Source organism: Colias philodice, chromosome 26 (assembly GCF_061535455.1).
Source record: "Colias philodice isolate Cphi_HAF_F1 chromosome 26, ilColPhil1 Martin Lab GWU primary, whole genome shotgun sequence".
In the NCBI taxonomy this organism is placed as follows: domain Eukaryota; kingdom Metazoa; phylum Arthropoda; class Insecta; order Lepidoptera; family Pieridae; genus Colias; species Colias philodice.
In genome coordinates this window covers 9,352,525-9,496,703 of record NC_143111.1, presented here as the reverse complement: position 1 = coordinate 9,496,703, position 144,179 = coordinate 9,352,525, and the positions used below count along the sequence as shown (strand labels likewise).

The 144,179-nt window shown below is 33.6% G+C and overlaps 4 protein-coding genes and 1 long non-coding RNA gene across 5 annotated transcripts; 3 read left to right on the top strand and 2 right to left on the bottom strand.

Moving 5' to 3' along the window:
* Positions 1-34,809: 34,809 nt before the first annotated feature.
* On the bottom strand, positions 34,810-36,101 carry LOC149477100 (uncharacterized). The gene is made up of 3 exons (XM_089711304.1): positions 35,780-36,101; positions 35,522-35,698; positions 34,810-34,993 (listed from the first exon to the last, which is right to left on the bottom strand). Exons 1-3 carry the CDS (start codon positions 35,802-35,804, stop codon positions 34,869-34,871), a joined length of 327 nt encoding a protein of 108 aa, XP_089567430.1. The 5' UTR covers positions 35,805-36,101; the 3' UTR covers positions 34,810-34,868.
* Positions 36,102-36,967: 866 nt separating this feature from the next.
* On the top strand, positions 36,968-48,622 carry LOC149477099 (NEDD8 ultimate buster 1-like). Its single transcript, XM_089711552.1, has 13 exons — positions 36,968-37,213; positions 37,345-37,601; positions 39,373-39,473; positions 39,963-40,084; positions 40,806-40,963; positions 41,865-42,061; positions 42,399-42,523; positions 43,074-43,237; positions 43,819-43,987; positions 44,582-44,656; positions 45,292-45,415; positions 45,762-45,834; positions 48,475-48,622. Exons 1-13 carry the CDS (start codon positions 37,088-37,090, stop codon positions 48,599-48,601), a joined length of 1,818 nt encoding a protein of 605 aa, XP_089567678.1. The 5' UTR covers positions 36,968-37,087; the 3' UTR covers positions 48,602-48,622.
* Positions 48,623-55,338: 6,716 nt separating this feature from the next.
* Traf-like (TNF-receptor-associated factor-like) lies at positions 55,339-63,592 on the bottom strand. The gene is made up of 10 exons (XM_089711325.1): positions 63,284-63,592; positions 61,725-61,838; positions 60,467-60,600; positions 59,935-60,148; positions 58,920-59,061; positions 58,424-58,593; positions 57,917-58,112; positions 56,965-57,080; positions 56,452-56,607; positions 55,339-56,171 (listed from the first exon to the last, which is right to left on the bottom strand). The coding sequence occupies exons 1-10, from the start codon at positions 63,383-63,385 to the stop codon at positions 55,959-55,961; spliced, it is 1,557 nt and encodes a 518-aa protein (XP_089567451.1). The 5' UTR covers positions 63,386-63,592; the 3' UTR covers positions 55,339-55,958.
* Positions 63,593-66,111: 2,519 nt separating this feature from the next.
* Positions 66,112-143,573, top strand: ldd (lipid droplet defective). The gene is made up of 70 exons (XM_089711275.1): positions 66,112-66,248; positions 93,208-93,293; positions 97,493-97,583; positions 98,175-98,304; positions 98,584-98,726; positions 99,665-99,792; positions 99,990-100,169; positions 100,245-100,411; positions 100,566-100,814; positions 100,913-101,165; positions 101,469-101,651; positions 101,990-102,222; positions 102,453-102,666; positions 103,135-103,311; positions 103,654-103,886; positions 104,187-104,332; positions 104,571-104,701; positions 104,984-105,172; positions 105,402-105,613; positions 105,977-106,212; positions 106,516-106,646; positions 106,887-107,075; positions 107,305-108,038; positions 114,264-114,513; positions 114,810-114,983; positions 115,235-115,494; positions 116,012-116,177; positions 116,514-116,680; positions 116,991-117,243; positions 117,414-117,551; positions 117,718-117,929; positions 118,300-118,433; positions 118,528-118,658; positions 118,846-119,064; positions 119,291-119,495; positions 119,857-119,997; positions 120,163-120,302; positions 120,672-120,899; positions 121,330-121,465; positions 121,879-121,990; positions 122,251-122,421; positions 122,768-122,888; positions 123,193-123,383; positions 123,700-123,838; positions 124,257-124,458; positions 124,881-125,073; positions 127,829-128,008; positions 128,737-128,898; positions 129,155-129,266; positions 129,556-129,794; positions 130,078-130,211; positions 130,604-130,739; positions 131,093-131,236; positions 131,479-131,581; positions 131,679-131,824; positions 132,180-132,380; positions 132,828-133,008; positions 133,312-133,424; positions 133,654-133,801; positions 134,328-134,435; positions 134,679-134,830; positions 135,088-135,224; positions 135,658-135,833; positions 139,806-139,947; positions 140,572-140,669; positions 140,962-141,110; positions 141,535-141,714; positions 142,518-142,681; positions 142,959-143,071; positions 143,417-143,573. The coding sequence occupies exons 2-70, from the start codon at positions 93,231-93,233 to the stop codon at positions 143,522-143,524; spliced, it is 12,021 nt and encodes a 4,006-aa protein (XP_089567401.1). The 5' UTR covers positions 66,112-66,248; positions 93,208-93,230; the 3' UTR covers positions 143,525-143,573.
* On the top strand, positions 84,280-85,479 carry LOC149477097 (uncharacterized). The gene is made up of 3 exons (XR_016317778.1): positions 84,280-84,715; positions 84,842-84,903; positions 84,978-85,479. It is a non-coding gene; the product is annotated as an uncharacterized LOC149477097 (long non-coding RNA).
* Positions 143,574-144,179: the final 606 nt, after the last annotated feature.

Here is a 144,179-nt window from a genome sequence, read left to right as displayed (position 1 = left end):
TATTAAATTCAAAGCTCAGAACAAAATAATTCCACCACACGCTCCACTTAAAATTAACGGTGTTGTATTAGAACAGAAAACCCACGAGAAATACCTAGGTTTGCGAATCGACAGCTCTCTAAAATGGAATTATCACATCGACCACCTAAAAAATAAATTATCAGCACTTCTTAGATCTCTGCGTAATATCACTTCTTGCATTCCTCATAAATTACGCCACACCATCTACAACACGTTAGTCAAACCGCACCTAATGTATTTAATAGAAGTATGGGGTAGCGCTTACAAAAATAAATTAGCGCCACTACAAATTTTACAAAATAAAATTATTAAAACCATTTTTAACTATCCTTTTTTAACTTCTACGAATAAAATCTACGACGATACTAAAATAATGAATTTAAAACAATTATACTTTTATAATACGTGTATGTTCATCCACAAAGCGCTACACAAAAACATAAATACAAATATTTTATTCTCAACATCAAATCGCCACTATCCTAATAGACGAGCTAGCTATCTTGCCCTCCCGAAGATCCGAACGAATTATGGAAGGCGAACGGCAACATACGAGGGAGCACGTTTCTATAACGGATTGCCAAGCAAATTGAAAAGTGTAAACTCATTCATTGTATTCAAAAAACAATTATCGAAACACATCCTGGAAGACCACACGCTCAAACTTTGAATGCAATGAATGAGTAGGTACCTAACCTAACTTAACTAATGTAAATAACCTACTCTAAATATTTAACTAACGAATGTTATTTTTTATACATACCTATGTTTAAAATTAAGTTTCTCATGTAAGTGACTTATTGTCTTAATGGGAATAAATGTCTTTAAACCTTAAACTTGCTTGAACGCAATAATCACAGGAACCGCGGGCCCGATTTGAAAAATTCTTTCGGTGTTAGATAGCCCATTTATCGAGGAAGGCTATAGGTTAAAATACATATATTATATTATCATCAGGCTTAGACCAATAGGAGCGGAGCAATGCGAGTAAAACCGCGGGATACAGCTAGTTATTACATACTAGCTGTTCCCCGCGGTTTCACCCGCATTGCTCCGCTCCTGTTGGTCTTAGTGTGATGATATATAGCCTATAGTGAGATAGTAGCCATTCCTCGATAAATGAGCTATCTAACACCGAAAGAATTTTTCAAATCGGACCAGTAGTTCCTGAGATTAGCGCGTTAAACATTCAAACAAACTCTTCAGCTTTATAATATTAGTATATACATAGATAAATCAAGAATTCTACAATTATTGCTAAAAATATTTTAATATATTATGTAATTAAAACTTTGTACAAGTACTTTTTGATAACGTTAACGGTACTTCCAAATTTAATTTTAAACTTTGTATAATAAATCTTTCTGTTTCATTTATTATGTTTTGTTTTAATAAAATATATCTATTCGAATGCTCCTATCGAACTGGATTGGTAAAAAGTCATTAATTATATTTAAATGGAATAAACTTCCCCATAGCTTGACTGCTTTATGTTATCTTCATTTATTATTATGAAATAAACTTTAGGTAGGTATGTCGCCTCTATTATGTGCTTTGTATAATACTGCTTTTTCTAAGATTCATTAGATATTGAATAATACATAGTATAAAACAAAGTCGCTTTCTCTGTCCCAATGACCCTATGTATACTTAAATATTTAAAACTACGCATTTTGATGCGGGTTTTTAAATAGATAGAGCAATTATCGACGAAGTTTTTAGTATATAATTTATTATGTTTTAGACAAAGCAGGCGAAGCCGCGGAAGTTACTTGCTGGATTTCAATTAAGTCATCGAGATTAGACAAAAATGCTCTAATATGTAATAAAAACTACTGGGCCTATCTGAATCAAATTTTTATGGGACCCATTCGAAACTATTCCGCATCAATCAAAAGAAGAATCGTGTAAATCGGTTCAGGAACATCGTCGTAATCGGTATACATACCTCCTCCTTTTTTTTGAAGTCGAAAATACTTGTATAAGTGAAATTCGAATTCTTCGAATCTTTGGCAAGTATAGTTTTATAATATTATCTGTGCCTTGGCCTTTTCAATTCGTTACCCAGCAATGCATACCAAATACCAATGAGTGAATTTATGTTTGAAGCATCATAATCGTAAATTGCATCAGAACCATAATAATTGGTTTGTTATCGAAATGCATTAGCGTAAAATTTACATTGTCCAAGATGCACTGCGCCGGTTTCATTCTATTCTTGATGCAACTCGAGGTAATTTTGTGTTGTGTATTGTTATTTATTAATAGATGCTTGCCAAAATAAGGTTTAAGGAATAATTTAGAGCTCGTGTTTACAATGGTTATAAAACTCATAGTTAATAGTTATCTTTGTCTTTGTTAATATTAAAAAATGATCATAAGTATTATAAATTGGGAAAAAGTAATTAATATATTTTCAAGACAGGTAATAGAATTTTGCGCACTTGTGATATAAATAACTTAAGAAGAGATATAAATTGAGAAGGAGATTTCTAAATATATCACGACGTTTTTTTTAACTGGTTTAAGATACCTAAAGGAATGTATAAGAGTTCATGTAAATTATTTTTATTTAACTTTTAAAAGCTTTCATACCTAAGTATACACAACAACAATACTAAATTTATTACGCCATACGCTTAGTTAAATTTTTCCTTTGAATTTTTACTTTTTAGCTTATTCGTAGCGGAACTAAAGAAAACGTATTGCTACCGTAAATCGTGCATGAAACTTAACAACGAATGGCTCTGTTTAAACCAGCCATAACATAATATATTATTACGTATTAGACGTCTTTTTTCTAGATTTACGAAAGTTCTTAGTATTCGGAAACCGCCTTGAGCTCAATATTCGACCCTTACTAATGTGTTGGAAAGATTAATCTACCGCTTTCCTGAAAAAATCCGCGACATTCGAACACTTATGTGCGTGTGAAATCATATTCGTGATTCAATTTGTTTGCATTGTATTAAAAGCAGGAGCGCGGTTTTGGAAACGAAATTATAAGATGCGAGATAAAACGTTTATTATGTCTATAAAAAGGGAGAAAAGGTATTGAAAATAAACATTAAATTCCTTAGTTCGATGCGTAGCACATAGTGAAATTATTATGTCACTTTTATTAGTATGATTTTCAATGTCCAATAGGTTTGACTAAGTTACATAAAGCTATTTTTTTTTCATAGTCATGTAACGTAAGCTTACTAATGTAATGTCAATGCGCAGATAATTTGGTAAATTATTAATCAATGAAAAGTTATTGTGTCATCCTGCTCATAAGCATTAACATGCGAGTGCAACCACTCCAGAACAAGCGCGGATCCAGGGGGGGGGTCACGGGGTCATGACCCCCCCCTGGGCTAGGTCCACGACCTAAGTGGACCACTAATTTAATACTAACTTTTTTAAATTAACAAATAAATACTGTTCAATATGATGTTTTTATTGAATTTTGAGACATAAAAGTAATATAGAACAATGAAATCAATTACAAACGGTAACGGAAGAGAATATAACAAAAATTATAGAAAAAGTTTATTAGGGTCGACCTGTGGGCGTAATTTAAGGACAAATAACAGGTTTTCCGATTCAAAAAAACTATAACTGCGGAATAAAGTGTAATGGTAAAGTTGTATGTAATTAATTTTTTTTCTACAACTTTTGCTGTTACACTTTTCACACAAAACCTCAAATATCGAAATATCCCAGTTCGTGGATAAGACATAAAATAGCAATTTTTTTTTCAATTGAACACTATAAAATACAGTCAAATTACAACAAAAAATCGGCCAAGTGCGCGTCGGACTCGCGCACCGAGGACTCCGAGCAAACATATTTTTTCATTATGTTGTATCTTACAATTTTGTTTAAAGGATTTTTTTTTCTTTATCTGTGCTTGTAAGTGCTTAAGTCGTTGCTTTTAACCAAATTTCAAGACTGTGTTCACGGGAAGTACCTTGTAGGTTTTGATTGATGATTCCCTTGCAAGTAGTTGCGAATTACAGAATATGCGGGTCTAATTGCGTTTTCTTTAGATTGCGTTGACATAGAATTTGAATTAAATAACAGATTTAAGTTATTATAGACCTGAATTCTGATGTGAATATCAATTAAATACATGTAGACGTTCATGAGTAAAGGGATTGTAAGTTTAAAATTATTTAAAAATATATTTTTATTTAATTTAATTAAATAAATAGGGTTTTCGCAGTTATTACTACATCTGTGCTATAACACGATACTTTTTACTCAATTTCAAGACTGTGTTTACGAGACAGGGTGCTCCCTGCAGGTATTGATTCCCTTGCTAATGTCGAAATCCTACGGTCTACGGTCCCTTGATGCTGTGAAAAATTCAGCTAAAGATGCAGCTGTAATTGCTGAAAATTTTCGACACTCCCTAAGAAATCAAAACCTACAGGGTAGTTCCCGAGTACACAGAGTCATAAAATTTAGTACAATCAAACGTCTTATAACGCAGACTAACTTACCGCCCGCGGCTTCGCCCGCTTTCTCTAAAACCTTATAAATTATATACTATTCCTCTTGAATCACTCTATCTTTAAAAAAACTGCATCGAAATTCGTTGCGTTGTTTTAAAGAATTAATCATACATAGGGACATAGGCACAGAGACAACGACTTTGTTTACTAATTGCGAAAAGCATGAATTTTTCCTTAGATTATAATATAAAAAAATATTTTAAAATTTTTTAACTAACAACCCTGTTACTCATGAACGCTGACATGTATTAACTTGATATAAATACCAAAAACTCAAGTCTAAAATACCTTTACGCTATAATAAAATCAAACTTCTATGTCAACGAATCAGAAGATACAGCCGTAAATGCCAAAAATTTCGCAAATTTCGACATTCGCAAGGGAATCAAAACTCAAAACCTACAGGGTACTTTCCGTAAACTCAGAATCTTGAAATTCGGTACAAAGCAACATCTTATAGTACAGATACAGGAATAATTGCAAAAAATATATAAGTTTTTTTTCAAGTTTATCTGCCTGTGTCCCTTTTTCTCAGGAACGCGTGGAGGTATCAACCTGAAATTCATACCGAATACTCAAATCTACGATTCCTTATAGCTGTGAAAAAATCAAACTTATAAGCCAACGCAATCAAAAGATAAAGCCATTTATGCCGTAAATTATCGCAAATTTCGACATTATCGCAAGGGAATCAAAATCTATAGGTATTGTACTACTTCCTGTGAACACAGAGTTCTGAAATTTGGTTGAAAGCAATGTCAGCATAGATGGAGGAAAAATTGCTAAAACATACATTTCATGCTTATCAACATTCGCAAGTGTTGCCAGGAATCAAAACCTACAGGGTACTTCCCGTGAACATAGAATCTTGTTTTTTAATCTTTATTTAATAAAAACTTACGTCTTATAGCACAGATAAAGGAAAAATCGCAAAAAGCATAAATTTAATATTAAAACATATAAAAATGTTTGTACTCTTGGTTCGCCAATCCGACTCGCACTTGACCATTTTTTTTTAAATCTACGTATCAATTAAATTACCAAAATATAGCTTTTGAAAATTGACCACGTCTATGTGACCCCCCCCCTGGCACTAAAGCTGGATCCGCCCTTGCTCCAGAAAATATAATATTAGTTTTAACTGGTCAAAGAGTTTACGAAATCGTCTTATTGGGTGAATAAATAACTGTTTGGTCACCCTCTTGCTCCAGTTAAAGAAGTTGTTTACATAATTAATGTGATTCTAAATCAAACAACGATATCCAAATACGGACAAACTTCAACAAGACTTCACAATGAGCCAAAGAATAAACATTGGCTATATTAAAGTTGTTTTAGAATATCGTATTAGCTTATAAATTGTTATTTTCTTATGAAATAAAGTAAAAATCCTTCAACTTTATACTTACCTATTATTAACTATTGAATATCACCATGTGAATGTCAGATACATATAAGTGACACATAAAAACAATTAATTATTATCATCAGCTCAAAGACGAAACTAGGACTAATTGAATCAAAAACATATAAGATAGACATTTTCTTTGAATAGTCATTTATTTATTTAATAGAAAAAAAATTCAAAGTAGTATTATATACTTAGGCTTACTGCTGGCTTTGAAATGATCGATAATTATTTTCTGTAATTTATAATATATAGTTATTTTATATTTTGCAGTCTACTGTATTAGGTAACATATCTTCCTTCATTCACAATTAACCGAATCAAATCCTAAATGCAACGATTTATCAATTCACAATCGTACTCAATAGTCATTGCTTTGTACCCACAACGACCCAGATATGGGTCATGTATCCTTTATTTAGTGGTAGCTTGGTATGTCGATATTTAAGGTGTCAAAGCTAGTTGAAGCGGGTACAAGTGGACAAAACGTGTCAGACAATGAGAATTGTGTGTCAAACGCAGGTTAAACTGATAATTTGGGACAGGGTTAGCCACCTTGAGGGTTCCTTTAGTTACAATTCAAATTTCAATGTTACTGAAAGATTTGAGTCTGAGTGGTTTGGTCATTTCGTTAGCAGCGTAAGTAAATGTAAACGAATGGATTTTGAGTAGTGTAATTTTTAAATGATGAAAGAAGGAGGAAAAAATTCAAAAGATTTCGAAGTATTTTTATGGGTAAAAGTAGCGTAACGTAGAGTAAGAATAATTGATTTAGACACTAATAAATATCATGATGCTTTTATGTACCTTTTTAAAGATACATTTTCAGAAGTAAAAGATATGTAAAATGGTTGGTCACCGCTGCCGTCTAATTCAAGGATCTAGGATGAAGCGAACACAATTTGAAACTAGCCTTTGTCTAATTTAACTACGCTGGGAAATCTAACTTCTGTTAACTATTCAGAATGTAAATAACTCACAATATACGCTTTTCTATTATTTTAATCATAATATAAACTTCTAAATATAAAGAAAAACTATGATCTTTATATTTTATACTAGCTGCTCCGCGCGGGTTCACCCCCGTGGCTCCACTCCTGTTGGTGGTAGCGTGATGATATATCTAATACCGAAAGAATTTTTCAAATCGGACTAGTATTAGTTCCCGATATTAGCGCCTTCAAACAAACAAACAAACATACAAACTCTTCAGCTTTATAATATTAGTATGGATTTAATTTTATAATAGAAAATTGGATTGAGAAACCTTGGCAAAAAACTGCTCGATATATTTAAATTAAAATGTAACCGTAAATAGAGCTCTACATATTTACGAAGTTTCGTATAGGCTTTATTATTTTGATAGCGGTTCAATGGGCGATGCAGGAACGAGCAACTTATTAATTATAATTATAAAACTAATCACGCTTTCTTCTTTATAATAATAATATGTAGTACCTTATTTTTTTGCAAAGTCGTATAATATGTAACTCTATTTTCAAGGCCTTAAAAATCAGAATATTAACCCCTAAATGTAATTATTCGAATGGTAATAAGAGAAATGACGTCGAATGTAATTAGGGGCTTAGTGAGATGCGGTGCGCGTGGAGCTGGCTTTGATCGATGGACTAGTGATTACGTTCATGATAACCATCTGTATTATATTGTAAAAATATTGTAATTTTAGTATTGAAGATGTGGTTAACGTAATATCAATGGTTAACAATTTCTCGCTTAGGCTACCAAGAAAAGTGTTTTTACAGTTTTCACTTTTCAGGTCATAGATTTACGGACATCCGATTTAGCCTTTTTCAATTTTATAGACAATTTACAGAAAGATAATTGTATTGCATTGTTTTTTACTAATATTTAGCAAGTTTTTCTATGAAGATTAGCAATATTCAAGTTGTAGGAACCATGTAGTACTTAAATCAAAAAAAAAACAAACATCAATTCCAAAAATTGATTTTTTTCTCGTACATAAAATCAGTACCGTAGATAATTTATGAAAGAAAGAAACCAATCAACATCATTACAACCGTAACGTATAAAAATGACAATCTGCGTTTGACTTTAGTAATTAACAGCATTCTTTCCACTATCGTAAATCAGTTATTAATACTTTGAAAATAGGATACATTTTCCTTCACAACAAGCTGGTCCTTCGAGACGCGATGTAACAATAAGTCGATGGTAGTTGATTGACTACATTTTAATGAGTCTCGGTCTCTCGAGACTTACAAGTAACGATATATAATTAAAACTAACTTTAACTCTAATCTCTTTTCTATGGTTTGATTTAGTGGCTAGACAGGACTATCGTCAGCATTTTAGCCAATATTGTGTGGAATATTTCCAAAGTTATATGTTTAGTTTTTGTAGTATTTTGGACAGTTATGATTTTGGTATTTATTTTTAACGATAATTTTTTCAGATCGCTTTATGCGCATGTGACGCAAGAGTAAGTATTTTTCTAGTGTTAAGTAATTAAAAAAGAGCGTGTGAGCCGAACACACATGTCAGAAGTGAAACATGTTTGGAAAGATTCAAAGATACCAAAATAACGTGATCCTTACTCTATGCCGTGGCGGTATTGCCATGACGCGACCTTGAAATTTTACTTTCAACGGACCTAAAGAAGTTCAACTAAAAACTTGGTCTTCAGTTTAAGATTTATTGGGAAAGTTTTCAACGTATAATTAGCTAAAAATATAACCAGTACGAAATTATTTGCAACCCAATCTTTTCATTAATTAAAAAAATAATGTAACTCAAAAATCAATACCTCGGTATCTGTTTTGAACTTGTTTTGAATATAGCTTTTCAAATTGAGACTTATAATTTAAATAACGCATAATTAATGCGAAAATATGTATACACACACACATTACATCAGGTAAAATTTTTCAAGGGCATTTTCGTGAATCAGTCACTGAAATTTTAAGTGTTTTTTAAGGTTTAGTTAGTACATAATACCTATTTAGTAAAAAGTAGTTTAGTTTTATTAAGTATTCCTCTAAAACACTGTCGAAAAACTTTGTATAATATTTTATCCAACTTGATCCTATAAAATAGATTTTGTGTAGAGTAATTAAAAATAATGATATATATCTAATAGTTATCCATATAAATTATTTACCAAATTGAATGAATGTAAACCTAAATTCTAAACATATTATGAACTTTAAAAAAGAACATTCTGTATCTTCTCAATATATTAGTTTCATCCTTTTTCAAAGTAAACTCACTTTATGGAAACTGGCGAAGGATTTTCCTTCATCAATCTGTCAATTTGTGGTATTCACTTCTTACGATTGTTTAAATTGAACTGAGGGAAGTACGTTGATATATTTTATTATGTGTGATGTGTCGTGTGACTATGTGATAGTAAATATAATGTTGACAAAATAGACTAGGTATTGCTCGAAGATATAATCTACTAATTCAGGAGCCTATGGATTAATATAGGTACAAGCTGTGCTGGCAATATAAATAGCCAATAAAGAATTTTCTTAATAATTATTACGTTAATTATATTATACATCCATTAGACTACGTAATACCATGCAGGTTCTGTCATAAACCGCGAACTATAGAATATTTTCTTTAACTCTATTAAATAGTTAAATATGGATAAAATGCGTTTAAATGATTTTCATGTCATTTTCAGTGCACAGGCCACAATTGTACTTCAGGGGTGAGTGAACTTAATATCTTATATTATACCTATAAAAAGATAAGTATAAAAAAACAAATATTTAACTTTTCAGTTAGAAATTTTGCAACTTACTTGTAGTAAAACCACCAAAATGTACATGTTAAATATTTACTTAATTTCTTTTAGAAATATTTTAAATTTAAGTGAAATATTAAAGGAATTTTACATTTGATAGAGATAAAAGTAGAGCACCACAAACAGTAAGCTAGCTAAAAAAATATCCTAGATTCCAAGGTCGTCTCAGCGTATGAAAAAAACAGATTTAGGCATCGTCCATTGAACTGTGAAATAGTGAGCTTCTTACAGGATCAGTGGATTCTATTACCAACTATCTAGGTGTCCATGTAAATAGCTCCAACACTGTGATAAAGGACGCTCAATATATTGAGCCTGTGACGAAACTTCGTGTTGAAAATACGTATTACGAATCTATACTAAAATATATAAAGCTGAAGAGTTTGTTTGTTTGTTTGTGTGAATGCGTTAATCTCAGGATCTACTGGTTCGATTTGAAAAATTATTTCGGTTAGATAGCCCATTTATCGGGAAAGGTTATAGGCTTTATATCATCAATCACGCTAAGACCAACAAGAGTGGAACACTGGGGGTAAAACCGCAGGGCACAGCTAGTCAAAAATATATGTCATAGTTTTTCAAGTTTTCTTAAAGCGTATTAGTAAAAGTAGAATTTATTTAAGTTAGGAGAAATTGTCACACTAATTTTTATATGCCATTCTTTTATTTGATTTATTTAATGTCAATTATTACGTGATTTAACTGCCGCAACAGTTCAACAAACAAATTACTCCTTAATACAAAATAAACTACTAAATAGTATATTTGTAATTAATAGAGGCAACCCGGATGTAGCAATTGGCCATGGCTATAAAAATGATTGTGCAAGCAATCTTATTCATTTGTGTTCTTATTATTTCCCTGTACACACATGAACCCCATATTGGCAATCCCGACGTGATGTTGGTGTAGGAAAGATTGCATGTTGTGTTTTTATTTAGTTAGATATTACTATAATAAGTATAGACTTACACATGATAGCATGTGTATCGTATTTTTATAACAAATTAATAATAATAGAAATAAAAATCTATAAACTGTTACCGCTTTTTTTCGTTATATTTTTGATGTCTATAATTAGTGTTAACAATTGTTGGCTATCCTTTTTAAGTAATAAATAAATAAATAAATGATCAACAAATTGCTATTAAACATATTACGTTACATAGGTACGTCTGTTTATTACTCCTTAAAGTTGAAATAATATTTGGAAGGCCATTCGTCAAAAAAAAGTTTGATTTAGAATTTATAAAATAATACATACTTTGACTCAGTACCACAAAGCTACCCCTATTAAAATTCCTTACATTTCGCTCATAATAAGTTTTACAAAAAGGCAATAAATAATCCTGCATTGCTTTAAATCATATCTAGCTCTTTTATTTACGCCTGAATGTCCAGTATTTTATTAAACATTCATAAATCTTCGTATGTACCCAAATAAATAATCCGACATTGTTCTAACATATTTTATATTTTTATATGTAACTGTCTCCTTTAAATTCAATTTGGACCCAGTATAAGCAGACGAATTTTATTCAAACTTTGTACTCTTGTCAAGGATCAGTGATCATGTTTTTTTAACTATATTTCTGTTATTTATTAAATATACCCATTCTTAATACTTAACGCGTGTAGCATTGTCAAATCGTAAGGGCTCTTGGGCTTTTATTAGCGTTGCTAGGCAACTTGCAGATTCAATGATATGAGATTAACCGCAACACGGAATATTCATATGAGACGTTATAGCATATGAGCATATAATTGTAATTTTGATAGATTAATTATTGGTTAAACTCTAGCGTATTAATTATTTTATAGACGTAAAATTAGTAGGGTATTGCAATTTAATATGTTGTTGATATACTAAATATATCAAATATACCAAATGCTTACCAAAAATCTACACTTATATTATAAAGCGGAAGCGTTTGTTTGTTTGTTTGTTTGTTTGAACGCGCTAATCTCAAGAACTATAACTGGTCCGAATTGAAAAATTCTTTCGGTATTTGATAGCCCATTTATCGAGGAAGGCTATATTATATCATCACGCTAAGACCAACAGAAGCGGGGCGACGCGGGTGAAACCGCGGAACGCAGCTAGTATTTGATAAATCCGCTGTTTGCAGCCTAGATTTTTGATTACTGACATAAATAGGCAAAAAGACTATTAAAATATAATTTTAATTCTTGCAGATGTCCGATAAACAAGAATGTTATGCATATGTAAGTAAAAATCACACCTTCTGTATGCTTTAGCGTAGTTATTAAGTAAATCCACAATATGACCTAGTGAGATATGCAAGATTGATAGCTAGCTGTGGCTTGCCCTTGGTGAAAAATCGATCAAAGAAATTGGCGTGAAATGGTAGTAATATTACTCTATATCGTACTTAAATATAACTTCCTTGATTCTTTAGTTACATAACTTAGAGGTAAAATGTCATTTCCACTTTTCTGATTGATTTTCTTAAAATAATGCAGCAAAATATAAATAATCCATACTAATATTATAAATGCGAAAGTAACTCTGTCTGTCTGTCTGTTACTCAATCACGCCTAAACTACTGAACCAATTATCATGAAATTTGGTATGGAGATATTTTGATACCCGAGAAAGGACATAGGCTACTTTTTATCCCGGGAAAATGACGCAATCCCGAAAATCCCACGGGAACGGGACCTATGCGGGTTTTTCTTTGACTGCGCGGGCGAAGCCGCGGGCGGAAGCCTAGTACTTCATATTTTAATATTTTGGTCGGAACCCGGAGAACCGGGTTTCATACTGTTCAGACCCGGTTCTCAAGATCATCAAAAAACCGGATTTAGGATGGAAACTAAATCCTCTCAACTGTACAAACTTAGTTTATAAAGTTGATGAGTTTTTGTTTGTTTGATTGATTACACATCAGGAACTAATGTTTCGAATTGACTTGAAAAATCATAAGTGTTGGATAGTACATACTACATTCATTGAGGAAGGCATAACATTACATTCAGTACGAGAACTGCTGCACTACATAAATGAAAGATTTTGCAAAAGCGCGGAAAATATTCCTTTAAAGAATAGACGATATTTCGTGGATCAGCTAGTATTTAAATTTAAGGAATAAATTTAGCAAAGTCAGATTAACCGTTGTAGACTGACAAAGGGGACTTATTGTTGAGAAAATAAATCTTAAAGGGATTGAAATTGAGGTCGGAAATTTATATGGGGAACGCTGCCTGACCAGAAGGGTAGTTTTAGTAATCCTTACCGGGCCTGCAATATCTATTACCAATACTCATAAATTATATAGGTTTATAATAATTCAATACCGCCTCCTCAGTACGGTGGTTGACGCGTGAGCGTAGAACCGAGGGGTCCTGGGTTCGATTCCCGGTGGAGACGAAAAAGAAAAAAATGTCTCGGTCTGGCAGGACACAGAAGGCTGATCACCTACTTGTCCCTAAAGAAAAATCGATCAGTGAAACAGATGTATGAATAATGCATCTGCCCCCTACCCCACTACGGGGACACGGGACTTCACACTTTTTATAATAATTCAATATGAGCTTCATATATAAAATAATCCACTACATCCTGACATATTTATTTACTATTATGTAATTGTTTTTATAATAAATTGTGTATTTATTTGTGTTATTTTTTAAGATTGTTTTATTGTGTTGCTCATGAGCGTAGGCTTGATTGAATAGACGTTTGCATTACTATGCTTAGAGAGCTAGCGCGAATACCTGTATGTATTTGACCAGACCTATTTTTGTGTGTTGATTCCCCTATACCTACTATACATGAGATGAGGAGTCACTAAGCCCAGAGTGGTGGACGGGGCGGGCGCTCAGGTAAGACAGGTGAAAATTTTTGGCTAATTTTACTACGTGCATTTGACCACGTCTGTCATTTTCAAATTTGAAAATAGATTGTTATTATTATCCATACTAGCGGTCCGCCCTGGCTTCGCCCGTGGTACATATTTACGTTTTCTCTACATAAGAACCATCCTCGTACTTCAAGGAATATAAAAAAAAAGAATTATCGAAATCGGTTCAGCCGTTCTCGAGTTATGCGCTTACCAACATATTTTGCGATTCATTTTTATATATAAGATTATTTGCATACAAGCCATTTAAGTTAAATCATACAGTAATTTAATTTTATAGTCTAATTGAACGCATTGTTTTATATTGCAGTGTTTTGATGATTCGTGCTCTGTTTTAGTAAGTATTATTAAAACCACAATTAATACATCTTTGTTGTGAATTATTCATAGAACATATTGTTAAGTTATAGAATTAATTATTCATAGAATAAATACCTATAGGTATTATTAAAACTCTCCATTAATATTTAATAACGACTTCAATTTCTAAAACATTATTGACGGAGGTTAATAACTGTGTAATAAATGTTTGTGACAAACAGCCAGCGTGTGGATGGGGCATTACTAATATGCTAAACATACAGACGTTGCAATTTCAAAGCGGAAGAGCCAATTTTGATAAGTCTTATATAGAAATAGTTTCATCAACCCAGTATCTAAATAACATAATTATTAATTATTTATCTACTGCTAAGTTTGAAAATGCAAAATGTAAACCAAAAAATATTGTAACCATTATGATTATTTCAGTGTATAGGAGAAAATTGTAAGGCTACGGTAAGTATTCGACATACAATATTTTTATCTATTCAAACTCAAAACTCAAACATTTATTTATTCAATTAGAATTCTTCTAGAAGCACTTTTGCATTTACCACCGATTCGGAAAGCAGTATCTACGGAGAACAACCGGCAAGAAACTCCATAGTTGCTCTTTTTAATCATGTCAGTTTTACAATTTAATGTACCTACGTGACATGTGCGTAACATCATATATTATCATAATATGCCAAAGAACTGTCCTGTGGTTTTAACGCGACGACCCTCCATGGGTTTTTATCGTCCATATCTTAGATTATGGATTGGTCTCCGCGCGCGCGCTACGACTAGATGCCGCTTGCGTACTTGAAAAATGCGGCAACTTTTAGTACGCCGAATTCGGCGTACCCGAGCCAGTCGTGTCACAAGCATTGTGTGGAGAGGGCATACCGATAGTTTTTGAAGATTTTGGACAAAACCCGAAGTAAAATGCCCTGTTTGTGCCATAAAACTGTGTAAAAAAAATATAACAAAAAATAAGTGAGACACTGGGATCACGTACGATCGGGAATAATCGTATTATTCGAAATTTCACCTGTACTTTAAAAATGTTGTTTACGAAAATACGACGCCATTCAGTGTTGCCGTACTGCATATCCCAAAAAATACACATGGTTAAGGAAATCTTTTAGCAATAATTTGAACTTATTCATAATGTTTTTTTCAATACTATTACTAACGCATATATAAAAAAGGATAATTATAACAATAATTTATTTCTGTTTAACCATGTTTAACTGACTCATATGTTATTTTTTTTATTACCGCTTTTTACTTTTAAGTTTTAAACAACCTTTGTGGCATCGCAAGTGGATTTGAGTCGCATGTTCATGGGTTCGATTCCCGGCAAGGCCAAGATGAAAAAAAAATATTTTTCAAACTTCAGCCCATTACCCATTTATGAGGTAAAATTTATGTAGCTGGCAGTACAATTCTTCACACACACTAGCGTCCTTACAAATTGCCTTACACACACTACAGAACTGAGTTGCCGCACTCACGGAGCTATTGTTTTTAGGTGAGGCGGTATCTAGTCGTAGCGCGCGCGCGGAGACCAATCCTTAATCTATGGTCCATATATTTAATACTGTAATAGGCTCTCTGAACTAGTACATTTTTTATATAAGATTTAAATTTAGAACTACTAAACTCTTTAATATTGAATGAATTTATTTATCTATGGTAATAGCACAGATAACTAAATAGTTTCAAGTAATAGCTTTGACTTATTTCGCGGCCAAGATAGGTAATTATAGTTAAAATAAAGAAGAATTGTGAAATTATGTAACATGTTGATATTATGTTGATGACTTCGCTTTTAAGCAATTAACTGTTTGTACTTCATTTTACTTACACGTAATAAGTATTTTACAGAGAATTTTCACCTGTGTAATGTTTGAAAAATGAGAACACATGTTATATTTTAACGTCGACATTTGGATCGTTATTAAATAAATATATGGGATAAATAAGGATATCGAATATTTTATTTACATTATAGGTATAAGGAACGGATTTAAATATATTTCGCATTAACTAACTTTAGAAGCAAACCTCTTTGGCAAGGAATATAAATACATATTATCTTATAATGATTTTGATATCAAAAACGTTTCCGGTTTATTAGAAAGTCGATTTTGTATACATAAAGATGATTAACAAAATAAACATGAAAAGCCATGCCTTGTAAGGAACCTTATTTAATAATAAAAGAAACTGTATCCTTAAAATGTTTATTTAATATCTAACATATCTTTTTAACGAATCTTATAAATATTTACCAATTAATTAATAAGCTGAATGTTGACAATACCTTAGTAGTAAAATTATACTAATTAAATTACCTAAGTATCAGATGTTTTTAATGTTTTAAAAATTTAAATGATAATAGTGTTTATCGTATTAAATTAATATTGTTTCAGTGTAAAGGATTAATGTGCGCTGCAATGGTAAGATTGTACACATAAAATATTAAAATTGTGAAAAAATTGTTATGAGGCATATTTATTTACAATTTCTTTATTAGGTTTATTAAAAAAAAACTCTTGTTTTGCAATGATATTTTTTTAAGTGCTATTTTTTATTGATAGATAAGTACTAATATTGTAAAATTCTTCTTATTCCAGTGTGACGGTATACGGTGTTTATCCAATGTAAGTCGTTGTTTATCATATGAAAAATTATTTATAAAATAATGTTATTGAAATAATAATAAACTTTCGGGATGATTATTGTCGTTTTTCAGTGTACTGGCTTAGGATGCAGTTCTGAAGTGAGTGTAAATTTATTTTAACTAGCGGGCGGCTTCGTCCGTGGTACATTTTTCTCTGCATAAGAACCATCCTCGTACGTCTAGGAATATTATAAAAAAATAATTGACGAAATCGCTTCAGCCGTTCTCGAGTTATGCGCTTACCGACACATTTTGCGATTTATTTTTATATTATAGATAGTTATTCTAAGATTAAGATTAAGAATTGTATATCTAGTTCTTTAGTATAGACGCTAAGTATTTAATTTCTAAATGACCGAAAAATAAATAAAAATCGCATAGTAGAGATGTAGTAGAGTCGTATAATTGTCTCTACTCCCAAATTTATTTTCCACAATGTATTTTTTCTTTTAGTAGTTAAAACTTATACATTATAGGAAATTCATGTCATTGTGGCTTCCAATTAAATGTAAGGAACCATTTCTTGTAGGGATAAAGCGATTGACATGGGATTCGAATGGGATAGATAAGTTTTAAGAGGGTCCCATACCCTGTACTGAACTTGGACTGTATTAGTTTGTTTTTGGAGTGGGATTCAAATTAGCTTTGCTGAAGTTTTTATGGGATTGAGATGGGATTGTAGAATGGAAGGTAAAAAAGCCGGGGAATGACGATTTAATGTATTTTTTAATGGCAAAGGACGGTTCTGCATTTAATGGTTAATTTCTTTTTTACAGTGCGTTGGAAACGGATGTCATAAAGTAAGTCTTCTGTGGTAGTATACAGCAGACATTAAATTAAAGAGATTTAAATTTTTATTTGAGTTTTATTTATTCCTTTTTAGGTCCAAAGTCTAATTAATTAAAAAAGACGGGTTGCACTCCGGGAGTGTCGGCAGAAGTGAAAACTTGATTATTAACGTTCAGCATGTTTGATATTTTGGAATGGTATCCGTCTTACGCATGGAATATAAGGGCTTAAAAAAAAACATCCGTCTTACGCTTTTTCGATCAGGCCACGTGTCCTGACGCGAGTTTATGATTTTATACCCAACGCCGCTAAAGAAGTTTTCACTTCAAAAATGTGTAGTGTTTCATTAGCTATAGGTATATGTTACTTATAAAAATACTTTTATTAAAAACCTCATTTAACGCCCGAAACCCCAATAAGTCACAGAAGCCGTTATATTAAAAAATAACGAGATATTTACTGTTTTTCAATATCACGGAATATGATATTATAACCAGGCAGATAAATAAAAAGGTTCGGAGTGTGGTTCGGAGTTAGTCTCTATAACATATTGGGTCTCTCACACCATTAACTGACCCTAATAAAGTTTTATTTTATCTGAACCAAGCTAAGAGCCAAATATCGAAATCTGTATTTAGGATACTTGTTATATTTTTTATATTTATCTTGTAGGTCTAAACGCAACAGCTATACATTATAGATGATAATATGACTTTGTACAGAATTTTTTAACAAAAAAACAGATATAACACTGATATTATAGTTTGATAATAAACAAAGGCAAAAAGCTGAATATACCTACATGAATAATAATGTTGAGATTGAAGTTCATATATTAGATAATTCTTACGAAAAATCATAAGCAAATATGATCGAAAAATATAGATACTACATAGACAAGTAAGTTTGATGATTCCAATGTATATTTGCATAGAGTGATAAAAGCGCTATGAATTTTGAAAAATTCAAATTGATAGAAAAGTATTCTATAGTAAAACAAGTTATGACGCACTTGATATAACGCCTACAAATATGAGCCTGAAATATTCGTATTATTTTGAAAATAGCTTTCGTGAATATGCCACGTCCACACTGACCGAGCTGCTTCGCGCAGCAATTGACTCTCTAAGTTCTTGCTCTGTGTAGACCCGCCTTTTTTTTTTTTTTTTTTTTTATTCAAAAACTGTTCAGGCATTTGACCGCGATCTCGCCTGATGTTAAGCGCAGATGCGGTCCATTTGGTTAGCATGCCTGATCAGAGAGGTATAGCCTATTCACTCTTTTCTTAAATAAATCCAAATTGTACTCATTGGGAAACACAGCAGGAGGAAGGGAATTCCACTCCTTCGCAGTTTTGATCAGAAAAGTGTTTTGATAACGCTTGGTGCGCACTCGAGGGATGTCAACCACGAAGGGGTGGAAACCGGCCGTTCGTCGCGAAGTTCTTAAGTGGAAAGGAGAAGGCGGTACAAGGCTGTGCAACTCGGATCCGCATTCGCCGAAGTGAAGCCTATAGAAGACCGATAGGCAAGCTATTTTTCTTCGGTGCTCAAGAGTAAGGAGCTTCTTCTTTAGCAGACTTGGATCTCCTATAAGTTTTTTCGCGCGCTTTTCCATCGAATCTAGGGCCCCTAGATGAGTTTTGGCAGCACCTGCCCATATATGACTGCAGTACTCGACACACGACCGCACTTGGGCTTGGTATAATCTGAGAAGTTGGTCAGGTGTGAAATATCGTCTTACTTTAGCCAAAATGCCGAGCTTTTTTGCAGCCAATTGGGCTTTTGACTCGATGAACTGCTTGAAGTTGAGGTCCGATGATACTGTGACACCAAGCAACTGCAGACTGTCGGACACTTCAATTGGCACACCGCGAAAAGTTGGAGTAAGATGGAGTGAACTCTTTTTCGCTGTGAATAAGCAAGCTTGTGTTTTGGACGCATTGAATTTTACTAGGTTGGCATCACCCCACTCTGATATAGCCTGTAATGTGTTGTTTAAGCGCTGAATCATCGCACCTCTTTCAGACGTTATCGAATCCTTCGTCGCTGCTGCACTAGATAGGTATCTTTCAACAACGGTACTGTCGTCAGCGTACCCAAAGATGTTAGGCCCAAGCATATCATTAATATGCAATAAGAAAAGCGTTGCAGAAAGAACAGACCCCTGAGGAACACCCGCGTTTATATCCAGGGGATCAGACTTGCATCCGTCGATAACCACTTGGATGTATCGCTCACTCAGGAAGTCGGCTATCCAAGTGCAGAGGGCGGGGGGTATTCCGTATGAAGGAAGCTTACTTAAGAGGCCAGCGTGCCAGACTTTATCGAAAGCCTTCGATATATCAAGGGAGACAGCAAGTGCCTCCCCGTGATTTTCGATGGCTTCTCCCCAAATATGTGTAGCGTGAACCAAGAGATCGCCAGTCGACCTGTTCCTTCGAAAGCCGTATTGCCGGTCATTAAGAGCGTCATTGATCTCAAGGTACGCGAGGAGCCGATAATTCAATACACGCTCCATAATCTTGCAGAGTATGGAGGTTATTGAGATCGGTCGATAGTTTGTGGGGTCTGCACGGCTGCCTTTTTTAGGCACAGGTTGCACGTTTGCAAGCTTCCAGGACTTAGGAACTTTTCCTGATTCAAGAGACAGCCGAAATAAGCGCGTTAAAACAGGAGATAGTTCGGGTGCGCACGCCCTTAGGACCACTGCTGGAATACCATCCGGTCCACTTGCTTTGTTCACGTCAAGGCCACGCATAACATTCAAAACATCCCTTTGCCTAATTCGTATAGCAGGCATATCTGAGCCACAGTGAGGAATTGAGGGAGGTGTTATATTCGAGGAATCAAGACGTGAATTATCAGCAAAGAGCGTAGCAAATGTGTCAGCTTTCTCTTTAGCAGTATGAGCAAGTGATCCATCTGGTCTCAACAGTGGTGGGAGTGAGGAACGGGAAAAGTTTGACTCAACTACTTTCGCAAGCGACCAAAAAGCCTTACTACCAGCAGGATAAGATGAGAGTTTGTTTCCAATACTGCGAATGTGTTGGAACCTTGCCTTTCTGAGAGATTTTTTGCATGACTTGGCGGCTTTGTTAAATGCTTTCTTTTTTTCACCTAAATCTGAGGCTTTATGAATTCGAGCATCGACCCAGGCACGATATGCAGTTTGCTTACTCTTTTCAGCTGCGGCACATTCCGCGTTGAACCAGGGTCGAGCTTTTGCATCGATGTTAACGTCATAAAAGGGGATAAAAAACTCCATACCTTGACGAATAACATCAGTGACACTATTCGCACAGTTTGAGGGATCTTTGGATGCAAAACAAACCTGCCGCCAAGGATAGGAAGAGAAAAAGTTACGCATCTCATCCCAGTCCGCTAATTTGTATCTCCAAACTCGTCTCTTTCCCTTAGTTGTGAAGTCTGGAGGAGAGTAAGTTGAGACAGTTTTTACTAAACAGTGGTCGGAGGTACCGAGCGGAGCTGAAACCTCAACCGTATAGCGGTCTGGGTCAGTAGTAAGCAGCAGATCCAAGCAGTTAGCTGTATGGCCTATAATATCCGGTATACGAGTTGCCTCTTTGACCAACTGGGAGAGGTTATAAGAAGTTGCGAAGTTAAAGGCCTCTCTCCCAGCATGATCTGTCTTCAGGAAGGGGAATAACCATTCGCTGTGGCAGGCGTTAAAGTCCCCTAAAACGACGATTTGAGCGCTGGGAAACCGGAATTGGGCCTCGTCTATTGACTCACTCAGATAGTTGAAGAGCCTAGTAGTCTCCACATCACCGCTGTGCGACCGGTAAACACTGGCGTAAATAATTTTTTCCAATTTAGTTTCCACTATGAGCCAAAGAACGGAGAAGTTTGGATCTTCAAGATAAGGAAGACGTTGAGCACAGATATCGTCGCGAACATACACGCAGGTACCGGCTTTAGGTAGGAACTTATGTTCAAGAAGGTATCCAGGATACCCGAGGTATGACGCGTCTGCAGGACATCTAATCTGCGTCTCCGTAAGGAAAAATAAGTGGGGCTTTTCTGTCTCAAGGTGATGGTGGACTGGTAGGATATTAGAGTGCAGACCCCGGATATTAGAAAGGTGCACATTAAGCGAGAGGAAGTGCTGCCGCTGTATATACTTGTTTCTTTTATGACTTTTTTTCATGGTTGCTATTTGAAGTGTGATTTGTGAATAGGCAGAAACAATTAGCAGATAGACGAGGCTAAGTGTCAAAAGCAACCTAAAAAACATCAGGTGCTACACTAGTGGATGCCTAGTTTGGAGACCGCGGGGACGCCCGAAACCCCCTGGATATCGCCAACGGGTCCTCTCGTCCGGTCGCCAACCGGCACGTTGGAGCCAATCCAGGATTATGCGCAGGCGGCGGGGCAGCCTTTCACGAGTGGCTAACCCGCTACTTGGGCCCCCTACAACCTGCGGTCGGCCAGCGGAGAACCGTTTCTTCGGATCCCGCTACCCTCCAAGACTAGGTGTCCGGTGCAGAAACACTAATGCATAGGGATCTGCTCATTGACACAGGGCAACTGTCTAGACCTAATTGCTTCAATACGGGCTTCACCTGGCATCATGCCGGAACACGACGAATCGCTTGGCGACATGGCTTTGCCAGGTGGGTGGTAACTAGCCAGGACAACTGTCTCCCACCAGAAAAGTTACGGTTACTCATTTAGCACTACCCAGGGGACACGTGTAGGGACTCATGAGTTTCTTCCTACGGACGCGAGTAACATTGTCCCCCAAATCCTAATCGTAACAATTTGGTTGTTAACTCAGGCAAAACATGTGAAAATATTTGTTTATTTTAAGAACTGTGTAGTTACCATGTTTTTTTATAAAAAATATCATTATTGACTTTTACACAATAGGTACCTATTGTAATGTGTAGTTACCATGTTTTTTTGCAAAAAATATGAGTATTGACTTTGACACAACTATATATTATATAGCGGTCCGCCCCGGCTTCGCCCGTGGTACATATTTGCGTTTTCTCTACATAAGAACCATCCTCGTACTTCAAGGAATATAATCAAAAAAGAATTATCGGAATCGCTCCACCGGTTCTCGCGTGATGCCGTGACCAAGGAAAACGGGTTTCATTTTTATATGTATAGATTATAAGAATAAGATTTACTTCAACTACAGTCACATTATTAATTGTTTATAGAGAAGAATAAATACCACCTTTTGCAATCGAACCTCTTCTTACTTCTAGTTAATTCAGTACAATTAAATAAACAGATAAAAATATTAAAGGCTTCAATATAAATTAATGACTATCAAGGCAAGAAGCATTAACGTGGACCTCATTATGTGATCTCGAATCAGGCTATAAAACGAGGGAATGGCTTTCTAGACTTAAGCTCTAGAAAGTGCGCCATAAAAGAAATCTACCTGAGCGTAAAATAAATTCTAATTATATGCAAGATAAAGCATCAACAGGAGCAAAACTATTAAACTATTAAATATATTTATAGCATTTGAATGCTATAAAAACTTAACGTAAAATTCAACAATTAAATTATACATATATAGGTATTATGACTTTCGGATTTCAATTGACTTCTTTGTCTTTCCGTGTATTTCACGGATAAACCAAACTAATAGAAAAAAAAACAAAGCCTTATTTTTTAAACAACATCTCAAGGGTAATATAATACGGGCTGAAAGTAGCTCAATCCATAGGGCACAGCTAGTTAAAAATGTGTAAAAGAGGCTAGTTAAAAATAACAAAAAGCATAAGAAATCTGAATTTCCATTCATAGGTACACACTTTAATTAGGCTGTAAATTATAAAACTGGAAATAATATTTCAATACTCATTTAATTGGTTTAAACGAGCGTAATGTGTGTAAAAGAATTACACATTATTGAAAAGCATTGCTGATTGAAATTTATTATAAATAGAACTTTCAAAGCGTTGAAACTGGGCTTTCATTATTGGTGGAAATTTAATGAATGACGTGGTAATTGTTAAAACGTTGTACTATAGTTGTTTATAGATATTTATGTATGTGTGTTCACGAGGCTCGGAAGTTGTGTCGGCTTACTGCAGGAGTGTTTATTTGCTTTTGGTAATGAAAAACCTTCATTTACTGTATTAAACGTAAACAAAAGAATGTAAAGTATTTTTTTATTCTCAAAAAAAATTAGATAATGCTATGCAATGTTATCTAATCTGTATAAGTAGGTACTAGTATAGTAATATCTGTGGTTAGTAGTATGTAGTACCTAAAAAATGTAGATTTTTTTTTTTAATTTTGGGGACTTGTAACTCAAAAACAACTGGATCAGTGTCAGTATTAACATATTGTGTAATAAGTATATTATTCAAATAAATTGTTGGGTTTACTCGTTCAAATATTAAAATCGAAAAGTCTGTATGAAAGTGATGGTTTTTGCTCTTTATTATAATGTCTGAAGCGATTTGGCTGAAATTTAGCCTGGAATAAAATACACATTACACACACACAATCAAAGTGAACTGAAGATAACGTATTTTTTGCATCAATCTTACTTATCTTTAGTATTTATATTATTTTATCATTTATACATAAGTACATGGTTGTTACATAATAATATAAATTGTTTGTTATCTTCAATATTATTAGAACGAAGCATTGTTATGTCTGTTAGTACAAGTAGGTATATAAGTACTTAAAATAAGTACTTAAGTTCGAGACAAAAGCTAATCCAATTATATAGTCTACAAAATGATATATACCTATTATGATCCAGTCAAGGGCGGATCCAGCTTTAGTGCCAGGGGGGGGTCACATAGACGTGGTCAATTTTCAAAAGCTATATTTTGGTAATTTAATTGATACGTAGATTTAAAAAAAATGGTCAAGTGCGAGTCGGATTGGCGAACCAAGAGTTCCGTAAGTACAAACATTTTTATATGTTTTAATATTAAATTTATGCTTTTTGCGATTTTTCCTTTATCTGTGCTATAAGACGTAAGTTTCTATTAAATAAAGATTAAATATCAAGATTCTGTGTTCACGGGAAGTACCCTGTAGGTTTTGATTCCTGGCAACACTTGCGAATGTTGATAAGCATGAAATGTATGTTTTAGCAATTTTTCCTCCATCTGTGCTGACATTGCTTTTAACCAAATTTCAGAACTCTGTGTTCACAGGAAGTAGTACAATACCTATAGATTTTGATTCCCTTGCGATAATGTCGAAATTTGCGATAATTTACGGCATAAACGGCTGTATCTTTTGATTGCGTTGGCTTATAAGTTTTATTTTTTCACAGCTATAAGGAACCGTAGATTTGAGTATTCGGTATGAATTTCAGATTGATACCTCCACGCGTTCCTGAGAAAAAGGGTCTTGACAGGCAGACAAACTTGAAAAATATATATTTTTTGCAATTATTCCTGTATCTGTACTATAAGATGTTGCTTTGTACCGAATTTCAAGATTCTGAGTTTACGGAAAGTACCCTGTAGGTTTTGAGTTTTGATTCCCTTGCGAATGTCGAAATTTGCAAAATTTTTCGGCATTTACGGCTGTATCTCCTGATTCGTTGACATAGAAGTTTGATTTTATTATAGCGTAAAGGTATTATAGACTTGAGTTTTTGGTATGAATATCAAGTTAATACATGTCAGCGTTCATGAGTAACAGGGTTGTAAGTTAACATTTTTTAAAAATATTTTTTTATATTATAATCTAAGGAAAAATTCATGCTTTTCGCAATTAGTACCTAAACAAAGTCGTTGTCTCTGTGCCTATGTATGATTTAATCTTTTGATTTCTTAGGGAGTGTCGAAAAATTTCAGCAATTACAGCTGCATCATTTGATTGCTTTGGCTAAAACGTTTGAATTTTTCACAGCATCAAGGGACCGTAGACCGTAGGATTTCGACATTAGCAAGGGAATCAATACCTGCAGAGAGCACCCTGTCCCGTAAACACAGTCTTGAAATTGAGTAAAAAGTATCGTGTTATAGCACAGATGTAGTAATAACTGCGAAAACCCTAATTATTTAATTAAATTAAATAAAAATATTTTTTTTTAATAATTTTAAACTTACAATCCCTTTACTCATGAACGTCTACATGCATTTAATTGATATTCACATCAGAACTCAGGTCTATAATAACTTAAATCTGTTATTTAATTCAAATTCTATGTCAACGCAATCTGAAGAAAAAGCAATTAGAGCCGCATATTCTGACTCTGTAATATATTCTGTAACTACTTGCAAGGGAATCATCAATCAAAACCTACAAGGTACTTCCCGTGAACACAGTCTTGAAATAATTTGGAAAATCCAAAAGTGCACGCCTCATAATTTTTTTTTAATAAATATTTATTAATTATTATTTTTGTTTATTTAATAACAATTAAACCACATCGAATCAGACCCTGAAAAATGAAAGGGTTCTATTCCTGAGCATACTCAAGCGTAAGAGAAAAAAAAAGACTCGATTAGTAAAGTATTTCGGTCGCTATCGTGTTAACAAGAAAAAGGATCCGCACATACAGACACACGGACGTCCAAGACAGAACTTTTTTAAACTGTTTTTTAACTAGTTTAAATAACAAAAATGACATCAAAAATATCATGAACGTTAAAAATAGTGTTTTTTCTTAATATGTGTGTGTATGTATTATCTTACAAGTGCAATGTATGATACATAAAGACATTTTAAGTTTGAAAAATCAGATGTTTTGCGCGAAGTGACAGTAGTACCCACCTCAACGCTTCGCTTATGAGGCGTGCAATTTGGTTAAAAGCAACGACTTAAGCACTTACAAGCACAGATAAAGAAAAAAATCCTTTAAACAAAATTGTAAGATACAACATAATGAAAAAATATGTTTGCTCGTCGTCCTCGGTGCGTAGTCCGACGCGCACTTGGCCGATTTTTTGATGTAATTTGACTGTATTTTATAGTGTTCATTTAAAAAAATTTTTGCTATTTTGTGTCTTATCCACGAACTGGGATATTTCGATATTTGAGGTTTTGTGTGAAAAGTGTAACAGCAAAAGTTGTAGAAAAAAAATTAATTACATATCTACAACTTTACCATTACACTTTATTCCGCAGTTATAGCTTTTTTTTTAAATCGAAAAACCTGTTATTTTTCCTTAAATTACGACCACAGGTCGACCCTAATAAACTTTTTCTATAATTTTTGTTATATTCTCTTCCGTTACCGTTTGTAATTGATTACATTGTTCTATATTACTTTTATGTCTCAAAATTCAATAAAAACATCATATTGAACAGTATTAATTTTTTAATTTAAAAATGTTAATATTAAATTAGTGGTCCACTTAGGTCGTGGACCTAGCCCAGGGGGGGGTCATGACCCCGTGACCCCCCCCCTGGATCCGCGCTTGGATCCAGTTTCATTAGACCGTTTCAAAGAAGCCACAGGATTTCCCCTTCAATGCTATATATACCTGATTACTCTGAATTAATTAACAAACCATTGTTTCTATCAGAGTCCTTAAAATAATTGAATATTAATTGAGATATTTCAATCACACACGAATTACGATTCTTGTTGATGTAAGAGATATTATATTGATACTGTTAATGGCATAATTTGATGATTCCAATGTAATTTGATTGAAACCTAATACAATTATGAATTACTAGCTTTCCGCCCGCGGCTTCGCCTGCGTTTTCAAAGAAAAACCCGCACAGTTCCCGTTCCAGTGGGATTTCCAGGATAAAACCTATCCTATGTGTTAATACAACCCTCTATATGTGTGCGAAATATCATTGAAATCGGTACCGTAGTATTTTCGTGAAAGAGTAACAAACATACCCACATACACATACATACGTCCATCCTCAAACTTTCGCATTTATAATATTAGTAGGATCTGTAGTTGAGTATAAATTTTGAGACGATCGAAAACTATGTATAGTGTTGCCGCTCGATAGTCCACTATCGATAGTCTATCGATTAACTATCGATAGTTGGGGAAAAGCAATAGTATCGATAGCACTATCGATACTATCGATAGTGTCGATACTATCGATAGTATCGATAGTCCTATAAGCGTAAATACTATCGACACATAGCAATACCATCGATAGTATCGATACTATCGAAGCTCAATATCGAACGAACTATCGATACTATCGATAGTGTCGATACTATCGAAGCTCAATATCGAACGAACTATCGATACTATCGATAGTGTCGATACTATCGATAATATCGTCCCATCGATAGTGACCTTTTTCTCGATAGCTTTATCAATAATATTATAGTGGATGACAGAGAACTAGATGTTTGGTTATAATACTTTTCAAGTTATCTATTGGCGCTTTGTACAATCCATTTTTTTTAGTTCGTTAATTCGTAATCCAATAAGCCCATTGACTGACCCATTATACCAAGAAATCGTGAACAATACTATTGCACAATTTACTACTATCGATAGCTCAAAACTATCGATAGTATCAGTACTATCGATAGTATCGATTGTAGTTGCAATATTCAGTAGCAATAGTATCGATACTATCGACAGTATCGATAGTATAGCAACTATTGGCAATCAATACTATCGATTTTATCGATACTATTGCAGTTCATAAATAGTATTCCATGATTAACGCTATCGATAGTATCGATAGTATCGATAATATCGATACTATCGATAGTGCTATCGATATTCTGACTTATTTTCAAGGTCAACTATCGATAGTCAAACTATCGATAGTTCGGCAACACTAACTATGTAGGTACTGACTACTGTTCATTTAATTTAAACTCTATGTAATGCCTTAGAAATACCAAAATACATAAGATTTCAATTCAAAAAGCATCAGCATTTGAAGCGTGTATAATTCCAAAACTGTGAGTCAACTAAAAGCTCGCTTCCATAAACACCTTATACATTATTTATTTGCGAAGTGCTTTCCAATACCGCCATCGGAAACGACTTTTATACCCTTTATACGAATTTTGACGAAAAATTTACATGCGCTTTATGTGGCTGCATGATTAAATGACTGCGATTTCACGGGTATCGGAATTTGCTTTAATTGGCGTTGGTATTATATAATAATCCGTTTTTATACAGCCTTCATTAAAATATTGATATTTAATAGTATTATGAGATGAATGAATGCGGTATCGTAATGTTTTTTGTTATCGGATATTGTCATTTTCAACCGACTTCAAAAGGGAGGAGGTTCTCAATTCGACCCGGAGGTTTTTTTTATTACCTTCATTAATTTTAATTACTTGCATATACCATATATTACATAGATATTATATTTTTGTAAAAAAGCTCTACAAATTGCACGTGTAGCGTAGAAAATAACATACTAACTATATAACCTACAAACATTTCTCTCCAAGAAAGAGAATTGTATGAATGGTAATCAAACCTCAAATTTTCGTCTTGGGAAACATTCTTCAATGCTGTAGCACGTAACAAATAACACGTGAGCCATAGCAGCTCTGTAAGAAATATTGCACATTACTATTGAGTTACTTAGGTGCTTACTATCTATAAAACACCTCTAACCTCACCTTATATGCGATTTTTTCAACCCCTACTTGAATACATTTTTGATGCAATTTGTATCACAATGGTATTGTATATCTATACTAATATTATAAAGCTGAAGAGTTTGTTTGTTTGTTTGAACGCACTAATCTCGGGAACTACTGATCCGATTTGAAAAATTCGGTGTTAGATAGCCCATTTATCGAGGAAGGTTATAGGCTATATTTCATCACGCTACGGGCAACAGGAGTGGAGCCACGGGGGTGAAACCGCGCGGAGCAGCTAGTGTATGATAATAACGAATTTAAGGATTGATCAGCTTTAGGGTGCTTTTTCATCAATAATGTACGAGTATGTGTAGCGAAAATGTGTTTGTAAGGAACCAATAATATCGCTTCATTTAGTTTGAAGATTGTAGCGTTTAGCGTTTGAAGCGATACTATTGATTATTTTCAAACACATTCCTCGCTACACATCCTCGCACATTATAGGTGGAAAAGCATCCTTACGCTAGCAAATACTTAATTACTTAATTAGAAACATCACTGACTTTCAGCTTAGACCGGATGACCGCTTGAATTTGTAGTTAACATCAATATCGATTCTTGAAAGTGTAAATATAACATCAATTTTCTATTTAACTAAGTTTCAGTTCCCTTAAATTGTATGCGCCATCAAGCCGTCAATTCTAAACACTTTTAAAGTACTTATCTACATCTTGCAGCACAAAAGCTGACAATGGTAATTCGATTAACACAAAGAACAAAACTCATTCCTATCGGTAAAGGCATTAAGTTCCTCTGAGTTTGTTAATAAATGTAGGTAATTTTGTTTGAGATTCTCGCTTTCAATTCTACTTTATTACCAAACCTTATCTAACTTTGGACATAGTACTGCTTGTCTTAACTAGATCTCACGCATGGTTATGACATAGATCTTGTTAGGTCTTTGCCAAATTGACGAGATTAGGTTTTATATAACCTTTTTATTTCGAGGTAAATCTGAGGCTTATTTATAGGAGTTATCTACGACGTTATCTCGACTCTCGGAAACTTTTCCTTAGCATATATGCATTTCCCCGGATCTAATCAAATCGAATGTCTTATTATTTAGCGCCAAAAACTCAAACTCAAACTCAAACATTCATTTATTCAATTAGACTACTATTTAGTAGCACTTTCGAATCGTCATTACATAAGTATTTTTAACATTTACCGCCGATTCGGAAAGCAGTATCTATGGAGAAGAATCGGCAAGAAACTCCATAGTTGCTCTTTTAAATCATGTCAATATTACATAATATGTAACTTATATCTAACTACATAATAATATATCATAATATGCCAAAGAAACAGTTAGTTCTGTAGGGTCTGCACATAAAATGGAAGAATCGGTTCAGTACAGTTGTTGCTCGAAAGAATAGTCAGCGTTTTTACATAACTCTCTCGTGCGTTCTTTCAATTGTTTCCACTGAGAAAAGTTATAAATTACAATTTTAAAATATTTGGTTTGGATTACAATTTGGTTTAAAATTCATTAAATGTCTTATTACCTCTAGTTGATCCATTCTACACATTCTTATCTTCAAGATAATCTTTGAAAGGGTAATAACTAATAAGCTGAATAATCTGCACATAAATAATACATTTCATTGCAATAATTCATTCACTTAACTATAACGAATAGGATTATGAGATAATATTCCATAATTTCGTTACAAGTGATTTACGGCTTAAAATAAATCTTTGGCGTAAATTTCACGTAATTAAATTTGGAGGTTTCGACTCTCGAATAGCGTAGAAATTATATCTGGAATTTGTTTCTTAGATGATATATTTTCAACCACTATGTGTGTGGGATTAATGGTAAAGGTTAGAATTAAAAAATGTTAAAGTGATCATAAAATTATTTGACCTTAGATTCAAAGTTTTCAAGTCCTACCAAGCACTAACTTACCAACTTAAAAATAAAAAAGGAATGTTATCAAACTTGCTCTACATTTACGTAGGTACTTTAACTTATGAGAACCTAGTGGAAATTTCATCGCAATTGGAACAAAAATATTACTTTTAATAAACACTTTACATACATATATAAATAATGGATTATTTTTGTGTTAATATATACTTAATCTTTTAATCATGTTTATTACAAATAATTGTATAGGATTAGTTCAATACAATCAAACAAATTTTCAGCTGTATATTATTAATTTATTAGTATACTAGCTTACCGCCCGCGGCATCGCCCGCTTTGTCTAAAACCTAATAAATTATATATACTAAAACCTTCCTCTTGAATAACTCTATCTATTAAAAAAACCGCATCAAAATCCGTAGCGTCGTTTTAAAGATTTAAGCATACAAAGGGACATAGGGACAGAGAAAGCGACTTTGTTTTATACTATGTAGTGATAGTGAAGTATTTTATTTTCTCTAAACGAGACATATTTTATCTTTATATTTTAAAATATATGATGTGAGGTTGCTTTTCGCTCGCTTGCACTCGTTACCGCGTGACAGCCTTTTCCAATACAAATTTCCGCCCTATATTTCACCCTTTTTGAATTTTGCCTTTGCGATCAAAAATATTTATCGCAATAGTATATTCTATATCGGAACAGTAATATCCGGTATATATTTTATCATTTATATTATCTATGTAACTAGTATATATGTATATCTAGTATTTAACTAGGTATAGGCACGTATAGTTTAAGCATGTTAGTATGTACATTGTACCTACTATAATACCTGATAATATAAAAAAAAGCGTTTATCACTCAGGAATAATATAGGTAAATGGAAACATTGGTAAAGGAATTTCAAAAGTAGGTAATCCAGGAGTAAGTATAGAGTCCATTTGTTATAAACAAACATGTAAATTAATTAAGGATATTACATTATACCTAAGTAGGTCATAGTTCGTGTTGTTTCATAATCATACCGCCATACCGCTATAAAATACATTCTCCAGTCTCTTTTCTTCAATTCCCCATCCCCAATAATGTTTTTAATTTTAAAAGTACCTATGTCAGTACTAAAGCAAACTCGGAGTTGGCGTCATATACCTACCATAAAATATACGTAAAAATGTAAACCGACTCAAATATAAAATTGTATTTTATATACTATCACAAGACATCACGCTTCCAGTTCAAAACACTCAAATGAAAACAAATAGACGTGTAGACTTTGTTTTCTTACAAAGCAGTAACGAGGCTATAATCGAATCAATCATAATATGAAATGCAGTAAAAACTATGTTTATAGACGTTTCCATTTTATTACAAACTAGCGGTCCGCCCCGGCTTCGCCCGTGGTACATAATATTTATTTTTTCTCTACATAAAAACCATCCTCGTACTTCAAGGAATATAATAAAAAAAGAATTATCTAAATCGGTTCAGCCGTTCTCGAGTTATGCGCTTACCAACACATTTTGCGATTCATTTTTATATCTTACTAGCGGTCCGCCCCGGCTTCGCCCGTGGTACATGTTTACGTTTTCTCTACATAAAAACCATCCTCGTACTTCAAGGAATATAATAAAAAAAGAATTATCGAAATCGGTTCAGCCGTTCTCGAGTTATGCGCTTACCAACACATTTTGCGATTCATTTTTATATATAAGATATATAAAATTCTCGTGTCACAATGTTAGTCTGCATACTCCTCCGAAACGGGTGGACCGATTCTCATGAAATTTTCTGTGCATATCGGGTAAGTCTGAGAATCGGCCAACATCTATTTTTCATATGTACCACGGGCGAAGCCGGGGCGGACCGCTAGTATAAGATAAAATTCCTGCAGATGAGAGAAATGCTCTATAAATCGGATTTCTAATAAAATTTAAACTCCAATTTCACGTGACTGTTTACACATTCTTTGTACAATTTTATTATTTCAAATAAACCTAATTTTTACAAACATAGCAAATATGATTATTTTTATCCATACTAATACCTATTATAAATGCGAAAGTAACTCTGTCTGTCTGTCTGTTACTCAATCACGCCTTAACTACTGAACCAATTTGCATGAAATTTGGTATAGAGATATTTTGATACCCGAGAAAGGACATAGGATAGGTTTTATCCCGGAAATCCTACGGGAACGGGTTTTTCTTTGAAAACGCGGGCGAAGCCGCGGGCGGAAAGCTAGTTTGTTATAAGTACCTATGTGTTAAAGCTCAACATTCTAAAGAGTATATTTCGTTGTTTTATCAAAATAACCGAAAATAACCACAAATAAATTTTGAAAATTTTTGAAAAAGGTGGATTTCTTATGCTAAAACACAACTTGTAATATAGTTGTTAAGAGTTACTTACATATTAATTGTTTTGTTTTATAAAATTCACGCTTTTAGCTTCAAGTGGCATAAGTTCATCAATTATTGTTCTTGCATTATTGTTTAGACAAAGATATCGTGCGACAAAAATTGGGCTTAAATTGCATTATTTCACTGATATAATTAATATCACTGTGTTATTATAGGTATCTATATTCTAAATAATAATCTCCAGAGACCAGATATCACATTATAAAACTTCACAATCCTGGAATAACTTCTACATACTGCCGTCTAATCCGAACTAAAACTAACTTTCAGAACAAAAACTCAACAATGGATAAACTTACTTTTTTAATAGTTTTGTTTGTGTTTTGTCAACATGTATTATATTACAGACAAAATATAGAATTACAATCTACTACTCACAGAAGGATAGGCTATTGTGTATGCTATTTTTAGAGCCAAAATGAAAGAATAAACAAATCATAAATTATTATCATGCCGGAAAATATTGAAAGTCGAGTAGAGGAGAAAGAGTAGAGTAAGCCAGAAAAATCTAGGATGCCTTTTACCTAATATTATGACCCTTTTCTACATCATTCTACTGTGTAGGACGTGTGATGAAGTCTATAGCATAAAATAGATAAAGTTTATATGACATGTATTCTTTCTTATTCATTAAGGTCCATAGATTCAATAGCATTTAATTCACTTGTATAATTCAATATTGTATAAACGGTGATTCCAGGAATTCACCACGAATCTCATAATACCAACTAGATTTGATCAAACATAATGTTATTATACTATAATACCTTGTTAATCCGATAGTTATTAAACATAATTGTGTAGCGTATAATAGGTACCTACCTAATAATGTGAAAAGCTTCTAATCTATACATATATTTTATTTATTTATTATTATTATTTATTATAATAAATCTGTAGAAGGGTCAATTCTGTACATTGAAAATATTGAAAAAATAAATACCAGGGGGTGTTACTGGATCGATACCAAACCCAAATATGTGATTAAAAAATTTTTTGTCTGTCTGTCTGTCTGTCTGTCTGTCTGTATGTGAAGGCATCACGTGAAAACTAACGGTTCGATTTCGATAAAACTTGGTATAATTATACCTTATTATCCTGGGCGTAAAATAGGATACTTTTTATCCTGGAAAAATACGTAGAAAAAAATTACTTAATCTTAATTTTTCAGTTTTATTAATTATAGACGTTGTTCTGTAGAACCGCGAACACACGTTGCGTATTATTATAGGCCTAGCCGTATTTGGGTCCAATAGATATTTATAAGATGTCATTGTCAGAGTTACTCAAAATGGAGAAATAAACCATCCACGCGAAGACCGACATCCGCGCGGACGGAGTCGCGGGCTGAAGCTAGTAAATAATATATTTTAATAAAAAATATTCGCCTTTCTTTCATTCTGTAGTATACATTAAGATGACCTAACAAGAACTAAACTTGTCCTGGCCTATTTCAATTGTTCCCACATAGAGAGGTTATGGAAATGTCTGTCCAAAATATGTTTAGCTTTTGCAGCTTTTACAGTTACAGGATTGCAAGTAAAACTAATGATTTAAATTGTCTGTAATTTAATCAATTATGAATTTTATGACAAAAATAGTGCTTCAAAATTGCTATTACATTTTATCCAACATCCGCTTGAAAGTTTTTAAATAGACGCTGGCATTTTTCGCCCATGCGACCAATTCGTCGTCGACGTTAGATCGACGACCGTCGTACTCGCTGTTTCTGTGTCTGACGCCTAAAATGAAGAAGTAAATAAATCAGTTGTTCTTTTTTTTATATTGATATTAATTGTAAACTACACTATGTATAAGTATTATTTAATGAAATAGGCACCTACTTATAGTTCTGCTTTACACAATTATATGTACATAAATCTATACTAATATTATAAAGTTGAAGAGTTTGTTTGTTTGTTTGAATGCGCTAATCTCAGGAACTACTGATCCGATTTGAAAAATTATTTGGGTGTTGGATAGCCCATTAATAGAGGAAGGCTATAGGCTATATCATCACGCTAAGACCAACAGAAGCGGAGCCACGCGGGTGAAACCGCAGAGCGCAGATAGTAACAAAATAAATTAGGTTTTTATTCGATAAATATAAGGATTTTTACAAACGATAAACTTAAAAACTACTCATTACTCAACCGATTTTGCAAATTCATTCCCAGCCCAAGTTACTTTATTCTTCGCCATAATATTATAGAAGTGTAAGCTATTATGTCTATTTCTTTAAGTTTTACTTATAAACTAATAGGTATTACGCTGTCGCGATGGTCTCCTCAACTCCTGCTGGAACTGCTGCGAGGCCCGTCTCCAGATGCGATGCAGGTCTTCAGCCACGGGTGACCTGGACAGCTGCTGCGCGAGCTCCTGGATGTCATCCATGTTTGCAGTTAACAAAATGTATGATTGGCTCATTTGAAGAAATATAAAAAATGCTGTAATGTGAAATAGAAAATTGATATGGGTACAGTAAGAAAATTGTTTAAAAAGTTTTGTTTAAAATAGGAGATACTTACTTGCAATTATCGCAGCGCTAATCATGTTTTTTAAACAATTCCACCATATGTATAAACAAATTTAAGCTGTTTTATTACAGTTTTTTAATTAGCTAATAAAAATAAGGTGCGTGAAATTAATGGCATTGCACAGTAAATAAAGAGGTAATAACGTAGTTAGTAATAATTTTAATCATAATAATATGTTTATTTTCCTAAGAGAGCTTTAGCTACAGTAAGAACTAGGTAGCACTACTTACTACTTAGCTGGTACTTTCAGTACCTACCTATGTCAGATAATATTATTTATCTATGATAAGCACTTAGCACACTCTGACAACATTACGAATACCTAGCTTGTGAGTAGAAGTGAGAATATAGGAAATCATAGTTGATATTATGAGTACCTACACAAGATACATAAAACGTTACACAAATAAAACATTTCGATGTCGTGTAAGAGCTGTAAAAATTTTAAGCAATAATTTATTGGAGTTGTAAACTAAGTTTACAAAATATTTTGGCACGCGAGTGTACATTCCTACGGGAACAGTATAATTAAGTAGGTATCTAACGATTAAAATTGGGTAGATATTATGAATTCATGTACATAAGTATTACATATTATAATATTACGTGTGACCGTACCAGCTATTCTTGCCATTGAACTTAGCCTTAGAATATCTCATTTACATTAACTAGTATCACTAGACTTTAATAATTTCTCACGCAATGCTACTCGTTTTGCAGAACATATTTTTTATGTTAGTACCTATACAATTTACCATATTTTGCGGTGAGTAAGATTTTATCTTAAAACTTTTTTCCGTTCGCTACAATTTAAAAAAATGTATATAAAGGCAGCGACCAAAGTAATCTTCAGCTTATTAGAATATAAAATGCTTAATGTAATTGCAGGTTTTATGATAATCAGCCTGAAGAAGGATTATGCTACATTCATAATAAAAAAAATAGAAATAAAAAGGTACATTTCTTAGTTAAAGAGTAATTGTTGAATTGAATCGAATGATTAAATCTTATAGTATAGTACCAGCAAATTTTATTTTAAAGTATAAAGGAAAGTGAGATGTTTAACAGTGTGCACCCGTTTTATTTTTAAGTTGACACTGGCAAAAAGACATTGCCCATTGCCACATATAAAAGAAAAAAAAAATCTGACGTCCTGAGTCCTGACACTTGACAGTGACATTGGCAGTATTAAGCCGAAATTTTATTGATTTGTACTTTGTTGTGAATGAAAAATAATATTTTGATATTTTGCAACTCATCTCCCGTATTATATCTTTCCAAGACGTAAACAAGACTACAATGGAAGCAAATCTGGAGCACGAGGATTTGTTGATAAAGCTGCGGGCCAAACTTAACGATGGCAAAATCAAGCTTTGGGAGCCGCCGTACATTTCGGTTGATGGAGAAATTTCACAAAGCTTTCAGGTCTGTAGCATTCTTTCTATTGTTTCCAATTTACATATGACTATTGTATCAATTGAAAAATAGATCATTGTTATTCAATGCTGCAAATATTTTCAGTGCTTAAAATTTTTATTCTTATATGAAAATTTTAGGAGCTATCAAGCAAACTGGCTTCTGAACTATCATTGGACGAGAGTATCGTCCGTGAAGGGCTCCTAGAGTTACAACAGCACTCGGTAGAGAGGTCCAAAGCTAATGAGGAGTATAAGGAGACTGGTTGTGCTACCCTTAGGGTAAAAGCAACTGGAAAGGGTGACAAGGGAATGATTAAAGTGATGAAGAAGCTCGATGTGATGGGATCGGAGCTGGTTGACACTGTTGCTGCTGTTCTGGGCATCGAACCTACAAAGTACAGTTTTTTCCTTACTAGTAGCTCGCCTAAGCTCTGCATTTTTTGCCTTGGATATAATAAAAAATAGCCTCTTTCCGATTTGAGTTGTTCCTTTTCAACCATACAAAGCAAGATCTTTACTTATTTAATATAACAATTTTCTGTGATAAAAGTTTTTACCAAATTTTATAAGTTTAATTATCATTTTGATACAATTTTAAATGAATTAAAATTATCATATTGATGAGTATGCTATTACATCATTGCTTAACCCTTCAATTCCCAGTGTCACCTGTAGGTGACAGTAGTTTAATATTTTTTTTCTACCACATGAAAATTTATTTTTTAATTCTACCACGTTTGTAGCAAAGCTTAGTAGTTGAACTATTCATGTTTTTTTTCTGGCAAATCTAACCTTATGATATTTATCAAATTTGTTTAGTTGTTTCGCGCGTACTTGAAGTATTCAGAGTTTGTGTGATTCCTTGAAGTATAAAGTGATATAAAAATGTCCCGACAGTAAGTATTGTTTTTTTTCTTATTATATATAGTAAATGAATGTATTAGCTACAATATAAATATATTTTATGCTAAAAATAACTAATAGCATCTTCACTACAGCACTGAAAATATGCCGTGTCACCTGGAGGTGACACTGGGCATTATAATAACTTTATTATTCCGAATTCATTGTAAGTAATAAAAAGACTGTTGTTTATATTTTGTCTTATTGCTATGTGGTGATATTGTTTTAGAGCTTGTTTACGTATTACAGGTTGACGTTAGATGAGATTGCCGAGGAGTTGCACGCCGGAGAAGACCCAGACGATATTATTTTATTTCCTCCTGATGATGGTGTGGTGACTGAAGAAGATAGTGGAGACGAAAATGACGCTAGTATTTTTCATTTTTTAGTCGCATGCTTTGGTCACAAGTATACTGTCAAAATAGAACTTCCGTCTCTGGAGAACATTGTGTACATGACGAGGAAGAACAAGTCGAAATACCGAAGAAAAAAGATATTAGAATGCTTCTGATGAAATTATTACCGCCAAGTGACATGACAACAGCATCGTTACCATCGTATCCAACTAACACGGACTGGATCCTATCATAAAAGTAGATCACATTGGATTTGTGGATAAAAAATGGGTTTTGGCAAAGAAGCAGCTTGCCAAAATGCATGGCTGATGGAAACTAACTGGACCTACTACGATTTCCAACGGAATGTGGCATCCATAATTCTGCCTGGGGCGTTTCAGCACAAATGAGAGTGCCCACAGAAGTGAGGAGTGCTGGAACTGTGGACGACCACTCGGCAGTCGATTGCTCACAGCGAAGATGCAGGTACTATTACCAACGCACTAGAAAAATGTGCACCAAGTGCAATATCGTTTTACTTCTAAAGTGTTGGTACATGTTCCACAAAAAATAAGTTATGTATTATTTTTCTACTTGTTCATAAATAAATATTATTATAATAAAAATCGATATTTTATTCCTACCAAAAAAAGAAAAACCTCGTTAGTCCTTTAGAGTCCTAAGTTAAAACAATGCCCAGTGTCACCTGTAGGTGACACCCTCATAAAAAAAATGGGGGGTAGAATTAATTTTTTTTTTCTTTGTTTTTGTCTTCGCCAGATGTATCTAAACTATTTCAGTAAAAGAGAAATGCAAAATTGCTATTATCTTAGACATGGGAATTGAAGAGTTAAGTTGAACTCTACGGTTTGATATAAATCACTCTTTGTTTGCAAGACAGCTATGCATCCAATTGCTTTTATTACAGATTGAAATTAATATTCAACGGCAAGCTAATCAAACCTGACTTACGTTTAGAAGAGCAGGGCGTCAAGAATGGGATACAACTGATGGCGTTGATAATGACAGGTAAGAAATAATGTATATTTTAATACGTTCAACTTGTATATTTGTTGAATTTTTATTGTAATTCTACAAGTGTACATCTATACTAATATTATAAAGTTGAAGAGTTTGTTTGTGTTCTTTGAACGCGCTAATCTCGGGAACTACTGGTCTGATTTGAAAAATTCTTTCGGTGTTAGACCAACCGGAGCGAGCCACGCGGGTGAAACCGCACGCAACAGCTAGTGTGTTTATATGTCTTTTAGTAACAAAGTTTAAAGTGAATAAAACTCTTCATAAAGTTATTCATATAAATTGCTTGTTTTAGCAAATTTGTAAATTTTAATTTAAAAAAATTTATTGCTTATCTATGTAACTATTTATTAAAACATTTAAAAGTATGTACAATAGAGAATTACACAGCCTATTCTCCAGATCAGCTAGTAAATCACACAGGAGCGCTTTTCCTTCCCTTCTTTTATTCCTTAAAATAAAACTTGTTGCGTATTACAGAAACTCCCGAGGAAGCAAGAAAAGAAGACGATATGTACATGCAGGTGAAGGGCACTTTGGAAGACGCCACACTTCTGTCGGAGTGTATGGATGAGCTCATCGAGGAGGATGAATATATGAATGTAAGTTATAATTTTTAACGCTCATCTAAAATAAAGTGAGTTGTTATTTTATGGTGATTGCTACCCTTTGGCTCAAGATTTGATTATGATTGTGTATTTGCATTGATATTATTTATAAATTTATTTATAGGGTTTGCTATCGTCCACCATCTCTTGTAAAATGGTAACAACCAGTTTAAAAATGAACTGCTTATGTTGATGATTCAAATAAGGATTGTCTTTTATAGTGGGAAAAGCTGAAAAAAAAATTTTTTTTAGAAATCAAATACACAGATTATTTGTAAAAATCTTACAAAAGAATATAAATATTGGCTCAATAATGTACCAATGGCTATATTAAACTACAAATTTCTAAGCTATTAATGTATTACGTAAGTTATGAATAGTTTAATGACCATTTATAGTGTTTTTATTTCCTGGCAACTGATCATCATACACAAAATATTTCAAGGTATTATGTACATATTAAGATTCTTTTTATTTTCTTGTAATAAGGAAACTATTAAAACTATCTTTTATAGTAATTGTTTGTGTTAATTTAAACAAAAAATTTCAAAACAGTATTATTATACATATTTTAAATAGTGTGAAATTCTTAAAACTTTATCATGGAAATAAATAGCCTAGTGGAAACAAAATAAAACTAATAATTAATCGATAATTATCAGTTAACCCTTAAAAAGAACAAATTACTAATCCTTAAATTTATTTCGTTTAACAGCTAGAAGACCAAACGGGAAAGTCGATAGATCTACCAAAATCAGAACGTAGGTCTCTCTTTGTGGGCCTGGCGCTGCACGAGAGAGGACGCACTTGTATCAAGAAACGAGACTATTCATTAGCATTGGTGTTACTGCTGGAAGCTGATCGGCAGTTGTGGTATTATAATTTTATTCTACATTGAATGGATTTTTTGCATTTTGTTTATTTGTGTAAAGCAATGGTATTTACTATTTTATAAAATATCAAAATTCAAGTATAAAGAAATAAGGGTTGATTTTTCAATGCTTGGATAAAACTTATGGGCGTATTCAGAAAGAAAGCTTGAAACTTATAAGCGCTTATAAGCGCTTATCGGCGCTTATAAGCGCTGGTAACCCGCGCAGGAAAATATATGAACATGCGCTTATAAGCGCTGATCGGCGCCGACAAGTTCCAACAAGTTTCAACAAACTTGTCGGCGCCGATCAGCGCTTATAAGCGCATGTTCATATATTTTCCTGCGCGGGTTACCAGCGCTTATAAGCGCCGATAAGCGCTTATAAGCGCTTATAAGTTTCAAGCTTTCTTTCTGAATACGCCCTATCCGTCCAATAAAATATTACACGATAATATTAAAATGTCACGTATACTGTCAAATACGGGCAATTAGAATACGTTTTTAAAATGGTAGTTTTATACATTATTCGACGAATAAGTTTTAACCAAGGATTGAAAAATCAGCCCTAAGAGGAAAAGTGTTAACTGCAGGTATGTCCTTTATCATACAACTGTTATACTCAGACATTGTGCTGTCCGAAATTTTGTAGTTCGAACATTTTAATACTTTATGAGTGAAATTTTGTAATGTGTGTGTTTCCAGCTTTGTTCGGCGAATGTTATTCCTTTTAATAACTCAGGCCCCGGAATCACAGACACAATAGAAATCTATTATGTCGTGGACCGATCGGGCCGTTCGGGGCTCAATGGGTTAAATAGATTATTAAATAATTATTTTCTAAAAAAATTTTCTTTAAATAAAGTTTCCTATATATTTTTACCCATACATATTTCTTTCTAGCGAGTGCCGTGCCCAAATCCTGAACACTGTAGACAATTACGCAGTACTCCAACTTGACATAGCGTGGTGCTACCTCTGTCTGCAGAGCCTGCAAGCGGCCAATGATGCAGCAGAACGGCTTGCAAAAGCTGAAGTGTCTTTCAAAGCCACATATGGAGAGGACCATCGGAGGCTTATCGAGTTGAAGGGGACTGATGGTGAGATACGAAATAATTGTATCATCTCATTTAGATGCAGGGAATTTTTAAATTTTTAACTTAAATATTGAGTGGAATATTGAGTAATTCAAAGATAAACATAACTATAAGCTGATAATATATTCACAAAAAATTGCCAGTGTTAATTTTTTATAATCTAAGCTTTGAAGCTATCTGGTCAATTTAGACAAAAATAGAAACAACTTTATATGCATGTATTTAAGTCAAATTTTCAAAAACTGAAAGCACTTTTTGTCCCTGATTAGATTAATGATTAAAAACATTCAGTTCACTTTTCAGGGAAGGAAATATCCATTTGATAATGTATTATTTTTAGCGAATGAGCGTGTCCTGTTCATGCGGCTGTATCTTCTGCAAGGCATTGTGGCCTATCACCAGAACAAGAGAGATCGCGCTGCTGAACTACTCCTCAAAGCGGAGAAGGAACTCACAGACTTGCGAGTGAGTATTTTTGAAGTAAAACTTCTTTAGGCGTGTTGAGAGTAAAATTTCAAGGTCGCGTCATAGCAATACCGTCACATCATGGAGTAAGGCGGCGATTTTGGTATCTTGTCAAAGAAGTTTCACTTCTGATACGTGTGCTCGGCACACACGCTCTTTGAACTCAAACTCAAAAATATTTATTCAATTATATTTCTTCTACTTTTGAATCGTCATTACATAATATTTTTAACATTTACGAGAAGAACCGGCAAGAAACTCCGTAGTTGCTCTTTTAAATCATTTCAGTGTTACAATAATTTAATTTTACAAAATATGTAACTGCGTATATCACATAATCCAAAAAACTGTCCTGTGGTTCTTACGCGACAATCCTCCATTTTCATCTTCCGTATATTTATATTTTTATGTTCCGTATTTATTATTTTCACTCAAAGTCATTACTTAGTGAAAATAATTATGCAATCATGCAAATTATTTGCATATATTGATGACCTATTGAGTATACTGGTCCTTCGAGCCGGATCTATATATCTTTGTTGAATTGCAGGTTGACGACGCATCAGTCCAAACACTAATGGAGCTAGGCTGGTCCCGTGGGCAAGCGTGCAGTGCGCTGCGAGCCTGCGCGGGGGACCTGCCGCGTGCGCAGGCGCATCTCGATGACGCACGTGCGCAAAGGGATAGAGCCAGGATACAGCATAGGGAGGAGAGGTGTGTATACACACACATTTGTTTAGATACACGTTACACAAACGTTCGTTTTCGCGTTCAGGCACACACAAACATACGTGGCAGAAAACAAAGTTCACACTATAAATATGTATACATACACACACACACACGAAACAATGCAACAGGCTTTTGTTATACACGTACATATTATGTGCACACACATAAAACACTCCAATTGAATAGCAGAATTATAGCCAGAATACAATATTCAACTCGCGAAGGTAAAATAAAATAAAAAAATAAAAAAAGAGTTTATTTTCTTACATCAGTTACATAAATAAGTGTACACATTTTCAGTACATATAAATAAGTGTGAGACTGGTATTGTGTAATTTATATTATTTTTTTTTCAAGTTTTTTTGGAACGAAGTTCCTAATCGCGCGTCGCGAAAGGGGGCTAAACGGAAAAAATGAAGACGTAAAGTTGTAACGACACTTTTTCCTATAGTAGGCCGCGCGTCTGCGTCTGTCTGTTTCTCTCTCCTAACTAATTAATCGAAAATAACTTCGTTCCATCCGGATGTCCCATGACACCAGTCAATTTTTTTATTTTATTATAGGGAGCAGCGCCTGCTCGGCGTGTGCGCAGACGGCAGTCCGGTAAACAAGCGGCTAGTAGAGAGCCTGCAGGCGATGGGCTTCCCGCGCGAGCTGGCCGTGCTGGCGCTGCGCAACGCCAATAACAGCGTCGCTGATGCTGTGCGCGTCATACAGGAGCAGCCTGAGCTGGTGAGTCCATGCGAACGAGAATAGGAACCAAAGTCAACATCACAAAGTATAACATACAAAGTGTAACATACAAAGTGTAACAATACAAAGTATAGCTATACAAAGTATAACACACAAAGTATAGTAATACAAAGTATAACTTACAAAGTATAACATACAAAGTGTCAAGTATAACATACAAAGCCGGGGCGGACATACAAAGCACAACATACAAAGTAAAACAATACATAGTATAAATTATAAAAAGGAGCGTGTGTGCTGAGACCACGTGTCAGAAGTGATACGTGTGAAACTTCTTTATGACCTTAAAAATGTCACGAGTATGGCGTACCGCAAAAATGTCACGCGTACGGCGTAACGCAAAAATGTTACACTAAATTTTTGTCCAACCCCGATAAAGAAGTTTCATTTCAATAATAAATATGGTTTCGAATATCATAAATGCGAAAGTGTTTGTACGATTGCTTAGCTTTCTATAAAAAGATGATAAAGTTGTAATGTACTGAATAATATAAATTATTATATCATATAATTAATTCATACCTGATATTATTCCATTCAGAGTTTAATTATTAATAACGAATTACTTTTCAGTTGGATGACAGTGACATGGATGATGCGACGCCATCTTATGCGTCGTTGAATATTGATCAAGCACTGGTTGATGAGGTAAGACACATTTAATTACGTCATTCGGCTATATTATTTACCGTGTGTAACATTTCACTTCTAATCTTGCATACCGCGTGTAACATTCGACTTATAATCTTACATACCGCGTGTAACAATCCACTTATAATCTTATGTTCCATTTGTAACAATACACTTATAATCTTACATACCGTGTGTAATATTCCACCTACAATCTTATATACCGTGTGTAACATACCATCTACAGTAATGTATACCGTGTGTAACATTTTAGTTATAATTTTAACGCCTAGCACACGATCTTTTGGTGATAATTTGAAATGCTCTTGCATTATGTCATTATTTTTTATAATATATACTTGCTATTGTTTCGCCTTTTATTTGTTTCATGCTACATTGCAAACCATTTTCTCTTCCTATATGACATCGATACTTATTAGTAACATTATAACCCTTCTTACTATAATCTTATATATGTATAAAATTCTCGTGTCACAATATTAGTCTGCATACTCCTCCGAAACGGGTGGACCGATTCTCATGAAATTTTCTGTGCATATCGGGTAAGTCTGAGAATCGGCCAACATCTATTTTTCATATGTACCACGGGCGAAGCCGGGGCGGACCGCTAGTGATATAATATAATATTCCAGTTACAATCAATGGGCTTCACACTAGAGCAAGCGTTGGGTGCTCTCCATTCGACGGGCAACGATGTGCGAGCTGCACTCGACATACTTATGCCTATGAACCCCGCCGCCGCTTGTAATGTGGAAGGTAGATATAAATTAAGTTGTTCTAATGTCTACAAGAATTTCAAAATTGTTAAACTGTTAAAATTATAGGAAATATACTGACTTCCAAGACACAGTTTTAACTTTTTATGTTTGTAATCTTTAATAATAACTGAGTATTAAATTTAGAATATATATATTTGTCTTCTTGTATTATAACGAGAAACGAAAGAAGTTTATTTCATCATTTGTTGGGATTTATTACAAAAACTACTTGACGTGTAGTATTCATTAATAAAAATTGGTACCAATGCAACTTTAATCACCCAGATCGTAACATATTATGTTAATAAGTAACAGATGCATTTAAGCAATAATTGTGTTTCCAGTTGAACCCCCGAACCCTTCCACCAGCTCTGGCGTCAACCGCAAGCGGCAGAAGAAAGAGGAGAGGTTAAGGAAGTAAGTTTTACTACATAATATGCAAATATGGATATTTTTGTAAAAAAAAGTTGAAAAAAAAATGTTTAACAATCTTCTCAACACGTGTGTCATATTATAAATCAATTTAGACTTTATTTGAATTTAAACTATTTTAATAGTAACATACAGCTTTCCTAACGTGTATCTGCTCCTAGTTTTTATATCGACATTGAATTCACATTTTAAAGATATATCCATGTCTTTAAAAGCTCTCTTTTCTATCTATACCATATTGGGTTTTGAATTAGAACTCAGACAATTAACCCTTCCCCGATATCCATACAACGTCCACTTATAATCTTGTACACCGTGTGTAACAGTCCACTGATAACCTTATACACCGTGTGTTACAGTCCACTTATAACCTTATACACCGTGTGTAACAGGCCACTTATAACCTTATACACCGTGTGTAACAGTCCACTGATAACCTTATACACCGTGTGTAACAGTCCACTTATAACCTTATACACCGTGTGTAACAGGCCACTTATAACCTTATACACCGTGTGTAACAGGCCACTTATAACCTTATACACCGTTTGTAACAGTCCACTTATAACCTTATACACCGTGTGTAACAGGCCACTTATAACCTTATACACCGTTTGTAACAATCCACTTATAACCTTATACACCGTGTGTAACAGTCCACTTATAACCTTATACACCGTGTGTAACAGGCCACTTATAACCTTATACACCGTGTGTAACAGTCCACATAACCTTATACACCGTTTGTAACAATCCACTTATAACCTTATACACCGTGTGTAACAGTCCACTTATAACCTTATACACCGTGTGTAACAGGCCACTTATAACCTTATACACCGTGTGTAACAGTCCACTTATATCCTTATACACCGTGTGTAACAGTCCACTCATACCTTATACACCGTGTGTAACAATCCACTTATAATCTTGTACACCGGTAACAATTTGAAAATGGCATTTTACAAAACTTTTTAGTTACAATCTCAATACATGTCACAAGCTGAACTAGATCCCGCTTGTGGACTCCGTGTTTACTGAACTTATCATAGTCAGCAATCGACTGACCGGTTGGTTCGGTTGGTAGTGACCCTGACTTCCAAACCAGAGGTCGTGGGTTCGATTCCCACCCGGGGAAAATATTTGTGTGATAAACATAGATGTCTGCTCTGTGTCTGGGTGTTAATTATCTATATAAGTACCTATTTATTTAAAATTATATTATATGTGTATGTTTATCAGCCATCTGGTTTCCATAAAACAAGCGAAAGCTTATTATGGGATCAGATCGTGCCTTGTGTCAGAATAGGCTATTTGACAGTATAAAAAATAAATTACTTTTTTGTGTAATCCATATATATATAAGGTTTTTGAAGCGATTTAAATTAATAAAATATATAAATAATAACTTATTTATTTATAAATCGTCGAGAAAAAACATCATATTTTTTAAAATTACCACGTGACCGAAAACATCCATGATTGGCTGCATCTGCCATGACGTCACAGCGGCGTAAATAACAAGTGATCCCAACGTTTACTCACGTCGTTGCTGAATTTCGCTTTTGGTTTTGTTTCTTGTATAACTTATTTCTTGTGATTCAAGGTGTCTGTAATCAGTTTTGTTCTTTATGTGTTATTTTTGTTTGTCATGGAACCGAATTTTGAAAAAGCATTTCTACAAATGTACCTAAAGTGGACGCTATATTGGTTGGCATGTTCTTTAAAAACAACCAAGATTTTTACGCTCCTCAATTATTGAGAAATGTGAAAACAGCTACGTAAGTTAATATTTCAATCGTCATTCATTACCTTTTTAGTTAATTGTACCTACAAACATGAATCACAATAATTATGAAGTATACATTTTTTAGATTAAGTGCTTTGTTTTTCATTTCAGCCATCCAGTTTATAGGATTGACGTGTTTGTATTGATTATTTTCAATATCAATACAAACACGTCATCATAAATTTATATATATCATTATCTTACCTCAAGCAGGTAAGTAATGAGACGATTTATCATTTATACTATAGTATTGCAAATAAAATAAACTGCCTACTAGGTATTCAACACCATACTTACATCGAAGTGGTCTTCACAAAAAAATATAACTGTTTTAATTGATATATCTAATATCACTTGCATTTCTGCGAGCTAACTGCAACCACTTTCTACGCATTTTTATATCTTTTGGAGCACATATAAATAGTTTGTCAGGGGTTTTAATAGTTGTATTTCTGCATCCAGGAACTACACACCACCTATAAGAACTCATTTTCTGGTTTTTAAACAGATTAACTTAATTATACTATAATTAAAACAAAAACGAACAATAAGTACTAGGAGCAAGTTGATGTTTACGCCGCTGTGACGTCACCATGGTCGCGAGACGCCATATTCTTCAAAATTGTGTTTTGGCGGCGTATTTGAATATCATGTTTTTATTTTCCATTTTCTCAATGAATAACTACAAAAAATTAAGAAACATGTGTTTTGTGTGCTCTATAAACGTATCTTAATAATTTGAGACAGTTTTCAAAACCTTGTCAAATAGCCTATTGTCCGAAATATTTATATTTTATTTTTATGTTTATTTATTCAAATAAAATTTGTATGAACAGAAAGAAAGCCCGGGACATGGCTGTACGTCGTCTCCGTCAAAGCATCCACCAGGAGGATGACGATTATCTCACAAGCACTTTATCTGAAGAGGAACACTATCTAGTGCAGTACAAGTCGCTGCTGTAAAGGGGGGGTTGTATATGAACGGGGGGGGGGGGATATAGAAAAAAAGTTTTTTTCTTTATGTATACCTTAGTTGAAATACAAAGACGTATGTTTCTACACTCGTAGTTATTTCTGCCATTTGCAAAGTTATATTTTTTGTTGTATAAATTTCAAAATAGTGTTTTTTTTATTTGAAAATTTATGAGTTTATTGAGTATATTTAGTTTAGTATATACTGGATGGTATTTACAAATTAAAGACTACAGTTACAAAATTCGATTAATTCACTATATTCAACTCGAAGTTGAAACAGTCGAATCAAGTATATGCTTCACGTTAAATAATTTTAAGTCTTTAATTTCTGAATTATTACTTAGATTAAAGCCGCAATTAAACCTATCTTAAGTTTATAATACTGCCATATCTATATTTAAAGTATTACTTAATTATATTGAGTACAGTCAGAATGACATTCACATCATGACATACTATATAGTATATAGTATATACATAAGAAATAATATAAGTATCTATTTACGGGCAGTACCTATACTGCTGTAGCAAATTTACTTGCTATACCAATTTAACTATTTATTTAGGTCATAAGTCCTTAAAGATAAAATGTCATCTTAAATGTTACTATTTCTATAGGGTTCTTATATATATAAAGACGATTCTAAATAATATATAATTAAGATATATATGTATGTTACATTGAATATGCACTCTTACGTAAAGAGCGTAAAGGCAAAATTTGTTTGTGGAAATTATTTATTTCTATTCTTCAGTAAAAAAAAAAAATCTTTTAAGGATATAGTAATTTTAAGATTACATAATCAATTGGCTATGTTACTACATATATTGATGTTGTAGGTTTAAAATTTAAACTCGTGTTAAGTCTTAGGTTTAAGTATGGTCAATAATATATTAAATCGACCAGTGAAATAAATTATATATTATGCTTCATTAGGAGGCTTTACTGTTAGTCCGGGATACATCGCCCATTTTTGCAAGTGATTACTATCAAGCTAATTTTTCGTGAGTAGCTTTATTTTGATGAGATGCCCAATAATTTCATGTACGAAACTCTCGATTGTGGTAGCTTACAGAGGTAACAAGGATAAAAATTTTTGATTTGACGGTTCTCAAATATTTATTACGCAATTTGTAGGACAATATGTCTGTTGAATTATATAAGTATTAAATAAGTGAAAATAAAAAAATCAGCTGGTTAGTAATCATTTATGATGACTTCGTTATCGATACACATTGGAAAGGGGGACTCTTTGATCAAACCATAGATTTTGTAGGACAAATATTTTTTCGAATAATTTAGATAATTATCTTGAGATTGAACAAAAAAAACATTCAGTTAGTAATTAATATTTGAGAACCATCAAATCAAAATATTTTATCCTTGTTTCCTCTGGTAGCTACCACAATCGAGAGTTTCGTACATGAAATTATTGGGCATCTCATCAAAATAAAGCTACTCACGAAAAATTAGCTTGATAGTAATCACTTGCAAAAATGGGCGATGTATCCCGGACTATATATAACTGTTTACAATATAAGTGTTTACTATTAAGACAGGTGCACAATTTAAAATAAAAATTAAATTTCTAAGGCGTTTTCAACAAAACTCTGGTTATATTTTTCTACGTTTCAAAAGATTAAATTAATTAATAAGTTATAATTAATATTTTGTTACCGTAATTGTAAACGAATTTGAGTGAAAATGGCGGACAATATAAAACATATTTTATTTTGACGTTAGTAGTTAATTAATTCGTAAAATATTTTTTGCGTATAGAATATAGATAAGATTAGTATTAATTATAAATTTCATGTTTATTTAAGATTATTATAAATTTCTACGGACAATACATAAAATTTCTTATTGGAATTTATGACTAAGTGTTACCCGCGGCATTTACTGCGTTTTTTTTAAGTGTTACATGGTTTAACCATCGACCGAAATTTGGCCTATTTAACATTATAAGTTTCATCGCAATCGAATGAACGATATTTAGGTTTGCGGGACAAACATATATTTTTTTTAATTTATAAGATAGGAAATATTCGCTCAATGGTTAGAAGTGTTGACTACATTCGTAGGTAGTGGGTTTGAGACTGATAAAAGGACTTTTAAATTTCAAAGAATTTAATTATACAGATATTTGTATATCTTATCTACAAAATTTTATAGTGGTCCCGTTTTTGTAAGAAAAAAAAGATTGTTTATAATGAGAAATGAGTTAAGGTAGATTATATGAATTACATCTATTCCTGTCCGCACAAGGTTTTTTCGTTTTTACTACAAAATTTTGTTGCGTAAAATTACGAAAAAAATATTTTATTTAAATTATACTATAATACTTATATATAAGAACGATGTGAATAGGTTTATATTCTTTAAAATTATGTGTTATACTTTGGGAGGATAAATCCTCTAGTTTGGACAATTATTATGAATAAGGTCATTTAAAAGTCATCAAAAGTTAAATAATCAAAGAAATATATCCTATTATGAATTACAGACCCAGTTTCATAAAAAAGCTCAACGGAAAACATGGCCTATATTTCAGGCACATGAAACTAAATCCGTTCATAGGATCTTGTCTGAAAAAACAACAAATACCTTCAAACTCACCCAAATTCTTACGAATTTATATAATAAATTCTTCTCTATGTAGTATATACTAATACGAGTATAGTAAAAACGGGTTAAACCAACTTTTATTATCAATTAAGGTTTTGGTAAGAATGTAGATTCGCTAAATCTATGGGAATTGTGGTTAAAATTACCTGTGAACTTCTATCTTGCCACAAAGTACTATTATGTGTAAGTAAGTAGTATATACAGGGTGTCCCACTATCGGTATACTAAGCGCGAAGTGACTTGTAGTTTTGCATACACTGATCACTTAAAAAATACTTAAACAAAAAAAGTATTTTTTTACGTACACAGCGTATGCAAAACTATAAACCTCCTTTGAGCTTAGTATACCAACGGTGGGACATCCTGTATATGTAATTATTCAGTCCATTATCGATGTATACCAATCTATATACTATAAGGTGACTATTTAAATTCTTTAGTATATAATACTTTCTATTCTTCCTCTTATACAGGTTTAGAAATAACAAGACGGTCTTTATTTTGAATAAAAAATATATTTCATAGTATATAATATACTTTCAAGTCATTATACTTAACATTAGTACTAAGATTTATATTTTTATTACATATATAATCCGCGCCAATAATGGTGGCAATTCGTTCCGATGCAATTTTTAAACTCGTCCATTATTGGCGCGGGTATCTTAAAATTATTGTCAGTGTTTCGAATTATCTACCTTTGGTGGTTATATTGTATTTCTACAGTACTAAATTAAGGAATTAAGTATAGGTGTAAGAATGGGCTTGCATATTGTACCATATATAAAAATGGAAACTTTTTGTCATGATAATGTCATATTATATTTATTTACTTGGATTAATCTTAATAATAGTATGGCAACGAAAATATTTGAATTTTTATGTTTACAGTACAAAATGCAAATGCTTTGCTATATAATTTACCATAACACTAATATTCCTCAAAAAAACTTTTAACACAGTGTATATTTTGCGAGCCCATTTTCAAACATAATATTAACTAGTTATACGTTAATTGTGGTTAAACTAAGTAAATGTAATAAATGTCTATCTACTCTTACATTATACTATGTGTCGACGTCCCCCGCGAATAATCCGGTAATGACCTATTACGGGGTTCTTCATGTTATGCGTTTTTCGGCATCTAGAAGTTAAAATACACCATGTAAATTTTTTTCAGAATTTTTCTATCTTTATTTACGAAGATATAAAAAACTACGCGTTTATTCCATAAAATAATATTAAAATGTATTTGAAACGAATAATATGGTTTTAGATCTTTACGAAAAATAATATCAATATGATTTGACAGTAAACGTTGTTACGATATTATTCAGGTAAAAAGTTTTCTACATTATTTAATTAAGTGCTAGTACAGGCTTATTCGGGGTTTTATTAAGAAATCGATTTCCCGCTACTTTCATTATGGAGTGCAAGTATGCAAGGTATTTTTTTAAACACTCTTTCTATTACTGAGCAAATGATTTACACAGCCTTAGAAAAAAATAAAAGAGATGAAAGTTTGATAGATAAACGAGGCAGGCAGGCAGGCATGCAGGCAGGTCGTCCGACTCAGGTTCTACCTGCTGGCCAAAATAAGCCCCCATCAGTATGGCTTCATGCCACAGAGGAGCACCGACGACGCCCTCTATAGACTAGTGAGCCACGTCAGAAATAAGAGGGAGGAGAAGAAGATTTCTGTTGTGGTATCTCTAGACATAGAGGGAGCTTTCGACAGCGCCTGGTGGCCAGCCATAAAGGTGCGGTTGGCCGAAGTTGGGTGTCCGGGGAACGTTAGGCGGGTGATCAGCAGATACCTGAGTGGAAGAGGTGTGAAAGTTAGGTATGCGGGTGTGGAAGTGAGTAGAGCGAGACCAACAAGGGGTGCGTGCAGGGTTCCATAGGTGGGCCGCTCCTGTGGGACCTCTTGCTGGATCCTCTGCTGTGGATGTTAGAGGAGATGGATGTGTTTTGTCAGGCTTTTGCCGACGACATTGTGCTAGTGTTTGATGGAGATACTGCTTTAGAAGTAGAGACGAAGGCAAACTGCACATAGAGGAAAATTGACGAATGGGGTGTCAGAAATAAACTAAAATTCGCGCCACACAAGACATGTGCCCTGCTCTCGACACGAAAATTAAAATTTGACAGGCCACGACTTGTAATGGGGAGTGTGGACATCCAATATTTCGAAAGTATTAAGATACTGGGCCTTACTATATTGATGGCGGCCTGACGCCCATGTCGGGAGCGTTTGCAAAAAGGCAATCGCCCGTTATAAGCTATTAGCAAGAGCAGCTAAAGTAAGTTGAAGTAGTAAGACTATATATATCGCAGTTATAATATAACCGACTATATTGTATGCATCAGCAGCGTGGGCACCCAAAGCGGAAAAGATGGGGGTCCAAAAGAGGCTTAACACCGTTCAACGGGGTTTTGCCCAGAAGATCTGCAGAGCATATCGGGCTGTCTCTGAACTCTGCGATGCTGTTGGCTGGGATTCTCCCTCTTGACCTCAGGATACTCGAGGCTTCGAGGCTTTATGAGATCAAGAGGGGTGTGTTGCACCCGGCGGTGTTGAGGGACAGGGAGATGGAACGAATGGCTCTTGCGATACGGACCCACATACGGCAGGTAGAGCTGGGGTTTGGCTTGATAGATGCCTATGCCGACGTGGTTAACAGCCACGTCTTCAGGGTCTATAGGAACGGCAGCAAGATTGCGGGCTGCGGCCGTCGAGTCGGAGACGCCCTTTCCGGAAACCGGATTACGATCTGTGTCCTGTTTCATTCGTCAAGCTTATTTTGAGACAGGATACGATCAGCGAATGGGATAGGAGATACGATGTAGGAGAAACGGCCGGAGTCACGAAGCCCTTTTTCCCAAGCGCTGCTGCTGTATACAAGGTAGTCGCGAAAAAGTCATCACACACCACACCACACAAGTACTGACTGGTCACGGCGGATTCGCCTTCTGTGAGGTTCTGATGAGGATTCTGATTAAATTTTAACTGTAATAGGACCATAGTATAATTTTCATGATTGTGTAATCATGTGTAATAGTCGTGTTTTCAGTGCAGTGTCTATTTTCTATGATAATAATAACTATCGTGTTTTGTGAAACAATCCAAAGTTGTTTCATTTACTAAAATGTCCTGTATTTCATAAAACATACTATAATAATCATCAAATAATACTTAAGTAAACTATTCGAATAAACAGTAATAGTTATAACAATAAAATGTACGTTACTGTTAAACAATCGAATAACCAAATTATAGATTATTACAAATGTTCAGTATACAAAACAAATAACACGAATATTAGCGCAACAAGATTTTACTGTTGCCGTCGAAAATATAAATTTACACGAACAATATCGTAAGTGACATTACTGACCAGAGCTTGACCTACACTAGTATAGTAAAATGAATCCAGCTAAATTATAACGAAGCCCTTGGGACTACTTAAATTTTGTTGAAATAACCAGATAGCTGAAAAAATTAGCTTCCATATGCGATATTAAAAGTCTCTGATACTTGTTGTTTAATGGAGTTATTAAGGAAAAATGGTTTTTTATTTTTCCTGAACATTTACACTTTTACGATTACCGGATTATTCGCGGGGGGCGTCGGTGTGTAAAATTGGTAAAAAGTAAAAAAACACATATTATGTAACTTCTTAATTCGTATTTATATCTTAGTAGATACGATCTGATTTAAAAACTGTATTACTTATCTGAAATAAATGTGTAAACACTGAATTTTCTTATTTCATTTCAATTATTATTAAGGCTTTTACCCTGCAATATGTTATAGCTATTTTCAATTTATACATAGATATTATAAAAATAATATTGTAGAGATTGTCTAATCTAATAATAATAGTTTAATAAAACTAAAAAAACACGCTTTTTATAGAAAACCGAACTAAAAAATAGAAAATTTTATCAAATTAGTGTATTGCCATCGGTCCTCAATAAATCTACAAAGTTTGAACGAAATCTGGCCGTTTAAAGTGGGTCAAAATCGCGCCCAAAGAAGTCGGTTACAAACATACAAACATACAGGTGAAGCTAATATAAAGCGTGTAAAAATGAACGCCCCTCCACTGTGTTTACGCTCACATTCAAAGTACGTGTATAGACGCAATACACACAAATTGGTCTGCCTCATTGGTCGTTCAGTCCTCCAGTCCCGTCCATGCCCGAACGACAGGACCAGTTGGCCAACTAGTGCATAAATGACGCGATGCACGACAGAACGGACGTGTCATTCCGTACATAGCGCGCTCTCCCCGCCATACAATGCTAGGCACCTGAACTGATCGCCCGATTAGTTGACAAATCAGTGCGCGAGAGAGTCAAAGTTGCAGTAGAATCGCCGCGCGCACACATATAAAGTGGTTCAATAATTATTTGTCCTCACACATTGAAACAATTAAGTTTAGTGGAGGGGCGTTCATTTTTAGATTAGACAATCTCTACTAGGCTTAAAATTATTAAATACAGATGGCCTTAGAGGCTAAAAATTTCTATTCCAACACCTAAAACAATAGGGCTCTCAAGGTTTACATAAATTAGAGGCCCCATATCTCAATCCGGCCCTGTCTTTAGTTTTCTTTGATATAATTTTTTGGTAATCGAGTCATGGGTTATTTTTTGCTTTTATTAGATAAATTAGTAAATGATATAAGTAGTTAGTTATATACATAATTATTATTGATTAACAATAAACTCAAAGAACATTACATCGTTTTTAATATATTCGAATTTATCAAGGCTTGTGTGCGGTATGAAGATGTACTGCCTCTTCATTTGGAGTATACCCTGATCCAGACTTTCAGTAGACCTGGTCTTTTCATTTGGGTCTTGTTCGATGGGTCTCGAAGACTTGCGACGTAGTTCCAATGTTTTGACTATGTCCATTGCCTGCAGATATGGAAAAAGGTATATAAGTAGGCACTTTATTTTTCATTAAGATTTAATTCTACTAAAGTTTACATATTTAACATGTGTGAAATCGCGGACGCGAGTAGGTATATTATACTAACTTATTATTAACAAGGTAGTTGTTATCATTATAATTTTTTAAATTAAAATAAAAGGGCAGATGCAAGATTTTACACAATCAATATTTTACAACCTACTTTTATACCAGTTTTCTATTACTTCAGTTCCTACAATTAATTAAATATTCCATAGCACCTACCTGGCTCCTATTAGCGGGTTGGTCCTTCAACACAATATTGACGCTAAGGTCGCAGGGCCACGCGAGCAGCGGGTCGTAGGGCCCCGTAGCGAGCCGCACCGTGCATGTTATGTGCCGGCCCCGCCATTTGCCTATGCCGTTTAGGTTTATTTCCGCCTGGAATTGTGTTTATTTTTTAATAATGTTTATACAATGGTAATTATTTTGGTAATGTGCAAACAGATAATACCTAAACAACTGTGCCTAAACTTTGCTACACTAGCGCCCAATTAAAGAAGATTTATCATTATTTAATTAATTTCTATCAATAATGTGAATGTAAATTTCTTATGATTGTATATAAAAATATAACGATACGATATTATTAATTTATTATTATTTTGTTGCAAATGCAAAATGACTGAACCAATTTATTTCTGTTTTATTTACTTTATAAAAAGATTTTGGATTTCACTATTTGACTTTATCGAGTTGTAAATATAGAAAAATTATGTAATATTGCGTATTTAATACCTTCAGCGTATATCCATACTTGCTGGTACGGAACAGTGGGCTGGTGAGCACTGCGTCTTTTTCCTTCGCCTCCTTCATGCGTGACGAGAACTTATCTATCCTCCAGATAAAGTGTCCTACAACAATATATATCTAGACCTAGTAGATAGAATATAGGTATAATCAAAGTTGTAATATTGCGTATTTGTTATGTAATTTTAAAACTAAAAACATAAGTTAGAAAGTATTAGATACATAAATTAGAGAGTATTTTATTCATTTCATAATTTTAAACGCTATTTACTTAATAGGTATGACGCATCTTAACAATTTCTCCAAAGAACATGTAGGTAGGGGCTTCCTAAACACCCAGCATTTTCCCGCGGTAGCATTATGGAAAGAGAGACGATATTATTATTATTACGTCATAATCTTAACTATATTGATGTAATTTGTATACGTAGTATATTATTATTAGTCTGTGGATTTAATAAAAAATCTAATAAGTATTTTCTTGTGTTTGAAATTACGCGACTCGCGAGTATTATACATGTATGTATACATCCGTTAAAATCTTTAATTTACAAAAATCTACTTGCAAAATATAGCAAACTAGCTTTCCACCCGCGGCTTCGCTCACGTGGACAAAGAAACGAACAGTAATTAGGCATAATATTATGTCCAATGTCAATTTGAAAGTAGCGCCATCTGACGGAATTTATAAATTTCGCAGTGATTTCAATTCAAGCATCATAATGGATCTTCCATTTGGAATGAAAAATTTACTGGGCTAAGACGATATCAATCTCTAGCTTTTTAAACGAAGTCACCTGTGGAAGTCACAAACACCATAATATCATACAAACACCTCATCCATTCTCACAAACTTTCAAGTTTATAATATCATAGTTAAAGGCAAGATTATATGGCAAGGATTTTATTATTTCTTTACGATTATTTCTAACAATCTTACCGTTATCAGACCCATTCTCCGGGTGATCCAGCGTCATCCTCGCTTGAAAGTCAGCTAATTCCGACCGCAGTTTGTTGTAGCTCTTCGTAAGAGCGCGGAGATCGCGGGAAATGACGTCCATCTTGTTTGCATGTTCTGCTGCTTCTGCACGCGCGTCTGCTGTTGCTACTTCTAATACTGCTAGACGATCAAACGCCTATCGAAATTTAAACTTAATACCTTCAAGATCATCATGATCACCACCGTCAACAACATCGTCAACATCGTCTACACCGAAACCATCGTCGTAGTTATTAAGCTAAAGTAAACGTATTTAAAATTGTAAATTTCAGGTATAAATTTTTTACTCGTACTCATAAGCATTTGAATCAAACATAATATAGATACTTATAAAGAAAAAAATGTTTACTTTAATACCTTCAGTTTTATCAGCATTCTGTATCAAATGTCGCTATACCATAACATCCATTCCATTTTCACTTTGAATTCCAAAACAAGTTAACTTACCGGGTTTTCAGTAGAAGCATGTTGTAGCTGCATCCTCAAGGTGGAAAGTTGAGCAAGTTGGTCCGATGATCGTCTGGCTTCTGCCAGTTCAGCTTCCAACGCTGCGCAGTTCTCAGCGTTACGCTGTCTCTCCTCTTCCACTGTTTGCTTTACATATTCTATTACTTCTTCTGCAATAGGAGGATATGGTCTGTAATTTAACTTTTAAGATGTGTTTGTGAGATTGTGTGAAGAGAACACATTGTGAACATAATATATTGGCTAGATTTTTAGTGATGAAATTAATAGTATACAATTCTATATTCAATTATATCAAGACCATCCATGGCTAGAATTTGTTAGAATTTATTCTATACCACTAGAATTAACAAATAATTGTATTGTGTATAAGTAGAACTCGTTTAAATCGATAACTGACCGTATAAAAACATCTAAATCCCAAACAAAAATTTCTAGCCTAATTTTGAAACCTCATCAAGTTCCAAATCTAACTAACCCAGCTTATTAATAGTCCGTATCCTATTATCATGATGCGTCAGGGCCTGTTCCAGCAGTTCTCTCTCGTTCTGCTCGTGCACGATGCTGCTGATGGCGCTCTCCAGCCGCATCACCGTGGTCAGCTGCTGGCTCTGCAGCTCCTGGAGTGTGGCACATACCGATAGGCATGTTTAGATAGATGTGTGTACAAATAGCTTTTGATTACCCAAAAGTGTAATAAAAATCGATTAATCTGTCTGAACCACAGACACAATAGAAAATCTATTGTTTCTGGGACCGATCGGGCCCCTTGGGGCTCAATGGGTTAAATTAACTTGAGTGTACATTCAAAATTATTCGATGTGTTGGTAAGCGCATAACTCGAGAACGGCTGAACCGATTTCGATAATTCTTTTTTTATTATATTCCTTGAAGTACGAGGATGGTTCTTATGTAGAAAAAACGTAAATATTATGTACCACGGGCGAAGCCGGGGCGGACCGCTAGTATAATATATTAATAGAATGTATTAGCCACATACTTAATATTGTAATTAAAACATCTGTAATTTGTAACTACATTCAAATAAATATAATTTGAATTTTAATTTTAATCCTGTTGAACGATTTTCGTCCTTCATGGCCAATCTCGCAGATTAAACAACTATGGAGACAACAATCGATATAATATTATACACGCAAGACTACGCGGAAGCGCAAGCACACTACATTTCTAGCAGATTTGACATTCGCAGGAAAAGATCAGGGTCAGGCGAAGGGAAGATATATTTTATGCACTCTCCAAATAACAACGATATTTTAATATTGACGAGAAAGTATAAATACATATAAATACCACAAACTGTTTTTTCATGTACCTATAAAATGTCGTAGCTAAATGGTAATATCAGCTAATTATTTAGTTAATAGCCTAGGCTCTTCATTAAATAGCATTCCTTATTACTATCTGATTTGTGAACATCTTATTTAACAAAGCTGTTGGCTGTACATAAAGATAAATAATTAATCCCATACTTGCAAAGCCAGCTGGACATTAGCCAAGTCATGTTTGAACTGTGCCGCCCAGTTAGCTGATCTCTCCGCCTCATCATCTAACGCCGCTCGGAGGGACACCAGGGTCGAAAGGAAGTGCTGAGCTCGTTCCTCCACTAGCACCAGCTTGGTGCGAAGGTTCTCCAGTTCCGTGGACTGGATGTCGCGGGTACTTGACTCTTCTGTGAGGATCAGTCTGTTTCGGAAAAGTGTTGAACGTTTTGTACGAGGTGGTCTTGAAAATGATAGATGTAGAGTTTTAATTTACATAAATATTTAGGTACTATTATATGCAGTGTAAATCAGAAATTCACCAAACTTTACATAGGTTAAAATGGTAAGTTTAATTATTTTACGAACTTATATTTATCTAGGCTTTTGATATGTAATTTTAACAATTAAACGATAAATTAATTATCTGTATTTAATTTCGTGATTGAATTGCGATTCCTCAAAATATACACAATTAACTTGTACAAATAAATGTATGCTTAGTAGTAGTAAAACAAATTACTTGATCGTAGTGAGTTCCTTCTCAAGGTATGTGACGCAGTCTTCCAAAGGAACAGACTTCGGAGTCCAGGTGTGGTTGCTGACGACGGGAGGTGACGGGTCCACCACGCGGACATGCGTTGACTCGGTGCGGTTCTGAGAAAAAAAAAATTATAAAACTCATAGGGATTTGACGATTAACCTTTGCAACAAGTATACTTTTTTTTCATATTTGTGATTATCTTTATCCTGTCCTTTACTTTTAGTAGATTTTATGTATAAAAAATTGTTGTGGCAATAAATACATTCATTCATTCATGAATTATTTCATTATTCATACCTAAATAACATGAAATTTTATAAGATAAAAGTAAAGATCATCAGAGTAGAGTAGGTACAGTTGTAGCCGACAAGTGTTTTCGTATTATACCTATGCATATTTACTTGATATACTTTATTATGTTCGTTTAAAAAAATAGGTATGTCATTAAAAATGTAGGTAAAGTCCTCACAGAGACTAAGAACTTACCAAATAGTTCCAATGCCCTTTTACCGATTACATCGGATTTTACAAGGTTGTAGTTATTTATTATTTTAATTTCTAAGTTGTAGACTCGTAGAGAATCAATTCCTTGGTGCCGTTGAACTGTTCTTATTCTTCAATATATTATATACAATTTATATACTTCTCATGGACATTTACAGTAGCAACACCTTTATGAATACTATACCTATGCGTTACACATTGTAAGCCTAGTTTCAATAACCTCGTTCTAGGTTTTTACTTCAAGAAGCAACAATAGGTACCATAGCATTTTCCAGTTTCCCACACTTCTGAATCGTATCGTGCGTTTAAAAAATGGCTGTGGATTTGTTAATGAATTCTATTGCTCGAGACATGCTCGAGACTTATCCGCTCTACTTTTATATTTTTGCTAAAAGAGTAGGCAGTAGCGCAGTTAAATATTTGTATGTACCTTGATAATTGATATAAGTATTAGTTTTTGTGCATGGGTTAACGGTAAAGGTTAATCTCAATGATCAACCAGAATAAATAGATATAGGTATATAAACAGACATTCTTACAGAATCATAATATTATATCTGTTCTGAAAAATAATACATCAGAGCATGTATACCATCACTGATTAAAGAATAAAAGTAGAGCAAATGCTAAATGTATATTATTTATAATTTTAAAAATCTATAGCTCTTAAAAGCATTTCCGTCAAAGACAGCAATACAAAGTGTAGTGTACCTATAACTTATGTACGCACTACCTTGTCCATTTTAGGGCACTCTTTGACATGTGTATCCTTGTGTTTCCGCTGTATCCAGGCGCCACAACGAAGCGGGCACTGCTCCAGGATGCTGCCGCATTGCTTCAGGTGGTTCTAGAAATAATATCTCTATAGATAGAAAGCTTTATATTACATAGCCTACTAGAATATCATAGAAGATTTGTGTGTACGGTTGGGCTACCGTCTTACTAATCCTTTAAGGCTCAAGTAAATTGTAATATTATTTTATTAATGTTATTTATTTCTAAGTATTTTTATTTACGATTTCAGATACAACCCATAAGAAACAACTAAGTAGTGTACCTACAAGAAAACAGAAACATTGCACCACTCATACTAAATTGAAATAAAAACGGGATCTCTACAAAATGAAAATTTAATAAGTATGTTTTTTTTAAATATTGTAACTTATTATAAAGAATTTAAAATACCACTAGTTTTAAAATAGGTACGTTTATTTTTTCCAAATCAATAAAAATAATTTCCATATTCAGGCGGCTATTTTTATAATTATCATTAATTTTATGTCTACGTTAGAATTATGTATTAAAATTTTATTGTATGTTATAATATTATACCAAGTTATTTCAAGGTTTCCAAGGTTAACTTCTACTACTTCGTCATCTCTGAGATAATAAATGGGGATTATAAGTAGTGTTTACTACCTTGAGTAATCCTTAGGTGTCACATTTTTTGATATGATGTAATTTGATATCGGGAAAATTTAGAGTACCAAATGTGGTACTAAGTAGCTAACATTTACCAATCTTAAGTCCTTAAACGAAAAGTGATAATAATAAAAAAAAATGTTGTGTGGTTTTATGAAACCACGGTAAAAGTGAAACTGTTCGAACGGTTCCGAACACTGCTTTGTGTAGCGCATGTGGCGTGTCGGTCGGCTGCCGAGTAGGTATACCTACTCGGCAGCCGCGATACACGCGACATGCGCTACACAGACCAAAAAGTTTGAGACTATGTAATAAAAGTTTCACTTTAATTATAAAATAAATGCATTGAAAAATATTATTTAGTTACGTAAAAACTAAAAATATAGAGCAGACCGTCTATATATTTATAAAAATCCCGATTGTTATTAATAATACATCACAAGAGGTGGATTCCTGAATAGTCTACATGTTAAATTGAACTTTCAAAATATATCTAGGTATACAAATACATAAATGAAATCGCAACGCTATATTTAGAAATACTTTTATCTCAGACACAACGCATTTTCAACATAATATTTTATTATCCTACATCAAAAAGGAGGTTATCAAATCAATACTTACATGCTTGTTATAATAAAGGAATTGTAAAATATTTCTATAAATTATAATATGAAACTGTCTTGACTCTATGTTTATACTCGTATTTGAGCATACAATAGATTGAGCTGTACTCGCTTTTTTTCTTTCAAATTGTGACAAGTTTCATCAAAATCGGTTCAATAAATGTATCAATAGACAGGTAGGTACATAGTGCATCTTATTTAACTTGACAAAGGATTTATGATACAAGAAAATTTAAAGGCTTACTTGCAGTTTCCCCATTTCAAACTCATCATTGCAGAAATAACAGGGGCTGTTAGCTCCCTCAGGTACGACGGTGTTGTTCAATTCTGCTCGATTTAAACTCATTTTAGACCCTATCTTGATCACATTTATAAAATCTTGACAACCAAATCTTTAGATAATTTAACTTTAACACTGTTTCATATTTAGTTTCCTATTACATAAACAATTTTGAAAAATTTCACACTTTTTGCTCTCAAGGTCCTTTGACGCAGAATTTAATGCAATAAATATATTTTAAAACACTTTATATAAAGTGAAATTGCTAGAAACAATAGCCAGCACCGTGTTGGGAGGGACTGTCGGTCGGTGCGTCACGTTATCTATCTGATATCCGATATCTAGCAATGTGCGTGATAAGCTGTGTCAATAAATAATAAATATTGTCTAATTTTTATGTTTTATGGGTCAAGGTACTATTTTGAGTGCGAATCTTTAGGTAATTTAGTGTATACTCGCTTACCCGGAAAATAATGTTTGGCCAGGACACTCTTATCACTTAGGTCGTTGACTTAGCTGTATAAAAATTAGTCATAGGTACCTACCTGCCTACTTATCTATTACGAGATGTATCGAGTATACATAAATGTTCTTATTTTTTCTTCAATTGTAAGGTAATCTATTCTATACATAAGTATAATAAATCTGTAGAAGGGTCAATTCTGTACATTGAAAATATTGAAAAAATAAATAGCAGGGGGTGTTACTGGACCGATACCAAACCCAAATATGTGATTAAAAAAATTTTTGTCTGTCTGTCTGTCTGTCTGTATGTGAAGACATCACGTGAAAACTAACGGTTCGATTTCGATGAAACTTGGTACATATAATTATACCATATTATCCTGGGCGTAAAATAGGATACTTTTTATCCTGGAAAAATACGTAGAAAAAAAAATAATCTTAATTTTTCAGTTTTATCCATAGACGTTGTTCTGTAGAACCGCGAACACACGTTGGGTATTATTATAGGCCTAGCCGTATTTGGGTCCAATAGATATTTATAACATGTTATTGTCAGAGTTACTCAAAATGGAGAAATAAACCATCCACGCGAAGACCGACATCCGCGCGGACGGATAAAATATTCTCTTCAATTACTTTAATTTACGAATGCAGTGTAAATTAATGATGCCTCAGGCACAATTACACTTACTGATTAAATATGAGAAAATAATAAATTTGGTTGTCATATCATAATCAGTTATCATTATCAATTTTATTCGAAACTGTTCAAGGCACAAGATATAAAAAAATTACGCCTTTCGAATAATTTAAATATCTCAATTAAATTAAATAATTTAATGTCTTCTCTACAAATTTCTCTCAGAATTAAACCCTGTTTAAAACTCAAACTCAAACTCAAACTCAAACATTTATTTATTCAATTAGACTTCTTCTAGAAGCACTTTTGAAAAAGATAATAATTAATGATAAATTATTATAAAGGCAAAAGTTTGTATGGATGTATGGATGTTTGTTACTCTTTCACGTAAAAATTACTGAACCGATTACAATGAAATTTAGCACACATATAGAGGGTAACTTGGATTAACACATAGGATAGGTTTTATCCCGGAAATCCCACGGGAACGGGAACTATGCGGGTTTTCCTTTGAAAACGCGGGCGAAGCCGCGGGCGGAAATCTAGTTAATGATAAATTAAGACTATAAATTTTATCCCGGAATATAGGTATTATTAGGTATTAGTAGGTATGTACCTAGTTTCCCAAGACCTATACCGCAAAGCCTTTTCTTTCTTCGCTTTTCCCGGCCAATGATGGTACCTACTACCTACCTATGTACAGCTACCTACCCAGCATTATAGGTAATAAAATATTTTTTATCTGGGTACTGTTTCTACAAATTCAGGTGTATTCGTTTCGACTTCAAAAAATTAAGTCCAAAGTCGAAGCTATCAAAAATTATAAACGTCCGGAATCCGGATCCTAATCTATACTTATAATAAATCTGTAGAGAGGCCAATTCTGTACATGAAATATATTTTAAAAAAAACTATGAAGGGGTGATAAGGGATCGCTACTGATGCCAAAAATGCAATCAGTAAAATTTTTGTCTGTCTGTCTGTCTGTCTGTCTGTCTGTCTGTCTGTATATTCGTTATAGAAACAAAAACTACCCGACGGATTTTAACTAAATTTGGCACAATTATTCTTCATACTCCTGGGCAGGTTATAGTAAAAGAATCATGTAAATCGGTGTAGAAACACCAAAGTTATACATGAAATACGTAAGTCATCGCGCGTGAATACAGAATCATGCCTTAAGGATTATTTTTGTGTATCAGTTGCCGCGTTCGACGCGCTTCGCGGCGGGAGCTATAAAAATTAAAAAGGCGGCGGGTCTGCACCCGTTTCGCGTTATCACGGCATCACGTGTGAATGGCTGAACCGATTTCGATTATTCTTTTCTATTATATTCCTTGAAGTACGAGGATGGTTCTTATGTAGAGAAAACGTAAATATGTACCACGGGCGAAGCCGGGGCGGACCGCTAGTTTGAAAATAAAATAAAAAACTTGTAATTGTATTAAATGCTCATTCGCATTGTTCCACGAAATCCACTTATAATAATACTTATGTTAATAAGATACGTGCGAGTTTTGTTTCTGAAAACAATCAAACTGAACAAAAATCTATTCAAAGCAATATCTGCAATCTCATAATTGATAATTTCATTATGCAGCGCTCGCGCAATAACTTGTTAGCTTTGCTTATGCTGCCAACTGCCAAGTGCCAGCTGCTTAGTGCTTACTTAACTTTAGTTGCTGATCGAATGTCGAAGTGAGTGGACGCGTGAGCGTGTGACCAAAATCAAACAAAACGCGTGTTTATAGTCAACAAAAGTTAATAGGTGCTTAAATAATTATCGTGTAGTGAAGTGAAACATACTCCTAAAAGGATTTCGCTGTAAGTTTGTCACAGTGTAATTGAGGAAACGTTTATCTTTTGAATCTTTTAATAATTTATATGAAACGACATTTTAATTGTCTTATAATGATCTTAAATTGTTTTACGTCTCTAAATGGTACAACAATAGTCAACATATCTTTTTAAAAACCTACAAATTGATGGGTTTTAAGTATTTATTTAGACACTTTCAATATTTGGTGATTTCTTAGTTATTTTTATTGAGACCTTGATCGAAATATCGAAGAAACTTTTAAATTAAATAGTTATAAATTCGATGTTTATAAACATTTTTATGAAGACATTCAATAAATTTATCGCAAGACAACCAAAATTATACATAATATTATACCTAGGTAGGTACGTAAAAATAAACGTTGGTATAAATCTAACCAAAAAATCTAGGTATCGCAAATGAACTTGATTTACCTAACTAGGTACCTACCTAATTTGTAAACAAAACGATAAAAAGCTTTCTTAATAAAGTAATGAAATAATATTAACGTTTATGCATCTAATAAAAATATTCTCAAGGTAAATAAAATTAACTTATATCTCACAAGGTAAGAATCGTCTGTCAAATACAGGAACAAGGAAGAATAATTTAATAACAACAATAGAGTATAATAATATATGTGTTTTGCATGTAAAAAATAACAAAAAAATATAATAATGGCAATGCTTAATGGCTTTAGATTATTTATGGTTAATAGAAAATACTAATAAATAATAATACCTATCTTATAAGCATACCTCAATCTTGAAGCATCTTCCGTCGAACCGCTTTAAATATTCAAAATGCAAAGAAAGTCGCGCGTAACATGTTTACGAGTAGGTATTTAAATGGAATATCAATATCGAGACATTTATATTATTTTTAAATGTAAAATAGTTGAATAAAATTATATTTGTTGAGTTTTAGAAATATTTTATCTTAAAGCGAATTAGAGAAAATAAATAGGTAATAATAATGTTTTATATTGTTTGTGTATTATTCTAACAATTCAAAAGATTACAATTTACAAAATTTATTAAAAAAATTAATTACCTATAAGTTAATATCTAAATACACTATATATAATAGAAATGATATCTGTACCCTGAATCCTGATATTGGCCGGTCGGCTCAGTAGTTTATACCTACCTATTGAGCCACACTGACACAAAACTCATGTCACGTGACATTGAAGCTTTCTGCTAAAGAATTTTTAAAATCGGACCAGTACGTAGTTCCTGAGGTTAGCGCGTTCAAACAAACAAAAAAAAACTCTTCAGCTTTATAATATTAGTAGGTATAGATTATCTTATCAGTTTACAATTTGGAAACATTATAAAAAAGTACAAGGTAAATCTGACACAACTAAAAAAGTTATAAAATTACGAACAAGTATAATAATTAATTGTTGTGTTACAAACATCTGCCAGTAGTTACGTGAAATCAAACGAAATAAAAAGGATGAAAAAAATTCTGTTCTTTAATTTTTTTTCAAACGATGTATCAAAACTATAGTTACATCATTTGAAAAAAAAAAGGTTTTAACGATCAGCCAGCATGTTGCAGTTGGTGTGAACATTTCCAAATTCTAAGAAGGCTCGATAAAACCTGACTCTCGCACTTTTTTTATCTCAATTTATGGATTATGCTATGTATTAATATGCTATGTAATGACCATTTTTCTTATTTTCAGAATAACATCGCTTAAATTGTCTTTGTAAATTTATGTTGTGACTTGTGTTGGATGTATTTTATTGTAATCAAAATACATCCTTCGTTCTCAGTTCTTTTACACCCGTTAATGATTGTAGCTATAAACTATTATGAATATTCAAAATAGGTATTAAACTCCTGTCTGCTTTTCCCAGTTTCTTTGATTTGACTCCATTCAAATAAAGTTTGTACTCAATTTAACCACTCACGCGTCCTACTATAACATACTGATTTAGTTACGAGCAAATAATGTACGTAGGACGCGTTTTGGTTTAACTGACTACTATATAGGTACATCAATGAGTTATAATAACAAATTTTAGCAAATTGTTTGGATAACGAAGGTGAACTGTACAAAAACTTAACAATCACAAGTCACAACATAAATTATTTACAAAGACAATTTGAGCGATGTTTTTCTGAAAATAAGAAAAATGGTCATTAGTAAGACGTTCGTGAGGCAGGCTATAATATATTAGCATTGATTTATACTTTATAGTAAGAGCCCGTTCCCACTTGTCGGGTGTCGGAGCCGATTATTTATCGGGTGTCGGCGTCTTTACTCTTTGTTCACATACACGATTAATAATCGGTTGTCGGCCACGGTCGAAGCTAGTGCAGTCTACACTCTACGCGAAGCGATTTGCATGATGGACGTCGACGAAGCTCTTGTTGTGATGTATTACTATTTAAGAAAAAAATCGAGAAAAGACAGCAAAGAAAAGAAAATATTGGGTGCACCCAATCCTGAAAGAAAGATTTAGTTTGGGAACATTTCAGAATTTAATAACAGAATTGAGGAGTGACGAAATTAAGTTTTTCAATTAGTTTAGAATGTCGATAACTACATCCTACATCCGACAAATTGTGAACAGCGCCATTCTTAATCATATGCGAGCGAGATCCGACACGATTTTTTTCCAGGCGTAGAGCCTAGAGGGCTGGCAAAACACCCGACATTTCTTGTCGGACCCGACACAAAATCGGTTTCCGATAAGTGTGAATAGCTTCATATCTTATGTTCTGCCAATACAGCCTCCGATAAATAAACGGATCCGACACCCGACAAGTGGGAACCAGCTGTAAGACACTTGTTTTTGATGACGAAGTATTTCTTCCAAGAGGCTTATTATCTATATTATTTTATTAAATACCAGCTGGTTTTCTAGTTTATTCTGCAAATTTTAATTCAGTATTAAACTTAATTTCGGAGTAATTGCATAAATCCTAAAAATTAATTTAATTTTAATTTTATACACAAGTAGAACTAGATTATTTTTTTAACTGGCTGCAACTAACATTATTATAGACACCTAGAAATACTTTTAAAGGATAAATTTAGGTTACCTTATTAATATTGAATACTTATTAGTTAACCACCTACATCCTATAATTCTTAGTATTTTTTCCAAAAATTAAAATGGCCTGAGTTACTCCATATTATACCTTTAGTAATTCATAACAAACTTAACAGAACCACTCAAATATTTATACATGTATAGGTACTTTATTGATACACGGAAAATGATCACGTGCGTCATCTGTTTCGTAGAGAAAAAAAAACTGTTTACAGAAATTACATTACTTAATTATACCTACACAACTAAAATGGAAACTTGTATATATACAAGTACTGGTACTGGGTACTAGAAAATAAAGGTTTCCTTGCAATACTAAGAAGATTAAAATGTTTGAAAATTGCGAGTAAAACCCAATCTGATGAGTTTGTTTTTTTGTTTGAACGCTCTAATCTCGGGAAACACTGGTCTAATTTGAAAAATTCTTTCGGTGTTGGATAGCCCATTTATCGGGGAAGGCTTTAGGCTATATATCATCACGCTGCGCTAAGACCAACAGAAGCGGAGCCACGCGGGTGAAACCGCGGAGCGCAGCTGGTGTCATATAGGATCACTAATTGCAATGCCTGCGTAATCCAGGTCACGGTCAAACTTTTACGTGGTTAAATAACAAACATACTTTCATATTGTTTATGTTATATTTTGTTGATTTTACTATTCGTCTCGATAATACATAGTTCATGATATATCATACACTAGAGGTCGGATCGCGAATGTGGGTCGCGTTGTGATGTAATTTTAAGAAAACCTGTTATACATAATTACATAGTCGTCAAAATACTCTTTGGATATTCGGTACTAGGTTTTGGTACGATTGACCTAGAGTTAGAGTTTATGACTTATGTGTGTGATTACTGATTAGTAATAAAATATTTATAAAAGCTTTAAATAATTTGGAAAATCCAAAAGTGCACGCCTCATAATTTTTTTTTTATAATTATTTATTAATTATTATTTTTGTTTATTTAATAACAATTAAACCACATCGAATCAGACCCTGAAAAATGAAAGGGTTCTATTCCTGAGCATACTCAAGCGTAAGAGAAAAAAATAATTTGGAAAATCCAAAAGTGCACGCCTCATAATTTTTTTTTAATAAATATTTATTAATTATTATTTTTGTTTATTTAATAACAATTAAACCACATCGAATCAGACCCTGAAAAATGAAAGGGTTCTATTCCTGAGCATACTCAAGCGTAAGAGAAAAAAAAAGACTCGATTAGTAAAGTATTTCGGTCGCTATCGTGTTAACAAGAAAAAGGATCCGCACATACAGACACACGGACGTCCAAGACAGAACTTTTTTAAACTGTTTTTTAACTAGTTTAAATAACAAAAATGACATCAAAAATATCATGAACGTTAAAAATAGTGTTTTTTCTTAATATGTGTGTGTATGTATTATCTTACAAGTGCAATGTATGATACATAAAGACATTTTAAGTTTGAAAAATCAGATGTTTTGCGCGAAGTGACAGTAGTACCCACCTCAACGCTTCGCTTATGAGGCGTGCAAAAGACTCGATTAGTAAAGTATTTCGGTCGCTATCGTGTTAACAAGAAAATCCTCCGCACATACAGACACACGGACGTCCAAGACAGAACTTTTTTAAACTGTTTTTTAACTAGTTTAAATAACAAAAATGACATCAAAAATAATTTGGAAAATCCAAAAGTGCACGCCTCATAATTTTTTTTTAATAAATATTTATTAATTATTATTTTTGTTTATTTAATAACAATTAAACCACATCGAATCAGACCCTGAAAAATGAAAGGGTTCTATTCCTGAGCATACTCAAGCGTAAGAGAAAAAAAAAGACTCGATTAGTAAAGTATTTCGGTCGCTATCGTGTTAACAAGAAAAAGGATCCGCACATACAGACACACGGACGTCCAAGACAGAACTTTTTTAAACTATTTTTTAACTAGTTTAAATAACAAAAATGACATCAAAAATATCATGAACGTTAAAAATAGTGTTTTTTCTTAATATGTGTGTGTATGTATTATCTTACAAGTGCAATGTATGATACATAAAGACATTTTAAGTTTGAAAAATCAGATGTTTTGCGCGAAGTGACAGTAGTACCCACCTCAACGCTTCGCTTATGAGGCGTGCAATATCATGAATGTTAAAAATAGTGTTTTTTCTTAATATGTGTGTGTATGTATTATCTTACAAGTGCAATGTATGATACATAAAGACATTTTAAGTTTGAAAAATCAGATGTTTTGCGCGAAGTGACAGTAGTACCCACCTCAACGCTTCGCTTATGAGGCGTGCAATAGAGTTTACGTTTAAACATATATTTTTTTTAGTTTTTTGTGTAGGAAAATCATGTTTTTTTTAAGACAGATAATATATATTTTTTAATGTATCAAATGCTTTGATTAATTGAACTGAGCCTACAACAAAAACTGACAAAATTATTTTTATTAGACATCATTTATATTTTTTATGTCGATTAGAACATCTAAAGAAAATCGCTATTTAACAAAATATTATATTAAAAAAATCGCAATCGCAAATCATCATGATGCGTAAAAACATTTATGTTATTAAAATTAATGACGGTATCTGTAACCTCAAATCGTTACACAAAAAAGTATGACTTCCTCATTCTTAATATTAATGTATTTTAAAATAAAACAACTCATAAATATAAAATATTAATAACTATAAACAGAGTAGGTATCATATCTCGCAAAAGATTTACCTTGATTTTTTTATCAAATTAGATATTCTCGAATAGTATTTTTAAGTAGAATTAAACTTAAAGACGACGGACAGATAGATGGGCGATACAATATTATTTTGTATTCGAAAGTCAATCTGCTGAAGTCCTTCATTTCTTTTACCTTATTTGGTGGCATTTACAAAGTGGTTGTTGACAAAAATAATATTGTATGATACAATAGGTTGGAAATGTATTTTAAAACCTTATACATTTCTGCGTTTTTTATAGCACACTTGAATATCTTAACAATATAAAAATTTTGCACTCTCAAAACAGCTATCCGCATATTTTCATAAATTGAAAAGTACCTACTGTAGACGTATCCATACTGTTTTAAATTTTGATTGGCAGTGTTTCCTATCGAAGGTTTTATTTTTATGTATGTAACTATTTTTAATAAATTGTGGTAATTATTATTGAGAATGTCTGAAAAAAATCATGCCAAAAGGAAGCTTTCAGGTATAAGTCGTCCTTTCTCCTGTGAGACATAGACTAGGCACAAAGACATGGGCGGAAAGCTTAAATGGCAGATGGCTCAGCCAATTCTTATAAAATTTTTACAATTACATTGCTTTGCATTACATTGCTGGTACAAAAAGAGCTTTACAATACAGCTTTCAAGTTCCTGTCTCTATATAAACAACACAAAACAAGTCGAGTCCAAAGTCCACTAAATAATGAACATTACGACCTTGACAGTTCATAAGCAGAGGATCGAAAACCATAAGGTCCAGTGAGGTTTTATTTTTATTCAATTCTTTGCGAGATACCAGAAATTCGTAGAGCGTGATTTCTAATATCAATATTGCAAACGCAACCTTAACAAGTATTAATAAGGTTTAAATTTCAATGTGCGATGTGTGAAATATTTCATATGCTTTTAAGATATAACTGGGCAGTAACAATGCATATTGTGTATAATGTGTAATGTGTTGTTAACCTTTTGTACTTACCTACATAGTTATTTATACCCGTTCGTATTTTGGATTGCTGTAGGTAAGTAAGACGTTCCCACTTCCCACTGCCTGTTGATTTTGAATCGTCAAAATACTCTTACTTAGGTACTTACTTACTCCTGTGGCGCTGAAACCCCGAAGTGGGTCTTGGCCTCCGAGACGAGAACTCTCCACCTTCCCCGGTCCTGAGCGGTCTCTTGCCATTTGTCATTGGCTTGGAGGGTCCCTCTCCACTTGATCGCGCCAGCGATACTTGGGTCGACCAACTGGCTGTCGCGTCGGCCCGACGGACGACCCAAGTATGCTCTCTTCAGACCTTGCTCCTCACCCATTCGCTCTACATGACGGAGCCAACGCAGGCGTCGTGATTTTATTTCTCCAAGTAGGTATATTTGGCCCAAGTATATTCATGAATAGTCAAGTTCTCTGAAATAATACGCGTTTAATATAAGTAAGATTTATTTGTATGCAGAATCTAGTCCTAGTTAATTTTTAATGAAGGAACATAAGGATATTTACCGGATCCCCTGCAAGAGGAGCCGCGGCCATAAACGAGCTTGTTAACAACAAATAGTAATAATTTATTACACTCACGTTGTCTAGTTGAATATTTTCACAAGTAAAAGTGTTTTGCGGTAAGCGGATTGTAATCGATAGCTGTATACAATATTATATGACTCCTTATTTAGAGATTGATTCAATATATCTGTTTATATATTAAAATTTTATTATGTAGGTACATGTAACCAATTATATGTATGTTTGATACATTGTTGAAAATTTGTACCCAAATGACCAATAGATAATAATTTAAATTTGATATGTACTACTTATTCTATTTACTTATTTTATACTAGGTTTCCGCCCGCGCAGTCAAAGAAAAACCCGCATAGTTCCCGTTCCTGTGGGATTTCCGGGATTGCGTCATTTTCCCGGGATAAAAAGTAGCCTATGTCCTTTCTCGGGTATCAAAATATCTCCATACCAAATTTCATGAAAATTGGTTCAGTAGTTTAGGCGTGATTAAGTAACAGACAGACAGACAGAGTTACTTTCGCATTTATAATATTAGTATGGATTAAATATCAAAGATGATAAATAAATCAATAAAATTAAAAGATAAATGTTAATCAAGAAATTTAAAATGTCTACCTTTAGGATAACATTATAAGATTTTTTGTAAGGTGCACCTACAGCAAGAACCTAAATAAAAAGCCTTGCTACCGAATTATTATTTGCTTAAACTTGGCATCATGCCAACATTTCGCATTGATTGATGACGTAGGAAGTTTCGAGGTATTATCGAAAACGATTTAAAAATAATTAAATGAAATTATATTATTGTACCTACCTATTATGCGATGAAATTAGTCTGGGATCGTAAAGTACCTAGTGCGTCAAATAACTTCCCAGAATCACGATATTGTTTGAAAACACTGACCCGTCCGTCGCACTGAATTGAAAACAGATGAAATATGTTTATAAGTATTTTCTACTAACTGCTTCAGCAGATGTTGTTCTGCCCAGTTGCCCTTTTAACATGTCCTCTCCTCTCCATAAGAACGTTCCTCATGCCATAACAAAAACATGTAAAAGATTGTCGAGCCGTTCTAGAGTTTTACGCTAAGCAACAAATTTAGAACTAACTTCTAACTACTTTCACACTATTTTTCTTCACTAATATTTTTCTTTACGCGTGAATATAAGATCTTAATTCATCATTAAGAATACATTATTTTATATAATAAGTCTTCTGCGCGGTTTGAAATCAGGGTTATCAGGTAGTGTGGCCGCGTCAACCTTTGTACCTAACAAGAAGGTGTTATAAGTATTTTATTAATATACAAATTAGATAAATATGTGGTTTTATTTAAATAATTATTATTTTTAACGAAAAACTAAACCACCTTCAAATTGATAGAATTATTCAAAAATTTAAGTACAAAATGGGAACAAGCGGAAGGCCCGATTTGAAAAAGAATCATAATACATAATCCTTCACTTTGCTCTTCAATTATAAGTTTTTGTATCGTTGCGTTTTTTTTATTATTTTATATCCTCAAATTATATTTGATTCTGTAAATCTTATATATAAACATTAAGTAAGGTATTCGAGAAGTTAATATTAAACCAATTGAGTAGTCATTTTGCATCTAATAATTTACTGCACACCAAACAGTTTGGTTTCACAAAGGGGCGCTCAACCACAGATGCTGGAGTTGCACTTCTAACACATATATATAAGGCATGGGAAAACTCAAAAAATGCTCTAGGGATATTTTGTGACCTCTCCAAGGCATTTGACTGCGTTGAACATTGTACTTTGTTACGTAAACTTAATCACTATGGAATTAAAGGAAAAGCCCAGAACCTCATAGCGTCATACCTGCATGATAGGATACAGACTGTAGTTGTTAATGGAGAACGTTCTAGCGGTGCGTCAATTAACATTGGTGTTCCACAGGGGTCAATTTTAGGTCCCTTCTTGTTCTTGGTATATATCAATGATCTTCCCTATTATTTGCAGGATAGGTGTGAAATAGTTCTGTTTGCAGATGATACCTCATTAATTTTTAATGTGGATAGGCATGACCCAAATGTTGACGAAGTGAACAGTGCTCTTTTACACATATCTGAATGGTTTACTGCCAATAATTTATTATTAAATGCCAAAAAAACCACTTGTGTTGAATTTTTACTTCCTAATGTAAAAAAGTTGAACAGAGATATTACCTTGAACGGGGAGGTATTGCATCCCACTGAGTCTACTGTATTTCTAGGGTTAACATTGGACGAGAAACTACAGTGGGGAGCCCATGTCAACACCGCTGCAGGTAAGCTCAGTTCTGCTGCATATGCAGTCCGAAAAATAAGGCATCTCACCGATGAAGATACGGCTAGATTGGTTTATTTCAGCTACTTTCATAGCATTATGTCCTATGGAATTCTACTGTGGGGCAGGGCTGCAGATATAGAAACTATATTTATCTTACAGAAAAGAGCCATTCGCTCTATATATAATTTACGTGCTCGGGACTCACTAAGAGATCATTTTAAGAATACTGGTATCCTTACTGTACCATCACAGTATATATTTAATAATATTTTGCATGTACACAAAAGCTCTGACTTACACACAAGAGTAGGAGATAGACACGATTATGGCACAAGGAACAAGAATAGAATTGAAATGCCATTTTTCCGATTAGCTAAAGTTAAAAATTCATTTATGGGTCAAGGTATACGCTTATACAATAGGATTCCTCACAATATTAAAGAGTTTAGTAGTTCTAAATTTAAAACTTACATAAAAAATGTACTAGTTCAGAGAGCGTACTACAGTATTCAGGAATATATGGACGATAAAGACCCATGGAGGGTTGTCGCGTAAACACCACAGGACAGTTCTATGGCATATTATGTAGTTAGGTAGATATAAGTTACATATTATGTAAATTTATTGACATTATTTAAAAGAGCAACTATGGAGTTTCTTGCCGATTCTTCTCCATAGATACTGCTTTCCGAATCGGTGGTAAATGTTAAAAATACTATGTAATGACGATTCGAAAGTGCTACTAAATAGTAGTCTAATTGAATAAATGAATGTTTGAGTTGAGTTTGAGTTTGAGTTGAGTTAAAAATGAATCGCAAAATGTGTTGGTAAGCGCATAACTCGAGAGCGGCTGAACCGATTTCGATAATTCTTTTTTTATTATATTCCTTGAAGTACGAGGATGGTTTTTATGTAGAGAAAACGTAAATATTATGTACCACGGGCGAAGCCGGGGCGGACCGCTAGTAACTTATAATTAGCAGTTATATCCAGTACCTAACATTAAAATTTAAACTGGGAGTAACCTCCTACTAATGTTACACTACTAATCAGCATTTCCATAGAAAATTATTCGTTCAACCAAATAAACTATTCAGCTGTTAATACTGGTACTCGTCTTATTTTTTTAAACCAGTATATACTACGTAAGGGGAACTCCCATAACCTATGCTCGGTTAATCGAGTTTACCGCTAGACACAAAAAATCTATGGATTTACTACTGATTATATCTATACTTAATATTATAAAGCTGATGAGTTTGTTTGTTTGTTTGAACGCGCTAATCTCAGGAACTACTGCTCCGATTTGAAAAATTCTTTCGGTGTTAGATAGTCCATTTATCGAGGAAGGCTATTGGCTATATTATATCATCACGCTAAGACCAACAGGAGCGGAGCAACGCGGGTGAAACCGCGTGACACAGCTAGTGTGTGATAAATTCAAATATTGCTAAGTGAAAGGTAAAACCGCAGTATTTAGCACTCGGAATCCGTTCCCACAACATTGGATGTGCCAACTCGACCTGCATAGCTTACATCATAATATGCAATCTAGCTTATAATACACGGGCTTAATTTTTTGCTTACTATACAAATACTATGTGTTGTTACAGTTTATAAGTATTCGAGATCGATTTGTTTGGGTCATTTCGAATATGGGCAATCAAGTTTATATATATACATATTTAGTAAAGATATCAGTCTGATATTATGAATGTTTGTATTTCTTTTAATTCTTTAATGTCACTGTCTCTACTGTGTCGCTTTGCTTTGCTCTTATTTTTGTGTCTGAGATAGTTAGAAGGCTAGTGACTGATATACCTACCTACTCAGCTACTTATTTACGATAGAAACGTAACTTATAAAAGCAAATGAACTTCATTATTATTTACTTACTGAAGAAAATAACAAAAATGTTCCGAAGCCAACTATTAAAACAATATATTAGATAATTTAAAAAGATCACTTTTTAATTTAACCTTCCTATTAAAATAATGCCATTCAGACATCAATAGCAAATATTTATTCACTAATTAATTAAATTAATTATGCGAAGATACGGAATAGATGTCCCATTAAACCAGGTCACGGTCTGACCTTGACCATTGTAATAATATGTAATATGCAAGTACAACCTTCATCGTGTAACTTTATTTATTTAAATTATTCTGACTTGGATTCCGCCTTTTTAACGTTTTAATACTTCGTTAGTATTATAGAATTGATTCGTAGGTACATGTAATATGTATGGAGATTTGTTGGATCAACAAACATACTGTTTAATTGTTTATGTAGTTAAACAATTATTTAAATTTTATGAAACATTTTTTGTGGCGTGTCACGTGTGTATAATGTTATTATGCTCTTTATTTTCTTTCGTTAGTTAGTTTTTAAAAAGGACTTCTGATTCCGATAGAATCATAATGTTAGGGATATTATCTGATATTATTATTATATTATTATTATTGTGTTCACGGTGGCTATTACGAAGAATGATAGTATCTATGCATATTGCATAAATATTTTTTATAAAATAAAAGAAACAATATTTTATAATATTTTCAAGGATTATTGCCACATTATATAATATTATATATGTATTTGATTGCAGTATCGACTTTCAATTTAAAATGACTCTACATAATCAAGTAGGAATATGGCTTTGAATTTTGAAAATGATTATACTGAGTAATATTACATTCAGAAAAATACAAAAAAATGCACATTCAAAGAAAGGTCATTGTCAATATACCTTTGCCGATATAAATTTCAAATTTTGCATCAAATATTATAAGAAATGGAACTCGGATCCCTCAAAGTAATAGTATTGTTAAGTATGAGCGTCACAGTAATGGGTAATGGTATGATGACAAAATGACGTTCAATTACACATGATTACAGATTTTACGAGTCAACTACGTGTGTTGTCCCGTGTCCGTAACGTTTCAATTTGTGGAAGATGGTTGTTCTAATGCAGGATAATAAAAATGCTTATTTGTTAAAAATATCTGTCTGCATAGCTGTCTGTGATTATTTCGGATTGGTATAATCTATTTAATAGTTGAATAACATCGTTAAGGTGAAATAATAAATAAAAAAAATAAAAAAATATACTGTATACACGACACTATTAATTTTGACATTGTATTTCAAAATTACTAACAAAAAAAGATCGTAAAATGTAAATCTAGTAGTACCTACAATATTTATTTTAATAATTCCGATTTTTGTACATATTATGACTGTAACAATTTCTTGTAAAAGATACGAGTACTTATAAGCAGAGTAGGTAAATGTATTAGCAAAGAATACATAAGTGATAAAACTGACGTAGTGTGTCACTACTCTGACACAATACGTCAAATTAGTATGTTAGTGGCGCCATCACTTTTGCCCTTACTAAAAATCGCACTATCAAAGCTTTCTCTTTTTATTTGAAAGATTAGTATGCAATATGAGGTGTTGTTTGCGTTACAAATAAACATCCCATGAACTTCGTACATTTCGTATCCTACTACGTAGGTAGGTTGAATGGTAGAGATTGTTGTTAACAAGGTCGCTCTTGTACAAACGACATCCTTTTTCTTATATTGTTATTATTTTTGTATAACTTAGCTTTAACAATAATGAATAAATACAACAGATCTTATCCGGTATAATTGCTATAAATAATGTTATATTTTGCCGCAAAAATATGCATCACTAAAAGTGCTAAACACTACAGGCAAATCTAACACATCTATGGTATAAATACGAACAGTTATTTCCTCTACAGAACCCGCCAAAAATAATCATACCTACATTCAAAAAATTTAAAACACCACTGCTTTTGACGAAGTTGGTTAAAATCATCTGTCACATCGCGTGTCAGACTAGTCATAATAAGCGACACGAATCACGATGCTTTGTTTACCAAGAAAACGATTGACCTATTTTGCTCCTATTTAAGGAAAAACTATTATAAGCGTGGAAAACTTCGCAATTATAGTTGCATAACGATTACTGTCTTTATGGTTATTTTTAATTATATAAATTATGGAATCAAACGAGATTTTATTCTTCGTCCAAGGATTCGTTAGGTCGTTTTGGTTTGTTTTTGCCTTTTTTGATCTTGACTAAATCAACAGTTATTATTGTGAATAGTTATTTACTTACCAAGTTATTTATATTTATCATCAAAAATCGCATTCGAGTTCACGTTCATAATGTAATATTATGTACCTACTAATGGTCCGGGAGCCAGCAGCAGATTTTATGACCAAGTTCCTCTCAAGCGGTAATTAGTAAAATGCATCAAAGTATAGTATTATGAAGCCTCGTGAACGTCACCTGGAGCTCGGTTGGGGGGAAGAGCGGTTGTAGCCTCCCGTATCAGCTGACGGTTTTTCCACCAAGATACAGCCAGCTGACATATATATTTATCCACAGTTACATATAAGCTATCATCAGGTAAATTTTTGTTTGAGAGGAAATAACGGAAAATAAATTTTTCTTTAAATTTAACTTTCATGTTCGAGACACCAGCTGACGTATAATACACCATGTTGTAACCAGCTGACTATTTTTTTTCGTTGAGATATTGGGTTAGCTACAATTTGACAAATTTTTAGCTGAGAGGAAATGAATGAATGAATGTATTTTTTTTCCTATGTGCGTGGGAGGCTACAACCACTCACCCCCCCAACCGAGCGCCAGCTGACGTTCACGAGGCTTTATAATACTATACTCTCATGCGTCTGACGAATTATCTCTTGAGAGGAAATAGTTAACCAAATTTGCACCTGGCTCCCTAACCATAAGTCTTAGTATGGATATCAGATATGCCTCTCAAAAATAAATATAATAATAATAATTCTGAAAAACAGTTTACAGCTAAGTATATTAGGAGCCTGGGTCATTATATTTTTGTAACATAATATAATGGTGCAAATAAAAGATTTATTTATTTATAATTTTTTTTTTTAACTCTAACTTGTCTACTACATGCCTACTATAATAAAAATATATTTAGAAAGATGTCACAAGCTTCATTATTAAAAACTTAAATCAAACTAAATTTACATTATTTTTATTGCGTAAATCTATGAATGAAAAATGTATTTACAATCATGAGAAAATAAATAAAAATGCCAAATTCAATGCTATGACATTTCAATTAAGTCTAGCCTTGCTGATTAAGAGCATTTATGTTTTAAAAAGGACATCATTAATATACATATACTAAATGGTAATTATTGACTGATTAAATTCGTGTTGGAATTAGATAAACGGTTTATTGCTTTGGTTTTATAGATTTAAGTATTTTCTTATCTTATATATAAAAATGAATCGCAAAATGTGTTGGTAAGCGCATAACTCGAGAACGGCTGAACCGATTTCGATAATTCTTTTTTTATTATATTCCTTGAAGTACGAGGATGGTTCTTATGTAGAGAAAACGTAATTATGTACCACGGGCGAAGCCGGGGCGGACCGCTAGTATGTAAATACATTTATATTTATATACGAGCTGTCAGCTGATCCACCTGACGTTTGCCGACTGTGTCGTGTCAAGTGGGATTTATAATTTTATAGTTAACTAGCTTTCCGCCCGCGGCTCCGCCCGCTTTGTCTTATACCTAATAAATAACTAAAACCTTCCTCTTGAATCACTCTATCTACTTAAAAAAACGCATCAAAATCCGATGTCTGCGTCACAGTATTATAATACTGTGGTAGTGTTGTTGCTGTAGCTTACTAGTGAAAACCCACGAAATAAGTCCAGATGTTTTAGAAGAAAACCCGCAAAATCAAAAAGCTCTTGTTTGGATTTAACGAAGAGATATGTCAGTTTAAATACCTCTATGATTTGAACATAAATTCTAATTACTTTAGTGGAAATAATATAGTGTGAGAATTTCGCAGATAAGTACATAAGAGTATTGTAACAAGTTATAGCCGGTTGTTGAATTAAGTTTAACAAAATTTACATTTTTTATCACGTGACGTTTACACAAACATTGACTATTGTGCTAATAATAACTGAATCGAAATGTGTTTAATTATAAATCAAATATCTTCAGTCATTCTTTGATTTGTTTATTTTAAGTAAGATTTTAAGGATATGTTTTAATTTTAAATCAAATGTCAAACATATGCAAATTTAACCAACATCAATATTATGAAATTCACAGATTTTAATGTATTATTTTTGGTCAATAATAAAATTTATTTAAATTATAATAAATCTGTAAATGTACATAGCTTTTAGTTTTACAAATATGTTCGTTGACTCCTGTTTTTCACTTCAAGTTAACTCGCGCGAGTTATATGTACCTACATTATTTTATGAGGCAACACATCTGTAAGTAACTAAGTAGGTATGTATTCGCTACACTCTTCTCTCTCTAAATTTAATCATATATGTATACGAAAAACTAAGGCGAGCTGATCATTAACATGCACTTTTAGTTTTTTTTTTATGTAATTGATAATATTGCTAGTATTGCAATTACATCTTAATCTTAATCTTAATACTATTATAAAGGCGAAAGTTTGTATGGATGTATGGATGTATGGATGTATGGATGTTTGTTACTCTTTCACGTAAAAACTACTGAACCGATTACAATGAAATTTAGCACACATATAGAGGGTAACTTGGATTAACACATAGGATAGGTTTTATCCCGTAAATCCCACGGGAACGGGATCTATGCGGGTTTTCCTTTGAAAACGCGGGCGAAGCCGCGGGCGGAAATCTAGTGTTTAAATGTAATTACTAATTGAAATACTAGCAAACCCGGTGAACTCCGTTTCGCCACCAGAGACACCTTTTCTTTGCTATAAACCTCACGGAGACCGAAACCTTTCCGACGAATGCAAAACCGTGGAAATCGGTTCGTGCGTTCTGGAGTCATAGCGTCAGGAAGGAAAACCCGACTTATTTTTATATAGTAGATTATGTACGGCTTTTTCAAACGTTGGCAAAGTAGTCATTTCTCCATTGAAGTACCTCTTACTATAATATAAGTTTTAAATATTCGACTTGTATTGCAAACTGTGTGACAATGTTGTTTCACAAGAATAATTAATAACCTGCGATCTTAATAATCACAAAGAGCCATGGGAAATCTTATTTAACTCAAAGTATTCTCGGAAATTAAGGTTCTTTTTTAATTGAAATAGGTACTTGTTTGTCGTTCGTTTCGAGTCCTTCTAAGGTAGGTACCTATTTGGTGAAAAAAAGGAGCCTATACCTAATATAATTTTTAGTTTATTGGCACCAGCTGCAGCGACAGCTTTAAAATTAATTAATATTCAAGTGTGTTTGCTTTCAGAACTATACCTTTGTTGGGAATTATAATTTTAATTTATTACAAGAATAGAGGAAACACAAAATACAATAAGAATCTAAAACAGAAAGGGTCAATGAAATTGATTTTATGAAAATAGAATTAAATATCATTGACCCTTTCTGTCTTGTATATTTATATACATTTAAATATTTATTAATTCACAAAAGAAGAAGAACCTGTACTATAAACGATGCCAAATTTTTGACCGTCTGCTAATCCATATTCATGTAAACATTATGTCTTAGTTTGCGGCCGTGTTAAAATTTTACTTATTCCATTTTACAAAATTACTTTCTCTTCTGGTACCATTTATTCATCAGAATTAGAAACATCAGATTACGTAAAACCATATAAGCCAGCTAACGCGTGAACGGTTTGTTTATCAAAGCATAACCTTTGCTTGTCAGCACACAATGCCGGGTGACGCCGGGCGAGCATTGTATGTGGGAACAATGTCGCTTCACGGAATTACGCAAATGTTTGACATATAAACATATTAACTTATTTATTATTGAGGTAAGGACGACAGAGTAAATAGCATATAACCATCATATAACGGACAACGGTGGTTTTAAGCCTTGGGATGTCCACTGCTTGATTATCTTTCTCAGATTTCCAGTAGGTACTACTAAATATAGGTAGTATTCAATATGTATAGTCTGTAATCTGTATCCAACGGCTTCCTGTCACTTTAATCAGGTCATCTGTCCCACGGTCCCATATTTTTAATCCAATATATTTTTTAGAACCAAACTGAACATCGCTAAGAACAGTAGTGCTCATAAGAACTAAACTTTACAATAGGTAAATTGTACATTCATCCATATTATATTTTATCACGTTTCCGCGTAATTTCAACGTTTTATAGAAAAATCACGTTCAAACGCATACCGTCATGCGCACATGCGTAACCCGTGACGCGGTACTCGGTAGGACTCTTCTCCATTTATTTAAGGTGATGAATTAATTTTTCTAACATTTACGGCCCTTTTCAAACCTTCCTAATTTTTATATTATTAAAGTTGTCGTGATGAAAATTCTTTACAAGAAAGTTCAATAGTAACACAATACGTCTACCGTTTTAGAAACATGATTCCATGATATTTTCTCGATAGAAAAAAAATACAAAGTTATCATTGTTATTTTTTTTTAATCTCTGGCATCTTCAAAATAACAAACGTAAAGTTACGACTTTTTGGATATTAACTATAAAATATACAACCTATACGTCTACCGTGTTAGAATTTTGAAATATGCGATGGTTTTGAAATAAACAAGAAATACTTGAAATTAGCGCGCGACCAGCCAATATAGCGAGAGCCGCCCTGTACCTTCCTACCCCGATCGCTGCACGAGTCATTCCCGCTACGGCCGTCACACGAGGAACTTGTGTCGCTCGCGCAATCGTAAAAAAGGGTGACAACACGATAAGACAAAATGAGACAAATGGCGACAATAAAGAAAATAAGAAGAAGAAACATAAAGGTTGGAGGAAAAAGAATGCTTACAATTGGAACAAATTAATGAAGTAAGTTGGTTTTATTTTAAATTTGATGATAATTGTATTATAGACGATGTTTGATATGTACCCCTGTTTTAAGTACATAACGAATGTGTAAGATTTTTTCATTTATAGCATAAATAATCTTTTCAGAAATCCGGAATCCAGAAGGAAAATAAACCCACTGATTGTTCACAATGTGAATCCACTCCTTCGTAAGTACCTTTATTCAGTCAAAAATGTATGTTATCAAAGCTCTACTGGTTTTATCGCATGATTCCATTTTTAGCAAAAAGCAACAAAGTGCAAAGAAATAAAAAATCATGGTGAACTTAGTGGAAGTATGGCGGACATAATATGGAACAGGAGCTCATTGGAGTAGTATTATATTTAAAAAAAATACGAAATCATTTCAAGAATTACATTTCTTAGAAGGTGGTAGATAAGTATGTTGTATAAAGAATTTGATGTTGATATTTATTTCATTTATACTTACTACACCTGTGCGGGAAATTGCTTAGTACTAAAACAGGTTTATATTCATACTAGATTTCCGCCCGCGGCTTCGCCCGCGTTTGCAAAGGAAAACCCGCATAGTTCCCGTTCCCGTGGGATTTCCGGGATAAAAACTATCCTATGTGTTAATCCAAGTTACCCTCTATATGTGTGCTAAATTTCATTGTAATCGGTTCAGTAGTTTTTACGTGAAAGAGTAACAAACATCCATACATCCATACATCCATACATCCATACATCCTTACAAACTTTCGCCTTTATAATATGTATTAGATTTACATAGTAATGTGAGTTTTCATTTCGAAAAATTTTGTGTAAGTACATATATTAAATTGAGTTCCTGGGTGATCTGGAAACACAATTGGGCCCGGAAGATGGCGCTGCAGTCACTCCTCCTAATGACATGAACCGATTTGGATGAATATTTGTGTGCACATTTCATTTTTGTGTGATGATTGGTTGATTCGCTTTCACATTAGCTAATATTATGTATTTTTGTTGTTAGAAAGTAAACTTAATTTAATGTTTATAATACATTATTATTGGTATAAATAAGCCAGTGTTCGTCTCACATTGCTGTACCTGCCTACCTACCCTACCAGGGCCTAACTTTGTTCTGGCTATTTTATTTTGATTATTTGTAATGAATAATTACAATTATAATAGAGTGCAAAAATAAATACATGCGTCAATATATTTTGTGTTTTTTTTAAACAATTTTTTTATTTAAAAAAATATCATTCCGACCGCGGCTTTGCCCGCGTGGAATTAGATTATATCGTGAATCCTGTCTTATCCCACAGAAGTGTTCAGTTCGGATAAAAAGTATCCTTTGTGTAAATCCAGGCAATTAGCTATATTTTATCAAAATTGGTAATGTAGTCTTGACGTGATTAAGTAACAACTAACAAAAAAATATACAAATTAACATCCAAAGTTTCGCATCAGTTTTACTGTATTAGTGATATCTTCCACTCTTGACTTTGACTGAGAAGAATTAGGGTTTATAACTTCTTTCAGAAATATTACCTTTCATTTCTGGGCATGACGTAATATCTACGAAATGATCCATTAAGTAGTCCGCGTTATTGAGTACCATTTCATTTTTTCAGAGTAACAATATTTTTTGTTATTTTAAAGATTATTTATAACCTGTATTATTTTGTAATAAAGTAAACATTACGAAATAATAATAATTATTAATAATGTCTAAGTAGTTGTTAAAAAGAAGATTATTTGTTTATAAGCAAGAAAATAAAACCAATAAATCAACAATTAAATATATGTATAAGAATATTATAACTGTATGACGACTCCATACATGTTTGTCCCGAGTCGGCCAGCGGCAGCGCGGCGAGTTTGCAAGAATGACTTCGCGCACACCCGCGTTCGCGATAGCGAGCTATTAGACTCCGCCCGCCAAGCAGTAGATTTTTTTTGTGTATCGTCTTAAACATATCTATATTTTAATAAGCTGTAGGTACCTATGTCATATTCTTGTACCAATGCACAATGCAGACATTTTAGCATATTATACTCTGTATTCCCACGGTCATTATATTTAACTGTGGTATTGCGATTATACAAAATACAATTGTACATTGTAATTTTGGAAATATAATGCAGATTCGTCGAAAATATACCTGTATTACATCGCGAAGGTGCAGGATACATTAGAATGAGATTACATATAAATCTCGTGTTTTTAAATAGTTTTATGATATATTATGATGTAATAATCGTTATTTTTTTTTGATTGTTTTATCCTTTGAGTTTGTGTGTGGTAGTTCGACGGCAAGGCTTTTTAACTGGATATTTGCAGTTTTCTATATTACAACGAAATAATAGGTTAGACATTTAGTTAGTAGCATTCACAAACTCGCCAGATCGATTATTATCTACATTTTACGGTGACAAAAGTAGAACATCTTTAATATGTTTAATTTAATGGTAACTAACCTGTTTTTAACACATTAAGGAAACCGTTATGTCTTTCGGTAAGTGCTTAAACTCGTGAGTAATTGACATTAATTGTTTTAAAAGGTAGGTAGTTCACACTTTTTAGTAGTACTACAGAAATAACAAAAAAATGCAACTTAAATAATTAAAAAATGCAATCATTCTTCAATTATTACGCCTAAATATGTAACGTTATATTTTATACCTGATTTATAAATATTGGTGTCCTTATCATAATTGATATTTCCTGAAATTAGTTTCCTTTTTATCCGATAAACTTTATAATCATCATATTATCAAAATTAAGTGAGGTACTTACCCAAAAAAAATTGCGCGCAAATAACATAATAGGAAGCGTCAATGTCGACTTAATTAGGAAATATACAATAGTACGCATATTATCATCACCTTATTATTATAATTTTCGTTGGATCAAAATTCCGCAAATTACCTCCTACAATAAATAGCGTTTCAATTCTGTTTTTAGGAAATTTCCCGCGCTTTTTACGTCATAGACAATGACTATGACGTAAAGTGTCAATGAAGAAAAATCTGACGAATGCAGTTCGAAAAAAGGTTTATTTACATCACGACATATATACACATTATCTGTTTGATATGGCACAAGAAGCTTCTTGTTACAAGTTAATGTTCATACTGAAATTTCCAGTGTATTAGATATAAGCTTCTTGATATGGCTTTATAATAACCACAGATAATAACATAACGATAATTATTTCCCAGATTTTCTACATGCTCATTCTTAAAAAATCTGTGCAATTGCGATAATATTATTTTTAAATCGAACAATTAGTAAACCCTATTTATTTTCGATCCCGGGATATACTATGTCTATTGCAATGGTAGGTATGATTTATGCAAAACATATTCAAATAAAATTTTTAGAAAATATTAGAGCTGATTATTGAGTTTATCAAATATCAAAGGTGTCAACTTTGAATAAAAAAAGTGCATTCTTACGATGGTAAATTCAAAATTGTAATTTTTAAAACTCCGGCTTCCTAGCTATTGAAATACAAGCCATACTTGCTATTTATACCAAATCATCAATCTATATCATTCATTACATAAAGGGCATACTTGGTTCATTATTTATGAATTCATAAATAAAAAAAGGATTAACTTCTCACGTTTTAGAATTATGTCAGTATGACAGTTCACGTGACAGATAAGAATGCACAGTGTTGTTAAAAGCGCGCCAAATGAAATTAACTATGGCGAATAATTAATATACGTATATGTATACATTTTATACCAAATTTTAGGGCAAGGAAAGCATTATATCGTACCGTAACGGAAAGTGTCCGTGGAAATTGGAATAGTTAAATATTTAAAAAGGGCGCTAATAGCGAACTTGGCAGTTCTACCTTGTATACGTACGGTCTACGGCCTACGCATAGAAGATATTTCTTTATGATTCCTACAGTTAGGTAATAAGTTGCATTAAATGCATAAGTGAAAGCTTAAATGTTGTACAACTTTAAATGGTTTCTCTAAAATTAAAGCTAGTGATACATAATAATCAGCGCCAATTTCGCTTTTTTGATTGACACATTTTCATAGACATCTTTTCTCCCCTTTTCTCCCACATGCATCCCCTTGTATCTAATTCATATTATGTTTTTTTTGGGGCTCAGAATCGTTCAATTGATATTTTTACTTCTAAATTTCGATTGTTTCTAATATAAAATTGAATATCGGATTTCGATAGATTAGAACAACGACACATCATTTAACATTAAATAATTACCTATGTTTAAAACTAGACACTTGATAAACATGCCTATCAATCTCCCATAAGTACCCATTAGCGCAAACTCACCAGTCCGAAGCCAAGAATTACCATAATTAATAATTTCCAAAACGCATCGTAATGCTTGATAAAAGTCCTTCGTGTAATGACAGGCTCATCTCGCCTGTCACGTCCGGGGGTCGAACCTATCGCGTGACCGTGGCCTGTCATCCACTGAACAGTTAGTACTGGCACAGAATTACTGGTACTAGTATAGTATTATACCTACAGGGTGTCTCAAACGAAAGTTTATATTTTAGAATTTTGACTCGAATCTTGACAAATATACCTTAGTTTTTTTAAAGGGCCTAATTTCTCTCACTAATTCTAATTCTAAGGGTAGCATTTTCAAATTTTAATTACATACTTGCGCTTATTACTAAGGAAATGCGAAAGACAAAAACATTACGTACATTACGTACCTACTAATTAATTGTAAGTAGATATTATAGTACCTATTAATAATAATTAATACAGTAGCCTTCGCATGGATCAGCTGGGCAAATAAACATAAATTAAACAAATATTATACACAAAATAATAGCCATTTGTGAAATATACGTCGTTGCTTTAATTGTTTAAAGAATTTGTTACATTTTTCTACTGTACTTCCGATTTAAAGGTTAATGGACTGCTATAAATAATTAAAAGTGATTAAATTGACCTAATATAAATTTTACAATAACCAATTTATGTTGTTTGAATATTTGCAATATGCACAGGTAATATTATAGTATTACTATTTTGTTATTAGATGAACAATACTTATAATTATTCTGCTGGCTTCTTTTTCTAGGCTCACAATCTGACTTTATCGTGCTTATAATTATCATGTTTAGTCAATTTTATTCATGTACCTACCTTTTATAGGCTAATATCATAAATTTGCGAAAAAATGAAACACATAGTCCATTGAATGAGTCCCTCCAAGGGGGTCTAGAGTGCGTGAGTTAGTAACGTAAGATGTTTCTTCGGAAACATATCAAGAGTCCCTAGGTAATAAACATACTAAAACCCCGGGACACTAGGAGGAGCCCCGGAGTGGGGGGAGGGGGGGAATGGGTCCATTTTTTCATTTTTCGCTTAAATCTCCAAAACGGTACATGTTAGAGAAAAACTTTCAAGGAAAAGTTGAAAGGCCATAAAATTATCTACAAGTTGTACCTCAATCATTTTTTTCTATTCGCAGCCGTTTTCGAGCTACATCCCATGAAATGTGAAAAATTCGAAAGCTTTTTATTTTACCTAACTACTCTAATAAATTCAATATCTCCTAAACGCCTCCATGGTGGAATCTGGTATTTTTATCAATGATAGACCTAATTATGAGCAATCTATCTGTACCGGTCACAAGTTGCACTTTTGAGTTTTTTGGAAGAAAAAAATAAAAAGATCAAGTTCAGTATGTAACTCAAACTACCTAATGTAATATTTTGACAATCGATTTCTCCTAAAGGCTTCCATGGAGGAATGTGTTTATTTTACCAATTATAGACCTAATTAAGAGCAATCTATCAGTACCAGTCACAAGTTGCACATTTGAGTTTTTTGGAAGAAAAAAAATAAAAAGTTCAAGTATCGTAACTACCCTAATAAAATTCAATTCCCCGTAAAGGCCTCCGTGGTGGAATCTGGTATTTTTATCAATGATAGACCTAATTATGAGCAATCTATCTGTACCGGTCACAAGTTGCACTTTTGAGTTTTTTGGAAGAAAAAAATAAAAAGATCAAGTTCAGTAACTCAAACTACCCTAATATAATATTTTGACAATCGATTCCTCCTAAAGGCTTCCATGGAGGAATGTGTTTATTTTACCAATTATAGAACTAATTAAGAGCAATCTATCAGTACCGGTCACAAGTTGCACATTTGAGTTTTTTGGAAGAAAAAAAATAAAAAGTTCAAGTATCGTAACTACCCTAATAAAATTCGATTCCCCGTAAAGGCCTCCGTGGTGGAATCTGGTATTTTTATCAATGATAGACCTAATTATGAGCAATCCATCTGTACCGGTCACAAGTTGCACTTTTGAGTTTTTTGGAAGAAAAAAATAAAAAGATCAAGTTCAGTAACTCAAACTACTCTAATATAATATTTTGACAATCGATTCCTCCTAAAGGCTTCCATGGAGGAATGTGTTTATTTTACCAATTATAGACCTAATTAAGAGCAATCTATCAGTACCGGTCACAAGTTGCACATTTGAGTTTTTTGGATGAAAAAAAATAAAAAGATCAAGTTCAGTAACTCAAACTACCTAATGTAATATTTTGACAATCGATTCCTCCTAAAGGCTTCCATGGAGGAATGTGTTTATTTTACCAATTATAGACCTAATTAAGAGCAATCTATCAGTACCGGTCACAAGTTGCACATTTGAGTTTTTTGGAAGAAAAAAAATAAAAAGTTCAAGTATCGTAACTACCCTAATAAAATTCAATTCCCCGTAAAGGCCTCCGTGGTGGAATCTGGTATTTTTATCAATGATAGACCTAATTATGAGCAATCTATCTGTACCGGTCACAAGTTGCACTTTTGAGTTTTTTGGAAGAAAAAAATGAAAAGATCAAGTTCAGTAACTCAAACTACCCTAATATAATATTTTGGCAATCGATTCCTCCTAAAGGCTTCCATGGAGGAATGTGTTTATTTTACCAATTATAGACCTAATTAAGAGCAATCTATCAGTACCGGTCACAAGCTGCACATTTGAGTTTTTTTGGAAGAAAGAAATATTTTTTGATCGTATGGGGAAATTGTTTGAGCCAAAATCATTTATTACTGCGTGTAACTCAGAAACGGTAGGATATAGGAAAAAATAATTTAGGTACAACTTGTAGATAATTTTATGGCCTTTCAACTTTTCCTTGAAAGTTTTTCTCTAACATGTACCGTTTTTGAGATTTAAGCGAAAAATGAAAAAAATGGACCTTTTCCCTCCTCCCCCCACTCCGGGGCTCCTCCTAGTGTCCCGGGGTTTTAGTATGTTTATTACCTAGGGACTCTGGACATGTTTCCGAAGAAACATCTTACGTTACTAACTCACGCACTCTAGAACTTTTTATTCAATGGACTAACAATGCATATCATTATTTATATGATAAGTTAAAAACTTACATACTTATTTATAACCTATTTAAACCCAGTGTTTAAAACTCTTTGTATGACAGGTATTCCGTATAAAATAAATGATAAAATTTATACAATTAGCACCTTTTGTGCGACATGCTAATGAAAAATATACATCTACATAAAATATTACATAGCCATAAAAGCTTACCAAGTTACCACTAATTAGGAAGCTTTAAAATAATATTACGTAGATCATAGTTAAATATTTCTTATATCTACATAGGCAATTACGTCATGTAAATCCATAGCATTTACGTTTTTTTTTTATTTTTCATAAAAAACACTTTAATACAGCTGGCCGCATTATAAAAAAAAACATACATCTGTTTATCTATGTCGGTAGTAAGCGCGGGAAAATAATTACAAGATAATTATTACCATAGAATTGTTATTATTTTAAATGTTTATTTATAAATTAGTTAATTGTGTGAAGGAAATAGGAACTAATGCATTGTTACCACAATTTTTTGGTAATAATGCTTCGCTATTTTTTGTTATACCTACAATCAAATAAAAAATTAACCTTATTTTAGCTAGGACGTTGTATCAATGCAAAAAAAATTGCAAAAGTACTTAAATAAATGTTATTTTAATAAAAACAGCTATTATGTAGCTAATAGTGATTAAATGCAAATTTTTATTCATTTTACTTATGTAAATATGAATGTTATAATCATGGACGTATAAAAAATATACGTCCATGGCATTGAGTTACTATGTATGCCTCTATGGTCCATGGTTATAATATTTTAAAATTATTAAAATTTACGTGTCTATGTATGAAAAACAAGAACGCGATCACGGTAACCTTAGACTTTTTAGAGTTTTCTTTGCCTTAGACGGTAACATTCATTGTTTCTCCGATTTAGATAAATATAGGTATACTCTATATTCTTATATTCTGGTAAATTTAATGAAATTATGTTCAACAATTAAAAAACTAATACACAGACAAATCTTCCCCTTCATCCCCATCTGTACAACTCTAATATTACCTACTGATTTGGAAACGTGTAAACCATAAGATCTACATGTATTAGCATTGTACCTCAATTAATTATCAAATAAATATATTTATAAAATTAATTGCTTCCAGTAATGGTGCGGGGGTGAAACAAGATGGCGGCCGATCAGCTGCGGCTGCTGCTATGGAAGGACTATCTAGTGCGGAAGAGGAAACCGGTATGGAATGATTTTTTGTTGGGAATTTGTAGCAGTTTATACTTAATACACTTAAATAAAAATGTGTGCGTGTACTAGTAGTGTAGTACTATTGTACACACGTAAGAAGTGAAACTAATTCTTTATGACCTTATTTTTCAAAAAATAATTTGTATATGCAACTTTACAGAAGACCGTCGAATCAAAGATGGCGCGTAACGGAAAAATGTCACGCGTAACGAAAAAATGTTGCATTAAATTTTTTTCCAACCCCGATAAAGAAGTTTCACTTCAAAAATTATATTGTTACCAGGGAAGGTTCATTTTTTATGAGTTTGATATATAGATAATATTTGTATAATATTATGTTGAAATTCATATAAAAAATTTTGATAGGTATGTATAGTTGATTACCTGCCTTCTTATAGGTATACTAGATTTCCGCCCGCGGCTTCGCCCGCGTTTTCAAAGGAAAATCCGCATAGTTCCCGTTCCCGTGGGATTTCCGGGATAAAACCTATCCTATGTGTTAATCCAAGTTACCCTCTACATGTGTGCTAAATTTCATTGCAATCGGTTCAGTAGTTTTTACGTAAAAGAGTAACAAACATCCATACATCCATACATCCATACATCCTTACAAACTTTCGCCTTTATAATAGTATATTAAGATTAAGATTCTTTTTATGCACAATTTCCCCACTACATTGTACATCATTTATAAAAACTAAAAAAAAGTCGAGTTATTTGACTCTACTTATGTAGGTATTGGCTTTTTTTTTATTCGCCTTGTATTGTATTAAAACGCGAACCAAAAAAAGATGAACGAGTCGATTTCTATCCTTCTAAACGTTTAAAAATTTACGCTTATACGATAATTAGTAGGAAAATTACTATAGGTGATTATAAATTATTCCCAATGAATTACCATGAATGAAGATATCATAATAATTAACGTTCTGATAAATTAATTATGTTATACCGAGTAATATCTTACTCAAACGGTTTATAAAAAACATGCATAGATTGCATAAGAACACATAATGATAAATATAAAACATACATCTATATGTAGGTACCACTACCATTGTAACAGGTAGGTGTAACATTACCACATTGTCGTAAGCAAAAGGGCGAAGGGCTCTGGGCTGTTAAGAGGGGGTATAAAGCAAAATTACCAATCTTATTTATTTATTTATTTATTTATTTATTTATTTCTGATTCCTTACAGCTATTCTTACAATAATTACATAATAATTGAACAATACGCCAATAAAAAGGAATTCCATTAATAGAATTATTATAATAAACATGTGACAAAGAAAATTGAGTAAGAAAGTAGGAGGAAAAGATATACGTTAAAATAATAAACAAAATACTATTGTGATGAGTGTAGGTGTAGGTATGGTGTGTAGTCTGTTGTGAGTGAGTGTGTGAATGAGAGTATGTATGTATGTACTTTAAGTAACTAAAAATTAAGTACTGAAACCTATATTATATAATAGTTATTATGAATTATTGGAAAAAGTGATTTCTTTTTTAAAATTTGAGCGAGATGTCTTAAATATGTCCACATTAGAAAATTTCTTATTATATATATCTGGCAAACGAAAAAGAGCTGAGTGTTGCAGATGCTTGGTTGATGCATGCGGTACTCTGAATAAGTGTGTGTGTCTAGTGCGGAGCGATGGCGCCTGAATAGATATATTGCTGAGAATATTCGGGCAGTCCAACTTATTGTTTACAATATCATAAAAGAGCATCATATCAATTATATCCCTTCGCTGTTCTAAGGTATTTAATTTGTGGAGTGCACAAGATTCGAGATAGTCAGCTGGATTAGCATGACATAAAAAATTTAGCTTTTTTACAAAGATTTTTTGAATTTTTTCTAGCCGTTCAATATGACAACGATAGATTGGACGCCAAATAGAACTCGCAAATTCGAGCACACTACGTACATACGCGAAATACAGTACCTTTAAACATAGAATGTCATTAAATGCATCACTAGTGCGAAGTATGAATCCTAGATTTTTATAAGCTTTTTGCATGACATACTCGACATGATCATTATGTGACAGTTTTGTGTCGTGGATAACACCCAAGTCCCTAATTTGATTTGTTCTTTGAAGCATTTCATCATTTAATCTATAATCAAATTTAATAACATTGTTCTTCTTACGTGTAAAAGTGATTATTTGACATTTGTTTATATTAACCGATATTTTATTATTTTTGTAATAAAGGGAAAGGCGATTGAGATCACTTTGCAGTTTGAGACAGTCTTCTATGGAGCAGATTTTTTTATAAAGCTTCTTGTCATCGGCAAATACGAGGAAATTAGAATTAAAAAAGCATTCATATAGATCATAGATAAATACGTTGTAAAATAACGGTCCGAGATGTGAACCTTGAGGAACACCGGATGTCACTGTAATAAAATCTGATCTGTAACCCCCTAGTACTGTTGCTTGACTTCGATTCTTTATATAGGACTCCGTCCATCTTAGGAGGTTGCCTCTAATACCAATGGCAAAAAGTTTCATTAATAGAATATTGTGATCCACCTTATCAAACGCCTTCTCAAAATCCGTATAGATAACATCAATTTGAGAATTGTCATCTAGGTCTCTGTTTATGTCATGTGTAAACTCAAGCAAGTTGGTGATAACGCTTCGCGATTTAATAAAGCCATGGTGATTATTAGGGATGCATCTTGAAGCACTAAAATATATGTTGTTAAAAGCAATACGTTCAAGAAGCTTTCCAAATATATTCAACATTGATATTCCTCTGTAATTCGTTATATCGGTTTTAGATTTACTTTTATGTATTGGTACGACTTGCGCCTCTTTCCATCTGTTAGGGAAAATACCTTCCGAAAAAGAGCGTTTAAATAATATTAAAAGGGGAGATAACAGGCCAGATTCACACTTTCTTATAAAAATTGCAGGTATGCCGTCAGTACCAGCTCCTTTCCGAGGATGAAGTTGTTTAAATATTTTTTTAAGTATAGTCACGTTAACCTCAATGGAATGAAGGTTATCGGATATATTAGCTTCTTTAGCGTAGTTGGGGATTGATTGATCGCATGGCTGGAATACGCTTCGGAAATATTCGTTAAATGAGTCGCAAATATCTTGTCCGTTTGTTAATAGACGCCCTTTATAAGACATTGTCTGCGGCAGACTATGGTCAGACCGCTTGTTTTTTATGTAAGTCCAAAATTCTTTTGGTGAATTTATAATGCTATTTTGACAACGGTGTATATACTTATTGTATGATTCTAATTGCAATTTTTTAACACGGGCTCTGAGAAGAGAGAAAGCGGCATAGTCGCACGGATTATTAAACTTTTTCCATTTAGTATGAATTTTTGATTTTTCCTTAATAAGATTAATTAGTGCTGGTGTATACCATTTGGGATAATTGTACCGAGACGTAAGTCTGACAATAGGGATATACTCGTCAATACAGGAATATATAACCTTATAAAATGCATCAACAGCTTCATTGACAGTGCCAGAATATAATAGCTCGTGCCAGTTAATATTTTTTAACTTATAGTTGATCATGTAGTTCGATTAGATAATACGTGTAATATTCAAGACCAAATCTAAAAAATTAAATATATATATGAAACTAGTTGATATGTTCAACGATTCTGTTTAATCAAAAACATACCCAGTGTTAGCATTTATTTTTACTTAGTTATATCTACTTGAACTTTTGAAGGACAATAAATAGTTGTATTGTATGCATTTAAAATGTATGTAACTTCTCAATATTAAAAAAAACCCTACATTACAATATTTATAAGGTGGTTTATAAATTACAAGTAGAAAATAATATAGTAAGGATACTGGAATCGATAATTTTATTTGATCTTAAGGTCAATGGATCGGCCAATAAATTATCTACGATTATGTAAGCGATTTATTACATAGGTATAGTATTGTGGAATTTTAAATTTATTTTTTTGTATTTAAGGGAAACTATAGCAAATATATTATGCTAATCAAGCTCAGAAAAAAATATTACTTAGTTATTATAAAAAAATTTCCTATTCCATAGTTTTACTATTTATAGTATAAGTACCGGTATTTTTTTGTGAATTCTAATTTCTACGGTTTAACTACCAATATTTTTAGCATATTTTCATCAAAGAAAATACATAATATTACAATTTACATTGTAATTAAATATTTATGTTTCAGATAACGATAGCTGGAATAATTTGGGCGCTGTGCGTCGTCTCCAGTATATGTATAGTCCGGTACAATATTGATAATCAAGACTTCCCTACATGTAAGTGCATCATTTACCTAAGTAGATTTAAGAGTAGTTATAAGTAAAAATATTTTTCGAACTATTTATGAAATTAAATATTTAAGTACCTAAATAGCTGTCAAAAGAATGTTCAAAGATGAATGAAGATGCGAAGCGAAGAAAACTTGGCTGTTCAATATGTACATTGATATATCTATAATTTATATCCGAAATATCTATCTATACTTATAAAGCTGAAGAGTTTGTTTGTTTGTTTGAACGCGCTAATCTCAGGAACTACTGGTCCGATTTGAAAAATTCTTTCGGTGCTAGATAGCCCATTCATCGAGGAAGGCTATATTATATCATCACGCTAAGACCAACAGGAGCGGAGCCACGCGGGTCAGCGGGTGAAAACGCGGCGCGCAGCTAGTATTCAATAAACAGGCAATATTTGTTATAAATGAAATAAACGTAATCAACTGAAACAGAATTTAAAATTGATTTCTGCAATATCGCTCTATTATACAATAAATTATAACATTATAGGTATTTATTTTTATTAGTATTTAGCGACAACCGAATTATCTCGTTTACTATATTCTTATATATATTTATTTCGTTTTGCAGGTCAATTCGCAGCTCGTAGTCTACCGAGCGCTGGAGTCCTATCATTTCTACAGTCGTTTATTTGCAACGTGAACAATGAATGCTCTCCCATGGATGAGTTTCAGGAGATACCCACTTATGAGAAGTCCAAGTTAGTGTTTTTTTTATAAAGTTGGTTCAATATTTCAAAATTGATAGCTAATTAAGCTTGCTAAGTAAAACTTATTTCATACTACTTATATGAGTAAAGTACTAAGTAAATAATTAATCATTCAATTAGGTACTTAATATGTAGATATTTTGTAAGACAATTTTTTTGCAATAAACAAAGTGTAATACTTATTTTATATTTTACTGAATCATAATATATAGTTTTGTTTTTTCAAATTTTGTACTGAAAATACTTACTCAAAAAAATACGTATTTCTAGGTTAACCCAGCTCCAAAGGCAGCTAGCGCCGCTGATATCCAACGCGAGTGTAGTGGAAGTCGCAGGTTCGATTCCAGATGCACTCAAGTTAATATCCACGCTGGCTGATGTGGCTGATGAACCAGCTTTTCTGGATATTACGAGTGAGTTATTTTCTTAATAAAGTTTTAATTATTTATTTGTAGTAGGTAACTAGGTATTTATTTAATTTTTACGTGGAAAATAGTCAGTTTCCTGAGGTATAATTGTGCTTGTTATTATTTATTTAAGCTCTACAACGATCTACTTATCTTCAAACAAATAAAATATGTAATCAACATTATTAACTTAAATTTAATAAACAAAATTAAATAACAATACATAAAAAAAAATCTAATCACAATCACTACAAATAAAATCAATATAATATACTTAAGTACACATCCTTTTTTAAATTAAATGTTTTGTAAAATTGAGCTTAAGTCCATAACTTTCGTTGTTGTTTTACTCGTCACCAACGATCGGTTAATTAGGTCCAATATTCTAAGAATTATCAAGTACGCAAATGTCAAATTACCGTCTTTGTTATTATAATTTTTGTAACTTTGACGCTCGTATCACGCTTGTATTATTGTGAATAATTAGTTTATATTACATAGTGGGAAGATATTATCGTCTAAGATACAGGCTCGGCCTAGTTTAGACGATAATGTCCATAGTTTTAAGTATTGTGTTTATATAAATTGAGTGGCATACACAGTGTAATTGAAGGTATGGAAAAATAAAGATTTTATTTATTTATTTATTTTATTTTTATTTTGTATCCACATTTAAATATATTTTCGTAAATTCTACATATTATATGTAAAATGGACCATTTGCTGCTAATGCTCATTTTGCACAAAAAATCTGGGCAATTTAACTACCAGATATAAAAAAAAACATAATCTCATTCAAACACAATGTTACTTAGTTCCTAATAATACAAACGTATTTTAAATTGAAAACGTAAATGTTAGAAACGACTTGACTCCTTCTTTGACTATCTGCTTGTATTTGTGTTAATTTAATAACTTAAAATATAACTTCTTACTTCTTTCAGAAAACGGTATCTACGTGAAGGATTTATTTAGAAGTCCGAACCGCGTTAAACGATATCTCTCTAGTAACATGGATTTATCTGATAATGTAATAAATAGTGTGATGTCTGCTAAACTTAGTCTGGGTTCCGTAAGTATTTAAGCCTTATTTATGCCTTCAATTTTTTTTAACCTATTAACCACTTTTAAAACTTTCTTATAAACTTAGAAAATCCTGAATTAATCGCTAATGTCATTATTAAGAATTATTTTCAGCTGCATCATGAAATAAGTTAATTGTGTTATTAATATGTAATTCATATTGAAAAGAGTCTATTTTATTTTCAGATTATGAGTGGTGACTTGGACAGATGCGATATAAATTCAATGAAAAATTTAATAAAAGTACAGAATCAAGAACATTTAGAAGAATTTGTCAAAGTTTTATGTTCTCTGTCTAAAAGTGATTTACAGAAAACGATCACTGACTTACTACCTGAAATTAATATAGGGAAATATATTACAATGGTGAGTCACGAAAGAGACATAAACATAATATAATAAGTTACTGAATTATAAATAATTTTAAAAATAATATTCCAGGCTGGCAACATGTACCGCAAGTTATCAGGCGATTCACGCTTGACCGAACTGGGTGAGATGGCCACAGCGGGACTCAGGATGCTCTCCATCAGAAGCTTTCTACCTCCGGAATTGAGCGGGATCTTCTTTGGAGATGAAGGAGACTTTAGTTACATGCCTTTGTCTATGTAAGTTTGGATATTACCAGAAAAATACCTTGAAATATTTCTTAATTTATTCATATTCAAGGTGAAGCACATTATTTTTCAATACTGTATTTTTAGCATATTTAAATTTTATTTATAATACCTAATTCACATTTTATTCTGCTTTTTGTTTCAGGGTGAACAAATTCATGGATCTATTTCAACCTACCTTTGGTGATACTCAGTCTTTCAAATCAATCAAAGATGTTTCGGAAGCATTCGTTCTTGGAGTCAAATATTTAAACAAAATACTTAATAAACAAGATGAATCTGCAAATAAGAGCAATAATGCACAACTTGATAGAATGTCTAATGTTTTTAATAATGCTTTAGATGTTGCTCAAGATGTAACAGCCAATGAAACAACTATAGATGTATACAATATGTAAGTATTAAAAAAACTATTTAAAATTCAGTATAAATAACCTACCGCAAGCATAATAACTATAATTAAACTGATATTAATTTTCCTTTGCTTTTCAGATTAACCCGAATAACAAACTTGATGCTAAAATTCCTCACGAAACTGCAAAAACATGAAGTCCTTTTCTATTCCACCCTTCTATCGAAGTTAATACAAGTAGCGGATAGGATGGTCAACATCAACACTAATATAGAACAGACGATCCATGACGTATCCCTGCGGAACCCCAAGGGGGTGAGGGTGCTTGTGGGGTTACCCTTAGCTGTTATAGCGAAGGGGTTAGAGGGGCTTGCTGATCCAGAGAGAGCGCAAGTGTGTATTTTGCGATTTTTAATAAAAAAAATCAAAGATATGTTACAAATATTCAGGATTATTCGATTGGCTAGTGATTAAAATGCTACGGCAAAGTATTGAAACATTATTATCGAAATAAGAAGTTTTATTTATCGCAGCTTATTTCAAATTCAAACGATAATAGTTAAATACCATAAAAAGTTTTAGATATTTATTTTATTTAGATAAGTGAAGTTAAATCTCCACAAACAAACAATAGCAAAAAACAATGTTAAACAATTAACATAAAACTAAACTAAATACCAAAATATTTTATTTCAGATTATAACCACAAATCTAGACAAGCCAGGCCAAACGTTCTGCGACCTGAACCGAATCAGTCAATTCTTTCTGGTCTCCAAACAAGAGGCTACGCAATTGAAAAGTCGTCTTTGCACTGACGCGTGGAAAGAATATGTTAAAGATATGATAACTTCGTTTGGTACTTATGAAGCTAAGGATAATGTAAGTAGATATTATATTTTAAGGTTATTTTATTTACATGTGTCATACAATATTTAGAAATCATGTGTGTGCAATCTAGAAAGTGCAAACGCATACACTCTTTCCTTTTCTACAACTTACAATTGCTTACTCATAACTCAGTGATGATACGCCTATAACTAAAATAAACAAAATTTACTTCTGCAAAGCGTTCACCAGTTGGTACAAATCAGCTGATTTATAATAAGTCTTTTTTTTCATCTAATTCAAGCGCAAAAGAATAAAGTTTTCTCCCTAATCGTATATGATATAAATTGATAACATAATACATATGTATATAATTAATAATGTTCTTCTAGATAAACGCATTGGCATCGCTGTTTGTAATGGAAGCACTTGGCACCGACATATCCGACCAACTATATTCTATCGATAAAGACTTCCAAATACTAAAGAACTTCACACAACTTATCGCAAATTTGGACAAAGTTGTAAAACCCGAACTGAACTGGGACGCTATATTTAACCCAAAAGAGGATGCTAAATTCTTAAAAGTTGTTAAAGAAAAGGAAGGTCTTGGAAAACTTATTTTGTAAGTAACTTATCGAAATGAAATTGTTAATTTTTAAGATATATTAAGTGAATAGTACAAAATTGATACCCTTTATCCAAGCTTTCTTAAACTATTATTTATTATATAGTTGTAGCCATTTTTACACTATTAAAATATTCTGATATTAAAATATTATGTTCAGTGCCTGGTGAAAGCAATCAATTAAAATCAGTAAAAACATAATCAAAATTAACTTAAACCAATTCCAGATTAGCAGTCCACGGTTCTCTTGCAAAAGAAGTTGTTAAACAAAATCCCTTACTAGAATTCAAAATCAGTCCCTTCCTAAAGGACGCTACAACAATGGTAGAAGCCCTCAATCAACAATTAGATCTAGCTTCTAAAGATTTAGCTGAAAGGGCTAAGAAGATATACCCAGATGTATTGAAGATGCTTGCACTCACAGCATTGGATGAAAATAAGGTAGGTGTACGCAAAGTATGAAAAATATTGAATTTGGATACAATTATTAAAAATAAAGATATCTTGTTTCTTTTTTAAATTAGTAGTCATAATAATTGTCTTCGTCAAATTTGTCTACATAATATAAAGTCTAAGTATAAAGTCAATTAGTACCTAATTAATGTTTTGTGTAATTTAAATTAACAATATTTGCAATTCAAAAAGTTTCATGGTATATCCCATTGCATTATTTAGGACAGAATATTATTAAACAATGGCTTGAAATAAAACTTATAATTAAAAAATACGTGAGGCACTCGGGGACTGCCGCGGTAAAGCTATTGCATGCTATGCCTTCAAGCCACACCTCCGCGCCCGTCGGAGTGGGGAGCGTGAGGTTTTTCGTTACGGAATTTCTGGATTCGGTCGCCGCGCTCAAGGCCCGCGATAGAAGCTATGCAATAGCTTAAAAAAAAAAAAAAATTTCAGGTCTACAACTCCTTATCAACAGCAAGTGAAGACATATTTTGTAACGGTTTCCAAAACGCCACAATATACCTGAATTTCCCGCCAAATGTAGATGGAGAAAACCTGGTGCAAACATTGTGTGATGTTTCTGCAGAAATTGATAATGGATTGAAAGCAGACTCTATGCTATCAAAAGCTGTGAGTATTCATTAATTTAAGGCCCCGTAGTTCCTTAAAACGTTTCTTTGCGTCTTTCTACTTGCTAGTAATGAGAGAATTTGTCATAAGATTGAATATTTTCAAAATTCAACCTTATCATAATTCCAATATTTCTCACTTTTCTTCTTCTTCTCGACTCGAACCTAAATACACACCTATTTTTTTCATGCAAATGATACATCATTTGCATTAATATCAATTTAATTGTTCACAATTAAATTTATGTTGACACCATAAATTATTTCAACTATGAACAAAATCTTGATCACTACAAAATAAAAAGTGACCATAGAACCTAAAATATCAATAAAATATTTCCAGATTTCAACAGTAATGAATGCAAACCATACAGTTTTAGAAGAAGTGAATTGGACAAAGCTAATCATGAACTTGAAGCAACTATACATTACATTAGAAACCGACTATCCATATGTTATCGAGTTCCGGAGCTACGGGATGGACAAACAAACGAAAATGCAAATTGAAGAGATGTTTATGGAAGCTAAAGATTTCTGGTTCAGTTTTAGAAGTTTGAAAAGAGTTTTGATGTTAAGGTAGCTAAATCAAAAAATATATCGTTGGTTAATTTTTCGGTGAATTGTTTTTAAAGAGCCTGAAACCAAAACAAATTATTTTTTTCCTTTCTTTAAAAATGTTGAAAGTGTATCTTAAGCAAATCAGTTTTTTAATGTTTGCATATTTGTCTGTCTGTTTGATCCTACTTATTTATATTAGATTCGGCAGTTATTGATATAATACATTTAAACTTCTTTTATTCTTAAAAATAAGTAACAAAACATGCCCGCTTAAAAAGAAGATTCAAGCTTATTTTTAATACAATTCGAAAATTTCAGCATAAACGTAGGCCTGCGAGTGATGGATCTCCTCAACAGTGAAGCGTTCGGCTTTTCACAGGAAATTTGGCTCAGGATCAGATACTATCTTGCCATTTTAACTGGACCTATGCATGCTATGAACGATTTCGTCACTTTTGTTCATGGTAAGTTCACTTTTTTAACCATTTAATAACGTTTTCTTTTTACAGAATTGATTAATTACGAGAAGCAGAAATATTTATCCTGCTAGAATACCAATGATCTAACCTCAGCAATCGAATTTCTTCCAGTTGCTAATTATGTCTTAGTATTTGGCGTAGAAAAGTTTGTTTTTCAGAAATTATTCAATCTGTTTATGTCTAACTGGTGCAACACTTCTAATTATTTAATATATTTTTTCAGGAGTAACGTCAAATAAGCCGCAACAAACAGACATACCACCGAAAACAGCAGTCGTTTTAGATACAGTTTTATCGAATTTGCCGAAATTTGTCACAGAATCAGTTGATATTATAGTTCGGGATAGTGTCGAGGTAAGCTTACTCTCAGTTTTTAATATATTTATTCAAAATGGTGTTTTATGTTTATTATTGTATCATTTATTAGCTTTTCAATAGAGTTCTTCTCATCAATTCATCCAAGCAGGATTTCTTTTATTTGTTTGATCGTTCATATTTACTTAAATAAACATTTCTAAATTAAAAAAATGTTGTGTGGTTTTATGAAACCACGGTAAAAGTGAAACTTTCCGAACACTGCTTTTGATATTCCTGAAATTCCTGAAATAAATTGCATATTTTTTCCTTCCATTCCAGGTCCAACCAGTAATAGATTTAATGAATGGTAACCCACCCTGGCCATGTGGATCGAGCCTAACAAAATTGATACCTTTCACCGCGTCGTCTGAACAGGCCCTTATCTCTCTGGAGACGATATTGTGCTTCGACAGAACTTTCCAGAACGAATGGAGGGAATATCTGGATGAGAAGAATGTCACGCTTTTTGTAAGTTAGATTTTTAATGAAGATGTATGAGTTCAGTTCAAATTTGTGATAATTTCTTAAAGTCAAAACCGTTTTTAACACAAACAATTTTACTCATATAAAGATATCCTCTTTCGTATTTAACAAGGAAGTTGAAATGACCTTTTAGAATATAATAAACTATTATTTTTTATGTGTCAGTTGCATGTTGTATTAAAACCAAATAAATATCGACTTTATTACCTTCCAGAAAAGTGCAAAATGGAACACGACACAGTTCGCTCCACACGTGTTCCTACAGTTCTCTTCAGCTTTCGACAGAACTGTCAATAACTTGGACATAATAAAGGAAATGATGCAAAGTGCTTTCGCGGAACAAAATAATGGACGCCTCAGTTTGATGTCTGCTTGGAAATATACAGTGGACACTTTGAATACGACTGATCGAGATGTCATATTGAGGTATAATGTGTTTTATTTCCTTTGTAATAAGATGCAAAATGCAAGTTCAGTACAAATTGTATGTATATTCAATTACTTGATATACCAAAAATTTTAAGTAAATAAAGGTGTTAACATGAAATATTAGGTGCAAAAAGGTACAGTGCTTATGAAAAAATACATACACATTTTTTCCTAATAAGGCAATACTTTATTGCTTTTATATACATTAAAATTTCTAGTTTCATAATTCTTCAAAAAAGCATTGCATGCAATAGCCATTTAAAGATTTTCCATAAGATAAAGATCCTATTGAAAAGCCCTGGTCTAAAAGGAGCCGTGACCATCTTTACTGACCTTACAACAATTCTATCAATATTCCAGAAAGTGTTTCACCAAAATCGACACAGTCCTTAACTCCATAAATACCTCTACCGTACAAGAGAACCTGCCCCTCTATACTCTATGGCTGAACTACCTGAACTGCTCAGACCAAGTGTACATAGACAATCAGTGCAGAGACGTGGGCAGAGCCGCGGGAAAACACATGTTCAAATTGTTGTCTATGGCCATTGGAAACTTTTCGGAAGATGTCGCCACTTATTTGAGTGAAGTTAATGGTAAGTTTTTCATATTTAGTTTTAGTAGATTTTGTTTTTGTTGTCCTTTCTATAAAATCGTCCTTTATATAAAATCGTCCTTTATATATAAAATTAGGTATCTCAGCTGTATTATCACCAAATGAATATTAATAAAAAAAGCTGCAGAAATTGCAACTTCGCTGAAATTAATTACAAAATCCTCCCTTAAAAAGTCGGAAATTTATATTATTAATGTTCTAAATGAGCGCCCACAAAGAAATCACACCACCACCCACATTACCTTTATTAAATTAATTTCTGTGCTATTTTATATATTTTCAGAGACAAATGCAACACTACTACAGCAACTCGGCTTTACCAGCAATACAGTTCTCTATATGATGTATGACAAAATGCCTGAACTTATGAGTGTGCTCATAAACTCGTACTGGGATTTTGGCTTTATGAACCAGGTGTGTAAAAAATTATAACGTTTATGAGATGGATTTTTTTCAATTATTAATGAATCAATTAAATTGGTATTGCATAAAAATTAAAAAAACTATGTATGTACTGTTTTCATCTTTATTATAGCTTCAGTCGTATCATATAAAATACCAATAAAAATGTACAATTTTCAAGAAATAATATACACATTCATTCAAACTATTATTTGTACTATTTCAGGGTTAAAAACTAATCTTTTTGTCCAGGTCCGCCGAGCAACCCAAACCAAGTTCTGGGACTGTGACGCATTACTCTCTTCTCTTAACCCTGGTCCAGGAAGTCCTATCTCCAGAAGCTTCATTCAGCGGCTCCAACCATTCGCTTGTCCCTCTATTTTGTACTGGCTCTCTATGCCCAGAGGGGCCAATGTGTTCTTGGATGTTATTGCAAAGCCGGTAAGTAGTAACTATTTGCAGAATTTGTTTAAGAAATTGATTTAAAAAAATAAAAATGAGGTTTGATCGACCAAGCTTTTAAAATTTTATAATCAAAAGTTAGAATATGAGTTCGATGCCAACAGACTTTTCATTAACGTTATAATAGATAGGTAACAACATTTTTGCAAATTGTAAATTAATCTTCTGCATGCTTTTTCGTGTCCTTTAAATATTATTTTCTTTTCAGCAATATTTACTATTCACACTCAATGTTTCGCACTTCGAAAGCTCCTACGACAAGGCATATGTAGCCGCAACTAAGATGACCAATCTATTAACAGACATAGCAAAGCAAAAGCAAACTAACAAAATCGACTTCTCCTTAGATACACTTAGATCTAAATTAAAGGAACTTGTTGACAAAATGTTATCATATAAAATTAAAGACACCGACCCTTCATACGTAGAGTTTAACGAAATGATGAAAAAACAAGCAGTATCGACGATTTATCTTACAAGAACTGTCGCTATTACTAACAAAATAGCTGAATTAATAAACATTTTCAATGTGGCAGAAGTTATTAGTAATATATCTGATGAAGACAAGAAAGCTATTGAAAGTGATTTAAGTTCCATAAAAATGGTATTCAAAAGACGAGCAGCTGAAGTAGTTGGAATACATTTCGACGTCATTACTGATGTGCTATGGACAAACAGAAAAGACTACAAAATCACAAATGCATTAGAAGTCATGTGTGATAATTTGAAAGCAAATGACACTAGTAAAGTGATTTTAGGTGATAGTGTGAGAATCAGAGCTATTATTTGTTCAAAACAATACAAAATTATCTACAATGCGGTGCAGTATGTTATGGATGATGATGCAAAAGATGCAAGAAACAGCTTGTTAAATATGATGAAGGTTTTGCAAAATGATAGCACTGAAGATGTATCGAATGTATACGAGTTTATCAATAACAAGTAAGTTTTAGATTTTATTTTTCACTAGCGGTCCGCCCCGGCTTCGCCCGTGGTACATATTTCGCAATAAAAAGTGGCCTATGTCCTTTCTCGGGTATCAAAATATCTCTATACCAAATTTCATGCAAATTGGTTCAGTAGTTAAGGCGTGATTGAGTAACAGACAGACAGACAGAGTTACTTTCGCATTTATAATATTAGTATGGATGTGCTATTTATTAAATAGGTTTGAAGTTGGTGCCGAACATTAAGCACTTAGTATTAAGCCCGTGCACCGACATCAAACCTTTTTAATAAATAGCACATATAAATAATAATATGTAGTAAATAATAATGTCAAATCTTTTTTATTTCTTACTTTTCCGTTTTTGAAGTCGGTTGTTTTTAACGCAGTTATTTTTATTAGTGAATATTAAGCTTTCCGTGCGATTAGAGCTTCTTGTGAAAATTAAGCTCTCCGTGCGATAAGAGCCTTTAATGAAAATTAAGCTCTGCGTGCGATTAGAGATTTTTGTGAAAATTAAGCTCTCCGTGCGATTAGAGCTTTTTGTGAAAATTAAGCTTTCCGTTCGATTAGAGCTTTTAATGAAAATTAAGCTCTCCGTGCGATTATAGCTTTTTTGAAAATTAAGCCTCCGTGCGATTAGAGCTTTTTGTGAAAATTAAGCTCTCCGTGCGATTAGAGCTTTTTGTGAAAATTAAGCTCTCCATGCGTTAAGAGCTTTTTGTGAAAATTAAGCTCTCCGTGCGATTAGAGCTTTTAATGAAAATTTAGCTTTCCGTGCGATTAGTTTTTTGTGAAAATTAAGCTCTCCGTGCGATGAGAGCTTTTTGTGAAAATTAAGCTCTCCGTGCGATTAGAGCTTTTTGTGAAAATTAAGCTCTCCATGCGATTAGAGCTTTTTGTGAAAATTAAGCTCTCCATGCGTTAAGAGCTTTTTGTGAAAATTAAGCTCTCCGTGCGATTAGAGCTTTTTGTGAAAATTAAGCTCTCCATGCGTTTAGAGCTTTTTGTGAAAATTAAGCTCTCCGTGCGATTAGAGCTTTTTATGAAAATTAAGCTTTCCGTGCGATTAGTTTTTTGTGAAAATTAAGCTCTCCGTGCGATGAGAGCTTTTTGTGAAAATTAAGCCCTCCGTGCGATGAGTTTTTTGTGAAAATTAAGCTCTCCGTGCGATTAGAGCTTTTTGTGAAAATTAAGCTCTCCATGCGATTAGAGCTTTTTGTGAAAATTAAGCTCTCCATGTGATAAGAGCTTTTTGTGAAAATTAAGCTCTCCGTGCGATTAGAGCTTTTTGTGAAAATTAAGCTTTCCGTGCGATTAGAGCTTAATGAAAAAAATTAAGCTCTCCGTGCGATGAGAGTTTTTTGTGAAAATTAAGCTCTCCATGCGTTTAGAGCTTTTTGTGAAAATTAAGCTCTCCGTGCGATTAGAGCTTTTTATGAAAGTTAAGCTTTCCGTGCGATTAGGTTTTTGTGAAAATTAAGCTCTCCGTGCGATGAGAGCTTTTTGTGAAAATTAATCTCTCCGTGCGATGAGTTTTTTGTGAAAATTAAGCTCTCCGTGCGATTAGAGCTTTTTGTGAAAATTAAGCTCTCCATGCGATTAGAGCTTTTTGTGAAAATTAAGCTCTCCATGCGATTAGAGCTTTTTGTGAAAATTAAGCTCTCCGTGCGATTAGAGCTTTTTGTGAAAATTAAGCTTTCCGTGCGATTAGAGCTTAGTGAGAAAAATTAAGCTCTCCGTGCGATGAGAGTTTTTTGTGAAAATAAAGCTCCGTGCGATTAGAGTTTTTTTGTGAAAATTAAGCTTTCCGTGCGAATAGAGCTTTTTGTGAAAATTAAGCTCTCCATGGGAATAGAGCTCTTTGTGAAAATTAAGCTCTCCGTGCGATTAGAGCTTTTTGTGAAAATTAAGCTTTCCGTTCGATATGAGCTTTTTGTGAAAATTAAGCTCTCCATGCGATTAGAGCTTTTTGTGAAAATTAAGCTCCGTGCGATTAGAGCCTTTAATGAAAATTAAGCTCTCAATGCGATTAGTTTTTAGTGAATATTAAGCTTTCCGTGCGATTAGAGCTTTTTATGAAAATTAAGCTCTCCATGTGATTAGAGCTTCTTGTGAAAATTAAGCTCTCTGTGTGATTAGAGCTTCTTGTAGAACGGACCATTGAACTGTCCTGTGTGGAGCTGGAGCGTTATATTATTGTTTGCGTTTATAGACCCCCTTCCAGTGACTATAATATGTTTGAGACAGTCATGGAAGAAATATTAAAGCGTCTAAGCAGGAGTAAAAAAAAAGTTATAGTATGTGGTGATTTTAATATTGATTTACTTTTACAAACACAAACGGCTACACGAATTGTTAATTTGTTTCAGTCATTTAATCTATATAAACTTTTTAACGAACCCACACGAATTACACCTACTTCTGCAACTTGTATTGATAATATATACTGTGACTGCATCTGTTTAGAGAAAAATATTCTCAATACATTGACTTCGGATCACTGTGGCCAGAAAGTAGTTTTTGAATGGGATTGCATACCTACATTTAAAAGGATTAATGTTAGGCCTATAACTAAAAAAGGCATTAATAAATTTAGGAATAATATTAATAAAAACCTGCCCGTACTAAATGATCAATCCTATCCTAATAGTCCTTGTGAAATGTTTAAAAATCTTTTTAATTTAGTACATAAAGAATTTGAAAAAATATTTAAAGTTAAATCTTTAAATATTACCAAAGATTTACCATTTAGTAAATGGGCGACAGCTAGTATACATAGGTGCAGGAACATTCTTTATGAATTAAATGGTATGAAGCAATATAATAAAGACCCATCTTTTCTTAGTTATGTTAGAAATTACTCAAAATTTTTTAAAAACGTTTGTTTCACTGCAAAGCGTTTGTATATCAAAGAAAAAATACGCGACTCTGATAATAAAGTTAAAACAGTTTGGTCAATTATTAATGGTGAAATGGGTAAAAGCAAATCAAGTAATACCATAAAACTTGTAAATAATGACAGGGTTATTGACAAAAGTGCTGATGTTGCGCTTGCTTTTGAAGAATTCTTCAGTAGTGTCCCTGCTACTATTACTAATAGTTTAAATTCGTCTTCAGCACTTGCAGAGACCTTTTTGAGGGACCATGTTGCGGAGTGCAGTACATTATTTGAATTACGACACGTAACTGCTAATGATATTGTTACTGCCTTTAAGACGCTTAATCTTAAAAATACTTGTGATCTTTGGGGAATGTCCGTAAATTTAGTTAATAATATAATAGAAAATATTGCGAAAAATTTAGCTTCCATATTTAATAAGTGTTGTGACTATGGTACATTTCCTAATTTACTAAAGCTTAGTAAAGTTATACCTTTATTTAAGAAGGGCGATCAAGAAGACTGTAACAATTATAGACCTATCTCTATTTTACCAACATTAAGTAAGGTATTCGAGAAGTTAATATTAAACCAATTGAGTAGTCATTTTGCATCTAATAATTTACTGCACACCAAACAGTTTGGTTTCACAAAGGGGCGCTCAACCACAGATGCTGGAGTTGCACTTCTAACACATATATATAAGGCATGGGAAAACTCAAAAAATGCTCTAGGGATATTTTGTGACCTCTCCAAGGCATTTGACTGCGTTGAACATTGTACTTTGTTACGTAAACTTAATCACTATGGAATTAAAGGAAAAGCCCAGAACCTCATAGCGTCATACCTGCATGATAGGATACAGACTGTAGTTGTTAATGGAGAACGTTCTAGCGGTGCGTCAATTAACATTGGTGTTCCACAGGGGTCAATTTTAGGTCCCTTCTTGTTCTTGGTATATATCAATGATCTTCCCTATTATTTGCAGGATAGGTGTGAAATAGTTCTGTTTGCAGATGATACCTCATTAATTTTTAATGTGGATAGGCATGACCCAAATGTTGACGAAGTGAACAGTGCTCTTTTACACATATCTGAATGGTTTACTGCCAATAATTTATTATTAAATGCCAAAAAAACCACTTGTGTTGAATTTTTACTTCCTAATGTAAAAAAGTTGAACAGAGATATTACCTTGAACGGGGAGGTATTGCATCCTACTGAGTCTACTGTATTTCTAGGGTTAACATTGGACGAGAAACTACAGTGGGGAGCCCATGTCAACACCGCTGCAGGTAAGCTCAGTTCTGCTGCATATGCAGTCCGAAAAATAAGGCATCTCACCGATGAAGATACGGCTAGATTGGTTTATTTCAGCTACTTTCATAGCATTATGTCCTATGGAATTCTACTGTGGGGCAGGGCTGCAGATATAGAAACTATATTTATCTTACAGAAAAGAGCCATTCGCTCTATATATAATTTACGTGCTCGGGACTCACTATGAGATCATTTTAAGAATACTGGTATCCTTACTGTACCATCACAGTATATATTTAATAATATTTTGCATGTACACAAAAGCTCTGACTTACACACAAGAGTAGGAGATAGACACGATTATGGCACAAGGAACAAGAATAGAATTGAAATGCCATTTTTCCGATTAGCTAAAGTTAAAAATTCATTTATGGGTCAAGGTATACGCTTATACAATAGAATTCCTCACAATATTAAAGAGTTTAGTAGTTCTAAATTTAAAACTTACATAAAAAATGTACTAGTTCAGAGAGCGTACTACAGTATTCAGGAATATATGGACGATAAAGACCCATGGAGGGTTGTCGCGTAAAAACCACAGGACAGTTCTTTGGCATATTATGTAGTTAGGTAGATATAAGTTACATATTATGTAAATTTATTGACATTATTTAAAAGAGCAACTATGGAGTTTCTTGCCGATTCTTCTCCATAGATACTGCTTTCCGAATCGGTGGTAAATGTTAAAAATACTATGTAATGACGATTCGAAAGTGCTACTAAATAGTAGTCTAATTGAATAAATGAATGTTTGAGTTTGAGTTTGAGTTTGAGTTTGTGAAAATTAAGCTTTCCGTGTGATTAGAGCTTTTTGTGAAAATTAAGCTCTCCATGCGATTAGAGCTTTTTTGTGAAAATTAAGCTTTCCGTGCGAATAGAGCTTTTTGTGAATATAAAGCTTTCCGTGCGATTAGAGCTTTTTATGAAAATTAAGCTCTCCATGCGATTAGAGCGTTTTTGTGAAAATTAAGCTCTCCGTGCGATTAGAGCTTTTTGTGAAAATTAAGCTTTCCGTGCGATTAGAGCTTTTTGCGAAAATTAAGCTCTCCGTGCGATTAGAGCTTTTTGTGAAAATTAAGCTTTCCGTGCGATTAAAGCTTTTTGTGAAAATTAAGCTCTCCGTGAGATGAGAGTTTTTTGTGAAAATTAAGCTCTCCGTGCGATTAGAGCTTTTTTGTGAAAATTCAGCTTTCCGTGCGATTAGAGCCTTTAATGAAAATTAAGCTCTCCATGCGATTTTATGCGGTTATCAATTCGGCCGGTATATATTTTTTTTTATGTATGTACACCGTACACCGTATGTTTTTTCGGATAGGCCCAGTAGTTTTTATTTTATGAGCTTTTTTGTCTGTACTCGATGACTAAGTTGATATGTAGCAAGTAACTTTGATTCACTTCCCGGTAACCGATTGAGCTGAAATTTTGTATACGTATGTAAATTTGATAGCGATGAAACATTATCATGACATGAAGCTGATTTGATGATGGAATCGGAAGGTGGCCATAGGAACTCAGTAATATATTGACTCAACTTTATCGAGTTTGGGCTCGTTTGATTCGTGTTGAAAAATACACTAAAAAGTATTAAATAAAAATAACTGCGTTAAAAACAACCGACTTCAAAAACGGAAAAGTAAGAAATAAAAAAGATTTGATATTATTAACTACTACATAATATTATTGTACATATTTCGCAATAAAAGTGGCCTATGTCCTTTCTCGGGTATCAAAATATCTCTATACCAAATTTCATGCAAATTGGTTCAGTAGTTAAGGCGTGATTGAGTAACAGACAGACAGACAGAGTTACTTTCGCATTTATAATATTAGTATGGATTGAACGATAAAAGATTTCAAATTAAACAAACTTAATAAATATTTGCCACATCTGCTGACAAACGAAACAGTTATAGTTCAGAAGAGTTCAGAAATAGGTTGCATTTGATTCTTTTCTTGTTCTCAAAATATTCTTGTCAATACAACATATTCCTCTAAATATTTACAATACTTCAAATTTCAGCCCCTCAATAGTATCATCTTTACAACGCTCCATCACCTCTGCATCAGAACTCTCAATCCCCATCTACCTCAAGTTCCTGGGCAGTACTATCCAGCACCAGACCATAGTTATCGACTTCCTAGCGGGGGGAGACTGGTGGGGGGGACTGAGGAGATTGTACACTGGACCGTATTCTACCAACTTCTTTGATTCTGTCGAACAAAGTTTTGAGATTGCTGATAATTTGCTAACCAATTTGGATAAGATACATGTAAGTATTGAGTGTATATGACAATTAGAAACAAATTTCAGTTACCTTATTGTGTAATTTTTCACTAACAGTTGTTTCCTTTAACTTGGGTTTCCAACTGAATTTATTGATATATTTTAATGAAAAAGTTATATCTATTACTAAAAATTTTAAATATTGTGTTAAGATTTACCTGAAAAGATTAGATATACAGCATACAGATATACAAGTGCATAGTATTAAACATCGTTGATCTTGAAAGCTCAACTTCTCAATTGTATTCGACATTATATCAACAAACATTTATTACTTTTTAGGTAGTAAAGCTCCTCCGCGACACCAACGTGAACGACACTGAGTCGTTATGTCTTCCCAACGTCACGATATCGGACTACATCCCGGATAGTACGGGGAAATTGGCGAAACTACAAGTGCAGCTCTGTGATGGAAATTCGATCAAAGAAATACCGTTTTTGGTGTTCGCTTCACCGGTAAGTTTTTAGGAATAAAATTGTTCATTGTTCTATTGCGAATAGCAGTCAAAAGCTCTGCATTCATTTTGAAATCATTCTTGAACAATAAATGTATAAATTCCACTATAACGGTTGGAATTATGTTTTATATGGCAACATTTTACTTACTACCCTGTTGATTTTACCAAACAATATTCCAATCTTTAGCAATGATACAATAAGTGAAAAACATGACTGTAAACTAATTATTACTTATTTTCTTTTTTCAGGGTTACGACGATTCGTTAGAACTATCAACAACTGTAGACTATCCAGACATAAACTCTGATATGTCACAACTAGAAACCAAACTATCTTCTATAATGGATGGACCACAATCTCCACAAATACCTCCTTGGGTTACTGATGAGAATTTATCGCAGTTTAGAAGCTTGATGTTGAACTTACTGTCTAAGGAGAGTTTGACAAAGATGGCGTTTGGGGTTATGAGTAATATTGTGGATGCAGGCACTTTGTATTTAAATACGACGTAAGTTTCTCAATTCTACAGTTATTTAATTTAAAATATATAAGTATGTCCCAATATACACCAATTCCAAAAAATTGACTCTATTCATAAAAAAATATGTGCACCCATTTTAATACGAGTCCAGCAAAAAAAATTCCTTTTTCCCACTTTCGTTTAACATAGAATGTTAGAATTTACTAAAATATAGTTTGTAAAGACCCTCAACTTAACATTAGTACCACATAACGTTAACTTATAGTAAATATAGTACCATTATTGTTAATCATAATTGGCAACTGTCTTTTGCAGGACTTCATAAAGAAAACTACCCAATTTTTTAATTTTTAAATTTAAAAATGAATGTACCTACAAAATGTGTGCAACACTTTGTCTAGTGTGCATTTAGCTCAAATAAACTTTACCCTATTGTATTGTTTCCATATTTACCTTAACTGCGCTATGTGCTTCTAATTATAGTAGAGCCAATTTAATAGGTAACATTTGACGTTATACATTACTTTATTGTATTTCCCACCAGTTGCGCCATGTGCTCCCAGCCCACAAGCTGGCTGAAGCAGCTGACCCTGCAGCTGTTCAAGCGGCAGGAGTACGACGCGCTGCTGTGCCACCTGCACGCCCTGACCCTGGAGGAGGTCTACATGACCCTGAGAAACGATTTCCACTGGGACATGGCTATTAGTGAGGTGAGATGTGAAAAAAGAGCGTATGTGCCGAGCACACGTGTCAGAACTGAAACTTCAATTTTGGAAACAAATGAAAATACGAAACATAAAAATGTTTTTTTTTTACATAATATACTATCCATATTTATAATATATCACATAATATTATAAATGCGAAAGTAACTCTGTCTGTCTGTCTGTTACTCAATCACGCCTAAACTACTGAACCAATTTGCATGAAATTTGGTATGGAGATATTTTAATACCCGAGAAAGGACATAGGCTACCTTTTATTGCGAAATATGTACCACGGGCGAAGCCGGGGCGGACCTCTAGTAATTAATAAACTTGTTCCAGCTGATATCAACACGCAACTACACAAAATACGAACTAAACAAAGCGATGAACGAGCTTCTGGAACAGATCAAACTGAACCTTCTAGAAGATATCACGGCTAATACTAGCAAGCTAGCTGACTGTCTCGCTAGAAATGTTACCAGAAATCCGCTGGGAAATGCTACATTGTAAGTATATTGAGAATTTTTTGCTGGAGACAAATTTTTATTTCATATACACATATCTGTACGACATAATTTAGGATATAATATGCAGAATACCTACTTTAACATGCAATATATTAATCGTATTGTTGGAAAATATCTTAAGTTTTTTTTAAATATACTTGGGGTTATATAGAATACAAATATAGTGTAAAAATTAAAAAAAATCAAAATATTTTCATAAAGATCGAGTATTATTTTGAAATTTATCTATGGTTTATAGATTTTATTATTCTTAATAATAGTAACTCAAATATACTACTTAAAATTTCAGAGTAACAACAGTACTATCACGCGTAATAAAACTGCTCAGAGCAGACTTACCTCATCTCCAAGAAGTAGACGGTATCACAGAAGTCCCTTACCTTCAAGAACTACATAACGATGTAGCACATAATCTAGATGTTAATAAACCTTTGAGTGATTATCTTAAAAGTGATAATACGATGATTAAAGATCTAGGTAATAGTATCGATGATGGTGACCTGATTGAAGATTTCAAGGATGCTGATATTAACTTACGTAAAGTAAGTATGCTCTAACTGTTGTTAAAGTAATACGAAACTGAAACAAACCCAAATAAATGTCATCGAAAATTTTAAACTAAGTTTCACGTAATAAATCGATAAGGAGCGCACTATTTATAGTACCAAAAAACATAACATAAGCTACAATTTTATTGCCTTATCTTTTTCAGGTAAGAGATCTGCGATCATTGAATGAACCAATAAAACTTAAGAAATACAACTGGTTGTACGTGTGTGCCTCATACAATTGCAGTGAAGTGATACAAATTATAGACAGTAATTTGAATATGACTTTAGTGGATGCAATGGTGAGTTAATTGAAATTTAGTAACATAATAATTCTCTCATGTAATTTTTATATTCTTATTGTCTTAAAACACACATTTCAGGTGTAAGTGAGAAAAGAAAAGCGTGTACGTGATAAAACTGTTCAGGTAAAATTAAATTTTAAAATAAATCTAATTTTCTTTACAGTTACCTGAAATCCAAAGTGAAGTTTTCTGGAATTTCAACTTCATGTCCAAAATACTACATCCAGAAGAGATCATACTTGAACATATAGCCAGAGTTTTGGGATTCCTCAGTAAAATGGATATAAAAGGGGTTTTGGAGGGAAAACTAACTTCTTTAATTGATGTTGCTATGCAGGTGTTAATGGACGATACCCTGAATGGACTGGTTTACAGGTTAGTTTTTAGATATGTTTATTCGACCAATTACAGGTGAAAAAGTAATTAATCCATCTTTTGTTGTTTCTTTTTTATCCTTTGATTATTAGATATCATCCTTCTAATTTTCCATTATAACTGTAGGTGTTTTCACAATTTTTTTATATATTGAATTAGAATTGTGATTTTTGAAGTGAAAACTTCTTTAGCGGCGTTGAGCACTTTTTCTGTAATGGGTATAAAATCTTAAACTTGCGTCAGGACACGTGACCTGATCGAAAAAGCGTAAGACGGATACCATTCCAAAATATCAAACATGCTGAACGTTAATAATCAAGTTTTCACTTCTGCCGGCACTCCCGGAGTGCAACCCGTCTTTTTTTTTCAGTATTGATGGCATCCTCACAGAAGCTAACCCTTTTCTGCAAGATACAGATCTAGATTTTGACGTGAAGTCCATTACTAAAGGACTGCAGGTGCTGCATCAAATGAAAGACTATGTTGTTGAAAATGATGTTAGCAGTAAGCATTTTCATAAAAAAATTATTTAATGGATTCAGAATTAACTATAAAAATGTATTTGATATAAAAACATGCATTTCTTTCTATTTTTCAGTAACTCTGTCAGATATATTCAAGAATCCAGATAAAATAGAAACTTCACTGAAGAACATCGGCGTGGATGATTCTAGCCTTTGGTCAGTAGCAGCTCCCAAACTGCAGAACGGAAAATTGCATTTGAAACCGGTTTGTTGTTTATTTCCCATTGTTTCATAATTTCTTTTGAAATCATTAAGTGGTTGATAATGAGATCCAAAGTCATGTCATTTAGACAATTTTAAGATATGTGGTTTACATTCGTAGAAAGAGCATAAGTTGAAAAATATGTATAGCTAAAATCATAGAATTTAAAAATGTGTCTTTTCTATTTCAGTTACTGTCCCCAAAAGATGGCCAATATCACATAAAAGATTTTATTTGCAAAACCGAAGATATTTCTAAAGTCCTAACATCTGAAGATCTTGATATTGCTTCTACAGATGAAATTTACTCTGCAATTGTTGAGCAGTTTTGCAATATGGAAGATGGACTGGCCAAACAGATTGTACCAGTTTTGGTTGAGAATGTTAACTTTACATTTATAGTGGATCAGGTATAGAGACGAATCTACTTACGGGACTTTTTCATTTTAACCAATATGATTGTTTCTATTGTAAAAGTAGATTTTAAAACAATATTTTAAATTTTTATATCCTTTTCAGGCTTATTAACATGTCTTATCATAAATATACGTTGTTGTAAGCACTATTTTACCAAAAATTTATAAAAATACCTATAAAAAATTGAAGTATCCAACCGTTAAATCATTTTTTTCACAGATAAAATCCTTCCTGCTAACCAAGCTCTATACAGCATCAAACCTCACGCAAGAAGAGGGCAGCACTGTATTCAACAAATTCGCCGACATGGCGGCATTATTGCCGACAGTACAAGGAAAAGTCGGCAACTTGACGGACATGCTCGCTAAGGAACCGCTGTTCCAAAGATTGAAGAGCGGTTTCTCTATTGGAAGTTTATTGTCCTGTGAGTTTTTTTACTTTAGACATAATTCCAATTTTTATACCTATAACGTGGAATGGGCTCTAAAAAATTATTATCACAATATAAGCATTTTTGAACTGCGTTCCTTTTTAAATATACAGAATAACTTGGCTGCTCAAAAGATTAACAGCTAATGAAACTACCACGGCCGATCGAAACAACGACTATTAATCTTTTAATAAAAATGTGTCCATCTGTTAAAATACTATTAAACGTTTTTCCCTTTCTATGCAATCTCTCTTCAGTCCCTTCACATACACAAACCATGAAACTTCCAGAAAAACATTTTTTCAATATTATATTCCTTATTATATTATTAACCAATACTTTTTCCTCTATCCAGCATCAGAAATGCTATCAGACGTGGGCAACATGATGTGCGGCAAACCTTTCTTCTCCGGTGTGAGTCGCTTCTACAAGACCATCGTCAGCTCGGTGACTCTATCGTCCAAGCCTGATGAGGAGCAGTTGAAGGTTCTGCCCAGTGAGTAATTCTCTCTACTTAAACAAAAATATATCTTTTAGAGGCGTTATAGAAATAGTAATTGCTAAAGTAGACAGATATTGGTTACAATAGTGGTTGAACCACTCAAAATTATAGAAAATTCTATTATTTTAAGTTATGAAAACTTTTATTCCTCGCTTCCAGCTGACTTTTGCCGCTCAGTATACACGGAAATTGTAAATATGGAAGGCGGTAAGATCGTGTGGAGCTTCGTGAAACCGCTGTTGATGGGAAAGATCCTCTACACGCCGCCCAACCCGGCTGTTATTAGTATTGTTCAACAGGTATATAAATAGATTAGTTTAAAATTAATAAAATAATATAAATACTACTTTATTGTACTCCACATTAGAAATCCGACTCGAAGGACCATTTAAAATAACAATTTAATTAGATTATGAAATGACGTTTTGAGTTAGTTTCTTGAAATACTGATAATGTAATATGTACCAATTAAATAATATCTTTGTCGTTTCTTACATCTTATTTCAGAATTTTCATGTAGCTATTTATTTATCAAACTGTATTAAATCAATATCTAATCTGTTGGAAGATAGGTATATCAAACTTTATATGTATTTAACTAACTATAATATTGATTGAATAGAACACAACAACTATTATTAGAAATATAACAAATATATTCTTCACAGGCAAACACAACATTCGGACCAACATCCCAACTCTTCAACCTGGTCCACTCGTTTGCTCACGCATTCTCATCGATCGACAAAATGGCCGCTCACAAGGCTGGCCTCAAAGCGTTACAGGAACTGCTCTCCGCTGATGATTATAAGGATCTCAGGGTGTCGCTCGTGGGGGATGTGGCTGTGCCTGATATGGATGTGGAGGAACTGCTTGGGGGGATTGGGGATACTGAGGTACGTTTGAAAAGTCATTCTTTTAATATCTAAGTATTTCTTTAAAATACTGTTTTTATAAAAGTTCTTGATTTTACCCATAAATAATTATTACTTTTATTGTTTTTCTAATAACTGTTTTTTATTTTTACTGCTGTCAGTTTCCTGAGAGATAAATAGTATGATTTATGTTAGTAATATGCAACTTTAATGATTTGTCAAAAAGTGAATACTGATTTAGTTTTTCGTGTTGTCCAAGTGTTGTCAATTGTCTCATATTATCTGGCACAAAAAATTGAACAATGATCATTTCTGAGTTTTTGTCCTCTAAGTTTTGTCCTATCAAGATTCTTACCCATTTATCAGTTAAATATCCATGTCAAATGAAGCTATTTATTATTTTCAATTTTCTTATTATAATTTTCTTATTATTTTCTAACCATATTTTCAGAGCCTTGGCCGTCTATTACAAAAAGCATCAAACTTCCTACAATGCATCAACCTAGATCGCTTCAAACCGATGCCGAATGAACACGAACTGACATTAGAAGCTGCTAGACTTAACAGGATTAATGAATTTACAGCTGGTAAGAAATGAAAATTAATAAAACTGTCCAGGGAGCACTGTATAAAATTGGCTCATTTAAACGATAGAAGATGTTGTTAAAGATGTGTGAAATCCTTCAAGCAAACACATTTTAAATTATTTTATCAATTGATTTTTGAAGTGTATTAGCTTCTTTTGCTTGAAAATTGAAAATCTTCTGAAGATGATAATGTTGTTTGATGGCAAACTTCACCGTAATTTTTAAAAAAAACGGGATGCACTCCGGGAGTGCCGGCAGAAGTGAAAACTTGATTATTAACGTTGAGCATGTTTGATATCCATCCGTCTTACGCTTTTTCGATCAGGCCACGTGTCCTGACGCGAGTTTAAGATTTTATACCCAACGCCGCTAAAGAAGTTTTCACTTCAAAATAAACTTTATTTTCATTCCAGGTCTTGTCTTCCTCAATATGACTGACGATCAGGCAACAATTCCAGCTGACATCGACTATAAGATTAGAATGGATATCGAAAACTCACCAACGACAAAACGGACGAAAAACTAGTGAGCTTAAATCTATTTGTTAAACACTCGAAGGACCAAAAATACTTAATTAATTTTAGCAGTATAAGGATACGAATAATAAGATGCGTAGAAGATTTTATATAAACTAATTTCATGTTTTTTGAACCTAAAGTTATATTAGTTTCAAGTTCATACCAAAAGAATATGAATATGCAAAAAAAAATGAAAATTACGCATTTTTGAACTTACTTATATTATCATTTTCTTTAATTGACTTTTAATTGTTATCTTTCCCACAGTCTCTGGACTCCCGGTCCTGAAGCCAGTTTTCTGGAGAACATGCGCTATTTCCGCGGCTTCGTCCAAGTTCAAGATATTGTTGAGAAGGCACTTGTCAAGCTTTCAGGGAACTCGGCGGACTGGGCGGTGTATACACAGCAGAACCCCTATCCTTGTTATAGGAAGGATTTGTGAGTGGAAGTTTTTGTTCAATTTTTTAGTTTAAATTTCAAAATAATTGATAACATGTTTTCATATAATAAATTGGTATTATATAACGGTTTAGAATTTCATTTTGTAAGAAAAAAAATTGCATTTGTTGATACGTAATTTTTCCATTATTTTATTAAGGTCATTCAATGGTTGCGTCCAAAGAATAACATTCAGTAGATATTAAGCTTGGGTTTTGTATCCTATCCTATCCTGAATCTGTCTTATTTTATGGCTACACTGATTTCCAACCTGCATTTTTCCCCACCAAAAAATAACTTATTAACTATTTATATTAATTATTAACGAATCATTCTAACTTTTCAGATTCCAAACATCCCTATACGAGTCGCAAGCGCTATTGGTTGCGTTCTATTTCTCCTTGCTCTTCACCGTGTCTTCTGCAGTTCGGTTCATTTTGGCTGACAAGGAGTCTGGACACACTATGGTATGTTTAAAATATAATTTATTTAAAAAATATGTGCATTGAGTGTTTCATTTTAATATTTATCAACATGCCTTCACTATCACACAACTTCCCCTGTATGTTTAAATATAACCGACACCTTAATACTCGATTTTGATCCACTAACATGCAGATTTAATTGAAACTTTGCACACTTATCAACTATCAGTGACACTACAATAGTTTCACGAGTTAAAGCGTGTTTTTTTTTTGTAGGTATATAATTTTTTTTTATCAAAAATTAATTATTATTTTTAATATTTATAACAATGACCACCCCTTCCAGCTGCTCCAAGTGATGGGCGTGAACCTGAGCTACCACACCCTCTCTTGGTTCATAGCATCCCTCCTGGAGATGACTGTCACCATGGCGCTGGTCTCCATCGTGCTGTACGGGGGCAGCATCCTACCACGGACTCCACCTTCACTGACCTTCACACTGCTGTTCATATTCGGAGTATCTGTGTTAAGTTTCTGGTGAGTTTTGGTTGGTGGATGTAATAGTTAATAAGTTTACAATTTTATTAAGCTACACTATAGTTAGCAATAACAATAACCAAATTGGCTTGCGCCGTTAAAATCTTGGACACTATAAAAAAGTGTGATGTTTACTAAAGTGTAAAAAGCAAAAGTACAATATGAGGTTATAGGATAAGAATTCTGGTTTAAACCTTTTAATTTCTATATCCGATTCTATATTTCTTAGCAAATAAACGTTTTCGTTTTTCGTTTTAAAATTACCATCATTAAGATATTTAATGTCATCTCAAGACTTATTATTCTTTTTCGCCAGTTACATGATGAGTAAGCTATTTTCCTCCGCGAGTATGGGTGCAGTGGTTGCAGCTCTGGCTTACCTTACTACCTTCATGCCGTTCGTACTTATTCTCTCTCTCGAAGCTGTTATGACAAGTGGCCTCAAGATCTTTGTAGTAAGTTTCTTTCGATAACTCTTTTTTAATTTCTGTACTGGTATAAGAAAGTAATTATCGAGATTACATCATACAAACATATTATCTACAATCGAACGAATCTTCAAAATGTGAATATTAATTAGTCTCACACGACTGCGTACTACGTGTGTGTTGTTTGTGCCATGTAAGTGTCCGAATATCGTGTAACAGTGTCACTTGTATCTGTATTTGTGTGTCACTTGTATCAGTGTCACTTGTAACAGGTATTTTATGTAAGTGTCACGCATATTAGTGTCACCTATAATGGCAGTGTCACGTATGTCACTATCATATGGCAGTGCCACGTGCGTCTGTTGGTATTATGTGTTTATCCGTGTCTTTTTTAGTGTCACGTATGTTAGTTTCATATCAAAGCAACTAATTTCCTCTTTTCCAGAACCTCTCAATGTCCTCTGCGCTCTGCTACGCGTTCCTCCTCATCACTCGTCTAGAAGCAGCTGGTAGTGGGGCTCGCTGGGCCCACGTGTGGGACTCGCCTGATGGTGTGGGGGATATTAGTATTGGGCTTAGTGCTGCTATGATGGTCGTGGATGCTGTGATTTACTTCGCTGTGGGGTATGCGCTGGAGATGGTGTGGGGTGAGTTGCAACTTTTGTTTGAAAGATTCAGGATTCAAATCCAACTTAAAACACTTTTAACTTTAAAAAAAAACAAGATTAGACTTCGTTTAGAAGCGTTAGAAACTGTGGTTAGAAGTAGGAAGTAGAAGTCAAATTACAGGGTGTTTTGTTTACATAATATGAAATTATGCTTAAAAACACGTGGAATAGAAGTGATATTTTGTGGGCATTTAAATTGCCGTTTATTGTTATATGTTTTAATAGATTAATCTTAAAATCGCGTCTTTGATTTAACTTGGTGGGGGACATGGAATGAAAAGTTAAAGCATTTAAAATATTCACATTTTATTAAAAAAAGGAAGTGACAAGAATAAAGGCAGAAGTAGTGATTTTAGTTTGGCCATTGCAACCATTTATTACCATCTAATTTCTCCATTCAGGTTTAAAAACAGTACAAAACAATATATCCCACGTACCGTCAAGTGACGAGAAAGCTGGTGTAAGCATCATCAACGTATCAAAGATGTACTCGCGGGGAAGCAAACCCGCGCTCTCTGGCGTCAGTATGGAGTTACGACCGGGGCAAATTACTACGCTATTGGGACATAATGGAGCTGGGAAGACTACGCTTATGTAAGTTATTTATTATGATTTATGGTTATGTAGAATAGGTTATAATGATAAGTAGGTTGTTTTTGTCTTAGGTTCAATTTATTTTTCTTTGAACTTAAAATTGAATTCAATCGCGAGGTGGGATTCGAACCCGCGCCTTTTTGCCAAACCGAGGCAACGCCTAGCCTCTCGACTACCCGTGATGCCTCCAGAGCAATCGAATTTATTCTACTCTTTCAGTTTTTATGTGTCTAAATGGATACCCCACGCCATCTATTGATTCAAATATAATCTCAACCCATTGGTTGACGTCATTACGTATATATACTACCTATAGAATGCGAACAACGAAGAGGGAACAGTAGGCACAGGTGGGAACAACACAACGTGCCCGCCGCGAGTGCGTGTAATCATGGTTGAGTGCTATCGAAGTGCGTTTCTCTGGAGATTTTTTTCATGTTTACGAATAAACATGGTGAAATGTGCAGTTTGATCTTGCAAGAACGATACTTGAAAAAACACAAAATTGAAATCCAGTATCACATTTCATCGGTAAGTCGATTGTTGTACTTATTTTTATGAAAATAAATCTATCATCGCGGGGGTGAAGGGGAAGTAGTAGGCGGACACGCGCAGGCTCGCGCGCGCACCCTTCGCGCGCCTCACTGCCGCCGCTCGCCACGTCATCGTAGTGATGTGACTTGACCAACGCTGTATTCGATAGTTTACTAGAAGAACTATATTTTAACATATTTATTTTACTTTAAAATTAAAACTCTTTTTAATAACTCAGGCCCCGGAATCACAGACACAATAGAAAATCTATTGTGTCGTGGACCGATCGGGCCGTTCGGGGCTCAATGGGTTAAAATGTATTTTAAATAATTATGTGGTGTGTTGTTGATACACTTTCTAATATTATGAATGCGAATGTAATAAAGTGTAAATGTTAAGTATGTAATGTTACAATATATGGACCGCTAAATTGATTTTGAATATAAAAAAATTATTACATAATATTATTTATTATTTCATTTTAAAATATTAATTATTTCTCATTTATAAAACATCATTATTAGTGTTCGATTTATTAAAAAATAGCACTAAACCCGATCTTTTATTTTATTAATTTTAAATATTTAAGAAGTCCATACGTTTTTCTGATATTCCAATTTCCAATTAAACATATTTTTTAATACAAGAAATATTCAAATGGAATAAACACACTTTATTCACTTGGCAAACAATTTTAAAATTACATATAATATAGACTTTATTCATACATTTCTCCTTTAATAACATATTGAAAATAAAATTTAGTTAAGATACATTATGTATCATACATATATATTTACATAACTTATCGACAGCTCGGCACGCAATTGATACCTACCCATCCCTATTTGTCACACACACATTTATATAGTATCTATAGCTCATCTGCCTACGATGCGCACTAAGCAATTTGTGCAATACACGCGCCTCCAGTCAGTCAAGACAATCAATTCACAATAATTCCAAAAGTTTTCAAACTTCGGTCAAGTGAATGGTACATTGGGACGACAATAAATCTCATTTTGCAACCTTGTCCGCAGTCCGGAACATTGTTAAAATTGCAATTAAATTATTTTTTGCTGTATGGTCGTGAAAAAAATTCCAAAAGTTCTGCAAACTTGGGGAAGTTTTCGATATAATATTTCATATCACGTATTAAATTTGCAACCAATCTCAGTGTACGGAACATCTTTTAATATTGAATATTAATGTTTTTTTTTTATTAAACTGAATGAGGTTGCAAATTTGTAAATGCATCAGAATAGATGTTTTCGAAGTTTGCAACCAAGTTCCAAAACTTTTGTAATTATTCCGAGACCACCTTACTCGAAAAAATGACCACGAATTAAAAATAATTATAAATAAACATGTTCCGGTCAACGAAAAAGGTTGCAAATTTATACAACCGTTCGGTATATATTTCCGATATCTGTGTCAAGTTTGCAGAACTTTTGGAATTTTTTTCACGACCATACAGCAAAAAAATAATTTAATTGCAATTTTAATAATGTTCCGGACTGCGGACAAGATTGCAAAATGAGATTTATTGTCGTCCCAATGAACCATTCACTTGACCGAAGTTTGAAAACTTTTGGAATTATTGTTAAATTTTCGATTTCGAATGTCGATTCTGACTGTGTTGTTATTTCAATGATTACAATATTGTATGAAAGGAACGCGGCGTGTATTTAGTTTTATATTATTTGGCTTTATAAATAAGTTTTTTTTCCTAATTTACAAAGCGTTTACAATTTACTAACTCGAGTAAAAGCTTTGTACGAAAATAGTGCGGACGGGCGAGCAAATTTTAATGGATTCCAAAAATAATTAGGTATTTTCACTATTTTGATTATTTAAAAATCTGATGATGCTGTTTTAGTTTCGTGACTGTAATGTGACTCTCTGTTTTATTTCTTGTCAGTATTTTTCGATTCCTCGTTGTTTTGACTTTCGTCTTTCACCTCCAGTTGAAAAATTTATCCTATATATATTTCTTCTGTCTGTGTATTTGTCACTGAACTTATATTATGGCGCGCCCATAAAACACGCGCGTGAACGCGTGACAATTCTGCGCGTGAATGTACCCACTGCGTTTTTGTAGTGTGCCGTCAATGACGGATTTGTCCACGGATGGGTACGGCTCGCGGTGCGTACCCATATATATTTAATGCCTAGCTTTTAGGCATGTAGCAGCTGGACAGATTTTTTTTTTCAATTGTAGCAACATTCTGCTGGGCACAGTGCGCGCTAGCGGCGGCGCTGTGTGCGTGCGGGGTGGTGCACAGCGCGCGGGCGCGTGCCCGCAGCGCGACGTGCTGCACGCGCCGCTCAGCGCGCGCGAGCACCTGCAGCTGTACGCGGGGCTGCTGCGCGGCGCGGGCCCCCCCCACGACGTGGAGAGGTGAGTGTGTGTATACAGCGGCGCGTGCCCGCAGCGCGACGTGCTGCACGCGCCGCTCAGCGCGCGCGAGCACCTGCAGCTGTACGCGGGGCTGCTGCGCGGTGCGGGCCCCCCCCACGACGTGGAGAGGTGAGTGTGTGTATACAGCGGCGCGTGCCCGCAGCGCGACGTGCTGCACGCGCCGCTCAGCGCGCGCGAGCACCTGCAGCTGTACGCGGGGCTGCTGCGCGGCGCGGGCCCCCCCCACGACGTGGAGAGGTGAGTGTGTGTATACAGCGGCGCGTGCCCGCAGCGCGACGTGCTGCACGCGCCGCTCAGCGCGCGCGAGCACCTGCAGCTGTACGCGGGGCTGCTGCGCGGCGCGGGCCCCCCCCACGACGTGAAGAGGTGAGTGTGTGTACAGTGAATTTAAAAAAAAAAAGGTAAAAAAAAGTTTTCTCTTTCAATTTACTCGTCTGAAAGTTTTTGCAATTTTAGCAATTTCAAAATTTTATAACGATAATTTTCGGTTTAACCAAATACAGAATCAACAAATATTGAAACTCAATATCACCATGTCTTATTACTTCCAATTCACCATAGCAATTTGTCCTAAAACAATGACTTAGCAAAAAATGTCGTCCAATTTTCAATTTAATTTAAAAATTGCCCAGACTCATTACAAAAAGTAAAAAATTCATACTAAAAATAACAAAAAACCCCTTCTAAACTTCTACCCTTACCCCCAGCCTGCTCTCCGTACTATCCCTGGGCGCAATAAGCGACGAGCCCGCCTCCCGTCTGTCGGGCGGCACGCGGCGGCGCCTGTGCGTCGCGCTGGCCTTCCTCGGTGACCCGCCGCTTGTGACGCTGGATGAGCCTACTTCAGGGGTGGATCCGCATGCTAGGAGGTATGTGGTTTGTTTTATATTTAGTGTTATAGAGTTCAAATGATTTATAAATGAGGATCAAAGAAAGGAAATAATTTGGTCACGAGGTGACATTCTTTCGATTTTGTTATTGTTGTTTACCTGCCAAAAAAATGTACAGTGAATGGTATTAGTTATTACAAGTTATTGATTACTAACTAAAAATATAAAAAAAAACTCTTGCCGATATTTATTTCACCTAGTAGAATAAAATCTATTTTTTTTTAACAATGAACAGAGAAATCTGGTCAATGATATTGAAGCTTCGAGAGAACAGAACTATTCTGCTCACAACTCACCATTTGGACGAAGCCGAGCTGCTGAGTGACCAGATCGTCATTATGCACAAGGTATTATATTAATCTTATAGTTTTCTTATTTCTACACAGATTATTAAATATTTGATATGGAGATTGGAGATATTAAAATTCCACATTTAAATTGTCCTGATGTCATTCAGAATTTATGATACTTCACTAATTTCATTGTTATCCTTTAACTGCTAACTAAATTGAAAAACCAAGAGTTAAATAACTAATGAATAATAAAAAAGTAAGCGATTTAACTGTCTCCTTAAACAAATTGTTTAAAGAATATCTGGATTACTTCTTCTCTCTACATTACCAATACTTGTCACAGGGCCAGATCCACACAACAGGAACGCCAATAGAAATAAAGCGTAGCCTTGGCTCTGGATACAAACTATCCGTACAATTCGAGCCACTTCCACAAAAGGAAGACGAAGACATAGAAGAGAAGACGAAGAAAGTTCTAGAAATTACCAGAAGTGTGGCGAAGAATGCAAGTTTGGTTGATGTGTGTGGGGCTGATGTGGAGGTCAATGTGCCCTTCTATGATGAACATGGAGTTAATAATGAGTGAGTTTGTTTATCTAATGATTTAAAAAATAAAATGTTGGGATTGATAGATTCGATTATTCTCTCAGTGACAATTTGTTGACAAGGAAATTACTAGGATTCTTAAATAATCTTAACATTAGCCTTTGATATTTTGTGTCCAGTACATGCCTGATTGCTATCATTCCAATGATTGTTACTTAAATTAATCTTTTTTTTTTAATCCCACTTATTTCTTACTCTAACTTATATATAATTACTGACCATTGTCTTCTGTAAATGCATTCTTTTTTATTTTTTCCAGTTTTGTAGCCCTGTGCAATAATCTAGAGCAGAATCAGGAATCGCTGGGCTACCGTAACTACAGTATGGAGTGCACCAGCCTTGAGCAAGTGTTCTTCAACATCTGCTCACAGCAGGATAATAGCATCGAAAGTGGTAAGCTGTTTTTGATTGCATTAAATTATTAAATTTGATTGAAATAGGTAGCTGATCGTTTGGTAAAAAGGTTTTTAAAAAATGAGAACGAGTAGGCCGGAGATCCTTCCATTTTCACTGGAGGAAATTTACTTTTTCTTTCTCCATAGTTTGTTTTGGATTAATTATTGGACACATATTATTTGACTTATATTATAAAAGTGAAAATTTGAGGACGGATATATCGAAAAAATATCTTATTATGTTTTGAATTATGTTTTTCTGTGAAGTATGGAGGGTATAAATGATTAAGCCAAGCAGTTTCACGCCTACTCGTTGTTCTTATTTTTGAAATATATATTTATTTCTAATTTAAAATTAAGTTGTGATCAAAAACTCTCAATCCATCACAGACACAGCATCTAAAAGCACATCATCAGCGAGCTCTCGCACGGAGCGTGTGCACGTGCCACTCAGCGCGGGACCTTCCAAATTACAGCAGTTACGTGCGCTTGCGCATAAGCGACTACTGCACTATACACGCAACAGGTGACTATGTTACAAGATGGGTAATATTAATTGCTAATGAAAAAAAAATATTGCCAAAACACTGAATATAAATTGGCAAATTTATTTTCTTTCTTGTGGATATTCGTATGGATATTGAATAAAGATAAAATCTCGAAAAAAAGATAAAACATGGTGGTTTTATTGTTAAGAATTTTGACAAAATCGTGACACACGCATAAAGTTTTTTTTTTCTTTATTTGGTGCCCATTTAAAATGTAGTAGAGTCTTGTAGACTGCAAGATACAATTCTTACAACCATGTTGAAATCTTAAATATTAGTAACAACTACCCCACGTAAACTTAACGAAACCATAAATAATATTTTTTTCCAGAATGCTGCTTTTCCTGCTCATAATCCTGCCATCTCTGTTTGTGACGATAGCCATGGGTTTCGCCACCATCCGTCCTCCAGCCAATGATGAAATCTCACTTAAATTGAACAGACATCTGTATGAAGAATCTACTGATTATTTAATGTAAGTTTTGAAACAATATTCTTTTTATAAAATCTATCATATTTATCTTTAGTAACAGTCCTGAATCTGAAACATATTTCTACCGTATGATGAATGTATAAGTGTGGTAAAATGACCAAACTATCTCCAACTAACTAATTAACAATAAGAGTTTTAAATTCTGTGCACTATTCCAAACAAGGTACCTTATGTACCTTATAACAAATAATACACTAAATAAAAAAATATTATAATAATTGCAGACCTCAACCATCAATATATTCTCCAGATGTAGACCCAGGGCTCGCTAAACGGGTATTGGACATCTTAAGATCTCAGGAGCAAGCTAGAAATTGGACCAGCCAGGTAATAACAAAATTTTGTTTTTGTAATTATAATAAGAAATATATAAATGAATACCCGTATGAGATATTAAATATTCTATAAATGATATTTTATCCAGGATTCCCTTACCTGCAAGTGTGTGAACGCAACGCAACAATGTGATGTTCCTAACAAAGTGGATCGACCAAAAATGATGTTGTTACCTGACGCAGAAACTTTGAACAAGTGGATTGTTACCAGTCAGCCAGTCTATATCGAAAAGCGGTAAGATTTCTTATAAATAAATTTGTACTTTTACTCCCTCTGCAAGTAGTCTTGAATTTATTGAAGATTTTATAGACACTATCTGAAATAAATTTAATATATTGAAAATTATTTTATATTCTCTTTGCGTAAACACGCAGTCAGTTTTAGAACTAACTATTTATAAATGAAACATGATATTGACATTTTTAAATCGGATTTTCTTTCGATCCAAATCCTGCACGATAAAAATGCAGTCAATTTCCTTTGTATCAAAAGGAAAATTCAGAAGAGAAGAATCAGAAGGAAAATAATCTCATTTACTAATTTTCTACTTGATGATTAATTTTACCATTAATACAACAAAAACTTCCAGCTACGGAGGCTACTCCTCATCCCTTAGCAACAACATAACCAACCTGGTAGCGTGGTACAACAACAAGGGTCACCACGCACTACCCTCCTATCTCAACGAACTGAACAACGCGTTGCGCAGGGCTGTGGGGGGAGGGGGGAGGGTCACCCTGTACACACACCCCTTGAAGATATCGCACGAACAGATTAATAAGGATAATGTGTGAGTGCACCTTTTAATTTGGAGTGAATGTTTTCTGTTTTTTTTAGAGTTCCTGGAGGGGTCTCATTTTACGCTTTCCAAAGCGTAAAATGAGACCCTATTATTAAGCCTCCGCTGTCTAGCTAGAAAGCTGTCACAAATGATGTATTTCCCTTCGTGCGCGAGTTCGACTCAAACTTTCCCGTTTTTTTGTAATTTTAGTAATGGAGCTTTGTCATGTGAACGGTACAAATTAATGTTTGTTTTTTTTTCTATTTATAAAGCGGTACCAACGGTATATTAATTTTTGTCTGTTTTTTGTTAGTTTCTTCCAATAACGTGACATCGAAGTTAGATTGAAAATTTTCTATCTATTCTCTAAATCGAATCTAAAATATTCTAATTTTATCAGGCATTATTACTTATGAATAACTTTTCATATTATCAACCTTATTCCCTTGTATTAAGGTACCAGCACATAGCCGACGCAGGGATATCAGCGATGCTAGTAGTGGGCTACAGCCTCGTGAGCGCTGGGGCCGCCCTCTACCTGGTAGCGGAGCGATGCGACAAGCAGAAGCGTTTGCAGCTGCTGTGCGGCGTGTCGCCCGTGCTGTACTGGACCACTGCCCTTATCTGTGATATGCTGGTGGGTGATAATAGTGTTTGTTTGTTTTTTAGTTATAAAACAATCAACAGAACAACGAACAATACTTCTTAAAATTTTATTTTAACAAAAAAACTAATTCGCTCTCAAATTGTCTTAACCGGGCAGATTTTAAATAGACTAACCAGAAGGCACTTGCTTACAAAAATAAAGTTATACTTAAAATAAAGAAGAGGTAACAACACAAAAAAAATCAGTCGAAATAAGAACTCCTTTTTTTGTAATCGGATGAAAACACAGTACAAAATTTTTGGACCTAATTATAACCACAATCTTTTTCAACAGGTAATAGTGATAAACATGGCGATCACAGTGGTCATCCTGAAGGTGTTCAACTTCCCAGTATTCGTAGCGCGGAACAACTTGCCTGCCATTTGTCTACTTATCTTCTTGTATGGGTGAGTCATATAAATCTTAAAAATATCTATAATAAACTTTAGATTCCAACTAGAAGGACCATTTTTTATCTATGTTTATTCATTATCTAAAAAATGTAGACCTAAAAATTATGTTAAATCTATTTCTTAAATCATTATTATGCTGTTATATTACCTGGATATATAAAAATTTGTATTCTTACTATTTTTTGATAAACGGCCTATAAAAATAAAATATTACCATCTTCAGTTTCGGTTGCGCGGGCGTGGTGCACGTGCTAGAGAAAGCGTTCAGTTCGGCGAGTCTGGCCAACATGGCGCTGTTCTGCGGCAACACGTTCGCGGCGCTCGCCGGCATCGCTATACTCCTCGTGCTCGATATTATATCCGATTCTGATGTGAGTATGGGACCTTTCATAAGTAGAGTAGGATAACTCCTGGTCGCGGAAGAATTCTAACAAATACCCGCGGCCCCATCATTAAAGCGGCTCGACGGAACACAGTGGGGTTTTAGTCAGTAAGAATCCGAAATAACCCACGGCTCCTTCCCCGGGGGCCGTGGGTATCTTTGGAAGATTTCCCCACTATAAAAAAAAGGGTAGGATAACTCCTAGGTTGGATCTTTAGTGAATACTTTAAAACACAGAAAGCTTTTGAACCATTTCCTTAGCACCTTAGTTATCAGTTATGAACTAGCCATTCAGACAATTAACTTGATAAAAAGTATAAAATAATACATGGGCAAGATAAAGAAGAAGAGAAGGCAACTTAGTGTTCGCAACAGACTGCTGCAAAACGTCCTTAAGTTTCAGTCCTGGGTTGTTATTATAATTTGATTGTCCTAGAACATGCTACAAAGAAACCTTTTCCAATTTCACAAATAAATACACCCCAGTTCTATGCTAAGAAACTAAAAATTTTCAGGCGACAGACCACGCCCGCTGGGTGCTTCACAAAGTGCTGATGCTGATCCCGCAGTTCGTCTTCGCGGATGGACTGCTGGAAATTGCCAAGAATACTATTCAAGCACAGGTTAGTGTAGATTTTATATTATATTTCAAGTATAGTTTGAACTTTTATTGGTTTCTATTGCAAATTAATCATAGTAACGATTGAAAAAAAATCCTACCGAGTGGGTGGTATTTGTTGCCCATGAAATTTTCCATCCAGTAAATTTTCTTTATTAAACATATTTTCTCTATAAATTGAATCTTCTCCTTAACATAATGACGAAAAAATCGATATCTTTAAATATCAATCCTTTTTGTCCCATAGGTGTTAGGCCAGTTCGGTATGGACACATACCGCGACCCCCTCAGTGGCACAGTGGTGCGCTACCACTACATTTCGCTGGTGGCAGTGGGTTCGGTTCTCTTCCTGCTCAACCTGGCTATAGAGTACCACTGTTTCGATGATATGTTTAACTGGTAAATGTTATCGATTATAATTATTTTTTTTAACAATTAGATGTTGGACGTATTTTTTGTTGGCTTTTAGAAGTGATAATAAATATTTTTTTTGAAATTACGTCCTATAACTCAAAACAAGCTAGCAAGCAATAAACACAATCTCAATTCACACAGTCCTAAAAGAGAAAAAAAACACGTGTCAGAAGTGAAACTTGTGACGAATAAACAAACGAAGTGTTTTATTCAACATAATGAATTTTTGACAATATTCACAGGATATACTCCCGCAAGGCAATAAGCAAGAAGCTCAGCAAACACGTGCACACGGACCCCGATGTAGCGCGGGAAGAGCGCCGCGTGTCGGCGGCTGCTGCACCGCTGCGCTTGCGCACCATTGGCAATATTAATGCGGGTAGGTTTAGTGGTGGATTGAAATGAGAATGGAAAGGCATTTTTGATAGATTTTTTGTTTTTACAATTATTTGTGTCCCAGCCATTTTACACAATAATTATATTTTAACCCATTGGGCCCCGAACGGCCCGATCGGTCCACGACACAATAGATTTTCTATTGTGTTTGTGGTTCCGGGGCCTGAGTTATTACAGATGAACAGTAATTTATGGTATAATTATATTGCCGTTCTATCGCCGTTATTAGAAAAAATAAGGTCTTGTTAGTCATTAATCATTATATCAAAATATTATGTTAATTTTTTTTATAGGAATAAATAAAAATCATGATGTTAATATTTAATGGTTCAAAATGCTCTTGTTACATTGCAATCTGTAACAAGTGCATTTTAAACCATTATCACAGCACACATAACGAATATCCTCATTTCCAGGTTTCATAGACTCAGAAGAACTAAAGAGCCACTCGCTAAAGCGCGTGGAGTCCAACTCAACCGTGGCTGACACTCATGACGGGATCTCTCTGTGGCACGCGAGCCGCGTGTTCGCGGGCGCGCGTGGGCCAAAACTGGCTGTTGATGATCTTACGCTAGGGGTGCCGCTTGCGCAGGTTTGTTGTGTTGAAATTTATTTCGGAAAGGGTGGGGGGGAAGAATTTAACTTGACTGTATTTGTATATTGAGTGTCCGAGGAAAATTTTAGTTAGACAAAAAATAATTTGTTTTTTTCGAAATTTCGCGATTTAAAAACACACTAGCGTCATCGGTTATCGAATGATGGAACTAAACTATATACTATGAAACTAACGGCTAAGACCACAGAACAGTAAAACAAATAGAAGTGTGATGTGGGCGTGGCCCACGTGTCACTAGTAAGGTAAGATCACCTAACTTGCTCTCAGTTGTGCGCAGAAAAATATTCGAGTCGGTTGTCAGCTGTCAAACCTTTTTCCATATTTATTCATTAATTGTCCGTATTTATGCAAAATGGAACCACTCGACAAATTTCGTTTTTTACTTTTATTGAAGAATACTCATTCAAAAGTGGTCTAAATTCTTATACAAACAAGAACCACATGATTTTTACGTTGGAAACAAGGTATACTAAAAGCAGAAAGGAACCACCAGCAACAACGAATAATACCATATTAAGCAAAACCGAACCACAGCACCACGGGACTGCTTTGTTCAAACAAATAAACGATATTACTATCATGTCATTTTATACAAAACAGATCCACACCTACTTGGTTTAAACAACGTATTTCATTACTTAAATAGCTCAAAGTGCAAAACTCCAATTTTTTAAGTAAAACGTCGAACATCTATCAATATAGGTGACATTCAGCGAAGTAGTTCGAATACGTGACGGTGTTTTTTTCCTCCGCGAAGTAAGTTCTATTGTTTTTGTTAATTACCTTTAAAATTAAATGTGAAAATGTTTAGTAATAAATAAATAAGCAAGCAATGGGTAAGAAAAGCATTGGAGACGAACACCGAAGATAATAATGAAGATACAACGGGTAAGTAGTTTTATTTAATGCATTTAAGTACTTATTGAATCTGAGATGCAGGTACGCTTTATCCACTTTTGATTCATTCCCGATTGTGGTGTGATTTTAAGAAGATAGTTCATTAAGTAAGTACAAGAGGAATCCTCTGTGGATTTACGTATTTTAACGACAATGTCGTTGTTCACGAAGGCACGGCGAGTCGAATTAAGAGTCATTTTGTTACGATTCATCTGTCATTGTGAGATGAAACTACTAAAGTCTAAACCCTGTTTTAAAAATAACTGTCGATGATCTAGGTACCTACCTACTATTTTGGTAAAATACGTTTAGATTCAGATTCAGTACAGTACATTCAGCCACATCATTCAGCGCATATAATTATTATTTGTTTGATTTTAAAACTCGCGCGGCTACTGTTTTGACCGGAACAAGGCCCTAGCCTGCGAAATTCAAAATTTTAACAAGTTTATTTAATTTTTTGCTAGGGTTGCCACTGTTGCGTATGATTTTTAGGGTTCCATACCCAAAGGGTAAAACGAGACCCTATTATTAAGACTCCGCTGTCCGTCTGTCTAGTGTCTATCCCTCTGTCTCATGAACCGTGACAGTTAGACAGTCGAAATTTCATATTATGTATTTCTGATGCCGCTGTAACAACAAATACTAAAAAAAGCAATAGCAAATGCAATAGCTTAATAAATATTTAAGAAGCTCCCATACAATAAGCCGTGATTTTTTTGCCGTTTTTATAGATAATGGTACGGAACTCTTCGTTGCGCGAGTCCGACTCGCACTTAGCCAGTTTTTTGTACATGGCGCATGTACATACAACATATTCATAGACACGGCTTTATAAGAACTAATAATATTTTGCTGTCGCCATATACCTACCTACGTATAAAAGCCACGCGGCTTTATTGTTTTGATTGAAAGCTTTTTTCTTTTTATTACAGAAGATAACGAAGAACCTTATACGTCGCTGCTTCTGGAGAAGCTTTCTTCACCTTCTAGCGATATTCAGTCCATATTACATCTCATTCCACAAGATGCACAGTTTTTATAACGGTCTCATTAGTGATGATGCAATAGAAGACCACATAGATGGACTAGACATGGTGGATTTCGAAATCCAATTTGATGATAACGTCGAATAAACGTCCTATATAAGTATTATTTTATATATTTTATTAATTAAAGCTTTAATTACGATATTATAAATACATAGTTTCATTTATATCATTAAATCCCTGGGAAGTGGTTCCTTTTTGTATAAGAGAAAACCTATCAATTGATAAATGTTAAAAGGAACCACATGCACATTTTCTTAATTATCTAGAAAGTTTAAGAATATTCAGTGCAAATTTATATACACATACTTAAATAAGTAATTTATCAATGAATTTAAATAAAATAAATTTTAATTTTACTTCATCTAACAGAGCTGCAAATGTTTTTGTAAATCCTTTGATATCTCAGAAGTGCGTTTTTGCTGGGTGGTTCCTTTTTGCTTAAATACGGACAATTATGACGTGTTGTTCGGTATTAGAGTACAAAAATGATAGCAGACGAAATAATATCAGCAATGGAGGCATTTCATACCATCCGTAAGTCTTATTTTTATTTATTTTACATATATTTTATGTTATAACTTCGCTTGTCGTATTTTGTCAAAATTGCAAAATATCTAGTCAAAATGAACCTTAATCCATAAGAAATTAGTACTATTATAGATTGAACAGCAAACAAGACTTTCTGGAATATTATTGCAATAAACAAACGAATGTCGGTTTAGCGATGCTTGTGGCGCATATCGACAGTATCGATACTTTAGAAAAGACAAACATTATAAATATTCAATTTTATTTTATTTTTCCTTAGCTTTCATTTGTCCAATTTATTTATAGATTTCCCAAAGAGGCTTATTTAAAAGAGAAATGGATAAATGCAACGTGACGAGTTAACTGGATGCCGAACAGCACTAAGCAGTCTAACAAAGGCCACCAATACATCAAACCTACGGCAGTTCCAAGATTTAAAATAATGCATATTTTCTGTTTGTATTTTGTAAATATAGATTAATACTATTCTATTCCGTTTTTATTTAATAATAATAATATAAAAAGACGTACTTAGTAGTAATAAACATACTCCAAAATGTGACACATTATACTATACTCATATAATAGAAAGAAAAAAAAAATACACAAAAAATATTTATTTGTGAATTATCGATAACAAGGCTGACATCCCTCAGGGCATAGCATCAGATAAATATCAAGTTAATGTCATTAATGTTGAGTGACACAAATTTCAACATTATCTCTATGTGTTGAGGTTCAAAGTTTTATCTATCGAAAACTAACGCCCTCTGTTGTGGAGTAGCTGAATGTTTTCGAATTTGGAATTTCTGAGTAATGAGAAACAAAACAGCTTATATACCTAGGGATGTTATACTAAAATAAACCGTAACTTGGTGCGTTAGGGTACATATTGAAATGCTGAATTTATAACCTAAGTCAGTTTTTACTCAAATTAAGCTGTCCAATCAAAGGCATAGTTTACTTGTAGTGTACTGTATAACTATCGGTTTAATTGTGTGGGTTTGGCGACACTGGTTTTCATACTAATTATGACATTATAGCACTTCTATATGTTTTTACTGTTCTGTGGTTTAGACACTTGTCCTTAACTGTTTTAATCTTTTATCATAACGCACTTCTACTTCTGCCCTTTTCGGAAACCAGACGGATCGCTACTGTCTGCTATTTTTTTTTTTATAAATTTAATTTTCAACTAAATTGAAAGTACATAAATTTAGGTCTTTTTTGACGTGACAACGTCTTATAATTCGATAGAGCCGGCTGCACGCACGAAAAAACATGTCTCATGCGTTGTTACCTCGCTCTGAGTTCCATGTAAGGCTTGAAGTGCGAGCGAGAGCGCGGAACGAGTGATAAAGAAGCATAATCGGACGTTGTCACGTTCAGCTATCATCAGTAAACCGACTTTACAGACAACCAATTTTTTTTTTATTCTGAAAATCAAACTTAATAATATTTTGTCCGTCAGTGCACAGCGCTGCTCGGGCAAAACGGCGCGGGCAAGTCGAGCACGTTCGCGCTGCTGACGGGCGAGCTGCGCGCCTCGCGCGGGCACGTGCTGCTCGCCGACCGACCTGCCAGCCGCGAGCAGCTCTCCAAGGGGGATATTAGTGAGTGTGTTTGTGTGTCTGTCCCCCAGTACGGAACAAGCCCAGCACGTTCGGGATACGGACGGCGAGCTGTAGGGCTATCTAACACTGAAAAAATTTTTCATATTGAACCAGTACTTTCTGAGATTAGCGCGTTCAATCAAACAAATTTTCAGCTTTATAATATTAGTATAGATAGTGTATATACAGGGTGTCCCACCATCGACGTATTAAGCTTAAAGGGATATTTAGTGTTGCATTCGCTGAATACGTAAAAAATTTTTATATTTTTTGAGTATTTTTAAAAAAAATACTCAACAAATTCCTGGTTCATTTTTTTTAAGTTGCTGAATTTAAAACTCTATCATCTATGTGTACACCCCTAACGGGCAAACCGCTTGATTTTGCCACCCGCATGCGTGCTTACGTTTAAGATTATGTATAGTCATAATGCCCACATTAACAGAGAGGTACATACCGGCTGCGCAAAGATAAGGATGAAAACAAGAGTTTAAAGATAGATTTAATAAAAAAATCCGACGTAGTTTTGTTGTTTAAATATTTTTTCTTAATCAGTATATGCAGAACTATAAGTCCCTTTCAGCTTAGTAATACTTCAGTATTATAAATTCATACAATTTCCAGGCTACTGCCCGCAACAAGACGCGTTGGACATGCTGCTGACGGTGCAAGAGACGTTGAGATTCTACAGCCAGTTACGGGGACTCGCTCAGCAGGATGAGGTTAGATTTCCTTTTTTTAATTTAAGTTTGATAATTATTGATAGGTCTCATTTAATGCTTATTGACCCATTTTTACAATTTACGACACTTAAACATTTTTTTATAGTATCTTCGTTTTATATCATTTGCAATCTGTAATGTTCAAAAGATTGTATACCTTTTTATTTAATGCAATAATGTTATATTCTTATAAACAATGAAAAAGGAGTATTTAGCCTTTTATCTTTGGTACAACACAATACAATATGAACTACACAAACAATAAACATACATTTAACTTGTCCTTTTACAGGTGATCACCCGCACAATGGAGCAATTCTCACTAAGCAAGTACGCAGCAGTGCGGTGCGGTGCGCTCAGCGGCGGGAATAAACGCAAGGTGTGCGCTGCTGTTGCGTTCATGGGTACCAACCCAGTTGTACTATTGGATGAGCCAACTAGGTGTGTATATTTCTTTTTATTTATACGGTTTATTGCTTGCACATTAAAGTTATTAAAATCATTTTTTTTTAACTCAGATGCAAACTTCACAACATTCTTGCCAACTTGACATCGTTTATTAACAAATTTACACTTAGATTTTGTCCTAACTTAACATTTATTTTCTTTACCAATCTGACATTAATTATTTTCTTTGCCAACTTGACATTTAGTTCCTTTGCCAACGTGACATTTAATTTCTCTACCAATTTGACATTTAATTTCTCTGCCAACTTGACATTTAGGTTCTTTACTAACTTGACATTTAGTTTCTTTACCAACTTGACATTAATTAGCTTCTTTACCAACTTGACATTAATTAGCATCTTTACTAACTTGACATATAATTCGTTGCCAACTTGACATAACACACAAATCTCCCCAGCGGCATGGACCCATCCTCCCGCGGGCGCGTTGGTGCCGCGTGCGCACGCGCAGCAGGCGCGGGCCGCGCGGTGGTGCTGTCCACACACGCGCTGCACGACGCGCGCGCCGCCCGCCGCGTGGCGCTGCTGCGGGACGCGCGCCTGCACGCGCTCGCCTCGCTCGGGAACAGCCTCGCCAGGTGAGTGCGGGGAAACAGACACAAAACATAACAAAAAAAGACGGGTTGCACTCCGGGAGTGCCGGCAGAAGTGAAAACTTGATTATTAACGTTTAGCATATTTGATATCCATCCGTCTTACGCTTTTTCGATCAGGTTACGTGTCCTGACGCGAGTTTAAGATTTTATACCCAACGCCGCTAAAGAAGTTTTCACTTCAAAAACACTGAAATTCGAAAAAATCGTAATTCTACCTTAGAATTCGAAATTCTTACGTCTGCAGCAGCATTTGTTCATTTCGTCAACTGTTTGTATTTTGACTATTTGGATAGACAAAAAAAATAATTTTAAGTTTAGAGAAATTTATTCTTGTTATACCATCTGAAATCAAAACTAATTCACACATAACATAGTGGAAAATAAGATAAATCATTAATGAACAACAGGAATAAAAATGGACCTACAATAGATCCCTGTGAAACACCAATGTTAATCGACGCACTGTAAGTTATTTTTCCATTAAAAATAAATTTTATATTAAATATTGTACAGTGCAATATAGTACTCTAAAAGTATGAAAGTAGATTATTCTAAACTAAATAGATTGAATTCCATAGAAATTAGGATAACTCAATAGATTGGTAAGTTTTACTAAGTCAAATGCTTTATAGAAGTCAAATTTTTGGTTAACGTTTTTTAAGTTTAGTATGTGTGCTTGACAAAAGCAGTAAGCATATATGGTCAAGCGCATTAAACTTTACTTATCACACCTGGAATTTTTATACTTATTTTGTAAATAAGTAAATTTAACGCATTATCTCTAGGTTCGGTGGTGGTTACGTGGTATGTGCGCGTGTGAGCACGGACGGTTCAAACGCGGCAGGTGAACGCGGCGTGTGGACGCGCGTGCGTGAGCGCATCCCGCATGCCACGTTAACTGTTTCGCACCAAGCTGCTCTGCACTTTATCGTGCCTAGTGTTGCCAACAGTACGTAGTTAAAATATTAAAATTCTAATATATTTTATGTTTTAGAATTATTACTATTAAATATTACCCGATTTTCAAATTGAAATTAATTGTACCATCAATGTAATGTGTTGCACAAACATCTCTCTCTCATCTCCGGTAATATTTTTCAAAAACAATGTATGGTAATGTATTTCCACTTAAATCATACTTCTCTGACTCTTATTCGCCGATTTTGTTCAGGCATCAAACAATATTGTTATTTCACGCAAATTAATCTTAACAATTTCTACACTAGTTGACGGCAAGCAAGTCCGCACATGCGTGGGCGACGCGTTCCGCTGGCTCACCACACTACAGCGGGAGGGACTGCTTGAAGACTTTACTATCAATACTACCTCGCTTGAACAGGTAATAAACTAGATAAATTGTAAATTAAACTTCTATTTCAAAAAATGCCCTTAAAGATTCTATGTCTAGACTCTAGTGTCCTGTAGTGGAATGGGTGGGCAAAGTATTTTCATCGCTTTCATTATAAACTGAACAATTAATGTCAGACAATTTGTCTACTTCTGAACTTAAAACTTCGGAATTCTTATATTCAGGATTATCTGAGCATTTTGAGCATTAACATTTTAAGGATAACTGTCAGCACCATAATATATCGCTTCGTATTCCATAGAACATAACAATCTAATCGTATTCTTACAATTTGAATATTTATTTGAACTAAATACTATTTATATCTATTTCCAGATGTTCCTCCACTGCAGCGGGCAGTCCACCTCACTAGTAGACCCTCCATCTCAAAACGGTTTCTACCCCCAAGATAGTGAAGACCTCAGTACTGTCACTTCACTATAATACTAGCCTTAGGATTCCTAGGTCATATGAGATATTTCTATGGGCCAAATATCGCTCTATATATTCTTATAGTAAAAATTAAAATGGTCGACATTTTTCAGAGCTCAAGAAAAGTTAAAACTACTTGTAAAACTCAAACGTGACTTAATTTTAAGTCTGAAAGGAACTTACACACCTTAAAATTATGTGACGTTTGAGTTTATTGAAACTTAGATATAGATAGGAACAAATTAGACAGTTAATTTATGTAAAAATTGTTAGAACTGTATGTTATGGAATGTTTTTTTATATGGACATTGAATGTCTTCATTTTGTAAAAATAATATCGGAAAAATATGTTAATGTAGGGGGACAAATGCAATAAAAGAACAGTCTCATAGCATATCAGTATATTAATTCTTAAGATATTAAATTAAATGACAAATATATTTTACAATGTTACCAAATGATCTTCAAGTTCCGTCCATTTTGAGAATTAGATTTAAGTAGAAACTGTGATCTTTTAGAACCTTTTAATTAATGTGTCGTGTTAAACACTATTTTAAGCATTTATAAGATTTGCAATTGGTTATTCAAACGGTGCTCATCCGTTAAAATCTTCATAGCTTCATATTTATTTAAATCATAATAAAATACTATTTACCATCTTTATTCC

Coding starts and splice junctions, on each gene's coding strand:
- LOC149477099 (XM_089711552.1), top strand. CDS start 37,088: ATGGAAGCAAATCTGGAGCACGAGGATTTGTTGATAAAGCTGCGGGCC. Junction 40,085..40,805: donor AGGAGGATGAATATATGAAT/GTAAGTTATAAT, acceptor TTCGTTTAACAG/CTAGAAGACCAAACGGGAAA. Junction 42,062..42,398: donor CGAGTTGAAGGGGACTGATG/GTGAGATACGAA, acceptor TATTATTTTTAG/CGAATGAGCGTGTCCTGTTC.
- LOC149477100 (XM_089711304.1), bottom strand. CDS start 35,804: ATGATTAGCGCTGCGATAATTGCAA. Junction 35,699..35,779: donor TAGCGCTGCGATAATTGCAA/GTAAGTATCTCC, acceptor TTCACATTACAG/CATTTTTTATATTTCTTCAA. Junction 34,994..35,521: donor GAGGAGACCATCGCGACAGC/GTAATACCTATT, acceptor TCTTCATTTTAG/GCGTCAGACACAGAAACAGC.
- Traf-like (XM_089711325.1), bottom strand. CDS start 63,385: ATGAGTTTAAATCGAGCAGAATTGAACAACACCGTCGTACCTGAGGGA. Junction 59,062..59,934: donor ATGTCCAGCTGGCTTTGCAA/GTATGGGATTAA, acceptor GCCACACTCCAG/GAGCTGCAGAGCCAGCAGCT. Junction 56,608..56,964: donor AGTATGGATATACGCTGAAG/GTATTAAATACG, acceptor ACACAATTCCAG/GCGGAAATAAACCTAAACGG.
- ldd (XM_089711275.1), top strand. CDS start 93,231: ATGGCGGCCGATCAGCTGCGGCTGCTGCTATGGAAGGACTATCTAGTG. Junction 93,294..97,492: donor TAGTGCGGAAGAGGAAACCG/GTATGGAATGAT, acceptor TTTATGTTTCAG/ATAACGATAGCTGGAATAAT. Junction 132,381..132,827: donor CAGATTAATAAGGATAATGT/GTGAGTGCACCT, acceptor CCTTGTATTAAG/GTACCAGCACATAGCCGACG.